The sequence below is a fragment of the Amborella trichopoda genome, chromosome 4 (assembly GCF_054954075.1).
Source record: "Amborella trichopoda isolate Santa Cruz 75 chromosome 4, AtrichopodaSantaCruz75HAP2 v2.0, whole genome shotgun sequence".
Lineage (NCBI taxonomy): Eukaryota > Viridiplantae > Streptophyta > Magnoliopsida > Amborellales > Amborellaceae > Amborella > Amborella trichopoda.
Genome location: NC_142339.1, coordinates 905,704 through 1,031,077, shown reverse-complemented (window position 1 = coordinate 1,031,077; position 125,374 = coordinate 905,704). Strand labels below are relative to the sequence as shown.

Sequence of the window (125,374 nt, the reverse complement as noted above, 5' to 3'; positions counted from 1 at the left end):
GTTTGTATCATATGTTTTTGCATTTTTATTTTTCTGATTCTCTAGAATAATATTTATTATAAGTGAATAATAATTTTATTAATACAATAAATAATAATTTTAGAGTGGTTTTTACATTAAAATATGAAAAATATTATCTAATAGAAGCCGATATGTGAAGGTGGATCCAGTAAACTGTATCTTTCTATTACTCTATCTATAATCGAATATGCCAATTCAAGATTAAAAGATTACTTTAGCGATTGCATATTACTTGTCATTGTAACATATGGCATGTTCACACATCCATTGTAACAAATGGAAATAGAACTTTTAATTGATGGACCATACTTGTGAGGGAATATATATCCAAATGGTATTTTTATATGTTTATGCATGCTATTACTTGAACTTATAAAGTCTTATGCCATGAATATGATGCCTGAACCAACATAAAGCACCAAGGGGTTGGCGATATATTTATTGAGCCACACATTGGCAACAATACCTTGGTGCTTTATACATAGAATAGAAGGTATATGAAGTTCGTGTTAGGCTCGGGAATACGTTTTTTCTCATGAGCACATATACTGATGTGCATTTCTTCCCACTAAAAACACCTAGTTAGAAGAGTTTTTTTAGCATAAAATTTTACGAAACACATAATAAAAAATTGAATTTTAAGTTTTATGATACTTAGATCTAGCCTATCAAAAATTGGATGGTCTCTATTCAATCTTGAAGCATAGATTTTTTATAATATATCAATAGTTCATTTGGATTATTTTCTTTTCGAGATTATTTTATGGCTTTTAAATATTACATCCCCAAATTTGAGATCTAAAAAATATTTATAACATATAGAGGGAGGAAATGGAATATCTTTATTATTTGCAATAATGCAGGAGTCAACACAAAAAAATGGAGATAGCTTTCTACATCATATAATATATAACATTTAAGACATGGATGAAATTAAACATAAATAAAAGAATAGATAAAGATCAAAGTTGCCGAAGTAAAAAAAAATATAGAGAGAAGGATAGTGAGTTTTTTTTATGAGGTAACCAATGGTATCACTAATAGCATAATATAACATACAAATGAATAGTATGTTCTCTTGGATATTTGATCCCTCACCACAAGTTCCTAATAAAAACTTAAATTTCAATTTTGTTCCTTTTAAATTACTCATTTAAAAGTAGATCTTAAATTCTAAGTACATAATATACTACAAAATAGGTCCTTTTTTTTCGTTTTTTTCTTGTGGATCAAGTGTAAAGTATGTTCTTTAAGGGAACATATTGCGCAATACTTTTACATAATGGATGGGTGATGTAATATAATGAAAAAGTTGAATACTATGTATATTTTGGCTTTGTTATATAATATAGTTAATGATTGTGCACAGTTGCTCCTTGTGCAAGATATAAGATAGATATGTGTTTACAGTTTCACGCTTGAGTTTGTTATATAATATAGTTGCAGACTACACAAAGTATAAGATAGATATGTATTTACATACAATTTTTAAACTAACTAGACTAATCAAGGTCTGATATGTCTAATATCTTGTCTAAAATTAATATTTAAAGAGTCAAGAGAGGTGGGTTTGTCAAAATCAAATCTACTGAGAAATTAGCTTTAAAATACTTATTCTTTGCAGATCGGGCACCGAGTTGGCTTAGGTAATGTGAAATTAAAAAAAAAAAAAAAAAAACTACTAAAGTAATAAAACTAAATATTATGGATGATTTGGTTTCTTAAGCTAAAGAATGGGAATTTCTAAGGAAATTTGGCTTCCTAATATGGGATATTCTAGATATTTGGCATATTCTCGGACTATTTAAGGTTGGACTATGGTCTGGGGTTGAGTATGATTTAGTGTGTCCGACAACATACTTGGATAGTGTGATCGAGGGTAGTAGAATTCCAGAAAAAATTAAATTTTGATGGAAGTCCACAATATCGTGGCAATAAATCATGAGATTCATAATGACACAAATGGTAGTATCCAGTGCTACAAAGCTTGAATTGGTGGTGGATCGTCTACCCAAAAAATAACATTGGGGATTGTTAATTTTGACCATTGTTTATTTTTGACACCTACATTTTTACTTTATTAAAATATAATGCAAATAACAACCTCACTAACATACATTTTTCCTTTATTAAAATATAATGCAGATAGTAACCTCACTAACATATTGTTTAAATTTACATGTGTAGGGCATATGAACATGTCAAACCTTTTGTATGCTTTAACTCTTAATTTGGAATCTCATGCTATTAATATGACATGTTTTGGAATAACATATTTTTCTTGTGATAAGTTTTTATTTTTTTTATGTTTTGTGTTGTAAGCTTTTCATGCATTTCCCTATATAACTTCCCACTAATTTTTGAGACTAACCTCTAAAACTAAAAGTTGAAAATAAGTTTGTTTAGTGAAGAAACTTAGTGATTGCATTGGATGACAAAATATGTTAAGGCATTGGATGAGACTAAAGAGGTATATTGATTTTAAGCAATTTTTTTTACTTTGTACAATATTAATTTATAATATTCTATTTTATAATGCACATGCTCCCGCTAGTACAGATACATATAATTCCCTCCCTCTATTTCAATGAACATTTGATCATTTTCTTCTCTCCATTAATTCAAAATAGATTAATATTTATTATTATATCTCAGGCCAAAGTGTTAATATGAAATTTGAATATTAGAGGAGGTCTTTCTTAGTTGGCCGAATGTTAGTATGAGAAGATTAAAGGAGATCTCGCTTTTCCTTTCTTCATAGTTAACCTTTTAAACTTTTCTAATGCAAAAATAAAATCGTTTAATTAAATTTATTGTCCTTATTTCCAATGTGTATTATCTATAAAAAAAACCAAAGAAAATCACCAAACTAAAACCAAATATTAAATTTTTTTTTTAAAAAACCAACCCTTAATCTTTAACAACATAAGGTTAATTATGAACACAATAAAATAGAAATCAAATAACAATTTCAAGACTTTACCTATTTCTAAGTGAGTTGGAGGATTAACAAACTAAAACCAATTAATACCAGTATTTCAATTAGCATTGAAATATTAGCGAGCTTTCTATGTATCTCCATCCGTTGTATAATTTATTTAATTTGAGACACAACCTTCTAGTCCTGTCCAACAACAATATCATATATTAATTATGATATGACAAAATAGTTGATGCCAATTGTGGTATTATTGGCTATCCGATCAAGATCGGACTACTACTGCATAATTAGAGATATCCCACTAAAGCTATGCATAATTAGAGATATATAAAAAGGATTTCTGCTATAAAAACTCCATGATATGTAGGAAATGAGTGCGATCTCGATATATGATTAAAATGATTTTGTACACTATAACAGTTACTATGACTATTAATTGTTATAATGAAGTAGTTAGTTTAAACAATTATTGATAAATTACATTGTAAAAAATAGAATAGCTATATGCAAGCTTATATGCCTATCAATATAATATTAGAATGGATTAGTAACATTAAATTAAAATTTAAATACTGCTTCATAATGATTATTACTAATGAAATTCTAACTAGCATCTTTATAATAAAGAAGTGTCCATAGAAATAAGAAAAAAAAATCAAATAATAATGAGTCATTTTACGAGAGAGAGAGAGAGAGAGAGAGAACGACAGAGAGATAGAGAATCTGTTAGGTGGAAGAGATGGGAAATGCAGAGAGAGTAAATATTTATTATAAATGCTTTACAAGTAAATCATAAATGATCATGAATAACTATGTTGTAATAAATGATACTATCAGAAATGATAAGTTACATGCCAAAGAGTAACATTTATAAACACATGTACATCTTATTTGAATAATAATGGTGTTAATTAATAAATGATAAGGACAAAGTAAAAATTATTTAAAGACAAAAAAGGTAAATGAGGAATATAAAAGGACATGTGTGACATTATAAAGAAGGACCTCCTATCGCTTTATATATAACTAGTAATATACATGTGTAATGCACGTGATATTTAATATTAATCACTAAAATATATTTCTCATTGAAAATATTTTCACTAAACATGGTTTTAGAAATCATTGAATTTATCCTCATAATTGAATAATTTTTTTAAATAATTATGGCTTTGATACTAAATATTAATTTAATATGATATTTTCAATAACTTGAGAAGAATAGAACATTATTTGTAACAAAATAAAGTTACCAAAAAAATTTAAAATGCTATTTTAAAAAAAAGAATCAAGAGAGAGATAGTGCAAATGAAAATTAGTGAGAGAAATCTAGAGGAGATGGAATAAAAATTCATAATTTGAAAATAAAAATTACTCAAGTATCTCACAAAATATAAATAAATCTTATATATAATTAATCACATATTTTTTGTTAAAATATAATAATGTAATTATAAAACTAATATGATGTTCAAATAGTCAGAAAATTATAACATATAAAAATTATAATTAAAATATGAGTAATGATCCTACGAGACCCTCCCACACCTATGTGTGTAGGAGCCCAAAGGATCACCATTAAATTTGACACATATCTCTAAAAAAAGTCAACTCTCACACCCATGTGATAACTTTTCTAGACTACACACATGGATGTGGGAGAGTCTCATAGGATCATTATTCTTAAAATATATATAAAAACTATAGTTGTCATAATTGTTGTTGTTGTTGTTGTTGTGATTATTATTATGTTCGATTAGTACAAGATATGTAGAGAATGAGTGAGCACAAACCACTTATTTTTTATGATAAAAAAATTACATTATAACTTTAAAAATATACTACATAGAGATAGAGAAAGATAGTGAACCATCTACCTTTTTCTTAGAAAAATATTTTTTACAAAAATGACCGTTGAAAAATCACTAAAGAAATAAACTTGTAAGAAAAAAACATAGATGGTTTAGTTAGGAGCATTGTAATGGTTTGAAGTAACAGATGGAAAGAGAAAATCTATTAGAGACTGAGATAGTAACCAAAAGAGAGATTTTTCTCGTAAAATAAATTTGGTTTGATAGGTTTTTGGGTTGGGGTGTGAGGGTTATAACTTTTTACATGAGAGAAAACCGGTTAGAGAGTGACAAAATAACCAAAGAGAGACTTTCCCATAAGATAAATTGAGTTAAATAGGTTTTTGGGTTGGGATGTAAGAGTTTTAGCCTTTTACATGATGGTTAAATAGGTTTTTGGGTTGGGATGTAAGAGTTTTAGCCTTTTACATGATGTTAAATAGGTGTTTGGGTTGGGATGTCAGAGTTTTAGCCTTTTACATGATGGTTAAATAGGTTTTTGGGTTGGGATGTGAGAGATTTAGGAACAGAGAGAGAATATAAGGAGAGAAAAATGAATAAGAGATAAGAGATATTACAGGAAGGAAATGTTTTTTCTAAAGATAAATAGGGAGGGAGAGAGTGAGAGAGAGATAAGTGAGAAAGGAGAGAGGTTATCGGAGATATTTAAGGAGGGAGTTATGAAAGAGAAATTAATTGTTTGTTATTATAGTGGAATAATTGTATGTTACATAATAGGAGAGAAAAACATGGGAGGGGGGAAAAATGTGAGAGATAGAAAGAGTAAATTAAATAGAGAGAGAGGAGATAAAAGTGGGAGGTAGAGAGTTAATTAAATTTTCATGCAGGAGAAAGAGATCACACTAACAAAATAACACCATACTAAAAACAATAGTTACTTATGTTTATGTTTTTCATACAGGTAGGAGAGAAAAGAAACAAGGAGGTGAGATAGGGCAAGAAGGAGTTGCAAATGTATGTTATGGAAAAAGTTTATATAAGGATGTAACCTTATAATGTAGAACTACAGATGCACCTCAAAAATCCATCGGAAGAAATAGTTTTAATGTTGAAAAACACTTTGATTGATCATCTCAACATCGAGATGTATGACCATGAAAAATAAAAAGATTTTAAGTCTAAAAAATAGTGCATTTTACAACACATTATCTACACCATTTATTTTCAAGATTTTCATATGTTTATAGATCTACTTGATTTTAATTATTTTTAAATTGAAAATTTTATTATTAGTTATAAAAATAGATTTTGAGATAATCTTAAGAACAATTTACAGCAAAGTTATATACATGACAAAATTTGAAGGTGCATCTTACCTCTACAGCTACAGATGCATCCATATGACAATTGTATCTCTATGTTATTCATGTATGTAGGAGAGAGAAAACAACAAACAGCTACAGATGCATTCGTATGCCAACTGCACCCCTATGTTATTCATGTATGTAAGATATAGAAATTATATTAATTGCATATTTGGAGAGAGAAAAGTAGAAGGGGAGATAAAAGTAGGAGGTAAATACATACGCTTAATATGTAATAGATAATAATCATTAGTAAGTAACATACACTTGTGTTGTATATCATATTTAATACTAAACATTGATATATATATTTATCATTGAAAAATATTTTCTATAAAACATAGTTTTAGAAGAATTTATGTAGGGTCTTACCAATGCTAATTGCAAGACAAGGTTTTACTGATGTTAATATCCAATATATTAGTTCATTAAAGTTAACTTTCTTAAAATAAATATATTAGTTCATTAAAGTTAATTTTCTTAAAATTATTAATTTTTTTGGGTAATTCAATAAGGATGACGAACCCCTGCCCGTTTATTGAAATCGGTAGTGGTTTTTTAATGCATTAGGTTAGCATAGAAGCGTAGACTTTAGCTAGCGCACAAATGGTGCTACCACCATAACCTCAACCCTATTCTCTCTCTCTCTCTCTCTCTCTCTATATATATATATATATATATAATTCATTAAGGCATACTTCACATGCATTAAGATGCAATACCCTTAACCATACTTCACCATAGATTAGTTTTCTTGATCATCCTATCAAGATACTTCAATTGGATTTAGATGAAATAATGTAAGTATGAAGTAATTATTAATACAATGATATCAATCATACAACACTAATCATAGCATATATCTCGATTGGCTGCTACAAAAATAGTAATGGTGCTAATTGAATTTCTTTTTAGTAATATATTAAAAGAATTTGTCCCTACCATTCACAAATTTATTCCTACTATTCACAAATTTAATCCAACCGTTTCGGCATCAAATAATACCAACCATTCTCAAAGGGAATCAAATGTTATAGAGGTATCCTCAAATCTTCCAAACATCAAATAATATTAAAAGAAAATGGTAGAGGTCGTATCTATATATAAAACAAAATACGTGACCGAATTTGGCGTAGAGAACATAATTGTCTTTAGGAAAAAGTTTATATAAGGATGCAACCTTGTAATGTAGAACTACGGATGCACTTCAAAAATCCATCGGAAAAGGTGGTTCTAATGTTGAAAACCCTTTGATTGATCATACCGACATCGAGATGTATGAACATGAAAAATAAAAAGATTAAAAGTCACAAAACTAGTGCATTATACAACATATTATCTACACCGTCCATTTTCAAGAATTTCATATGTTTATAGATCTACTTGATTTTAACCATTTTTGAAATTTAAAATTTTATTATTAGATATAAAAATAGATTTTGAGATAATTCTAAGAACATTTTATATCAAAATTATAACCATGATAAAATTTGGAAGTCCACTATACCTCTATAGCTACGGATGCATCTGTATGCCAACTGCACATATGTCTTTATTATGTGCATACGAGAAGATAAAAGTATTGAGAGAGAGAGAGAGTGAAAGAGAGAGTGAGATTTATTAGAAAATAAGATAAAGGAGAGAGAAATTAACATAGGGGAGGAGAGATAAAAGAGAGACTAAGGGACTTTGTAGGAGTTATTAGAAGACAGAGCAGGTGATTTATTACGGAAGGGAGATAAAGAGAGTTAAATGAGAGTAGAGAATGAAGAGAGAAAGAAAGGCTTCCATAAGAATATTAGTATAGGGAGAGGAGAGACAAGAGAGAGATGTTGGGGGTTGGATTTATTAGGAAAAGAGAGAGGAGAGAGATTAATACGAAGAAGGAGAGATATAAGAGAAATAGATGTGTGGAACTTGTTATTAGGAAACACGAGTTGTTAAAAAAGAGAGGGAGATATTTATTAGGAAAGGGAGTTATATGAGAGTGAGAGTGAGAGTGAGAGTGAAGAGAGAGAGAGGAGTGTTACCTGAGAGTATTAATATGGAAGAGAGAGAAGAGGGAGATGGGCTTGGATATATTAGAAAATAAATTAAGAAAAATATTTATTAGGAAATGAATTAATGTGAGAGATTAATATGGGGAGAAGAGAGAAAAATGCGAGAAGAGTTACACAAGAGTTATATGATAATATTAATATATTTTTTTTACAATAGCACTAAATATTATCAAATCAAAGGAACAATTATAACGATAGAACGTTTAAAACAAATGGGAAGATACAACTAAAGATATGTAATAATATTAGGGAAATGATCCAATCCAACAGTTATATAGTAGTATAATGCAATGATACATCTAGGTAATCATATTTTTGACGTTTGTATGACCCCAAATTTTGCACCCACATTCTCTTCATCCTCATAATTAATCCTACAAATTTTTTTTTTCAATTTGCACCCTAGGTATGGTCAAAATTAGTACCCATCCAAAAATGAATCTCAACCATCCATCTGATGAATTTCAAGATCTAGACTTTGAAAAATTCAAAATCACTTTTTAATTTTTTAGCATTATTAATCTAATTATGATAACACTATATAAAAAATTTCGGATTAAAAAAATGCTTCTGAGGCCTACATCTAACCATCTCAATAAAATGGATGGCTTATATTAATTGGGCCAGAATGAAAACTTTCTAGAGCATTTTTTCAAAATTTTCTTTTTTGCGATTGTTCTTCATAATGAAAAGAGTGTACATTTAAAAATTTGTGTCAAACAAATGTCTCTAACATAGTTTTTGAAGATGGTTGCACTACTATACAACGGTTGCATGAAATCATACCCTATTAATTTGTCTCTTTCCTCCCCATATTAATCTCTCTCTTTGCTCTCTCTTTTCCTAATAAATCCATGTCTCCTCATATTATTACTTTTTCTCTTCACTCTTATCGTACTTTTTTTCCTAATAAATTTCTCTCTTTCCTAATAACTCTTATTCTTTTAATAACTCCAAACCCCATGTCTCTCTCTTCACCTATATTAATCTCTCTCCTCTCTTCCTTTTTAATAAATCCAATCCACAATACTGTCTCTTCTATCTCCTCCCCCATGTTAAAAAGAGTAATGATCCCATGAGACCGTCCCACATACATTTGTGCTGCATTTAATGAGTGTGGGAGGATCTCATAGGGTCATTGCTCTATTAAAAAAAAGAGATAGAGATTAATATGGGGAGGAAAGAGACAAATTAATATGAGGAAGAAAGAGAAAAGAGTGAAGGATGAGGGGGAGACAGACAAGGAAGTGAGAGTTATGGGGGAAGAGAGATACGAGGGGGTTTGAATTTATTAGGAAAGGAGAGAGAAGAGAGGAGAGAGAGAGATTAATAGGAGGAGAGAGAACAAATATATTAATACATAGGGAGAGTGGAAGAAATTAATATTAGGGGAGGAGAGAGAAAAGAGAGATTTATTAAGAATAGAGAAAGATTTGATAGGGAAGGACTAAATGTCATTAAATACTTAAAATTACAAGGCTAAAAGTTATTTTTTATTTCTTTACCGACATTTTTGTTCTAATGATACTTATTATTATTATAGATTATCTACCAATAGACTATCCACCTTTTGTATATAGAGATCACTCTTAAATTTTAAAATGGGCGGTGGTAAGAACATTGAATAGATGTAATTTGACATCTAATGAGTGAGAATGAATGTGACTTCATAAATAATCTCTTTATAGATAATCCCTTATTATTGTAATATCTGAATGTTATACTGATAATAATTATTATAATATTTGTTACTAATATTTATTTAATATTAATAAAAATAACATATTGATATTATAATATTATATTATTACAAAATAATAAAAATATTCATGGTTATGATATTTAATAAAAAATATTAAAATGCCATACAATAAGTGACTTTTTACTTCTTTAAAGTGATCAACATTTTATTTTAATAGTTATTATTATTATTATAACATCTAAAAATTGTGGTTATAATAAATATATTATTTTACTAATATTTATAAAACATCATAATATTAATAAATATTATAATAAAATAAAAATATTTTAATAATAATTTAATATGATATAAACATATTAAGATCATAAATAATAATATAATAATAATACATTGATATTATATGCTATTATTAAAATTTATTATTGCAATAATATATTATAATAAAATAATTATAATATTAATGATAAATATTAAAATTTAATACAATAATATTTTATCAATATTGACATAATATTTAAAAATTAAAATTAATAATTTTATGAAAAAAAGAATGAGAGAGATATTTTGACTCAGAACGTGGAAACAATATATATATCATTGATGAATGTAGATAATCACGAATAAGTAACGTTGTCTTTGTACAGGTTGGTTCTCATGAACCGGTAGTGAAAACAATGGTTATTACGAATCAATGGTTGTCATGAATCAATACCGCACAATGGTTCTCATGAACAATGGTTCTCATGAATCAATGCTGCCAGGCTTGTCACTGAAATTTTGCGTGACCAATCAATGCCGCAAACAAATGCGGCTTGTTTTCATGCTGCTTGTGAGAACAATGATTCTCATGAATCACTGCTGCCAGGCTTGTCACTGAAGATGTGTCTAGGTTTAACAAAACTTAAGCAATTAAAAAATAATTACTATTATTGCAGGAATTAAAATTTAATTCCGAAAATGTTTAAATGGCCAAAAAAAAAAAAAAAAATGTTGAAAATTGAATGAAAACCTTTGATACTTGTCTACTGACTGAATTCTAATAATATCAGCAATAGGAAGAACAAAAATAATTATTGTTCTAAAGAATGAATAAATATAAATAATTATTGTTCTAAACAATGAGTGAATAGAAAATCAAAGAATATGATGGAAATTTTATTCTGGAAGAAATGTTCAAAATTTTCGAATCTGGTTGAAAAAAATTCGCCATCTTCGAAAGGCCCGGCAAATCAATCACCTGAAAAAAAATATGATTTTTTACAAAAAATAAATAGATTAAATAAATAAATAAATAAATAAATAAATAAATAAATAAATAAATAAAGTATGAATTTATCTCGTCGATGCAAAAAGAGATGTGAATCCGTCACAGTCACCGTTCCAATCCCCGATTGTAAAATTCACTGCTGGAATTTGCTCAAAACCTGATTGGAAGCTCGTTGGAATCCCGAACCCACCTGAATTATCATAATTTCCGGCCACTGGGAAAAACCGTGGAACCTCAGGCACGTGCTCCCCAATCAATTCAATTATGCTTTGTGGGCCACAATTCTCTAGTGTCCCACCCATGACCTCTATTTCCGGCAAAGAATTGGCTGGGAAATGCGGCCTCCTCTGACTCTCCATTTTCCGGCTCCCCTCACCGGAAACCTGCCTCGCCTGGCACGAACCATGGTCGCAATTCTCCTTTCCGGTGAGCCTCTGGACAATGGCCATAAACTCATGGGGCTCTGCCTTTATAATTCTTGGAGCGTAGGTGTGTATTATGACCGGCTTTCTATACTGTGTTGTTGTACCCGGTAGTCCAGGCCGGACTATCGTAGACGAGACGGGCACTTCGGGCAGTGGCGAAGGCTTCTTTATGCGATGAGACTCTCTATGTATACATGTGAGGGAAGGCTGCCCGTCAGGTAGAACGGGCAGGTTGCTCCTTGGGGACATACACTTTCTCTCTCTGGAGTATGTAAGGAGTGGAGTATATAAGGTGAGTACAATTTTATATACATATGGTAGGCCAACAAAGAGCGCTTATTGGAGGCCGAAAGGAATTATATAGGAGTGGGACCCACCCGAGTGCAATGAATGGTGGAGACGAAATAGGAGATCACAACAGATATTTCAGATGTGGACGCGTGGCGATAGCAGAATACAGGCGTACGTTAAACAAAACGCTAAATATGGAGAGAGCTTTCTTTGTTTGGTAAAAGAAATGCGGAGGAAGCTTAGTTTTTTTTTTTTTTTTTTTTTTTTTTTTTAATACAAAAAAATAAAAAATTTTGATTTTGATTTTTTTTTGGGAAAATCACTGCAGGCCCTAAATTCATAAATTTACATAAGGTATTTGTACCATATGAGTTAAACCGAACGCTAAATATGGAGAGAACTCCATTTGTTGGGGCAAATATTCAGTCTATATATATTTTTAATTTAAATTTTTTATTTGGTCATCCAACATAGACGGCAAAGTCAAGTTCATAAATTAGAATAAAGTATTTGTACCATAAAATGAAGTTTAGTTTTTACTTTATAGTGATGATATTTTGAAGGCTTTTGTGTTAGCGTGCTCCCATTGGAGCATATATTATACATGAACTCCCTCGACTACGATAACTGCTTGGGACTATTTTTTTGCCTGAAATTTCGATATTCATCTACAAATCACCAGGTGATTATTTTCAAAAAGATATTTATATTTTGAGTCATTCAACACCTAAATCTTGCCCTTCAAGCATTTTACAATTACTGTTCAATAAAGTGGAAGGGGGGTTTTGTGACTGGTAGGCATACTATTTGTATTTTTGGGGGAAAGGGAATTGTGTAATTTTACTTGAAAATTCTTTAAATATGGGGAAAAGAAATATAAGTTTGCAACCTTATTTTTTGAAATAAGGTTTCATTAATCTACAATGTCATTTTATTTAGACGGTGTATAAGGTTCCTATTTTAAGATTTTTTTGCTTTTTATTTTGTTTCCTATATTTTTGGGCTCGTCAGGTGGTTTGAGCTCAATATAGATCTCATTTTCTCCTAATTTTTAGTTCTTATATCATTAGATTGGAAGCTTAGAATGCTGATTTTTTTTATAGAAATTCAGAAAAATTATTAATAAGAGATTGAAAGGAAATTACAGAATCCGAGATTCTTGTCTGAGTTAAAGCTGCACCCCCTTTGGAATAGACTCTCTCTCCCTTATACCTTCTCTCTTATTAGAACATTTCTCTTTCTCTATAGATAATGATATAATTATCACGTGATTGTTTATCTTAATGACAGTTCTTACTGTAGTTACTTGTAAATTAAACAATAACACGCACTTAACACGATACTAACGGCTTTTACATGCAGCTGTAATATTCTGTCTCCAGATAACCACTCGGTTGGGTGTGTGTACAGCTGCAACAAACCAAAATATTTCAATTTTTTAACGATCTTCAAAAAAATTATTACGCGTCTTTTTAAAGAGTATTGGTTTTGGGACGGGCCCTGTTATTTATATGTATATTTTGTTAAGGAAAATATTTATATAAAGTCGAGGCTCTAAACAATCAATTTAGGGCGCACCTCAAAAATTCACTAAAAAGGTCATTTTGAAGTCCAAAAACCTTCAAATTGACCATCAATATATCTCAAGATGTATGGATAGGAGAAAAAATGGATTTCAAGCATTAGAAATAGTGTATCTTGTAATGTATTTTTCCGACTATCAATTTTCAAGATTTTCAAGTGTTCATAGATCTACTCGATCAGCTACTTTTTGAAGTTAGAGATGAAAACAAATTTTCAAGCCATCAAAAAAATTTTCAGTATTAAAACAATATCTTTCGGCACTATTTGAATGTGCGCTTTACTTTTATTGTTTAGAGCCTCGGCTCTATACGAACCACATTAAAAGTTTGCACTCAAAATCATGAGAGACGTAAGTATGCAAAGGATAGGTTTGTATAAGGTGTCAACCTTTAATGGGAAGTACAATTTCGGTGTCATAAAAGCCTTTCAATATTATGAAAATCTATGGTTTCCCCCAATTAAGAGATTTAGAGTTCAAAAAATAGGGACCACCAAACAAATCTATAAACATTTGGAAATCTTGAAAATAGACGGTCCAAATAATGTGTTAGAAAATGACCTGTTTTTGGGACTAGAAACAGTTTTTTATATATATTTGAATCTCGAGGTCGAGAAGAGTTATTTGAGGGTTTTCCAGCATAGTAACAACCTTCTCTCGTGGGCTTTTCTGTGTACTTTACTTGTACAGTAGAAAGTTGACACCTTATACAAACTTTTTCCATATTTCAAATTTTCTTTTAAAAATATCTAGTTTTGGTACATGAAATTATATAATATAATTTCTTACAATATACACAACTTTTAGAACTTAAAAATCCTAAATTTTTTTCACAACTAATATGCTCAAGATGATCAATGTAAAGGTTTTTCAATACTTGAATTGTGATTTTCAATGAATTATGAGGTAAGGTTTTACTTATTTTGATAGGTCTGCAGCCCTATCAAACCATTTTCATTATATAATTTTAAATATTCTTTTAAGGAAAATGGTTTAATAAGCCTCTAGCCCTATCAAAACATGTAAAGCCGCCCCTCATAACTCATCAAAATTTGTAATTCAAATATTGAAAAACTTTTAAATCCATCATCTCTGCTTGAACATTATGATTGTACAAAAAAATTAAGATTTCCAATTCTAAAAAAGTGTATATTGAAACAAATCATTTAGACCATCCATTTCACCCTAAAAATAAGTATTCATAGATCTACAAGATCTAAAGTATTTGTTGAGTTTTAAATTTTATTGTCGTTGTTGAAAATTAATGTTAGAGCCATTATAAAAATTTCCGATGCAGAAAGTGCTTTCCAGATGAGGATTTAAGGTGAGGCTCTATTTTGTTTTCATAAAGCCTAAGCCATATAGAAACTTCATCCTTCTTTTAAAAAGATCTTTTAAGACCACACCTCGAAGTCCTAATGCGCCAAACAAATTATTTTTAATATTTATTATTTGAATTGTATAAATTAAATTTAATGAAAAATATCTCTTTACCTTTTATTTTTTATTTCTATTTCTCATCAAACTCAAGGTTTGAAAATGTTACTTGTAGCATAAAATCTTCATTTTTTCTATCTTGCAACCCCTATATTCCTTTTATCATTAATTTTTTACCCACACAAATACTAAAATGATACCTATTGCTCAAAACACACACTCTCTCTCTCAACACTCTATTTCTCTCTCTAGTTCCCAATGTTAACCCTCTCTACATAATCACTGTCACCTCTCTCTTTAAAAATAAAACCGCTCTCTAAAAAATGGAAAGCACATCTATCTCTAGAATCATTGTCTCTCTCTCTCTCAAACCTCCATTTCTCTCTCTGTAATCCTTCCATCTCTATAGTTTTAGGGTTTTTTTCTATCTACAATCCATCCAGCTTGGTTAGGTTTTGATATGTGTGTAACCTCTACCATTCAGGTTTTCCTTGAATTCTTGCTTGTGCTACTTGCTAAGAAACTGCTGCATTTCTTTTAAAGTTCTTCGATTTTATCAGTCCTCCAATCATCTCCTTGTCTACTTTCTCTTCTCTCTCTGGTAGATCATTCAAACCTTCTCTCTCTGGTAATTCATTCAAATCTTTATCTTCTCTTAAGCATTAGACCATGAATGTCCATTACCACTGCCATTGGGAACATGGTTCTTCCCTATAAAAACAAAAGACGGTCAAATAATGTTCTCATTGGTAACATTATTCTTCCCGGTAGAAACAAAAAACAGCAAAGTGCCCTGTTCTATATAAAGCAGCAATGGAATTATTTTAAAAGGAACATGAATTCATGCATTTTTATGAAAGAGAATAAATGTGTATGAAGTTGGAGAAGCTTTTGAAATGCGTGTTGCAAAAATTATAGAGAGAGAAAATCCTTAATTCCGTAAAAGAATTGGAACCTTGGGTTAGCCATTGTTCACGATGAGCATCGACCTTGCATTACTTTAGTTTTGCTGAACGATGAACCTGTGCAAAACAAGAGAGAGAAGCCATAATGATTTGATTTCGCCATGCATAAAAGATTTATAGAAAGAGAAAGAGAAGGCCCGAGTTTGAAGATGGAGAGAAGATTATGGAGGGAGAGATATATAGAGAGAAAGGGAGAACCTTATTCTTCTTGGGGTGGATGGTTTTGTCATAGTTGCTAATGGGGATTTTGTCAGAGTTGTTGATGGGGATTGAAGCGGAAGCCATTGTTGCATCTCTGAAACCATATCCAATTACAAAAAAAGCAGCAACTAAACAAAACCTATTCTCTCTCCTCTTTCGTTCCTCAAAAGGTAACACAGAGAACTTGAAAAAAACAAGAAATTCAAACACCTATATACCCTTCTCTTTAAAACCTCTCCCTTTCTCTCTTTAGAAATAACAGAGAGAACGTGAGAGAAAACATGAAATTCAAAAACCCAATTACCCTTCACTAGGCCTTTGCAATTTCTCGCACCATTAAAAAATATCACATTGCTTTTCCTTTAGAAATGTCTAGAGAGAGAGGGGAGTAGAGAGAAAAGATGATACAACGGTGGAAATTGTACCGCCCACAGTTCCAATGGTATAGGTCATGCGGACAGTTTTTATTTAAATCTTGTTTAGCAAAATGGATTCTAATCAGACTATATCTGTTGTTGAGAGAGAAGAGAAAGAGACAATATAGGGTAGGTCCATGCACTTTGGGTATTAGAGAGAGAAAAATTGAGGTTTGAGAGAGAGAGAGAGTGATTCTTGAGAGAGAGATGTGTTTTGGGTTTTTTAGAGAGTCTGTGATCTTATTTTTAGAGAGAGAGAGGAGACAATGACGATGTAGAGAGGGTTAACTTTAGGCACTAAAGAGAGGAAAATGGAGATTAGAGAGTGTGCTTTGAGAGATAGGTGTCATTTTAGTATTTGTGTGGGTCAAAAATTAATGATAAAAAATGTATAGGGGTTGTAAGATAGAAAAAAATGAAGATTTTATACTACAAGTAACATTTTCAAACCTTGGGTTTGATGAGAAATAGAAGTAAAAAATAAGGGGTAAAGAGATATTTTTCCTAAATTTAAAAGTAAATGTCTATATAGAGTCAATGCTCTAAACAATCAAATTAAATTACACCTCAAAAATTTCACTAAAAGAGGTATTTTTTTATGCCTAAATATTCATAAACACCTTTGTTTGTTAAATTTCGAATTGGATGGCTTTAAGTTTCATTGAATTACTGAATCATTTGTAAGCCATGGTTTTATTCTTATACATGCACAAAGTCCTAGTAGAATTACGGTTTTTCTTATTTGATTGCGCTTTTTTTTTTTTTTTAAAAAAGGTTTTAAATTATAAAAATTAAGTTTACCTTTTAGCATAAATATAAGAAACTAATTAATACTATAATAAATATAAAAGAACAATAACAATTAAAAGTAATAGAAACTAAAAATACATATTTAACTCTAAGGCAGTAGATTGAGCTAACAACATCCATTAATATTTCTGTGCGCCTAAAAATTATGACAAGTATCACAATTGATAACATTTAAATATAGAACCCATGATAAAGAGCAAAAATTATTTAATTATTTTATAAAATTAATGATTAAAAATAGTCTAATTAATCAAAATTAATCAAATTGTAATTAAAAATAATTAAAATATCAATATATATATATACATATATATATATATATATATATATATATTATATATATTGAAAAGAAAAGACTAACTAATTTATTTAATGAATTAAAAAGTATAGATAATATTAAAGGTATTAAAAATATGAAGTTTGGATATAAACAGTTTTTAAAGTGTAAAAAAACATTAAAATTTGTATTTTAAAGCATAAAGCAATCATGAAAACTAATTTACAAAAAAAAGAAAAGGAAAAAAACCCACGATAGTTTAATTTTCTTGGTGATTTTCCCATCTATAATTCTGTGCCATGTAAGTATCTTTTCCTCTCCCATTTTTATGGCTTCAAAAGTACCACTATCTAAACATGTTGTCCTATATTTTTGAGATTTTAAATCAAGTTATGTAATCCAACACTTGTGAAGATAGTACGTCCTTCTCTCTTTTGGTTATCTGGATTCAGTGTCTCTACTTTTCTATCTTTAAATTATTCTGTCAACTCTAAAGATATGCATTTTTCTTGTTTTTTCTTTATTTTATATTTTTCAGTCAAATTCATACAAGCTATGTAACTTGATGAGGTCTATGGTTTATAAACATGACTAAGTGTCTAGGTAGATAGTTTAGTTTCATTTTTCCTATATATTGTTCACCATCGTTTGGGTTTTAACACTAGTATTTTGTATGGTTCGTGCATTGACAATTAAATTTTATAATTTCTTTTAAATATTTATTATTGCCTTATGTGTGAAATATTATGTCCTTAATGCAGAAAGAGAAAGGTGTCATTATTGAGAAGAATTTTTGGTGTGATTTTTTTCATTTTCACAAAGAAAAAGTTATTATCTGGTGACTCATCTCTCTAAAGACCATTTCAACAGGGAAAATTGTTTCACGTGGGCTGACAACATTTCTACATATGCGAGAAAGTGTAAAGCATCTATCTTAAAGATGCAAGTAGGTGTTCCATCTAAAAACAATAGATGAAAACTAAAGGTCCAAATGTTTTATTACTAGAATTATTATTTCTAGTTTTAAAAATTTACTTATTTTTTCATATTCATGATCTATATCTTAGAAATTACATGTCCTTAGAAATTAAGTCCAAAAATCCATTTCAAAAATAGATTTATCAATAAGCCCACATTTTTTCGTATGCGGACTTGGCTGTATAGAATCCAAGACCAAAAGTTATTAAATTAAATCCAAAAATCCATCTCAAAAATAGATTTATTAATAAGCCAACATTTCTTCGTATGCAGGCTTGGCCCATAGAAACCAGGCCCAAAAGTTATTGCCTAGTGGCTCTATCTGTATAAAAGACCATTTCCACAAAGAGAACAATTATTGCCTAGTGGCTTTCTCACCAAAAGACCAGACTTAAGGAATTGAAAGCCTACGTCTTTCTACATGGAATGTATCTCACGGTGAACTTGGGAAATGAGAAAGATCTCTCTTTTCTCTCTCATAAAACAATATTTCGAGAGACGAGAGAGAAAAGAGTTTAAAAACAATAGAAATTAACGATGCAAACGTTTTTTACTAAAATTATTATTTCTAATTTTTAAATTTATTTATTTATTTATTTATATTCATGATCTCCATGAGAAATATTGATCCCAGTAATGGGACTTTCATTGATGCAGACAGACCGATCAAGAAATTATTGCCCGAACCCACTACTAGGCAAAACAAAATTCCAAGTTCAAGTTCTAAAAATAAATTTTAAAAAAACTTACAGGGATTAATCTGAGCGATTCCAAATTGGGGCAAAGTAAGGATGTCACTAGTGTGATGTTGTGGCCCAAGAAAAAGCTTTGGGTTTTCTCACGCTTTAAGTACTTGTCTTTTCTCTGATTAGGTTCCTCTCTCTCTCCATTATTCAGAAAACAACTGAAATGCGCCATTTCCTGCAAAATGAGAAATTTCATTGTACTCTCTTCCCCTTATAAATATCAGGAGAATACCTCCTCAATCATTCCAAGTTGAAGTGGATCACTGCATCATAAATCATGGCCTACTGCAGTTTTACATTCATTACATCTTCCATTGTCTCCCCTCTCCCACTGCTGATGTTGTTATTTTTCACTACCTGTCTGAATTCCTCTGCTTATTCTTTGCCATTGTGCCATGAGGATGAGAGGTTGGTCCTTTTAGAATTCAAAGCTTCTCTCATCCACCCAAATGACACCTCGAAAGGGGTCGAATATTTTGAGTCATGGAAGGGGCTCAACTGTTGCCTTTGGAACGGAGTGGAGTGCCATACCACCACTTCTCATGTCGTGAGTCTGCATTTATCTACCGTTCAAGGGTAAGCCGACTTCGACATAGTGCCTCTGAATGCCACTTCCTTAGCTCGACTGCATCAGCTGAGCCATTTAGGTTTGGGTTACAACAATTTAGGTGGCCAGCTACCCTTGAAAGGTAGAGTCATGGGTGTACTTTAGATTTATTTGTAGGAGAGCTGAATTGGATAATTTACATTCACCTCTATAGAAATACAAAAAATTCTTGTCATTGACTTAGTTCATGTTTTTTTTATGCTTCTTGTGATTGCAGAGCTATCGAGATTAAGGAACTTGAAGGATTTACATTTACATTTACATTTTGAGGGGTCAATTCCTAAGGAGGTAGGCCTACTTTCTTCACTTGAATTACCGACCTTGGGTGACAATATGCTCCATGGAAGCATACCCTCAGCTTTGGGAACCTTGCAGCATCTTAAGCAACTCAATTTGAATAATAACCAACTTAATGGGAGCATCCCTCCATCTTTGTGCACCCTGCCATTTCTGGAGAACCTTGAACTGAATGATAGTGAATCGGAAGGGACCATACCCTCTTGTTTAGGCAACTTCACCCACATTCATCAACTATCGCTAAATGGCAATGAACTTGTAGGCAGCATACCTCCAACACTCGGCAACCTCTCTGCTCTTCAATGCCTTAGCCTCATCTTTAATCACTTAGGGGGTTCCATCCCCCAGGAGCTCGGCCGTCTTCATTCGTTGGAATCATTGTATCGCATTGATAATGATTTATTGGGTAATTTCTCATTCTCCACCTTCTCAAACCTATCTAAACTCACAGAGTCTCCCTTTCTGATAACACTAACCTGACCATCTTGCCGTCGAATGACACTCATTCTTTCCAACTTAAGATCCTCGAAATGCATTCATGCGATATGAGCAAGTTTGACATAAGTATTCCTAGCTTCCTCTCCACACAAAAAAGATTAGATGATGTTGATTTCTCCAACAGCAACATTCAAGGGCCTATTCCCCCTTGGTTACTTCAATCTATGAAAGGACTACGTTTGAGTGGGAATTTTTTCTCGGGACCCCTTATTTTACCGAACATGCCCTCTATCCTTGAGCATTTGAATATCTCAGACAATAAACTCAGTGGGGAACTTCTCCATTTGTTTTCCAAGTCTCAAGATATTGAAAATCTCGAACAATTCTATTCATGGGAGCATTGCTGATTATATCAACGACCTCAAGCTATTGGACATGTTAGATTTATCTACAAATAAGATAACCAGAAATTTGCCTTCCTCAACCTATCATTTTGAAAACTTGAACTTATCAAACAACAAAATCACTGGAAGACTACCTTGTAATCTAACTCGTGGATATCAACTAAAATATTTACGATTGTCTAACAACTACTTGGAGGGGCCTTTGGTATCTGAATATTTTAACATTTCCAGCTTGGAATCATTGCATCTTGATGGCAACATATTGAATGGAACCATTCCTGAGAATCTCTTATTGCGTAGTCGGTCTCTAGTGGCTCTAAATATTGCAAATAATAATATGTCCGGTGCTATTCCTACTGAATTAAATAAACTAACATATTTGGAACTATTGAACTTAAGAGGTAATCATTTTATGAGTGGAATTCCATTTAGTTTATGTCAACTGCAACAACTGGCTGTTCTGGATCTTGCTCAAAATAACCTTCATGGTCCCATACCACCTTGCTTTCATAATATTTGTGCATTATCCGGTGGGTTTAGAACTCATCGTGGTCAGTCAATTATTATTACTTTTGACAACAGATTTAACCTATCTATAGAAGAAGAGGCCAATTTTGCCAAAGGATAGATGTACAGTTTCATTAGGAATTCTCTTGTGTACATGACTGGGTTGGATTTTGTCTGGCAACAAGCTGAGTTGCCTAATTCCACCAGAAATTGGGCTATTGAAAGCACTCGAGATATTGAATCTCTCCAACAACCATCTAACTGGGCCAATTCCCAACTCCATTGGAGAGTTATCGAGCATCACAACTTTGGATCTTTCTCACAATGAGCTCTCTGGTCAAATACCTCCTCAGCTAGGAAAACTCACCTTTTTGTCCATCTTCTCCGTCGCAAATAACAGTCTCTAAGGTTGACCTTTTTGTCCATCTTCTCCATCGCAAATAACAGTCTCCCAGGTTGGATACCACGTGGGACCCAAGTTTGTACATTCAATGAGATTTCTTTCGGTGGGAACAACGAGTTACATTCTCTTCAAAAGGTGGGATGCTCCACCACCGTATCAGACAATGCTTCAAGTACATCAAATAACACAGAAGGCCGAGATGGAGAGTAAGGATGGTTGGATAGAACTCCAATATTTTATGCTTGTGTTGTTTTGGGCTATGCTATTGGTTTTTGAGGAGCTGTCATATTCCTCTTTGTAAAAAGGAGATGGGGACATGCTTGTGTGAGGGCCATGGATAGAATAATCATCCACATCATTCCTTCTCAGTACAAGCAAAAACTTGTATAATTCAAGCACTATTTGCACAAGAAAGTTCTCTCTCGTAGGGTTGATACCATTACATAGCTATGTTTTTCACAAAAGTGAATGAGCAATGAGATGTGAATGAAAGTTGAATCAATGTTAGGTAACATGTACTCAAAGATTTGGACATGCTTAAGGAAGATGAGAAAATATTTTCAAAATGTAAAAAATTGAAAAAAAAAAAGTAGATATTACTTTCTCGAGATATAATGTAGAAAAACAAAAAAAAAAAACAAAAAATGAAAAGAAAGGACCGTAAAATATCTAAAGAAAACTAAATATTAGTCATTTGTAATTGATATTTTATGTCATCTAGTATAGCAATACATGTTTAGTATAAAATTATTGTTATTTAGGTTCCCCTGAGTTTTGAAGCACCGGGAAAAGCAAACTGCCATACCTGAGGTACTTGGGTAAGTATGAGCTCGGGTGGACCCATCTCATGTATTTTTCAAAATATAAAAATTATATTTAATTTTATTAATTATTTTTAAAATTTCGTAGTTTAAATATTTATCATTTTAAAAAGATATCATTAATCACAACTTTCAATTAGAAAATATAATTGTTTTCTCCTACCATAAATTACTTAAAAAATATATATATATATATATATATATAATTTCTAAAACATACTACATAGTGGAACCTCATAAATCTTTCTTGAAATTTCAATTATCTTATTTCAATTTGATATTATTTACAAATTATTTTTTTCATAAATAAAATATTAAAATATATTAGATATTCTATATTATCATTTTTTGAAGTATGGTTGAAAATACAATTGTTTTACGACATAAAATAATTAAAACTAAAAATTACTTAAAAATCAAATAAAATTTCATAATTATAAAATTAAAAATTAAGATAAATTTTCGTATTAGCTTCGAAAATTAGTAGTACAAAATTTCAGACAGAGAAAGATTAATAGATATTTTGACGATTATCAATTTCATCGGAATTAATCCCATGTTTCAAATTTTTAGAATATTTTCAAACGTACGGCACGTGGCTGTGGTGGTTTTGGGTAAAGCGATAGGAATAGGAGGGCAAAATTGGAAATAACGGTGATAATGAAATTATTTTTTCAAATCTTTCAAGCCTACAAACTTTGTCTGAAACTCACGTGCATTCCCCCCGTACGCCTCCTTGTTTTTAATGATCTCCCGCCTGTCTTTACTGCCAACACTTCAAACAAACTCATTTCTTTTAGAGAGAGAAAGAAAAGAGGGAGTAATTGCAAGCGGGGGAAGGTTGGAGAGAGAAAGACAGGGAAATTGCAGAGAGAGAAATAGAGACGAGAGAGAAATTGCAAGAAAGACTTAGAGAAAGTTAAAACAAACCCATTTTTAGAGAGAGAAAGAAAATAGGGAGTAATTGAAAGGGGGAAATCTTTGAGAGAGAAATTGCAGAGAGAGAATTAGAGAAGAGAGAGAAATTGCAGAGATACTTAGAGAAGAGAGAGAAATTGCAGAGATAATTAGAGAAGAGAGAGAACTTGCAAGCGAGAATTAGAGAAGAGAGAGAAGTGAAACACAGGAGAGCATTTAGAGATGAGAGAGAAATGGCGAGAGGGGTTTTGAAATGGCAAGAGAGAGAGGAAGAGAGAGATATAACAAGAGAACCAGAGAAGGGAGAATGGGAGGGGAGAGAGAAATGCGGAGAGAGAATTAGAGAAGAGAGAGAAACGACAAAGAGGAAAAGAAGCGCGAGCGCTGCCCAGAGAAAGGGATAAATAGAGAGAGAAAGAGGGAGTGGAGAGAGAGGTACTGGTCATGGTTTTGTACAAAGGTAGCAGGCTTTTTTTTACCTTCCTCTTTATACAGATAAAGCAGAGTAAGAGCGAGAATTTCATCTCTCTCTAAAAACAGCTTGAATCTCATCATTCTCACTCTATATAAGAGCGAGAATCACGTCATTCTCTCTCTTCTCTTTTCACCTATATGGACAACAAACCTACGGCTCGCAATCACGGTGAAGATTTAAATGAGTGCATTGATATGCTGACCAAGAACAGTTATCAGAGCAGGCGTGGCAGCCTTGCAGAGAAAACCCTAAATTTTAGGATAAGCTTTCTCCTCCCTTTTATCTCTTTCCGTGCCCTAATTTTTAATCGGAAAACGTCATTTCCGGCCTCTTCATCACCGGAATCAGGTGGCTCGGCGATTTTTTTCAGGTGAATTTTGATCTTTCATTGGTGAATTTTAGCAGAAAGAGTAATGGTGGCCGCTGATGCTGCCTCTTCTTCTTCGTCTCCTTCATTTTCTTCTTTGCCTTTGCCTTCTCCAAGAACTCCACCGAGTTATCCTGATTTATATGGAAGGTATCGGAAGCAGGCCGAGCTACAAAACCTAGATCGAGAAATAACGTATTTGCAGGTGAGTTTCTCTGTTTATTCCTTCAGATTTCTCCTTTTGGTTTGCATTGAAGCTTTTGGCAGAGTTTGAAACCGGAAACTAGGGTATGAAATATGAAGTATTCTAAATGGAGAAATAACTAATTTTGCTTGTGAGTATCTCTGTAAGTTTCTCTTGTTTTCTCCTTTTGGTAGCCGTGATATTTTTGCCAGATTATGGAACCTCATTACTTTTCTGGAGTTGGAAATGTCAATGTCTTTATTTCGAGTGTGAAATTTCCATTAATGAGAGATAATTCCTACAAATGAAAATTTTAGACTTCATTCTGCCTCTATTGTTTTCCTTAAAAAGTTGCGTGTATTCAAATTTTGGAAGAAAATGAGAATGTTGTAGCAGATGTTTTGCTCAAGGAAAACTAAATAAGAAAATACATTTGAAATGTGTTTGTTTTGGTCTTTTTGTTACGATTTTCAGCATGTTGGTTGTAAATAGATCAAACCGTGACAACTTTGTTGACATCTTGATCTTTTTCCTTTTTATTGAACTCGTCAAGTGCAATGCATTAGAACTTTTGAGAACTCAGCTTTAGCCATTGTACTCGTGTATATATTTTCAATTTATTTTATTTGCAATTGATGTGTAGGATGTGGAAGGAAAAAATTTTACTTGGAAACCTCGAGTGGTTTCTCGTGCCTAAGATGCTTTTTGTTCATAGGCAGTGTTTTGAAAAGCCAAATGGATTGCCGAGTTCACCTGGTCCGAACTGGAACCCTTGGGTTATCGGTCTGGGTAAAGAAAAACAATGGACTCACGCGGTTTCCACCATTTTTTTTTTTCTATTAGTATTTTAGCTTCTATACAAACTTTCCCCTGTGAACTGGATCTGAACTGGACGTTTCACTGAACCAGATCAGTTCTGCCCATTGATCACCTTTTTCAAAACCCTATTCATAGGGATTTGGGCAGTATGAAATATGGGGAATGCGGTTACAGTGTGATTGTATTCGAGATGGTATGCAAATTGGAACTTGGAATTTGACAAGGGCATGCTTAGTATTGTCCTGGTCTCTTGTTTATTTTGCCCCTTTAACCTTATTTCCAGTCCACACTACTATGTCTCACATACCAAGCACAATCACATGACATGAGGTTGTGGGTTGATCCTTCACAGATTTACGAGATGCACTAAGTAGAAGATGCCATTTAGAACTTTTATTGATGATAAAAGTGATATTTTATCCATATTGACAAGTTATGATAGCAAGGACAATAGATACGTTAAACTAAACTCTCGAATTATTTATGGTATCAAATGACAAGTTATGATAGTAAAGGTCTTAATTCACAGGACCTTTACCCTCTTTGGACTCCTAGCCCTAAGGGCACCTTTCCATTTGCATCAATTGTGAGACGATTAACCCCAGTTGGAAAATCTAGAAAAAATTTCACTGGAGGAGTTTTAGATCCACAAGATGACAAGGAAGTCTTACGGAGTTTTCTTTATGTACTTTGATTCGTCACATTGGCTGTCTTTCTTCTACCTTTTCTTTCCTTTTCTCTTTTTTGATTGACTGCCTAAATTTAATTACGGATTTTTTAATAGATTGGCAGTGGGATTAAACTTAGTTATGAGCTTAAATTCAAAGATGACTTTTAGGTTGAGCAGAAGTTCTCCATATCATTAGGCATCAATGCCCCTTGAGTAACATATATAGCTATCTATCATGAAAATGAATTAGAGTGCCTGATTTCGATGATTGAAAATCTAAGAAACTTGCCAAACCCTGTGAATTGAGCTGTCCCAGCCTTCTAGAGAACACGTGCTTCCTTGTGCATGTGATATATGGCTTAATCTAAATCTCTTTTCTACTTGTATGTATCAATTCAGTAAACGAATCTGTATGCGTCTTTCTTATATAAAGGATGAATCTCTTTGTTTGGTATCAATGAGCAAATTCCTTGCTAGGAGTAATTGGATGTTCCCCTATGCTACATATCAAAACAATAAAGTTGATGCCTTTGGCTGTTGCCTCCTCAAGTGGAGTGAGTACGTTATGCATACCAGTGGTATGAAAACACTTTCTGCGGGGTTATGCACTTGAAAATGGTGTGCGTTCCTTTTTCTCTTTTGGTGGTGAAATTCTTAGACATGGTCATCTGGACGCAATAACCATTAACCATTTAATGAAATTATGACCTTAATGCATATACTATTATAATGTTAATGGACCTAGGCAAATGGTTCCATGTGCATCTATACTCCGTGGTCCTAAATGTCCAGGACATCCATTGCTCGGGTAGTCGAGCTTCCATAATCAAGAGTTGGGGCTTGATTCCCATGAAGATGAATTAGGGAGATAATGCATTTATTACTTTATCTTACGCCTTATCATGCTCTTAATGGACAATTAACTGCACTAATGGTTTTCATTCAGGAATATTTGCATGAAATGGTCGGTGGTGTAGCTGTAATGTATTATATGTTCAATCATTTAAAGTCATGAGGATACTGAATCTTGTATCAATGGAATTATGATCTGTGTTAGTCTATACAATTACTGGAAACTAGCTGTCTTATGAATCATTTTTCTATATTCTGTTGTAAGCAGGAGGAGTTACGGTCACTTGAAAGCCTTCCACCTGCTTCTATTTGCTGCAAAGAGTATGATTGGTTACTTATGTAGTTTTTCTTGTTGGTAATCTGTAGGTAGCAAAATAGGGATTCTGCCTCTGAAATGTTTTAGCACCTGCCCAACATTTTTGTTACTTTTGGTTATAAGTCAATTGCAGTTAGAAAATGATTAATCCTAATGTGATAGCAAATATTACTTTTGGCAGGGTTGATGACTTCGTGGGGATAAATCCTGATCCAATGATACCTATGTATGTTCTTTATCATCAGTCCATTTGTATTAAATCACGCCAAGTGCCATAGTTTAGCGGGGACAAATCTCGTTTGTATTAAGTGTATTGGCACCCAAATCTTTGATGTTTGTGTTGTTTATTATGCAGAAATCACAAAGTTCGTAGATCATACCGTATCTGGAAGATATTTAGGTAATTTCTCCACCTTTCTGGTCTTCCTTTTGATATTTTGATTTTTCATGAACTTCAAAGCTTTTGCTACACCAATCTGTTGATGTGAACATCTAAAGTGCAACCACATGCAGACAGTATATGACATTTTGTATTTGCTGTTGCTGCCAATCATATCCATGTTATCTTGCCCTTTTTTTTCTACTTGACTCTCAAATGATTGCAAATTCCTAATTTTTGCTCTGGATGCATATCATTATTTGAGATGATTTTACATACATATATTCAATGTAGTTAGTGAAAATTCATAACTTATATTGGATGCTATGGTTATAAAACTTTAACCTGTACTCAACTCAGCCTGCCCGTCAATATATATATATATATATATATATATATATATATATATATTTCAGTAATAGAGTTTGATTGATTCATATGGGTCATGTTGCACAACTGCATACATGCATGGACATAGACATCAACAGACAAGTAGAAAAAAAAAAAGGAAGAAAAAAAAAGATAATGCACGAGAGGAAAGGAGAGAAAGACAGGGATTTGGGGAGAAGTATAATAGGAAATAATGCTAGAGTCCTTGGCAACTGAAACTGCTGCTATTTCTACTCCATGAATGAACCATCATAATTCCTATTGCTAGATACATGTTGATTTTTGTTAGGGATTTGGTTCAATAGATATATGTTGTTTGTTACGAATTAACTTGCTAAACAATCAGGTCGACTTGGTGATACATACTCTATAGGGTACAGACTCACATGTATACAAGTGTTGTGGTTAGTAGACCGTGTGGAAAAGTTAAAATCAGATATGTTTGTTTGTATTTCATCAATGATGTTTCGGATCGGGAACCGCCCTTGGATGATCTGGTTCCCTGATCATATCAGGGTCCTGATGAATCTTTCCTATCAGAGAACTGGCTATCGATTACAGTGGAATCTGTGGATCAAAAGATCCATCAATAATTGAGTTTTTTCTGCCTTTTTTAACTTATTTGATTTTTTATTTATTTTTTACTTTTCACAAATTTTTACTTGTGATCTTTTGGCCTTATTCGATTACCTATGAATCCATCGTCATCCATATGGTGGCATTAAAGTTGAATCAAATAAAAAAAAAATCATTTGTTTTGGCTAAAATCTCAATTCTCATGAGAAATACCAAAAAATCTGCCTCTCTCTCTCTTTTTCTTTTGATCTTGATTTATTCCAGTTGAAAATCTGTTCTTTATGAAAGTATTTGATCCGTCTAGGCCCTTCTATGCTCAAACTGAAAAACCATTCTATTGAAGATCATAGCTGAAGTTTTTAGGAGGCTTTTGAAGGCCGAGAGTTCTTAACTTGAAAAATCTTTTATGGCTTTGATTTTGCTCAATTGCTTGAGGAATTTCCATCTCAATCACTAGTGGAGTGATCTACATCAGGTAATTGTAAAAATTATTTCGACTTTTATTTATTTCAATTTTTTTTGGAGTGATTTAGGGCTTGGGCTTCAATTTTGTGCACACTCCACCAAATTGCAAAGCTCACAAATGGATCTTCATTCATCTTTGTACAATATCATTTATTCAATTTAATGGATTTCAACCGATTGTTATATAGATCAAGCCCCAAACCTGCTTATATTTAGGGTTTCTTGAAAATTGCTCTTTTTTTGAGAAAATTATGAATAAATTGCTAAATGTTTTCAGGGGTTTTATTTGATATCTTGTTGGGAATGATAAATGTCAATAATTTGATTTTTTTCCTTAATTTTATAAATATCTTGAATTTTCTTAACTGGTTTCCAATTTTCATGGTAAAAACAATCTCACAAATTTTGAAAAAATAGTTTATTTTTGCGTTATAATGTGAAATTGTTTTAGGGATTTTGATTTACGGGGTCTACATTATTTTTCTTGAATATTCTGATCTATATTGATGGCTCATTGTATATTTTTATTTGTTTTGCTATAAAATGAAATTTATTAAAGAATTTGTTGATTACTATATTTATTAAATATTTGTTCTTATAATAGAACGTATAATTATGTTTTATAATCTATTTCATTATAAGAAATATTTTCAAAAAAGTAGTATCTTGTAAATTGTTTCTTGTATTTGTTAAAATCAAATGTATAAAATTTAAATATTAATGTTTTTTTTAGTAATTGTAATATTTATTTCAAAAGAATATATAAATTTTTTTTATGAAGTATTATATTTTGAATTTTAATTGTTATATTTATTACAGCAGAATTGATCAAAATTTAGGAATATAGAAATGTTAAGAACACTATTAAAATAGTAAGGCTAAGTTTATGACATATGATGATCTATATAATAAATTGGGACAAGAGAAGCTGAAAAAGATATCTTCAAACTAGCAAAAATGAGGGAGAGGGGAAGTGTACGGACCTATATCATATTTAATATATTAAAAGGTAGGATTAGAGCATGTTGATGAAGGATGGTGAGGTCAATGAGAGGTGGAGAATCTATTTACAAAATTTATTAAATGATGACCACTTTAGGAGCTTAGTGTTGGGAGGAGTTACTGACATAAATAAGGTCGAAGGTCATAGATACTTTTGTAGGATTAGGACATGTAAAGTGACAGAAGCTTTGAGAAAGATGAAGATATGAAATTCTTTTGGATCAGTTGACATAAATGAGGTCGGAAGTCATAGATACTTTTGTAGGATTAAGACATGTAAAGTTAAAGAAGATTTGAGAAAGATGAAGATATGAAATGCTTTTGGACCAGATGGTATACCAATAGATGTTTGGAAGTGCATGGGAGAGATTGTCATATTTTGGTTGACAAGAACCGGCAATCCACGGTTGGATCATTCCGTTCCTGATACCATCAGGGGATTGGACTTTCCAGGGCGATTCCCAATCCGGATCGGCATTTTATTAAACTCTATTGTCCATCAATATTGAAACATAAACAAGCACATCATTTTTTTTCTCAATTGGTTTTTTTCTTCCTCACATGTTCCATGACCATAACTCATGTGTACATGTTAGTTTAACACACAATTGAGTTTGAATTGCCAAGTCCACTTGATAATTTAACAAGTTAGTTCAAAGCAGAAATGCTGACGCTTTCCAGCTAGAATTAATCAACACATGCATAATGTAATCTTTTTTTCCAAAAAAATGGGCTGATAATTTAATGTTTTGCATGTATTTGGAAACAACTACGGTTATTTTCTATTATCCTTTTGGTAATTTTATACCAAAACAATTATGGTCATTACCTGGCAATTTCCTGATTTGTTTAGGGTATTTAAAAGAGTAACTCCTTTCCTTGTTGGCCAATTGTTTTTTCTCTGTCTATGCCAAATCTCTTTTGATTCCTTTCCACCATTCAAGGTCGATTAGAGGTCTACTCAGAAGGAAAATTAATGGAGTTTTAGTGCTTCATTGGGCTGTGTGTTGTCTTGGATGTATCATCAACAATGCCCTATTGCATCTTGAGGATTCGAGTAGGGGCAATTAGTTCCTTGACAACAATGAGAGTATCTCGTTTCTTGAGGTCCATAATTGAGCACAGGTTGTGTTACTTCATATTTGTGTAGTTTTAGATGGTTGGTCATGCACAAACTGAAGTTTATATCTCATTGGATTTTTTTGTTGCCAGTAATTGGGTTTTCCTTGAAGCTAGTGCTCCTCCTTTGAGCTTTATGCCAGTCGTATTGCTTTATGCAATAGTGCTATGGTTAATGGTTTCGCTGCCATATAGAAGTTCCATTTTTGTTAGCAGTTCTGTATTGCTTTACGCCATCTTACTACTGCCTACAGCTTTTTGTTGCCATTAACAGTGTAACATACAATTTTCATTGCCATTAATCGTTGTCATTGTTAGGATTTAAGAACCCTCTTACACGTGGAAACAGGAACCCCTAGAGTTGGGTTCCACTAGGACCATACACTTAACTAGCTAGAAACAAAATAGGAGAGTACAAACTATAATTCGATAAATAAATCCTAAAAACCCATACTACGAGAATACAAATTTATGTGGTTCACCCCAAAGGCCTACATCCACGGGCATGACAAACTGAAATCCACTGTATTGATGAGTGTTACATCATAGATTTTGGGATACAAAAGGTATCTTATTAACTCTTGATAATACCTAGTCGAGTAACCCTTGAAACCATTCTCTCGACTGGCATCACCGGTCGTTCTTCCTTGTCTTTGCTTTTAGCAATTATTACCAAACTAACTAAATAGAGATGTGAGAGCAAGCAGAAACTAACTCTGTCTACAGAGAGAATACCACGTAAAATCTTAGTGTTCTTTTTTCATTATTTATTTTCTACTTTATTTTTCGTGCTTGTTCATAGTTGTTTTTTTTTTTTTTTTCTTTTTTTTTGTTTGCCAAAAATCAATATGTCGGGTTTAGAGCTTCAACGTACAACAGTCATTATAGTCAACTTCATTAGTTTTCAAGATGAGCAATGATCCAATGCAACGGTTGTATCATAGTATAATGCAACAACACTTCTAGAAAACCATGTTTGTGGTATTTGTATGACCTCAAATTTTGCACACAAACTCTCTTCATCTCAATAATCAATCCCCCCAAAAAAAAAGAGTTCAATTTGAACCCTAGATATGATCAAAATGAGTCCCCTCTAAAAACGAATCTAGACCCTTCATTTTGTGAATTTTAAGATCTTAGCCTTTATAAACTCAAAATCATTTTTTTTCTTTTTTAAAATTGTTCATCTAATGATAATAAAGCCCTCCAAAAAAATTGGAAATGAAAAAATCCTTCTAAGGCCTAGATCTAAGCATCTCACCAAAATGAATGGCTATGGTAATTGGGCTAAAAAATACTTTCTAGGTTGTGTTTTCAATTTTTTCTTTTTTTGTGATTGTTCATTAGAATGAAAAGAGTGTGTATTTCAAAATTTGAATCAAACAAATGGCCATAAGATGGATTTTTAAGGTTGTTGCATCATATTACTATACAACGGTTGCATGAAATTATTGCCCTTCGAAGATAAGAAGACCCAAATATTGGTTTTTTGAGACCCAAAAACCGATGGAAATATCATATTTTTGCAAAAACTAACCCTATTGGCTGCTTCAAGCTTGGCAGCCGCCTTGGCGCCTTTTAATGCGTTGGTTGTTTGTATTTGATGTCGTTTAGAAAAAGATATTATGGTACCTCTTTACATGAGAAAAGGAGACATACAATGTTGGACGAACTATCAAGAGATCAAACTTATAACCTATACCATGTAGCTTTGGGAGAGAGTGATTGAGTAATGACTACGACATGAAACCAATGTTTTGAAAAATCAGTTTGGTTTTATGCCAGGGATGTCAACCATTAATGCCATTTTCTACTTAGGCAATTTATTGAGAACTCTAGGGATATAATTTTGATAAGCATACAATAGGGTACCTGGAGAATTAATTTGGTGGGTGTTGGAAAAGAAATGAGGATCTAGAGGGATATGTTCGAGGGAGCACTAACTACTCTGAGGACAACAAGTGGAGAGACAAATGAGTTTTCATTGACAATAGGCCTACATAAGGGGTCATCATTTGCTTTGGTTATGGAATAGGTAATAAGAAATCTACATTATGAGGAACCGTATTCTATGTTGTTTGTGGATGACATATGACTTTGATGAGACTAAAGATGGTGTCAATGCAAGCTTAGATCTTTTAATCTAAAGGCTTTCAAATTAGCTAGACTAAGATAGCATCTATAGAATGCAATTATAGTTATGCTAGGAGTAGAAACAAGGAGTTAAGCTTGGTGGCCAAGAAGTACTTAAAAGATATTAGTTTCAATATCTTGGGTTGATGACCCGTGAGAATGGATAGATCGATGAAGATGTCGCATATAGAATTAGAGTTTGGGTGGACGAACTGGAGATTTTCTTATGGAGTCTTATGTGATTGTTGCATGTCAATGAAACTTAAGGGAAAGTTCTATAGAATGGTTGTAAGACCAGCTATGCTTTATAGGACAAAATGTTGCGCAATTAATAGCAACATATTTGTAGAATCAGCATAGTTTAGATGAGGATGGTGAGATGGATGAGTGGTAAAGCAAGAAATGATATAATTTAAAATAAACTCATCCAAAGGAAATTAGGGGCAGCTCCAACAGGTGATAAGATGAGAGGATGTGGACTTAAGTAGTTTGGCCATGTGCAGCATCAACCTAGAACAACATTGGTTAGGAGAGGTTATTTGATTCAAGTGGAAGGCTCTAAAAGGGCAAAAGAAAGGCTCAATAGGATTGGGATAGAAGTAGTGAGAAGTGATATTGTGACTTAAGGTCTGGCTCAGGTATGATCTTGATACAGCGGGATGGCGAAATACTCAGATGATGTTGATGGTGATAATGATGTCATAATGCATCATTGTATTTAATGTTTATCTTTTACATTTATGTCGTTGCAAACTTACAAGTATCCTAGGAGTATGCGGTATCGATGACGAGGTCGTATCATGTTGATACATGTTTTTTTATGCATATACTAGAATGTGGGTGACTTTGCTAGTGACATCTTGGAGATGTTCGCTATCGCCTTTTGATGAGCTTTTTATTAGAGTTTCTAGAGGTTTGCAGCTGGATGTTTCCTACTTTCAAGAAGTTCAGACGCATGGTTTGCTGAGCATAATACCTTGTAATAGTTTTTAATTTCAATGCCAAATAAATATTTTAAAGAACCCGAAGCCTTTATATTGCTGATACCACTCACCTATCACTTTCATCTCAACAAATATAGCAAGTCAAAGATATACATGTCCTTGATTGCTGATAAGAAGTGAATGATAAGCACTACTCTCCTGTATCCATTCTCAAACAAAACCTTTTTTTTTTTAAGAAAATCTTGGTATTGAACTTTTACTTCCTTCAAACCATAAATTTACGTTCTTCAATTGACAAAATGGGTGCTCCAATTATATTTTAAACACAAAAATATCTGTGCATTTCCAGTATTCTGTATGCATGTATATATGCATGCATGTGTGTATATATGTCTGTGGTAATTCATAGTAGAACAATGGAGCTTTTTGTATCTTTAATTAAAAAATAAATTGGTAAAGTAACTTTTTGCTGTGTGAACCATGTTGACAGAGTCTGTTCCTGTTTCAACTTTTCATGGATTTGCTGTTGCAAAGGGTGCTCGATTCGCCTGGAAAAACCTCGCTGCCTTTGTAAAGCAGTGAAGAAGCCAAGATGTTTATGTCGATTGCCATCTTGTCGATCTTGTTGTAAGGTTCCTTCTCTTCCTCGCCCCAAATGCTCTTCTTGCTGTGCTTGTTCTTTCTCCAAATGTACATGCATATTTTCTTGCCCAAATTGTTGGTTATGCTAAAGAAACTCTCTCTCTCTCTCTCTCTCTCTCTCTCTCTCCCTCTCATGTTACTTATATTCCAAACACTCTTTTGCTTATTCTTTTATTACTATGAACTGCTCTTGTATAGATCTTGCATAATCTAGTTTTCCATCAGTTATTCCCTTGTAATGTACTTGTGCCATTCCATGAATAACAAGAGCCTTATCAGAGACTTTTTGAACAGTCATAGACCCTCACAGTCAAGGGTGAAGAACACGCTGAAACCTAAATAAGTCTCCATTTATTTTATTATTATTATTATTATTGTTGTTGTTGTCATTGTCGTCGTCCTTATTGTTTATGTAATTGAGCCTCCAATTTATCCTTAGTAGAGAAATAATTTCTTTTGGAACGTAATTTGTCAAAATTAGAAAACTAACCTTCTATAAGAAAGAGAATGATCTTCCTAAAAGCGAAAAAGGTCTCTCTCTAAGTTGGAATGGTATGGTTTGCAATAGGGATTGTTTGCAATGTGCATTCATGCAATGAACCTCATACTTTGAAGCTTTGTCCGTATGTGTGCGCGTGTGAGAGAGAGTCTTGCACTGAAACGGTAAAAGCTTCACGATTTTTTCTGGGATAATTTATTAATATAAGATCTTTTTGACTTTGGGGAAACCTACCTTCAAGCTTTTGGTTTTGGAAAATTGAGCCTGAGAAACAAAGGTAACCAGTAATGCAATAGCCAGTTTTGAGTGGCTCGGACCGCTTCCGACTTTTTTCATGTTTTTCTTTTCTCCACTTTTGATTATAATTTTTTCAAATAGACATTTTTTTTTTTTGTTATTGTTGCTCAACTTAGATTTTCTTTGATTTTTTTTCTTTGAAGTCATTTATCAAGAAAGGAGAAAAACTTTTTCTTTGATTCTGAAATGAAGGGGACGGACCGTATTCGCATTTAAGGCAATGCCATCCAAATACTCAGTACAGGAATAAATGGTTGGTTGGGATTATTTGTTCTTTCAAATTGTTGACATTTTAAAATTAATTAATGCATTAGTCAAAAAAAGGCACGGGTGGTTGGAAGGGTTTCAAAAGTTGTCATTTCTGAGTAAGATCTGATCGTTAACAAACTCAAATGGTTCTATGAATATGGTCAAGTTTCCTGTATTAAAGTTATATGAAATAACATCTTTCTGTTGAATTTAATGTAACATGAATGTAAGTATGCATGTGGTCAAAGTTACCTGTATTAAGGCTATTTGAAATAACATATTTTTTGTTGAATTTGAAGTGACATGATTGTATATTCAAAATGGGTGGAAAGCAGGTATTTAAATTCAAAACTAGCCCATGGCACGTGCTTTGCAGTACGCCAAATTAATTTTTTTTAGTTATTTAATTTAAATAAAGAATATTGTTTTTCTTGTCTATTTAATTTTGGGGCTCGTATTTAATTTTTTTTTATGATTGTTTCATTTTCTATCCAGTGTTATTTAAATTCGTTATATCTAATTTTATTTCATATATCCTGATTCCTTTTAACTTTTGAGATTACCTATATGTAATTTGATGGGATATTTTATTTTAAAAGAATTCCTATTTTAATTTGAATGGATCTATTGAAATCTTATTTTGAATAGTGATTACTACATTTTTTTTTTTTTGCAAGAATTCCCATTTGAGTAATGGAATTTTGGGATTTTCTATTTTAACTCGAAGAGCTATGTGATTTCCATTTTGCTACGAATTGTTACTTTTATTTCTGTAAGAAATTCTCATTTGAGGACAGATTTTTAAGGATTGGAAGGGAAAAGGAATTGTGGATGCAGTTTTGACATTCCCACTCATACTTTCTCCCTTAATAATATAGGGATTTCGCTTGAAAATTTTTGGGTGCGATAACAATCGAAAATAGGCTATGATAACAATCGAATAGTTTATTGTTGAGAAATAAATAAATAAATAGGGCTGTGAAATTTAAATTCTATTTAAATGGAATCATTTTCTTTTCAAAATTTCAAAATTAAGCCCAATTCAAATCAAAATAAGAAATATCTCTTCGTAATTAGGAATCCTACCAATCAAAAATACGGTATTGCCAATCTAAACCCACTGCTCCAACTGCTAGTGATATGCCTAATTAAATCTTCTAAAATATTTATTATTAGTTTTTTTTATGTATTTCTTATTGGTTCTTAAATATTTATAAATGGAAAACCCTACGTAACACCTATAAGTAAAAATGAACTGTATTTTCATTTATAGGTTCGCCACCATCTGATTTTTTTTGGATGGTGGGGAAAAATCGACTTTAATTTTCCATGTTAAATCGAAACGGACCTATTGTGTCCGTTAGGCGAAAACACTATTCACTTCTCCTATAGACGTTGGAAAGTGTTTTCCTTTATAAATGCTTATTCTTAGTTCTCTCTCCTATAGTTGTGCATTCGCCCTGCCTCGGTAACTTCTCTTTTTTATCTTTTTGTGCCTATGCACTTACCCAATATATATGATTGTCTACATTTGACATGAGATCCTGCTTACATTACAAAATGGAGAAGCTTAAATCTCTAAATAGTAGACAGTGCTGTAGTTTTACATGCAGAGAGAGAGAGAGTCCTATTGAAGCTTGCAATCCTTTTATTAAGCAGAGAGAGAGAGAGAGAGTCCTATTGAAAGCTTGCAATCCTTTCATTAAGCATATGGGGAGAGAGAAACATGTTGAAGCTTGGAATCCTTTCATTAAGAGTATATATATATATATATATATATATATATATATATATAGAGAGAGAGAGAGAGAGAGAGAGAGAGAGAGAGAGAGAGAGAGAGAGAGCATAACCGTCCCATTGAAGCTTGTAATTCTTTCATTAAGTATATGGCTTTATATATCAAATTTATACCTGACCTTGCTTACATCACAAGCAGAGGCAAATAAACCCGGTTTAAGAGTAATCGTTACATCACAAGCAGAGGCAAATAAACCCTGTTTAAGAGTAATCGTTACATCAAAGTAGAGAGAGAGAGAGAAGGGGGATGGGGGATGGGTTAGGGAGGCAGAAGAGCAGCACATGCGTACACTGCACATGTGAGCACCAAGCCTGTAGGCCATTGCATCATCTTCATGGTGGCCCCAACCTTTCTCTCACATTACTAGCTGGACATAGGCCAGCTAAAGGCGATGGGGCTACGGACCTTGTGCTTCTGGTTCGACCACAAAATCCATCCGAAATCCATAGGCCCTGATGTCTTGATCTTGGACGCAAATTCGACCGTGTACCCTTGCTTGTTGCCCACCCCCTTAAACACAAGCCTTTGTGGCTTCACTGTGATCCCAACACCCTCCGGTGCGCTCACACTAACTGTATAAACCGAGCTTGGTTCACCCACATTCGTGAGCACCCGACTATACCTAACCACCTTCTCATACCCCCGAAAAATCACCGAAAATGAGGGGTAGTTCAGGTTTCCAGTGTCCAAAACCTTGTCTCTTGGGCAAGAGAAGTTCGAATGCTTGGATACAATCCGAACTTGTGTATCTGAGTAGTTCAGAGAACAGAGGAAGTCAAGGTAGTCAGAGGTAGAAAGGTCGTATATGAGGCCCGGATCGAGGGCATTTTGAGGATCCACATGACCCGAGCCATGGGCTAGGGGGGTTGATAGTCCACCTGTGGCTGCATCTCTGAGGGGAGAACCAGTGGTATCACGAGTGTAGGCGGTGGTCATGAGGGCTGATTTGATAGCGGCCGGGCTCCAATCAGGGTGTGCAGCCTTGAGCAATGCGGCCACACCACTAATGTGAGGGCATGACATGGATGTCCCTGATCAAAATAAATAAATAAATAAAAAGAAATTAAAAATAATGTAGCATGATACACAGCCAAAAGAGTTATCACCATCCTATCAATTGACGGATGGAGATAACGTGATGCCTTCCAGGATTCGGCAATCCCCTTATGGTGGATTCCACATTCCTCCATCCAGCCGTTGATTAGAACGTTTATGAACATAGCTTTTCTATGATCATAACATCATGACTTACTGGAAAGTGCAAAATAATGTATGTTCAATGGGAAGCTTTCTGTAGCATGCCCTATGGTTACCATCCAGCGTACAAATGGTGGACGATGGGAATCGGCCAACTCTAAGATCTGTTAAAAGGAATTAAATACCAAATAATTGTGATAAGGCTTGAATAATGATGATTCGTAAAATTTTAAAAAACAATTTGTAGAAGACCAATAGGGAAGGTAACAATAACTGAGGTTCTAAAATATGTTGATCCAAATTAGAAACGACCGATCCAAATTGAGAATTGGTAGAACCAATCCGGTTCCCACCATACACGAGGATTGGTGGGTTTTTGCTAAGAACAGCTAATTCTCTAACAAAACCATTCCCACCATATACCAAGAACCTATTGGTTCCTACCAAGAACTAGCAGGGTCGGTCCTATCTTTTATTCCTTTTAATTTTTATACTGTTCTTTTTTTTTTTTGTTTTTACTAGCCAATGCGTTTAGTCTGATTGTCATTCAAGACCGTCAGTCCACTAATCTATAGTATTTTTTGAGCTTCAAAATCAACAATCAGAGTTGGGGAACAGATTTGAAGCTATCACAAGGTTTTCCGATGCCAGATTTTCTTATCTCATAGAGCCATAGCCTCACCAAAACCTCAACCCTTAATCATTAAACCTAACAATCTACGTTCCTTTTTTTTTTTGAAAAAAGGCTGGGATTAGCCCACTAGCTCATACGAATCCAATGACCCAAATTGAATCTGAGCCAATATGACGATCACAGATGTCCGGTAGTGCTTGAATTTTAATTTTTTCTAGAAATCTAAATTACTTAAAATTTTAAAAGTGTGTTCATAAAAAATAGTTGAATATTTGAAAAATATCAAAAAAATATTTTATATGAACTAAATTGACCAAAATACCCCCGAAAAGTTTTGAGGGTATTTTGGTCTTTTTTTCAAATAAATTTTTTTATTTTTTTATTAGGTTCACCTTGATGACATTAACCCACTAGCTCATATGAGCCCAATGGCTCAGATTGAATCTGGGCCGATCAGACGATCACGGATGTCCGACAGTGTTTGAATTTTAATTATTTCTACAAATCTAAATTACTTGAAATTTTAGGAGTGTGTTCATAAAAAATAGTTGAATCTTTGAAAAATGTCAGAAAAATATTTTACATGAACTAAATTGACCAAAATACCTCCGAAAAGTTTTGAAGGTATTTTGGTTTTTTTTCTCAAATATTTAATTAGGTTCACCTTAATGAGAAAAACACACACCTAAAATTTCAAGTGATTTATATTTGTAGAAAAAAAATTAAAATTTAAACACGAAATGAAGTCGTGACCGTCAGATCGGCTCAGATTCAATCTGAACCGTTGAGCTCACATGTTTATATGAGCTAATAAGCTAATTCTATTTTTTTTTTTCTTTTTTTTTTGGATAATTCAACAAGGAAGATAGACCCTACATGTTTATTCAAATAGTTTAGAAATTAGTTTTCTTTAAGGTGTAAATAGGATAGTGCAAGTGACAATGAAAATCACAATATAGTGACTAGAATGTGGGGGTGCTACCACCACCCAAGCCCCCTTTGCCAATTTCTCGAACTAGAGCACTTGCATGTGGTGAAATCTTAGAATCATTAATTAGAATACTTGTGTTTTGCGAATGAATCATAAGACTAGTAAGCCATTAATTACAAAATCTCATTAACTAGAGTACTTGCATGTGGTGAAATCTTAGAATCATTAATTAGAATACTTGTGTTTTGTGAATGAATCATAAGACTAGTAAGCCATTAATTACAAAATCTCATTAACTAGAGTACTTGCATGTGGTGAAATCTTAGGATAATTAATTTCGTTTTGTTTTGTGAATGAATCTCAAGATAATAATTCAAGTGATCTTGTCTTATTAAAAATAAATAGCAAGAAAATATAGAACGACACCATTTACATTTAATATAAAATGGTCACATTAATTTTGATAAAAAAAATGTGAAATTGGGTAGAATAAATAACAAAAAAATATAAAACAAGACCATTTACCTTTAATACAAAACAAACACATTAATCTTGACCAAAAAATGTGAAATTGGGTGAAAGCAATTATTTCATTAACCAAACTCAAACCTCAAAAAAAATTTCGTCAAACGATGCCATAAATAAATCTAATGATCCTCAAGAGCCCTAAACCTTCGAAAATTGGATAAGTAGTGGCGAGTGGATGGATCAGGCCATTCTTGAAAACTGTGTACCTTGGGAACACAAAAACTTTATTTTCGAAAGTGAAAATGGAAGAAACGTGAAGACTACAAAAGAGTGTGGGACAGTGTGACAGACAACGGTAACATATCTTGAAACTTGTACCAAAATCAAAGTCTAATCTAAATCACATAAAAATAACCTGGGGAGAAGGTGCAGACCCTAAAGTTGATGTTGGTTTTCAAATTTAAAAGTAGTTTTTTATATTTCACATTTTATTTTGAAATTGTATACAATAAGACCATTTATAGTTGTTAAATTTGTAGTATATTGAAAATAATGCTATAGTGTGTTATCTAGGTATGATCGACCTTGCATTATTTTTAAAATTTTAAATTTTATAATTAGATACTAAAAAATAGATTTGATGCGCATCAGTGGGATTTTCATCACTTGAACGGTATCTTTCGGCATCAATTCATATATTTATAGATCTACTTGATTTTAACAATTTTTTGAGTTTAAAATTGTATAATTAGATATAAAAATAGATTTTTAGATAATCCTAAAATCTTTTTACACCAAAATTACATGTTATGATAAAATTTGAAAGTACACCTTAATTGAATTGTTCAATTGAATTGTTTAAGGTTGCAACCTTATAAAAACCACGCCCAATATTAAATAGTTAATCTATCTTATGTATTTGGACAAACTTTCCTTTTTGTATTCATAAACTTAGGATTAAATTTGGAGCACCCATGCTTTTCCATGAGTTGGGTGAGAAGTATAAACATCCAAATTTAAACTTGATCTGACGCATAGAAAAATACAATTGAAACACAGTATATGACATTAAAAATTTATACTTGAGCATAACATATGAAATATAAGAAATTATTTATGAATTTCAAAAATAAAATATGAATTTTTGTTTCCCTAAAATCAAACCTACCCAAAAGATCCAAACCCAACTTCTCCCATGAAACAATCGAAATCCAATCTTTTGAAAACCTAATATAAAATAATGTTAAAAAAAAAAAAAAGACTATTTTTTAACCACAATTTGGGTTTCAAGTACACACCAAAACCCAGGCTAAAAGCAACCCGTCCAAAGTAAAAGAAAAGAAATGGAGTACCCAAAATATGGCCAAAATTCAAACCAAACAAAAGAAAATAGAGAGAGAGCCTGTAGAGTAAAAGTAAAGAAACCCAACCCAACTGCCCAAAAACTCTTTAGAAACTTGGTCAAAAATCAAATTCTGAATCCCATGACATCACCCAAATGTTTTTAGGTCCATTAGAGAGAGATTGAGAGAGAGAGAGGGAGACTTCAAGTGTAATATACTTTCCAAAAATCAAGAGAAAGAGAGAGAAAAAGGGTAAGGCTTTTACTTTTAAAAAAGAGCAAGGCTGCGAGAGAGTTAGAAAGAGACGGCTGTATTATATAGGAATAATATACGAGACCTTTACTTTCAAAAAAGAGAAGGGAAGGCCTACAAGAGATTTTGATAGAATTTAGATAATATATATAGGAAAGGCCTTTGTATACTTTCCCTATATAATATGTAGGAAAACTTTAGATAAGGTTGCATCTTTAAAATGTAGAATGTAGATGCACCTCAAAAATCTATCAGTTTTGATGTTGGAAACCCTTTTATTTTGGAGATGTATGAATGTGAAAAGAAAAAAAAAAAAATTTCGAGACCTAAAAATAGTGTTTTTTGGGACATATTATTTGGCCGGTTTATTTTCAAAAGTTTCTAAGTACTTATAAATCTACTTTGAACTATTTTTGGAAGTTAAAATTTTATACTCAGGCCATCCTAAGAAATTATGACATAAAAATTATACTTATAATAAAATTTAGAGGTGCACTTAATTGTTTAAGGTTACACCCGTATATATATCACACAGTAGTTTAATACAACCTTAAAATCACGAGTGGAAGTAGAGAGTTGTTAATTGAGAAAGAGGGCAAGGGGGAAGGAAGTTAAGAGAGAGAATCACGCACGCACGCACGCACGCACGCACCTGAGATGATGTTGAATTTAGTCCTCCTCTTGTCCTTTGCCAATCCGGAAGGACCGGCCGCCCCGGTCCAACCGGCCAAAATGTTGACGCCGGGTCCGACAACGTCCGGCTTCAGCACCTGTGGCGTCACCATATTTGGCCCTCTCGACGAGAACGCCGCCACCACCGGTGAGGGCCGGACCCCCAGAACTGTCCCCCGGATTGCGAGCGTCGCCCTCGCGATCCCTGATTTACCCCTCACGTAAGCCCGAATTTCGTCCCCTGCCTTTTTCCCCACTGCAACGGCCGGCAACTGGTGGCTATCCGCCACAAGCTCCTCCCCATTTGCAGCCGTGTTCGCCAAGATCATGCCCGCCCCGCCAGCAGATCTTACGACCTCACCCTTCTCGACCCGGGCGTTAATGCCTCGATCGCAAAGTACGATTTTGCCCCTCACTAGCTTGGGGTCTAATGTCCCAGCCAAGCAGAGGTTGCTGGAGTTGAGCCCTGACGATTGCCCATAAACGATGCTCAGGCGTTTCCCCTTCAGGCCTCTCCCACTGTAGAGGGAGACTCCGGTGAATCGCTGGTTGTTGTCTAGAAGGACATAGGCCGGGAAATCACGGTCGAGAGTGCCGGCACCGATGGTCGCGATCCATGGAGCCACATTGGCTAGAGTCGAGGCATCGGGGCCGGCGTTTCCTGCCGAGCAGGAGACGAAGACACCTTTCTCCGCTGCGCTGAATGCCCCTATCGCGATCGCGTCCCTGTAATATGGTGCTGCCCCACCACCGAGTGAGAGAGACAGGACGTCGACTCCGTCGGTCACAGCACGGTCCATCCCAGCAAGGATGTCGGAGCTGAAGCACCCGCTTGACCAGCACACCTTGTACACAGCCACACGGGCCCGCTGCGCCATGCCGCGGGCAGTGCCCCTCGCATACCCGAAGAGGCTGGCGCCCGGGACGGCTGCGCCAGCAGCCGTGGATGCTGTATGCGTGCCATGTCCATCCCTGTCCCTCGGCGAGGCACTCTCCATCGAGCTGTTGCTGCTGCCCCCCAGCCCCTCGGCCGCAAGATATCCTCGTGAGAAACTCCTGGCGCCAATGAGCTTCCGGTTGCAGGCAGAGGCGGGGAAGTCTGGGCCTGACTCACAGGCCCCCTGCCACTTAGGAGGGACAACCGCCATGCCGGCATCGGAGAAACTTGGGCTCTCAGGCCAAACACCTGTGTCCAGTACACCTATCACGACATCCTCCGAGGCCTGGTCCAAGGAAGCCATGTCAACAGGAGCATCATAGCCTCCGAGGCCGAGGAACGCGGGACTACGAGTGGTGTGCAGCTCATAGACATACTCCTCATATACGGCCAACACCGAATCGTAACTCCGCAGCTTTTCGGCTTCGTAGGGGCTCAAGAGGGCGGCATAGCCATGGAAGGCGGAATCGTAGGTGTAGAGGAGCCGAGAGTCGGCATTGGCGTCAGCATCGATGGTGGTTTGGAGCTCGGAGGCATACCAGTGGTCATGGGTTGTGAAGACAGGGGGCATGTGGGCTTTGCTCATGCGGACAATGTATACCCGGAGAGGGGAGGAGGAGGAGAGAGAGAGAGAGGAGAGAGAGAGGAAGAGGAGGAGATGAGTGGTGGTGGTGGAGAGGGCCATGGCCATGGCCATGGCTCTGTGGAGCTGGGTCATGGCAATGGGGGAGTTAGGAGTGAGAGAGATGAAGAGAGGGGTTACGGGGAAGTGGAGGTGAGGGGTTTTTAAATAGGTTGAGAGGGAGCAAACAAACCGAAAGTAATGGAGCATTATGTGTAAAGGGCTACTGGCAAATGCCCTTGGTTTTTCTTCGAATGCCGATGAACACCACCCTTACCGCACTCATCATGCGGTGTCGGTGGACCCGGCCCGACCTTGGTCAGTGTATGGGGTCCCAAAGTTAGACCCGACAGTCAAGTCCGAGTCTAAATATTTTGACCCGAACACTATTCGGGTCCGATCCACATGGACCCTACCCAAATAGTATTATTATTTAAATAATATTTATTATATAATATTTAAATATAAATAAATATAATCATAAATTTTTAGTTACAAATAATATATATATATATGTATAAAGAAAAAATGTTTTATGCACGTTGGACCGCATCTCTACATATGCAGTCCAGTAAAGCATCTATCTTAAACATGGATGCAAGTACGTGTTCCATCTAAATACAATGGAAACTAACTGTCAAAATGTTTTTTTATTATAATTATTATCTTTAGTTTTTAAAATTTTTAATTTTTCATATTTATGGATCTCCATGTTAGAGATTACATGACCTCAAAAATTCAGCTCAAAAATAGATTTATTAAGAAGCTCGTATTTTTACATATGCAGCTTGGAAGTATAGAAACCAATCCCTTAACATAATATTTAAATATATATATATATATATATATATTTATTTATTTATTTATAGGTTGGGTCCGGGTTTGGGTTCGATAACTTCTGGTCTAGGACCCGAACCCACCTGATCTATTGCCACCCCTAATCACTATTGTTTACTTCATGTTTTTATGGCAAGCGGCAGCAGGGCTGGAGACCTAATAGGTCGAACTGGGTTTTGGTGTAGATTCAAGAATTGGACTTGATGGGTTGAGTTTGAGTCTAAATTACTATGACTCGATTTGGATTGGGTTATGGGTCTTAGTCTATTATGGCCTTATCAGGTGATGTTGGGTTGGGGTAACCTAACCCAATATTTATGTATAGGAACATGGTTGTATAAAGCCGCATCAAAGTTGTAGAAATCTACACCATCTATTTTATTTGAATGGTGTAAATTTAACACTATGTTAAAAGATGTGTCATTTTTTAATATTGTCTTAAAAGACATGTTAAATCTACACTATCTAACTAAAATAATTAATGTAGGACATCGTCACTTTATATCCAAGTAAGGTTGTCACCTTACATATCAATGTACGTTACATATATGTATATATGCAACGTTTTTTTTATATTATAAAAAACTATAATAAATATTATTTTTCTCTTCATCTAAACCTCAACACCACCTAGTGGGCTCATTCAGAGGCAGGCTAGGTTCATCTAGAACCCTGCCAACATGGGTCTAGGTCAGGGTCGATTGACCATGGTTTGAGTTTGAATCCTTAAAGTGAACGTCATAGTTTTGGTTCCCCTGAAGTGGACCTTCTAAGTCATGTTTGGGTCCAACAGATCTAGACCACTCTAGGTTTGGATCCAACTTGAACCTATATAGGTTGGGTCCAAGTTGGGGAATGGCTTGATGCGACTGGAAAATATACAGGTCGATGTCCAAGTGTAACAGACCCAGACTCATCCTTATCTAAGTCTAGTCCGGATCTATCTAGGTCAGATCTAGGTTCGGGTCTGCTTCACCTGGTGGGCATGTAAAGACACAATATCACATAATACCTTGGGCTATTTCAACCGAATTATTTCACATACTCTTAAAAATACTTAATTTAAGGTAATTTGTTGAGGCCAAGTTTGGTAAAACCCCGTTCATCCCAATGAATAAGCTCATGAAAAAATTGCGTAATTGATTTGCACGTATATAAGACTAATTGATTTGCAAATCCTTGGATGGGGTTTCTATAAAGGAAAATTATTGAATAGAAAGTCATATAGGGTGAGATTCCAGATTATGTTGTACAAGTAAAGCGTACTTTCAAATTTTTGCCAAAATATTGAGTCCTAGCATTAGAAACTTTATCATGGTTTGGAAATTCAGGTTCAACCTTGATTATAAAATTTAAAATAGTACAAATAGAGCATATATATATATAATTTTAAAATATTAAAAATAAATGGTCTGAATATGTTGTTACAAGATGCATTATTTTTAAGACTTCAGGAGTGTATATGACAGATTTTTTTGGGAGTGGAAGTGCACAAATTATGGAAGATTGCTCTTCCATCATTTCTTATGAAAGGGAGGTCTTCTAAAATTGAACTCATTTTAACACTAAAAAAAAACTGTGTTGAAGGATGCATTTCTACTTTACAGCTTTCACACAGTAATATCAACCACAAAAGTGAGACATTTAACTACTACTTCCAAAAACTCCCACTTATCAAACACGCTTCAAATATTTTTCTGTTTCGTTATATCTATACAGCTCAAGGTCAAGATGATCAATTTGAAAGTTTTCCAACTTTAAAACACCCTTTCCTACTAGATTTCTAAAGTGCACCTTATTTATATAATAGATGATTGGGACCTTTTATAAAAAAAAATTCCATTAATTTAAGACCTGATGAAGATGGAAGTCTAGACATTGTGTTGTGTAGACCCACTACCTTGATCAACTCAGCTTAGAGCTTGTTATATTCACTTCGTGCGCTATTTTGCTTCATTTATACTTGCGATAGCTAATAAAGAAAATGATCTTACAAAAGAATTAAGTGATTTTGAGCAAACGTTTTGGTTTCACATTTTTATTTAAAAGCAATGCAAAAATGCAATACAATCTTATTTACAAGCCCTTTGCTTAGTGTTTTGAAACCCAACGATCTGGATCTGGGTTTCCACCAAATAATGTATCATATTTTGACTATTTATATGCCTATTCACCAATTTTAATAAGAAGGTTCCGGATTGGATCCACTGGTACCCAGATCCAATCTATATTTACTATTTCAATCTAAATTTTAGATCCGGATCCAACCCATCAGATCCAACTCTTTATTCACCAATTTTAATAATAGGGTTCCGGATTGGATCCACTTATACCCATATCCAATCTATATTTACTATTTCAATTTAAATTTTAGATCCGGATCCGACCCATCAAAGAGTTGCAGATCCAACTCTTTGATCACACTTGGATCCTAATAGGGTCTAAAATTCAGGGTTTGGATCCAAACTACGTAATTTTTTATATAAATATAAAATATATAGTGTAAAAGATACTCTATTTTTTACAAGGTGTGGTTTCTATAAGGTTGCAACCTTAAACAATTCAATTAAGGTGCACCTCTAAATTTTATCATAACATATAATTTTGGTGTTAAAAATTCTTAAGATTATCTTAAAATCTATTTTCGCCTCTAATTATAAAATGGGTTAAAATCAAATATATCAATAAACCTATGAAAAACTTAAAAATGGATAGTTTAAATAATTTGTTACAAGATGCATTATTTTTAGGATTCAAAATCTTTCTCTCTATTTTTTTTTTTTTTAATGTTTATATATCTCGATGTGCGGTACTCAATTAGAGGGTTTTTCAACATCAAAACAATATTTTTCGACAGATTTTATAAATGCATCTTTAATTAAAGTTGCAACCATATATAAACTTTTTTCTATTTAAAATTTCTCTATTGATAGAGTTAGACCCGAGCTGAACTAGTGGGATGGGGGTTGGATGGATAGTAGAAGATGTTTGGATTGTTTCATGGCTTAGTGGGCCAAGGTTGTCATGAGATTCCTCCTACTATTCTCTCTTTTTTGTTTTACGGTTTCTTTATCATTTTATTGGCGCATGCATAAGAAAGTGGACGGTAACGGTCAGATATTGCGGCATTTCTCCACATATTTTCTCTCTCCTCATAATTTCTCGCTCCTCACACCTGACAAAAAACACCCCGAAAATTGAGGCGCCTTTAAAGATGGTCACCCATAACACGACAAACCAATTTACAAGTTACCCCCAACTTCTTGCTTAAGGACACTTCCCACACGTGTTAAACAGTGCAATGCGCCAAGGCTGGGCTACCATTTCCGGAGGTCTAATCAAGGGAACCCGACTTGTAGGCCCGACTTTGGGTCTAAATTTTGGATCCGAAAAGGCCAGGTACGTGTCTAGGTCTTGGTCTGGTCTGGCTAGAACCGAATAGGTCCCGACCCGATCCGAATAAGATGGGTATTCATAAATGTTGCCCATGCGTTTGTTTTTTTAGAATTTCTAATTATTGTATAAAATATTAATGATTGTGGTACATGTAAGTATTCATTAATGTTGTACAATACTGCAAATGTTCCCAATGATACATGTTGTACAATACTGCAAATGTTCCCAATGATACATGTTGTACAATACTGCAAATGTTCCCAATCATATATATATATATATATATGATAATAACAAAAAGAGCAAAAGAAAAGAAAAAAGAAGGTCATAGGGTGGCAAAAGACCCGACCAAACCCAGGACTTAGAATTGGGTTGAGGTCCAACCAGACTCGCCCTATTGCCACCCTTAGGATAAGCAAATGCCACAATGGGCCAATCCCAATTCGGCTTTCTTACTTCTTTTCTCTCATTTTTTCTTGTGCTGCATCTAGCCTGGCCCAAGCCGAGCCAGGGTTTTTGTGGCATGGTTACAGCTAGGCCAGCCTTGTTGGGATTAAGGCCAAGCTCACCAGCCCTACGTTTAGCTTATAAAGTCTAGGACGGACTTTGGATCCAGACCTGATTCAGGTTAAATCTGGGTGAAATGGATCCAAACCCGTCGAGTCCAATATCCAAGCTTGGCCTTGGATCTCATATTAACTAGAGACTGATCGACTACACCCAATTATTAAGAGCTGATCAACACCTGATTGCCACCTTATGTATTTCTAGGACACTAAATAGTGGGAAATTAACCGAGGACATGACATCTTGATTTCCATTTTACTCATAGGTAGGGGACCTTGCTAAACTACCTAAGAAACCGATCACCCAAAACATGACGAAAGAAATTACAAGTTACCGAGAAGATCCTGCTTAAAGATATATTTGCATTCTTCTTTAACAATGAGAAGAGCCAAAACTTATGGGTGCCGAGGCTCGAAACAATCAAAGTAAATCACACTTTTAAATAGTGTCAAAAAAATGTGGTTTCAATATTGGATATATTTGTAATAGCCTTAAAATATATGTTTAAACTTTAAAGCTTAAAAAATAGTATAGATCGAGCAGATCTATGAAATCCTGAAATTTTTTAAAATTGACGGTCTAAAAATACGTTACAAGAAGCACTATCTCCAAAACTTAAAATCTATTTTTTTTTCTCATGTCCATGTATCTTGATATCGAGATGATCAATTTGAGGGTACCAGGGCATCAAACAACCTCTTCTAGTGGAATTCAAACGACATCTTCTAATGAAATTCTTGATGTAGGCTCTAATTTGATTGTTTAGAGTCTAGGCTCTATATAATTTTTTTCTAAAACGTATATGGTCTAGTGGGATCATATAAGCAATCACTCCCACAGAAATCATTATCTTTGGAGCATTTTAAGACGCCCAAATATTGGGAATATAAAATCCAAACCCTAGGGACTCCTCATCCCAGACACCAACATATTATAAAAAATAAAATAATACATTTTATATTTTCCACAAGAAAAATAACATATAATTATAATAATATGAATCAGTGGGAAGAACCATCTAATTTTGTACTTATTTGGATGGGGTGAATGGGTGATGAAGAAGAGATCATTTAATTTTTTAGCAGTTTGATCCAAGTGTTTAAGCCCTTAAAATTTATTTATTTATTTTAAAAATACCCTTGTATCTTGTGATTCTAACATAAATATTGGAATTTTGTTAGAAAAAGATATCCATCTAACTAGCTATGTTGCCTAAGGACCAAATATAGAATATGCTTCGTAGGTGTACACCGCAGTCACTCATTCAGATAAAAGAACTTTAAAGAGTGTATATTTCATAGTTATTTAAGCATAGTTATCATCATTATCATAGTCTTTTTTTAATTAATTGGAGTCCGCTACACGAATTTTGATATGTCATTTTGCTCTATTTAACCATAGTCATATTCAAAATTTCAAAAGAAGCTTGCGCATTCACTTTTAGTATTCTCCTTAAAGAAATTGAACATGAACCACAATGCCAAGGGGGTATAAGATAGATGGACTCAAAACTTAGTCCACCAAGCAAAACCGGTGATTCAATGTTGGAGTTTTCAGTTTAGAGAATTGTTCATCTTCTTAATATTTCATCTATTTTCAACCATTACAACTTATGATCAAGGGTATTTTGTTAATATTTTTACAATAAAATAATAAAGATAGAATGTTAAATAATTCAACTCTTAAGTATATTTGATAAATTTTATTGTAAAAAGAAAGGTAAATTTTGATAAATTTCTTTATATATCAACTAATGCATTTTGGCCTCATTTTATAAAAGGGAAACCTTTTCATGTGTCTTATTCCTTATAAATTCTGTACAATCACACAATTATACAACTATCTGATTTCAAATATCGATGATCCTAAATAAAGTTAATTTAGATCAATGCTTAATTTTATAGCTAATGCATTGCACAATAATTGGTTCATCATCTGCCATCCAGACCGTCCAATGTAAAAGCTCACTTTCTTTTGCTCAGTTTATATTTTTTTTCTGCATTTTGATCAAGATAATTTTATTCATCCCAACAGATATTTTCAACATGTAACTGAAATGGCATTTTGGGTGGACTTTCCATAATCAAGTAAAGACAAATAAATAAAAACAACATTACTATTCCTAACCATGGTTATCAAGTCGATACCAGCTAGTTTTGGGTTTGACTACCAATCGGTGCCTAAGCTAGTATAGTCAAATGCAAAAATCAAGTTTAGTAGAACTTTTTTTTTTTTAAAAAAAAAGCCAAAATCTTCATTTGGCTAGTTTTGGCCACTCAAAATGACCAATTGTACATGATTAAACCAATTTCGTCATTTTTAGATATATGCTATATTTTTAAATTATTTCATTTATTAAAATCTAGTCCAATGAATGAAATTGACAATCAATCCAATTTTCACAATACCATCCCCGGTAGGCGGTCCTCACTTCCAAAGTAGTGGTTCACATGAGGTGTCGACCTTAAACAATCAAAACAAGACATACCTCCAAATTTTTTGGTAGATGTAATTTTATGCCCCAAATTTCAAAGATAGTCTAAAACTCTTTTACCTCTAATTATAAAATTTAAAACTCCAATTATAGTGCATACTGAGCAGATCGAGAAACTCTTGAAAATATTGATAATAGAAGTGAAGATAGTAAGATACGATATATAGATAGTGCATATTTATATATCTCAAGGTCAAGATAATCAATTAGAGTATTTTTTAGTATCAAAACACCATTTTTTATAGAGTTTTGATGCGCACCTTACGTACATCTACTTCCACTTGACAACCATATATAAACTTGGAAAAGTATATAACGAGACTATTTACATTTCATACAAGAAGGCCACAATTACTCTTGTCCATCAACTTTCAAATTGAGTGGTTATAAGTATCTAAATGACTAGGAGACTCGAAGTTCAAAACAAAAATTCTCGAATTTTGTGTCACATTCTAAGTCATCCAATTTGACATCTAATGGCTAATAGCAATTGTGACTTCCTTGTAACAAAGATAAATAATCTCATGCAATGATTTTAAAAAAGTAGGGTCAGCCTTGCTCGGTCTGACCTGAGAATCGATCACCCCGTGCTGATTTTGTCAATATATAGGTAATCGTTCGGGTCTAGAAGAGAACCAACGATTTGCTACAGTAAAACGATATTTTACTGCAGCAAAAATGATGTTTTGCAATAGTAAAAATGTTGATTCCTCAAACCGGACCAATTTTTTGATGGTTCACTATTTTTGCACGTATTTTTTCACCAATTTATATTTTTTCCGCAATATAACAATGATTCAGATTGCCAATTCACCAATCCATACTGCTTTTTGTGATGCTCAATCTGAGTCACCAATCCGTTATTTAAATCACTGATCTCAAAGTATCCAATCCAATTTTTTCTCCCATGTCTTTTCAACTGTCTTTTCAGTTTTAAGAGGGTTACAATGCTCAAAGTAGAGACATTAAAAAAGGGAAAAGTTTATATAGAGCTTAGGCTCTAAACAATCAAATTAGAGCCTACCTCAAAATTTTCACTAGACGAGATTGTTTTGATGCTCAAATATCTTCAAATTAATCATCTTGACATCAAGATGCATTGACATGAGAAGAAAATGGATTTCAAGTTTTGGACATAATGCATCTTGTAACGCATTTTTGGACCACCAATTTTTAAGTTTTCATAGATATGCTTGATCAACACTATTTTTGAAGCTTTAAATTTTATAATTAGATATAGAAATATATTTTAAGGGTATCACAAAGTTTTCTAGTATAGAAACCATATTTTTCAATACTATTTGAATGTGGGCTTTACTTCGATTGTTTAGGGCTTCAGCTCTATATAAACCGCACCCAATAAAAAAGGGAAATTGTTATATGCGGGTTGGACTTATTTCTACAATATGGAGGTATAAAGCATCAAGATGTATGTAAGTAGGTGGTCCATCTAAAAACAAGTGGGACTAACTGTTCAAATGTTTTTTTAATATAATTAATATTTTTAGTTTTCAATTTTTTTTTTCGATTTATATTCATGATCTCCATGTTAAAGATTATATATTCTCTAAAAATTAAGATCCAATTATATTAAAAAATATATTTATTACCAAGCCCTTATTTCTACAATATGCCCACATAGAAACCGTGTCCCCTAAAAAAAGGGTCATTTTGGGGAAGACATGGGTTGTGTACAGTCACTCACTAAGCAACAAATTTGCCCAACATGATATCCTCATGTTTAGCTCGTTGTCTTTGAATTTCAAATCTTTTTATAACGGATACTTCCTCTTTTGGGGCGGTTGACGCCACGAGTCACTCGTACGTGGGAACGTTGAAGTTGTAGAGTTTTTAATGGCCTTCCACTGCATCAATTTGTTTAGGTTTATAGGACAATGTTTAAGTAAGCCATGTAGAAATGAGTCACCTCTTAAAATCTATTTTTGAGATAGATTTTAATGGCATGTAATATCTATATATCATGAATATGAAAAATACTAAATTTTAAAATTAAAATAATAATTCTATTAAAAAACGTTTAGACAGTTAGTTTGAATTATTTTTAGATAAACCACATGTTGACATCCATTTTTAAAATGAATGCTTTATACTTTGGGGGCCGCAAATATAGAAATGCAGTCCCCACCGTATTAGACAATTTTCCTTGTAATATTCTAATACAAAAGGAAATACCTGTCTCTATGAATTCTCTTATACTACAGTCTCTCTCTCTCTAACACTTTTTCCATGTGGCCTTTTTGCTCTAACTTTAAGGTTGGTCAGTATCACTTTTGAAAAATTTCTTTTTTAATGTGCACCACAAAAATGTTTTTAATCATGGGATGTTGACATCCATTTTTAAAATGAATGCTTTATACTTTGGGGGCCGCAAATATAGAAATGCAGTCCCCACCGTATTAGACAATTTTCCTTGTAATATTCTAATACAAAAGGAAATACCTGTCTCTATGAATTCTCTTATACTACAGTCTCTCTCTCTCTAACACTTTTTCCATGTGGCCTTTTTGCTCTAACTTTAAGGTTGGTCAGTATCACTTTTGAAAAATTTCTTTTTTAATGTGCACCACAAAAATGTTTTTAATCATGGGATTTTACCTACTCCATCAATGGACTAAATAGAGCCCACACCTTCCCACTATTAAACGAATAATAAATGTTGAAATGTAAAAAAATGCCCACTATATGTACTTCTAAGGAGGAGGGTGAAAACGAGCCGGGTTCGGAAAATATAGTGTGGGACTTGAACCCAACCTGATCCGATTGGACCCGATTTAACAATTAAAATATCTATGTATTGAACTCTATTTAAATATATTTCATATATTGAGACCCGAAAAATATTACCAAACTCATTCCCGAATAGTATCTTGGACCCGGATCTGTACGCCCTTAGGATTCTCTCTCTCTTTCTCTCTCAAAGAATAAATGATTAAGCTAAAAGATATTCTACTCCGTCAAAAATATACTATGTATTTATCCTTTCAGGCAAAACCCCACCTAGAATTAGTTTTAGGACACCAAATGTTTGGGATGTTAACCTCTTTAATATATAAATTAGATTCAAGATTAAATAGAAATCATCGCATTTTTAGAGGGTGAGATTTAAATGTTAAAAACCTCGAATTTCAATTTTTTTTAGGGTAATCATCTATTGAATCAAAAGTGATTACCAAAATTTCAAATTGAAAAAATCCTCCCAAATAGGTCCTTGTGACCGAAGGAGTTGAAGTAAACTAAGTCCCGAGGGAACAGAATACATGTGCTCATTGATTAAAATTTAAAGGAACCTAAGTGCCAGCCATCTAGTATGTACTGGAATGCGAAAATTTAAGCAATAAAATTGACAATTCACACCCACTCCTTAAAGTTATGCTCTCTCTCTCCATCCATTATACACCTAGTCCTTTCAAAGTGATGAACTCTCTCTCTCTCTCTCCCTCTTTCTGAAGGTCCATCCATTCCTTAAAGTTATTATTTATGATCTCTATCCTCCTCTCTCTCACCTATTATACATCCATTCATTTCTATAAAGTTATGATTTCTCTCTCTCTCTCTCTCTCTCTCTCTCTCTCTCTCTCTCTCTCTCTCTCTCTCTCTCTCTCTCTCTCTCTCTCTCTCTCTCTCTCTGCATGTGGACACAAGGCCCATGGCAAACATAAGTTGGTGCCTATCGGTCCCTCACATTTCCTACCATGTGCAAAAGAGTGGACCTTCACCTTTTGATCCAAATAAATTTCATGTCAATTATAGTGGAGACCTATCATGCTCTCAATTATTGCACATTTTTATAAGGCCTTCAATAAAAATAAGTGCTAAAAAAAACTCCTAAGAAAAGAATCTTCAAGCCATGATATCCTAAGCAATAGCTCGGCAATGGCAAGAAAGCATTTGGACAATGGCATTGGCATTTTTGCCTTTTAACTTTGAGCTTTCAGACTTCATGGCAAAATCTTTCAAAAGTTGTTCTCAAATAGTTATTGCCTATTTATGTGATATACAGTAACTTTGATGAAAGAATTGGAAGTGTAACATCTTTGCAAAAAAATTTGGAAGAGTGATATATTATGTCCTACGGAGAATAATGTATATCTACTCCCTCAGAAAGAAGATCCACCCGTTAGGATTTTTTCTAACTTGAAATTTTCAGAACCACCTAAGAATTATGTGATGATTATTCTCATAAGGGAAAAAATAAAAAATAAAATGAATTTGAGTTTTTTGATACAGATCTCACCTTATAAAAATTGGATAGTCTTTATTTAATACTGAGATATGTTTTTCAAGTATATAGAAGGTGCAATTAAGAATTTGTTTATTTGAAATTACTGTTGAAGAGGTTGTATGTCCAAAAATTTAGGATCCTAAAATATATCCTAGATGAGGTTTTACCCAAAGGAGTATATGAACAATATATCTTTTGGCTCTTGACAATATATTTTGTAGTAATAGAAGGAGCATTGTCCGGTGATGTGTTACAGAGTCACTTTGATAAAAGAATTGAAAGTTATAATTTTGCCAATACATTTTGTACACGTTGTAGTGAGCATCTCTCTTATGGTTATATGGTTCGCTAATGGTGCTTTATATATCATGTCAAATAATATTTGTCAAAATCCAAGAGCTATCATGATTGCTAATCCAAAAAGGGCAGTTGGCATACGGATGCATATGTAGGTGTAGAGGTAAAGTGCACCTTCAAATTTTATCATGCTATATAATTTTAAAGTAAAATGTTTTTAGGATTATTTCAAAATCTATTTTTATATCTAATTATAAAATTTTAAATTTAAAAAATGGTTAAAAGCAAGTAGATCTATAAACATGAAAATCTTGAAAATGGATGGTGTAGATAATATGTTGTAAAATGCACTATTTTTGAGACTTAAAATCCTTTTATTTTTTAAAGTCATACATCTCGATGTCGAGATAATCAATCAAAGGGTTTTTCAACATTAAAATTACCTTTTCCGATGGATTTTTTAGGTGCATCCGTAGTTCTACATTATAAGGTAGCATCCTTATAAACTTTTTCCATCCAAAAAAGGCATTTATTGCATCTATAAATAAATAAAGTCAAAATATTTTAGAAAAAATTACACTAATATCCGTTATAATATGCGTTATTACGGATACACCTTTGAGTTTCCGTTATTACTAGGATGTCCACTTTTTCCTTTTCATAACGACATTTTTTAAAAAAGACAACTTTACCCATTTTTGGGTGGTGAAGAACCGAATTCAAACAAATTTTGGTTGTTCAACAACCGAAAAAGGGAATAGTTGTTTTAACCTTCCCTCGCTGGTTTCGGTTGTTCAACAATCGAAATTAGTGTTTTCGAGTGTTGAACAACCGAAAATCTAATTTCGGTTATTCAACATCTGAAATTATATGGGACTCATTTTAAAAAAGAATTGTTATTGTTCTTGGGCTGCACCGGTCGAAGAACATCCGAAATTATTCAATCCCCCTATTTTTCACTTTTTTTTACACATCTAACTACTGAAATCACTAATTAGATCTGAATAAAAATATTTTGACAGATCATAACGGCATTTGAGGCATTTTAAGGGCATTTGGCGGATTTCTAATTTGTAGTGAATGTATGTGTTATTTTGGGGTTTTATAACTGTAATTTTAAGGTTTTTATAACTATAAGTTTGGGTTTTGTATTTTTATTTTTGAATGATATACATGAGTTATCGAGTTATGTTTGCTTATTATTTATTGTTTAAAAATTTGTAAATTTGGGGTTATTGAGAACTTCAAATTTGGGGGTTTGATTAGAACTCGAAATCAATAACTTAGTATAATTAAATGTGTGGTTGTGCCAATGGCTGTGACAATATATTTTGATTTTTACGGGTAATTTCCATTATTTATTCAAGCTTTTGGAAGTTGTTTGTATCATTTTATGTTTTGGGGATTTGGTTTTTCAGTTGTTGAATGGGTTTGTATTTTGTGACTGTATGTAAATGAATTCATCTGTAAATTGAAATATATAGCTTAATGTAGCACCCTCTACAATCAATGAAAATGTATGACTTATGCTATGTTTGACTTGTAATTTCAAATTTAGTAGCTTAATACAGATATTTGTATGTTTCTCTGTGTTGTTGGATGTTGTTGTTTGTATTTTGTTGTAAATAACATTTGAGTTATAATAAAAGCAAAAACAATAGTTGTTTTTATTTCTTCCATTTTTTACGAATCTTTTAGTTGTATGAAATGGAGTTATAATAAATGGGTGTGGGTTTTGTAATTCAAAATTTCTTATAGTATAAATTTTGAATAGGTACATTGTTTTGGTTATCATATAAGAGCAAAATTTTTGCACACAATACTTCATGCTCATTCCATTGTTAGTGATATATGATTTACTGATATATGGATTACATACAAGTTACAGATGTGTTAGTAACTCCATTTATAGTTTGATATATGTAAATTTATTATCGCATTCTTGTCTTAGAGCAATATTGTACATGCAAATGCATGATGCAATTTTAATATGCATGATGAGTTATTGTTGTCTCGATTTTAGTGAATATGAATGGTATCCATCTAGAGGGGGATACCCAGGAGGTCCTAAGGACCCTAGCTTGCTACAACTTCATCAAGAGTATTTATCATATTGTATATGGGAAGGATAGGTATATGAATATATTCATCTGCTCTTTCCATAAGTTTGTTATTTTCTAATAAATTGTAGTTTGTTTCAATTGCATATGGGAAGTCATGTGTATATATAATGTGACTCGTATGTGTTATATTTGTTGTATTTCAAGAAAAACAAGAAATTAGAATCAAGGAGAAAACATTTCAATTGAACGGTTGGCATCTAATCGAAGAGCAAGTTCAATTAGTGAACGTGTCTGGGTTGGGTGCTCTGTCTATCATTCGACCAGGTGAAATTGATCATCCTTTGGTTGCTGCCAATGCAGAGAGGTGGCGCTCAGGGACCAATTCCTTCCATTATAACATTCAAATTGGTGAGATGACACTAACTTTATTTGATGTGTACAAGATTTTAAGATTAGCTGTGGATGGCGCGCCTGTTACATGTCATCCTATCAGTGACCTCCACAAGTTCATAGAGGACAATTTGGGTATAGTCCCCACTAGAGGCAACTTGACAACCATAAAGCATTCATGGCTGAACGTTAATTTTAGGGGATTGCCACCTAATGCATCCCTTGTGGAAATAGTCAGATATACCCGAGCCTATCGATTCTTCCTCATCAGCACTACCATTTTCGTTGATGTATCAGTTGCAACAGTCCCAACAAGGTACTTGCAATTCTTTGAAGATATTGAGCAAGCTAGCAGATATGCATAGGGTATTGCAGCCCTCGCATATTTATATCATTCGTTTAGAAAATGTTGTACTTTCAAGCGAAGACATTTCAGTGGTTGTGTCACTCTTATGCAGGTAAATTTAATTTTTGTATAAATATAAGCATAATACTTTAGACTACTTAGAAAAAAAAAATTTAACTTATCATATCTTGATAGAATGCAGTGTTAGTCTTATGAGCATATTATGCATATGAGACCCATACCGAATAAGATATCTTAAAATATGTCAAGGGAAAAACAGTGGGAGCCACCCAAGAATTATTATGACAATCCAAATAATTTGATGCCTCCCATTAGACAAGATTTAGATAACCTCCAATCAAATGAAGTCAGTTTGTACTTTGATATTCAATACTTTCAATTATATTGTAGTATTTGTAATTTTTTATTGTCTGATTGTCATATGTGTGATTGCACTTCATATAACAGGTAATATGGAATCCGTACTTCAAGCATGATGAGGCTATTTCTAATTATAAGCATGAGGCATTCAAAACTGTAATGTGCGTAGCGACTCTTATCTTTGATGATGTTATCGAGCCATACATGCCAGATCGTGTTTGCCGCTAATTTGGAGCTAAACATGGCATTCCACTAAATCCTTTATCTGTTGGTAAGAGGTCCACTTGACATGGTGGGCAGCGAGATTGGCGAAATGTCAATTCTGATAAGATTCATCATTGGTTGTCTCGCCATGATCACTTGATGGCAGACATTAAAGTCGATACTGCGAATGGGTTGCCCTCAGAGGACTACAAGGCTTGGTACAGTCGAGTGTCTCATCCTATCATACACAATATCGCTAACGCACCTATTGATGCAATATCTCATCCCATATATCGCATGCAGGATGCTGGAAAAACACGTGGGAAAGCATTTTTCTAATGCTTCTGGTAGGCTTTTCTATCGATCTAATATAATTGTTAAGGCAAACAGATTAGAAAACTCATTTAATAGCTCACTCACTATACTTATGAACCAATACCAACTCTGGTAATTCTCTTTCTTGACCACGGCAAATGCCAATGGAAAGAGTCAATTATTTGCATCTATAGAAATGGCGCACAATAATATGCCTTGATACTTTCCTTTTAAGAATGTCCCATCAATACCAATTAGCGGCCTGCATCCATTAACAAAACCCATGATGCATGGACGGTAAGCAATGAATATTTATTTGAACCTGCTTTTATCTGTGTCGATGCGAACTTCGGTTCTTAGGTTGGTTATTCGGAGCTTCTCCGCATACAAGGGGAGGCCATGGTATTGTTGTTCATATAATCCATCTATCATCTCTCTAGCACTATCTTTTTCTCGCCAAGCATGCATATAGGAAAGTTTAACACCATGATCGCGTTGGACATCATTTACGATGTCTTTAGCATTAATTTTTGGTTTGTCACTAAGGCGGGCTTTAATTTTTTTTGCCACCCAATCACTACGAGCTAGCTGCTGATGGACCCTCCATATTAGGCCACTACATGTGTACTCCTTAACCATAGATTTCACTTTGAAGTATGTCGTACTGCCAACTCGTAAGCACCGCACTTGCCATGTGCATCCCTCTGCCTTACAACTTGCTCACACTCGTCCCAATTCACTTTTGTCAAACTTCAAAACAAAATTATTGTGAATTGCAAAATCAACTAGATGATGCCAACATTTATTGACACTTTCAAAATATTGCCCTATATTTAATTGAACCTCGTTACCAACTCCTTTACATGGGCTCTCTAGTGGTTCAATATCTTCCATATCACGCTTTGGTACAAGCTCAGGGTCAGGTGTCACTTGAATGTTTTGATCTTAATTAGTTAAAGTGTTATGCCTGCTGTTGACAAAAGATAGAGTATAAGATGAAGCAACAATTTATATACATAAAAGAATAAAATAAAGCAAATTACATATGAAAAAATAACTTGTAGATAGACCTATTTCTTGAAGACGGACGTTCACCAATAGATTCCCATTCTGACTCCATTGTAGAGGCAATATATACAACAATTTTCGAAGATTCCCCTCCCAATATAACAGATACATCTACATCATCACTTACATCAATTAAATCGAGCCCACTAAAAAGACTTGTGTTGTGGTACATAATAGCTAATTTGTTTGGATCACACATTGTTAAATTATCAAAATGACTTTTTAGTTCTTCCAAAGAACTAGTTCTATTATACTTTGTAACCTTCAATTTTCCCCCTTTGTAAAAGATACCTTTGTCATTTGCATTCGTCTCAAATGACCCCCCATATCGGAATACCAGTTGTACTCCCTCAGTAAGCATCGTCAATGCTACTGTATTAAATGAATAACATAATTTGTATTACAATAAATTGATACAATAAAGAATACCATAAATTTGGATATTTCTAACTACTTTAGGGTTCATAAAATGTGAGTATTATATAACAAATTGAAATAGTGTACTACTATAAAAATAAAAATAATCAATAAACAACAAAAATAACAACTGCTCGAAATAATTAATTGTAACAAAATTAACAAACGGCTCTATTAATTGTAAGAAAATTAACAAAAAATGATCAACAACATAAAGCAAGAGTAAGAACAGTATCAATCACGACCGTGAGCCAATATCGTGAGATACTGTATTGCGGTAAAGTAAAAAAGGTATGATCCACGTATGATAATGTATTTAGCTTGTTTTCCCTCAACTTTATATATATATATATAATTTCTTACACTAAAAGCGGGAAAAATAGGCGCGAATATTTTTGGTTAATCAAAAACCAAAATCCACAACATTTCGGTTGTTGAAAAACAGAAATCAAAATTTCGATTTTTGAACAACCGAAGAACCTAATTTCAATTGTTAGGGAGAGCAATTGACATTTTCGGTTATTCAACACCCGAAAACGCTAATTTTGGTTGTTGAACAACCGAAACCAACGCGGGGAGGGTTAAAACAGCTATTCTCATTTTCAGTTGTTGAACAACCAAATTTTTTTTGAATTTGGTTCTTCAACACTCGAAAATGAGTAAAGTGGTATTTTTTTTAAAAAATGTGGTTATGAAAGGGAAAAAACGGACATCCTTGTATTGACCGAAACTCAAAGCTGTATCCGTAATAACGCATATTATAACAGATATTAACGTAATTTTATCAAGATTTTATGCTCCCTTAGTATGGTTGAGAATGAGTCGGATTTGGTTCGGATCCACCAAGATCCAGATTCAGATCCAAAAAATATACATGGGATCTGGATCCGGACCATATCGGATCCAAAAAGCACACATGGATCTAGATCCAGACCCAATCGGATAAAAAATATATATTTTATATCTATAAAATAATATATAACAAAAAATACTATATATATATATAATATTTAATAACTGGGTTAGATCCGTTTATACTAAGATCCACTCTAAATTACTATTTGGATCCATACCCAGATCCGGATAGGATCTAACATTCGGATTTTGGATCCAAACGAAGTGAATTCCCAGCCTTCTCCTTTAGCAGCATTTCCACCATTCCCTCTCCTTCAAGTAGAATTCATTCTGAGAGTAATTTGGCACTAGAAACTTTTAGTGATGTAACCTCTTCGATCTGGCGATCAACCAAAAAAGAAAAAAAATCAAACGCACTCTATGTCAAAAAAGATAAAAGATGTAAGACTGAACATAAACCTTTTATTTTTTTTGGTGAAAAATAATAATCCTTAAGTGAGTCCCAAAATTTCATATCGAGAAAATTGCTTTTGATTAGGACAATATAGGATGGAATTTCTATAAGGCCTAGGCTTTGTGCAAACAAAATCAAGCTTCCCTTCAAATTCTCGTCCGGAAAACACTTTCGGCAACGGAAATCTCTGTGATGACTCTAAAATTAATTCCCAGCACCGATAATAAAATTTGAGACTAAAAATATGTAGAAATCTTGTGGATCTTTGAACACTTGTTTTTTAGGGAGAAACATACGGTTTAGATAGTTTGTTACAGTTTTTTTCACAACCATAATGTTCAAATTGCAATTTTCAATGAATTTTAAGGTGCCTTATCAAACTATTTTCCATATGTATATAAAGTTCTATATGTTTTTTGTGCGTTTATATTACCGTGCACACACGTGTGTATTTTTTTTCAAGCATAAGAGCATGAAATGTGTGCAGATTCGCATACTTAAGTATTGGAAAAGTTTACTATAGGATTGTATATTTTTGTATGGAAAGAACTGGAATCATCTGATACTGTTAGATATGAAATCAGGCAACTACTGATGGTGTATCATTGACCATGCTCCAAGTATGGGAGGACGTTCCTTGTGGAATGACACGCCCCAATCATCCGATCCTACATCTCAAGGTTCAGTGTATTTTTTTTACCTGTGTGTGTAAAAGATAGTGGTCTTTTTTTTTTTTTCTTGTTTTTTGGTTTTTTTGGTAGATCAGTGGGGAATACAAGCCCAACCCATTTTTAGAAATAATTAGTGGTTTTCAAATGTGTCCGTGGGAATGGAGTTGAGGTCGTGGTGGTTTTCTAATTGTCTCCCCTTGAAAACGTACATTGTAGTATGTATTATAGTTTAATTTACACAAATACCAACACGCAAATACACACATACGCTTATGTGCTTTTACCTGCGCACAAACATATATGCGCATGAACCCACTAGATACTGCTCCATAAGTGACAATGCTTAGCAACAACTCTTTATGCATCACCTAAAAACGCACATCATCATCATAATAACTTTTTTTCAATCAGCTTCATGATAAGTTTTAGTAAAGTTTTACGTTAACTACCTATCTAACACAAACAAACCCTCTTACCTGGACATGGATCGGATTAAGGAAAAGTTTAAGATACTCACCCTTCTTAGACCATCCTAAAAACGCACATAGCCCAATGTTTTTTGGAAAAAGAACTCTTCAAGGGTGTCAGATAAGAGAAAGCTTTCTATGTTCCTCCAACAACATAGAAGTTCTATCCTCCCTCTACCATCCAGCCATCCCATTTCTATGGAGAGAGCCGCTTACTGTTTGATCTTAGATCCGACGTCTCAAAGTATTTTATTTGTAGTTTTTTTAATACACTTTTTTTCAATATTAAATTTGGTACATGCCATCTTCTCAGTGGGGCACACCTATAAAAAATATTAATTATAATTTTTTGATAAAAAATAATGATCACAATACCCCTTGAAACTTTCATCAAAATTTTGATCATTTTATTTTATTGAAAATATTTTTTTATATTTTTCGTTAGTGAGAGTTTAATAGAAGAATAGACATCCAAAATTTAGTGTCAAAATAATTTATAGAAAAAAATTTAAAAATAAAATAATGTAAATACGTGATATTGTGATTGGGATAATCTTAACACTCCATTTAAAATGGGACGGTTGAATAAAAAAGAGGATAGAACTTCTATGTTGTAAGAAGAACATAGACAGCTTTCCCATCAAATAAATACGCTCCAACACCATAAACTATACAAATCAATCAAACGATCACTTATTTGGAGAGAGGAAAATAAATAAAACCCTAAAAGTGATCTATCTTGTAATTCTTTTTTATTTTAATCATCAATTTCACCAAACTTGCTCTATTTTTAAAGCTTCAAAGCACCAAACTTGCACTATTTTTGAAGCTCCAAAGTTTATAGTTCAAACATAAATCAGTTTCAAAGCTATGAAAAGTTTTCTTGACGTCTTTCCAGCAAAGGCATTGATGTGCAACTATATATAACCACCTTCTTTTAAATTAACTTTTCAAATTTAAAACCATAGCTTGATACAAATTGTACATAAATATTTAATGCCCCAGGCAAAATACCTAAGCAGGATTTAATTTAATATGAAATTTCAAAATCCACTTAAGAATTACCCATAAAGCGAATTTAAGATACTTATATCTAAACATATAAAAACTCAGTATTTCAATTCATTTTTAGGATGATATTTTTCAGATAGAGTGCTTATCACTTTTATTTATTAATTTATTTATTTAACGTTAATAGCTTGATTGGGAAAGTTACATCTCAAATTTGAGTCCCACAAAACTCCTAAAGTTTGTCCCTTAAAAAGTAAATGTAATCATAGTCCCACAGGAGCACATAATCTTTTCACTATTCTCTAAGAACAAATCGTATTGGACCCTTTTTAAGAATTATATGGTAAAATTAAAAAATCTCACCATGTAACATTCATTTAATAATCTTTAAAATGAATTTGTTTTCGTTGATAAAAGTGCCAAGAACTATGTTTAAAGCATGTTAGTGTCCAAGGAAGATCCACATTTGTTCACCCAAATTGGCTAGAAAACAAAGTAAATTTAGATTTTATCAAAATACTTGTAAGAGATGGAGCATTCAGCATTTCATCCATTTGCGACTATTCTAATTCATGTTGAATGTATTTTGACATGCATATTTACAAACAAATCAAAAAATAGAAAAAATATTAAATAGTTCTCCCATGAGAGTTTAAATAAATAACCTGTTAATTTTTGGTACACACTTCAACTATTGACCACCATCAATGAAAACAAAATTAGATGGTCCGCTGGAATTTAGATAGTCTATTGGGCTATACAGTCTAACGGACCAAAGGTCACCAAATTACCATCTTCAAAGCCAGAGAAAGACTAAAAGGAAAAGGAAAAATAAGGGATGACTTCAAAGCAAAAAGGCCAAAAAAGTGTTTCAAAACCTGGAATCGAGCTTTGGATACACTCTACCTACTATACAAAACTGGATCAGCTGAATCTGTGATCCATCAAACTGAGCCATTGATCAAAAGTATCTATGATCTAAATCATCAAAGAAACATAAATTTTCATACAAATATGCTTCCTAAATCAAGATTGGAGCAATATGCACCTCCCGTGGGAATCTGTCCGATTGGTTACCGAAACCCATTCGGACTGCAATTTTACAAAACACCAGAAAAAAACTCTCACAAAAATTTATAATATCAAGAGCTAAAAAACGCAGCATTGCTAAATTGCTACAATAAAGCTACATCCTGGGGTCGAAGAACACATCATTGAGAGGGAGAGATGAACCACATCAATGGAACCTTAGGGCACATTATTGAGAAAGAGATGAACTAAATAAATGGAATCATAGGGCACAGCCTAGAGAGAGAGATAAAATACATCAATGAAACCATAGGGCACAGCATTGAGAAAGAGAGAGAGAGAGAGAAAGCGAGAGAACGAAGCCACTTCCAGTCAACTCAATTGCATTTGGCAAAGGTGAATCCAGCCATTGTCCATCTTGAAACTCCCTACTAAAAGTGCACATCATCTGTTCTCTAACTTTCATATTCTAATCCTCCTTGCACATAGCTGATAGAAAAAAACATGCATGATTTCCAATTACGTGAGAATTACAAATTAAAACAAAATACCTGAGGCACATCCGTAGCCTCTATCTATGATTCTCAATCCATAACCTCTCTCTCTCTCTCTCTCTCTCTCTCTCTCCATTTTTATCCATCATTTTTTATTTTGTTTTAAAAGTTTCTTCTGTAATTTATCTGTTAATGTTTTTTTTTTATGCTTTTATAAAGGGACAAGCTGCCATGCTTCCTGGGGAGGATAATACAGCTATTCTCCAAAGCATGATCCACCATTCAAAACGTTTGTTGGATGGTATGAATCGAGCGGTAAAGCTGAAATACAGTTCACCTGTGACAGCGGACAGAACATGCCACCTAACTCCACCGTCCAACAAAAACAGTGGCATTGGATTTAGTAACACGACAGTTTGCTTCCTAAGAAGCATGAAAGGTTTCTATATTTCCCCTACAGCATAGAAGATCTATGCTTCCCCTACCATCCAGCCGTTCAATTTTGATCAAGAGAGTCACTCATCATTTGATCTTAGATCCGACGTCTCAAAGTACTTTATTTTTAGTTTTTTTTATACAAATTATATGAATATGAAATTTGGTAAGTGCAATCTTTTCATTGGGGCGCACCTATAAAAATATTAAAAGTAAGTTTTCGATAAAATATAATGACCAAAATACCCTTGAAACTTTCAGGGGTATTTTTGGTCATTTTATTTTATAAAAAATATTTTATTTATATTTTTTGCTAGTGCGAGTTTAATAGAGGATTGGACGTCCAAAATTTGGTGTCAAAAAAATTTTATAGAAAAAAATTAAAAATAAAATAGTGTAGAGACGTGACATTCTGATTGGGATAACTTAGACCTCTATTCAAAATAGACGGTTGGATAAAGGGAAGTATATAAGTTTTATGCTGTAGGAGAAGCATAGAAAGCTTTCCCTTAATACTATGCCCGCATTCACAAGTTTTAAAAAAATTTATTAAAAAACTCAATCCAAAAAGTCGATCAATTACTATAAGCACATATAACGTACTCCCTAAGAATAATATGTTATACATATATAGAATGCATATAAATTATATTTTTATTTATCAATTTATTTAGGTTAGTCATTAGATTGAGGAGGTTGCATCTCAAAATACGGGGTCCCAAGAATACTACTAGATAGCGTTCTACCAAAAGTAAATGTAAAATATGCTCCTGCAGGAGCATATAACCGTCTATATATAATCTGATATATTTCTCTAGGTTTGCAAGAATTTCTCACTTGGTTATTATCTGATGTCCATTAATGATTCAGTTTCATCAACATAAAATAAAGAGCCGAAGTCAGATGACCAAAATAAAGAGCAAGACTGACAGGAAAAAGCAAATAATAGTACTTACCATTAACTATTGTTGGTCTTCAATTTTGACATAAACAAGTTCGCTTTCTTGCTGCCGTGATCGATACTTGATAAAAGATGGCAACCATTTTCTGAATCTCTCAGGCCACCACCTACAAGCACATAATCAATCATCCATGTAACATGTCATGTATGAACAAACCCCCCCCCCCCCCCCCCCCCGAAACAAAAAAAAAGAGGTCTTGTATGTATGCAAAGAGCGACTTTTCTGTCATCAAGGATAAAAAGAAATGATAAAGAGAAAAAAGGCTATTGCACTCATAATGAACATATGAAAATGGCACCTTAAAGCAATCCAATAGAAAGAAGATAGTGAATTAATCTAACATGGAGCAATAAAAGAGATGATGCATTATATATATATATATATATATATATATATATATATATATATATATATATATATATATATATATATATATGGAAAATACTTTTGTTAGCCAAATGCTACTGGAACATCCTAGCCCAACTGCCCAGATTCGATCAGGAGAGAGCCAACAACTACTGCACATGCACACTATTTGATTTTTTATATTCTTTTTACAAATCCATTTCACCTGAAATTTTGGGAGTGTGTGCGCCTCACCATGCCAACCAAAAACAGATGTTGAAAACACAGTATGCAAAATATTAAATCACCAAATACTCATGCCCTTGCCACCAACAAGGGGAGAGTATTATCGTAATGTTCATTTTTCATATTTTTTATTTCTATTTTGGTTCTCCTTGATGGGGCGCACCTGCACCTAAAATTCAGGTGCATTGAACTTATAAAAAATATTAAAAATCAACCACAGAGTCGCGAAATTGGCACTTAGATTGGCCCAGATTCAATCTCGGCTGTTATACTAATACTGCTCTGTTAGAAATTTGGCTAACAAAAATTTCTTTCCCTCTCTCTCTCACTCTATATATATATATATGTGTGTGTGTCTGTGTCTGTGTGTGTGTGTGTGTGTGTGTGGAGCAGCGCACGCACACACAACTAATTGATTCACTATTATTGAACTTACAGATCAAGTCTTTCACAAATTGCCCGTCGAACTGAGGCATTAAGACCATATGCTATTGAATTAAACAATCCCTGAAACAATGAAATCGGATCCTTAATCTCAAATTCTAATATACAAGAAATACTGTATAAATCTGAACATCAATCATTTACTTTTACAACAAAAATACCATACTATTTTATGTCAAATTTCCACAGACAACAGATACAGTAGAGATCTCAATATTAACCTGTTACCGTTGTTTGCAATTTAGAAAAAAGAAAAGAAAAAACTGTGACGTTTGCAACAAAATAAGCCATTATTCTATAAAATATAGTAATCTAAAACTGTCAAGGTATCCAACCATTGACTGTGCTTTAGAAAAGCTTAAGAGGGATCTAGTTTTTATTAGCCATGGGTGGTCCATAGAACACTAGGAATCACCATATCCAGAACAGGAATGCTACCCCATCAGGACATAGGAGAATCTCAGAATGATCATAAAATATAAATTACCATCTTTTCTGAGTGTTTACAATGAGAAAAGTTATTTACCATCTTCTCTGAGTGTTTACAATGAGAAAACTTATTTACCATCTTCTCTGAGTGTTTACAATGATAAAACTTATTTACCATCTTCTCTGAGTGTTTACAATGAGAAAACTTATTTACCATCTTCTCGGAGTGTTTACAATGAGAAATGATATGCTAAGGTATGTGAAAGACTGATTGCATTTGCTAGGAACATTTTTCAATCAATTTGATCTTGAAGCCGTCAGTCATCAACCAATGGATATGACCAAAGAAAAAAAATCAACTAAAGGGAACATCAGAGGTTTATTGAAACAAACATGAACATCTTTGAAGTATAGAATCAATCACAAACCATTAATAAGAATTATGCAAAGTGATAATGACACAGAATATATTAAAGCTCACTCATTTGTAAGAGAGGATTCGTAAGAGAGGATTAGAACCAGTGGCTAGGCAGTCCAAAAATGGCAGATGGAAACTAGATTACATCAAGTATGCAAGCAATCTAGTCCGTTAGATTAAGAAAGAGCAGGGCTAGAAGGATAAGAGAAAATGGTGCCCAAATCATGATACATCAATAATTTAAATCAATCATCAAGCAGAAGTTGAGATATTTAACAGCATAATGCTACAAACATACAGCTTTTCTTTTCTGAAGATGACATCTTAAATTTAGATTGCAACCAATCAACTATAATTGATGACATTCATGAACAAGATAGAGTATGAGATTATTCATACCATTAGTGCAGCCATTCCAACATCAAGAAAGGAAAGCCAAAAGATTTTGTGATTTGGCTCAATGAAATCATGGATACGATTGATTGTACCAAATGCCCATGAACCTATCAGGATCAGTGGGTAGTATCCCCACCTGTTTAATGCCTGCAAAAGCCTTGGAGTTATATGTGATGATGTCATCACAAAAATCTGATTGTGGAAAATAAATTGCAACAATAGCAAAACTCACAATCAACAATAAGAGGCAGTTTAAGTAAGATTAGAGAACCAATGCCAAAGAAATTTTGCAGAAGAGATAGAACAATGAACCAATTGTTTGAAATAAGCTCGATAAATTCTGTAATTTGTATAACTGGTTTTGGAGAATGGATTGATCCCTTGTCTCAGGTATATTCCAGCTAAAAGAATACCCCACTAGGGTTCAGGGAAATATTTATAATTTAGGAAATTCAATTTCAAGTCTATATTTGCTACTAAACATAAATTGGATTACATATCATGCATGGATGTGACAATATGACAGAATCCAGTATATGGTTATAAATTTAATTTATATTTTATAATTGATATGGTGTTTGAATCATTATCATCATCATCATAACTTTTTCCCAACTAATTGGGGTCGGCTACACAAATCCTAGTACAACATTTTGCTCTATTAAGGATCATACCTCGGTGAGGCCATAAGTCCCCATACCTTTTCTCACTACTTCCAACCATGTCCTTTTAGGCCCACCTCTTGCCCTTTTTAAGCCTTCTACTTGAACTAACTTGCACCTCCTAATAAGTGTTGTACTGGGTATACACCACACATGGCCAGCCCACCTAAATCTACTCTCTCTCATCTTATCGCCTATTGGTGATACACCTAAATTTTCCCGAATGTATTCATTTCGAATTCTATCCCTTCTTATCTTGCCACTCATCCTTCTTAAAATCCTCCTCTCCGCAGCACTCATTCTATGGGTCTATCGTTTTTTGATCGCCCAACATTCCGCCCCATAAAGCAAAGCTGGTCTCACAACTGTTCTATAGAACTTGACCTTCAGCTTCATTGGCATGCAGAAATCACATAAAATTCTGATTGCACATTTCCACTTCGCCCACCCAACTCTAATTCTATGTGCAACATCTTCCTCAATCTCTCTATTTTCCTCTATTATTGGCCCAAGATATGGTTCATGAATGTAAATGCAAATTATAAAAAGCAATATCTGATTCTTACTTTATTATAGGATATGCATAATGAGTCTCAGTGATTTTAAGTAGAGCTTTCTTATTAAAATAGAAAATTCAAAACCTACTAACCCAAAGTAGCTGATTTGCCAAAGTGTTTCTCTTTCCTGACCAAACTGAAGAATGCTCCACAGCAATTTCAACACATTGTAGCACTTACACTAAATCAATTTTTTTCCTAGTATGGTGTTTGTGTCACAGACTTCCCAAGAGGTCACCCATCCTATCCTATGCACATTTGTCCTGATTTCCAATCACGTAGAAATCCCCAGTGTTTGCTATGTGGGTCATTCATATTGAGCTTCCATAACCTTTGACAAGACTTCTTTTACGCATGCGAGTGTTATAATCAACCCTACAATGCATAACATTCATCATTGTGGGCATGTCCAATACCCACTAGCATCCTTGTGAACCTTAAGAACACAATCAACTTTGGGAACGCAATCAAAAAGAAAAGAGCAAATACTCGAGGAAATACGTTAGTTAGAAGGGCATAAAAGCCTTCGTTCAAAAATCTGTTAATCAACTCAACAGCAAAGCCAGGGTTTGACAGAGGACTTGATAGAACTAAACACGGAAAACCATCAAGGAGATGCATAAAGCTCCAAGGGTGGGGGCCATGTTCATATTCCAATTAAAAAGGAGGTTGGTGGCGTTTCAGAGGAGATTGATATGAGATTTGTAGAGAAAGACAGATGGTACGTGTAGTTGGCTGTGGGGCTTTGCCCCTTGATTGACCAAAAAACATGTGGTCATAACAAATATCCCTTCATCATTCAAATGGTACCAGATAGGGAGTGCATTTTGATCCCTTGACCACTATGTGAGGGGTAGGTGGGAGCAGCTGGATTAGCTCTTGAAAGTGAGGATGTATGCATTTTATGGCTCTTAAGTGATAATGTGTGCTATTGAATACATAGGTGCAGTGTGTATGTATATCTTAGTGCTGCTCTCCCAGAGACAATCGAAACAACTTAGATGGTTAGACCTCCAATAGATGGTCAACACTAAGAAACTCCTCTGAAGAAGTGCACCACAAAAAAATAGCAATTTATTAGAAACTAGGACCACGACGAATGTCAGTATAATGTTGTTCAAATGTAAATGGAACTTGTTTGCTAAAAGAAAGCACCACTTTCCCAGAGATTATCGAAACAACTTAGATGGTTAGACCTCTAATAGATGGTCAACACTAAGAAACTCCTCCCAAGAAGTGCATCACGGGAAAAATAGCAATTTATTAGAAACTAGGACCATTACGAGTCAGTATAATGTTGTTAAAAAGTAAAGGGAACTTTTTGTTAAAAGAAAGCACCTTCATATCTGCCCTTGTATCAGATTGGTTTGGTTGGTCTGACATGCCAACTGCCATCTGTAGATTGGAACCTAAAGTCAGGTTTTGGATCTTCCATCTAGAATCAAGTAACCATACAATAACTACTTTTGTGGAAACATAGTTGTGAGAAGTCCCAAGATTCACTTTAACATTAAGGTGCCTAATGTACTGCTCACTTTCAGGAACAAAATAACATACACGAGTTGCATTATTCAGCATGCGGATGACTTGGAAGTATGTAAATCCATTGAAAAGAATTGCTCCCCAAAGAGGAGTGTAAAATGTTAGAAGTTGGACAACCTGCAAAAACAATCCAACATGCACCTTTTAATTCATCTGCAAAACAAATATACATAACAGTAACTGCAATAAAAAGAATCACAGATATTGTTATATGAAAAATTACTAAAGCAATAGATAAGAAAAGGATTTTTAACAGGGATGTCCGACAATTTCAGACCACTTGGAAAAAATGATCCTAAAGTCTGCAGCATGGAAAGACTCTGCTGTAAAAAGTAAAAAGAGAAAGAACTATCATTATTGCCAATTAAAATTTCCAAAGAATATATGATGAAGCTTGATCATGTCCATCAAGGAGCAATCTGGGGAATGAATAAATGCTAGATCATTGGCAACAAACGACCAAACGATATCACAACGAGTTGGCCGTTGACCTGAATAGTGTACTTTAGTTTGAGAACAAAAATTCTCATCATTATGATGCTACCAAACCATACCAATAAATTTTTTTTTTTTTGGTAGTGCCTAATAATAAAGAAAAAAGTACTTTAGTTAAAGGGCAAATGGAAAAGAGACGGATCAAGTTTCATCTTTGGATAGTCGAAGATGTTTTGGTTTTCATGCAACAAATATGTTATCCAAAAAAATTTTGAGACAAATCCTTATGGGCAACAGAGCCTTGATAATAGTGCCTCTAACTCTGCACATGAGATCAAACAACTAAATTATAGCATGCCTTTCCTGTTTGGCCAGCTGTCTGAGTCCAACACCAAGCACCCACACGACCATAGTCATTGCCTATTGACTGTATGACAGTCATGACAAGTGCAGTTCCTGTCAAATGAATCAGAGAAGAACCTCAAGTTAAAACTCCATGAGAAGAGAATAATCATCATCATCATCATCATAGCCTTTTCCATGAGAAGAGAATAACAACTATGAAATAAATATACCAAAGTGTCAATAAAAGCAAAACAGAGAATGGCATTGCCAACAGTCATGATACCAATGGTTGAAAGCCCAATGTAACAAGCATTCCAAAAACCAAACAAATGTAAAAAGAAGGAACATTTCTTATTTTTTCTTGTTTTCCACAGTTAAATATGAGAACTCATACTGCGACCCAGTTTTTGAGATGAACCATTACCACCAGGGTACGGGAAGGATCAGACTGGCTAATGGTAAAGGTTTTTATAATCTAAAGGCACTAGCAAGGATGAGGATGAGGCAATGTAGAAAACATTGAAGCATATATGGGGGGTCCATACAATATATCCTGCATTCGTCTATTTGAGTATGTGTGTGTATCTGCATGCTTGCGTACTAGCATATAGGATTTGAACACATGCTTCCCATAGATAGTGCTCTCTTAGTGCACTATAAATGCAATTTATCTTACTACATGTTTAAACCTAGCCTTATGGATTATTGATATATATAGTATGGGCGTGATTCACTTATAGTTCGAAGAGCAGTTTCGAACTACTCAGCATTCCCTTGGATGGCAATGCGATGTCAAATGAGTAAAATTGATGCATCATGACCATGTTATAGCACATGCTACATACCCCAAACATAAAGGTGAAACACAGGCCCTAGGTCTTCAACATCAGTTTTATGCCTGACAACAGTGCGATGGAGTGTGAAAGCAATTGCCGTTGTCCAGAGAAAAGAAGCCACACAAAAGAAATGTGTGCTATAGCCCTGGGCATAGCAAAAAAATCCTTTAGTAGGATCCCTGCAACAAAAGATGGGATATCAAGCTAAGTTATTTTCAAAATCAATAACAATGTCTAGATTCAAATGATTCCTCTGCTGAATAAGATACTGTTAAACTGTAATAATTTTTCAACTAATGATAGGCACCCAGGACCTACAGAAAACTTGTTTGAGGTGTTAGGTCCAACGGAAAATGCATACAACTGAAGCAAATGATATTAGGTGAATAATAGAGATAGATAGTTGCCCATATGCACTCAAAACTATGTTTAGTGTTAATGACCCATTATAAATGGAAGAAACATACCCAACTATGTTGAAGAAGCTACAAAACATATCCTGCAAAACAAACATACACAATTTGTCAGTCGATATGTCAAATCAAGATCCATTTTATAAAAGAATAACCATGGATATTTTAACCATCATGAATCAAGAAAACATGTAATAATACAGCTGACAAGATAAACAACAAATTTTCTCAATCATGCCAGAAAGAGAGTGGAAACCACATATAATTAAGTGTGCATTTGTTCCTCAGCTAAACATATGGGAAGATATTTAAAAAGACATGGTCCATCACCACAATGAAGTGATGGCCCTCGCAACAAATTTTCTCAATCATGCTAGAAAGCAAGTGGAAACCACATATAATTAAGTGTACATTTGTTCCTCAGCTAAACATATGGGAAGATATTTAAAAAGATATGGTCCATCACCACAATAAAGTGATGGCCCTCACAATTTGTCGGGATTATTCAGAACAGAAATCTTTCACACTTCAACCACAATAACTTTACCACATAAACTTGTCAAGATAAAATTAGGAGAACCAAATGCGGTCATCAAAAGAGAGTCCAATTGGAATTCAAAATCTGAAATTTAAAAGTTTTGTAATGTGCAAAAATTTTGTCAAAGAGATCTTTTGCTAACCACAAGCTAGAGATATCGCCTTTTTCTCTTTATTAATAAGTTTTATTCCATTTTAGCTTAAGGATTATACATACTGAGATCATTTTTCCTTTGGTGTAAGAAGGTCACAGTCACCCCTTGCCATTAGAGTTGAATTCTGGCAGCTAAGACAATGTCGAAAAATTTGAAAAATGTTTCCTTGAAAATTTGCAGAATCAATAGCGTACCTCTAGCCATCCGATTACGCATCTGATGGCAAGGGGTCATTGTGACCTAGTGTCAAAAGTAGGCGGTCTTATCCTATATACTTTCTCTTTACTTTATTGCTTTACCACAACATCAAGATTTCGTTCTTCCCTTTATAGTCATGGCATAAGCATACCTTAAAAATTGATGAGAATCTTCCATTTCCCCAAACAACAGGCAGTCAATTACCAAAAGTGAGATTTAAATTACAGATAAAATTAATGAATTAAGAGGGAAAAAAACAAAATTTTGATATTTTAACATAACCAGCAGATAACCGACCCAACCCTCCCTTCATTAAGCAAAAGTTCGTCTTCTACCAACTCCCAACACAATTAGGAAAATAAGACCTAAAACGGAACAAAATTTGGTAAGGAGAAGAATAAGTTGCAGTTCCACTTACTATATTTTTCTTTTGAAAAAGGGTGACTATATTGTGTTGAAGGTAAAGGTGTTACATATACAAGTTGCAGTATACAGTATACTGTGTAGAAAAGTGGGGAAGAGCCATCTCAAAAACCAAATATGATGGACTGTTTGACATTGATATATGATGGAATGTGACATTGATATATGCACTTATCACAAAATCTGTACAAAAATTCGGACATATCTACAGGCAAATGAAGACTTTATTTTCCCAATTGATTATGTTTTTACAATCCCCTCAATGACCAGCGAGTTACCCCAGCTGCTATTGAATAATTTCAGTCCCCGCCAAACAGCAAGGACTTTGGCCATTGATGAAGTACCTGCTATTGAATAATTTCAGTTCCTTCAAAACAGCAAAGATTTTTGCCATTGACGAAGTACCGTGCCCATGGGCTCTGCGAAAGATAAGATCGAGGGAGAGAGGTTGTCCCTAAAAATTCCACCCAGTCCTGCCATACCAGATTCTCCAAGCGAGTACCCATTGGTGCCAGGTTTCAGTGGTAGTTCCACTAACTATAAGATGGGCTCTGAGAAAGATAAGATCGAGGGACAGTGGTTGTCCCTAAAAATTCCACCTAGTCCTGGTATGCCATACCAGATTCTCCAAGCGAGCACCCATTGGTGCCGGGTTTCAGTAGTAGTTCCACTAACTATAAGATGCATGTAATTAACTAGCATTTTGAACAAATAAATAAATTCCGATATTACTCAATTCCTTAAAAATAAGAAAGAAAATACTAGTGGATTCAAAGCATTGATTCTCCTACCATCAACCAGATTCAAGAACATGATAGCAATTTTATGCTTTTAACGAAATAAGACAACAATTCGACTTATGTAAATCCAATTACGAAATAAATAAACAAATAGAACTGATGAATAAACAAGTACAGAGATCCTGATAATCTCATTTATTTTCCCTGGTTTTTTAAGCAGAAAGTGAAAGAGTGAACTTACAGATAAAGCAAGGAAGAACACTAGCTTGAAAGAGAACTTTCGAAGTTCTTTGAAGAGGGCATAGCAGAGAACAATGAAGGCCGAGCCAGCAAGAGACAAGGTGGACGCTCCAACATTAACAGCAGCCAGTATATGGCGATCATTTGCGGAGAAGTTTCCAGCCATTTTCACTATTAAAAGCACAATCCCTGAAACCCTAAGGTTTCATTTGATCTATATTTCACAGAGAATTCCGCCACTTCCACCATGAAAAGGGAGAAAGACCAGTTCAATAAACAGGACCCCAACCCCTAAGAATTATTGCTCCATTTAACAGAGAATTTGTAGCATTTGCACCACTGAAACGGCATGACGAGCTCATAGAATCAGGCATAAAAGAAAATTTGCACCATGCTCACCATTAAAGCGCTCGGAATTGAACTGACAAAAGAGAGTCTAAAAACCCTAAGAATCTTAGGAATCTTTTGCATAAATTTTCCTCACCATTTCGCCATTAAAATGGCCTGAAGCTTACTCTGAAAAGCCTAAAAAATCCGCGATCTTATACAAAATTTAACCATCAAATGTAAGACAAGTGAAGAAAACACGTCTTGATACCCAAAAATTTGCCCTAATTATGGCGGTTAGTCTCTTACAATGCTCCCTTAATTCACAGTTAATTGTTAATGGAACTGTAGACGATGAGAACGTTACCATATAATATAAAAGTCACAAAGAGCCTAAGCCGTCCGATAAAAAATTGAATGGCGAAGGATGGCTAAGTTGTCTCATTATTTTTACAAACTACGACGTGGAGGAAATCTCCATGAAGGTTGAGTTTCCAACACCAACAATAAAATTTAAAACTAAAAAATGGTACAAGGTCTTGCACATCTCCTTAAGATCTTTTAGTATTTATTTTTAAAGCAAAATGGACAATCTTGATTATTTGTTACAGTATGCATTAATTTTAGAGTTAAAAATCTTAAATTTTTTTCACAATTATAATGTTAAAGTTAAAACTAAAACTAAAAATTGGTACAAAATTTAAAACTAAAAAATGGTACAAGGTCTTGCACATCTCCTTAAGATCTTTTAGTATTTATTTTTAAAGCAAAATGGACAATCTTGATTATCTGTTACAATATGCATTAATTTTAGAGTTTAAAATCTTAAAATTTTTTCACAATTATAATGTTAAAGTCGAGATGATCGATGTAAAGGTTTTCCAATCCTCGATTTGTAATATTTGATAAGTTTTGAAGTGAAGATTTACTTATTTTAATAGCTTTACGTACCTTTACAGGCAAGGAGCCAGATCAATAGTACAACACTAACCACCCATTTTTACATTTGAAGTTTAAAAGTGCTTGTCATCTTCATTATCAAATAAGGGTTTATGTAAGACTGCAGCATTATATGATCAAAGTGAGGTGCATGTCGAAAATTTAGTAGAAAAGAGTACAAAAAATTGAAAAAATTTCCAATTGATTATCTCAACCTCGAGGTATATGGAAATAAAGAAAAAAAGAATTTCAAATCCTAATAATAGTACAACTTATAACATGTCATTTAGACTATTTATTTTTAATATTTTTAAATATTTATAGATATGCAACATATCGCACTATATTTTAAAATTTTATATTTCGTAATTAATATTGAACATATATTTTCAAGCCATCGTAAGGTTCCCGACACTGCAAAGCTTTACTTCTATGGTATATAGTACGAGGTGGGCACCTTGTACAAACCTTGCAAGTCATCCTTTTAGTTGCTTCTTAACTAGGAGGTATGAAACTACCATAAAAAGAAAGCTTGCTTTTGTGGAATTGACATGTGCATGTTACTTATTGTTTGCTATACACATTTTTTGTGCTAGTTTAATTTGGTGCACACCATGGTCATATCAGAAAATACAATTCATTTAGATGTTCTTGATCACAACTGGTTTATCACCATCCAATTGGTCTACAGCAGTGGATATCAGTTGAAAACATACTACAGATATACTTCATCATGAAGTTTCGGCTTCAAAAGTCAAAACCTCCGATTTAAGGGATGACTTCAAGTTTATCCGCATCGTTGGAATTGTCAAAAAAGAAAGAAGCCACTCCTTCCAAGTCCCCACTAAAGATTTTCCCAGCCAAAACTTCCGCCAAACAAACATATGCCCCTATTTGTGATGTCACATGAACATACAATGTGAAATACAAAAACATTAAAAAATTTGGGATTGTCTACGACAAGACCTTTTTATCTTTTGTACATGGCTTGCGATGAATCACAAAATCCGATAATTTTTTTTTTTTGAAACTTTGTATCTATTCAATGACATTCTTACAACCACCCATTTTAAAATTTAATAAACAAGAATGATTATGACTTCCATGTACAAAATTTAACAAACAAGAATGATTATGACTTCCATGTACAAAAGACAAATGACCTCTTTCTAAAATCAATAATGTCTATCCCCTTCTAACCAACAAATTAATGGTGAAAAAAAATATAGTGGTAGGTACCACTTGGACCTGATGGAACATACGCTATTTTTATTACCTTCAAGGTTTTGTCTTTTTTGTACTGAAGACACTTAACAATCAGAGATTTTTATATGAGATTCTATACAATAAGACCATTTATCTATTGTACAAGACGGTCACAATTATTCACCACCATCTTATATGAAATTTGATAGCTTGAGTAAGTCACAAAATGCGAAAAAAAAAATTGAAGTTTGAACTTGATCAATGGAATAAATAAATCCACCTGATTTCACATCCAATAGTCAAGATTAATTGCGACCACTTCATAAAAAATTAAAAAAATAATCCCTATCATATAGTTTTCCTTCATTTTATATAGTGGAATGGATGATGATATACTTTCCATCATTCATGTGAAGAAATTAAATGTGTACACGGTAGTGCCTAATTGGATTGCATGCCAGCCCATCAGATATCCACCTAGAAAAGAGAGAGCGAGATAAGAGATGGATGTTCCTCTTTACATGATAGCATGTTTTCTTAAGAATAAAATTACAAAATATTAAATAGCTCATCTCTCATAATGCGTTTTAACTTTAGCAAATGCGGTTATGTAAACCATGTTTTATAAAGAAGTGGATACCACTACCGTAGTCTCCATAGTCACCGACAGTATCCACTTTTCGCTTTTCTCGTTATCAAATAGGAAAGTGCCACAGTTTCTGGAAGTCCAAAACCTATTCTTCAATAATTCCAACACGCCCTTCGTTTATTTTGATACATTCCCCTTGTTTATTTTTATTTTTTTTTTTTTCTTTTGTAAGATATCATTCCCACTGAATAAAGAAAACGAAAGTTCTCAAAATATAATTATCAAGTACTGAACATTTTGCCAACTATTTGAACTGATCATGCATACTTTAATAGGATTTTGATAGATTTAATCAAAATAAAAAGTACAATTTAATTGAAGTAGAAGCACCAAAAGGGCAAAAAAAAAAAAAAAAACCAAAAGAACTAAGATAGAAATAGTGAGAAAAGATACAATGACTTCCCTTAATATAACAAAATGACAAAAAACATGATTCTTACTACCAATCCCAAATAATTATGGTAACGCCCGGATGATGATGGTGATTAAAATCAAAAAATTAGGTAAGGAATAAAGTGCGGTTTAGAATAGTCAAAACCCTAAAGAATCTGATTCATGTGGTGTACGTTTCAAATCTTTTGTACCAGTTCTTACTTGTATTGGCAAGTCTTTCACCACTTATTAACTACTTAAACTAAGTATGAAATAACCAACACAGATTCAACATCCAGCCATGTTAATCCAAGGCCAAAGAGTAATGAGTTGTTTCCAACTTTCATAAGGCATTGTTTTCCAGAAAGAACAACTACCGAACCCTCATCATATACGGTAGGATAAAGTATAAATTATGTACTAATAAAAAGTATAATATCTGCTCCCCACAAAAACAGGGTGGAAGTAAAGACCAATAACATCCAAAAGAAGTAAACAACCACATCTTCTAATATACGTGTACTAAGAGAAATAATACTCATGAAATGCAAAAGGGGCAGGCAAACAAGAGAGCAAACTTCATAAAATCTCCTACTTCGAAAATAAGTTAATGCCCATACTTCTGGAATTCCCACTCACTGTTATCTGCATAAAAGATCACAGGAGAGTCAGTAACTTCAATCAGCAAAGGGGATTTATGCACAAAATGAACCGATAGTCAAACCTCCTCACAACCAGAGAGAGCCACACGTCAGTTCGATCTTTTTTGAGAACGAATTTAAAGATTTGGTTTGATCGGTTTTGACTTTAAGGAACATAGTTCAAGCATGAACAGCATTACGGAAATTCGATACCTTGGAACTAGAGAGAGAGAGAGAGAGAGAGAGAGACCCACGACCAACAAGTAGATTGATCAGGATTTAGCTTGATCTGTTTCGAAAACATATTTCAAGGTTCAAACACTTGATCTCCATTATCAAGTAGGATATTAGAATGGCATCCAATTGGATGCCTTAGATCGACACCCTTGTGGGGGAGATGCATTACCTAGAGGGCAGACTTGACGCGTCTTTAGCCACCGACTGATGCAGTGGAAGTGGAAAGCGTGGTTACAAACACCTGTTTCAATAACACACACCATAACAGGATCAGTATGCTTACGTGTGCTATCCTAACATGGCCCAATCACTTAACATAAATCCTTCACCAAGTGAAGTCAATTGAGGTTGAACATATGGTTTCTCTGTGCATGTGTGAACGCACTTGTGTGTATTGTGTATTAAAGCCTTCATCCAATCATAAAAAGAACCAAAGATGGAAGCTAATTCTCCAGAAATTCACAAAACATGCAATATTTATTCCGATTTATTCACCCTGCTCACCACGAGAGAGAGAGAGATGTTTCATTGCAAAGAACAATGTTTTCTGAACTCAAAAAGCCACCTGATACCCACTCAGAACTAACAAGACACGTCCAAATGAGTCTGGGATAGTCATTAAGTGAGAGAGGATGCAGTTTCCAATGAATACAAAACAGGAAACAATTAAATTTGCAGTGTTGGATGGCAACACTGTTAACCATCGTAAAACGCACATATAGCGCACGCAACATGCCATCTCATAAGAAGTATGCACGTGCATGGACACACACATGCGCACACACAGAGATGTAACACAACTGGATAAGCTTCAGAAAATCTACAAGACCCATGCAGAGGTTTGACACTAAATATGATGAAAGGATCAACAACTCAAAGAAAGGGAAAGAAAGAGCACAAGACAGAGAGTGTTCTCATCGAGCAACTCAGCCACGTTAGTGACCAAATTCCAGGGCGACCCAAGTTAACATGAGGATAAAAAAAGGTGACACATGGTTGTGACATAAGGGAGCATGAGAGAATAATACTAAAAGCAACAAGAGTTACACCCCGGCTAGAACAATGAATGGTGCTCATGACATACTGAGAAGCAAGGCTACCACATTAGCATGATACAAACAAGAGTTCCACATCTTAATAGACTAAATAGTAATCCTAGTGGTAGCAGCTAACCATGGCCACAGAATCAGCAGTTATCCCGAGTGCTAATAGTCATCATTTAAGTAAGAAATATTAAATGCCACAAGCCAATGTAAAAGAAGTCGACAAAATAATTGGAAATCATACCATTTAAAAAGGACAAAAAAGCTGTTTTTTGTTTTTATGAAGAACAAAACTTATTTTATACTAGCAATTGGCAAGAGATCAACAAGATGGTACTGTCAATCATCTACAATATGATGCCAACCAGCAATATGAATATGTCAAAGTATAACCATAATCCCATGCAGAATGGCATATGGCACTCCAAAGGGGTATCCACCATCCAATAATGATTACATATGGCGGAGGGGCCAACTGAAGCTTTTAGGGGTGGGTATGTAAAGGTGCACAGTTGAACCCAAAGGCTTGGAGGTTAGGACATAGAGTTCGTGAAGTTTTTTCTTCTCTTTATCATTCTTTTTTCTTTGGGGGGGGGGGATAACTTAGAGGTAGGATTGAGACTCGAAGCAGCGTCAACACAAAGTTAGAACATTGGAGGGATGCTCTAGAATCTAAAGGTTTAAAATTAATCCGACTAAGATAAGAGTATATGGAATGCAAATTTAGTAATAATAGGAGCAAAGACAATAAAATTATTAAGTTTAACGACCAAGAAATACCAAAAAGAGCACACTTTTGATATCTTGGATCAATCCAGAAAAATGGAAAGATTGAGGAAGATGTCGCACATAGACTTAGAGCTAGGTGGGAGGCGTAGAAATGTGCAACCGGAGTTTTATGTGATCATCACATATCAATCAAGCTAAAGGAAAGTTCTATAGGGCAGCTATGACACCAGCTCTGTTTTATGGGGCTAAATGTTGAGCGGTCAAAAAACAACAGACCATAGAATGAGTGTAGCTGAGATGAGGATGCTGAGATGTATGAGTGGCAAGACTAGAAGGGATAGAATTTGAAATAAGTATATTCGGAAGAGGTTAAGTGTGGCTTCAATAAGCGATAAAATAGCCCAATACAATACCTGTTAGGAGTGCGAGTCGGTTCAAATAGAGGTTCAAAAAAGGCAATGGGTAGGTCCAAAAGGAGATGGTTGGAAGTCATGAGGAAAGCTATGGGGACTTATGGCCTCACTGAGGGTATGTCCCTTTGATAGAGCAAAATGGCAAACCTAGATTCACGCAGCCGACCTCAAATAATTGGGACAAAGCTCTGATGATGAACTTAGAGGTAGGATTCCGATTTGCAATATCAATTGTCAATAACTTAACCAATGAAACCCAAAGTCAAATCATTATAAAGTCACAGAAGTCCACCCAAGAAATGTGGGGATGCATAGGTATGCTCTTTTCTGATATTTTCAATAGTCTTATGTAACACACCTGGAAAATTATATTGTGGCAGGTCAGCATGGAGTTTGAACCTTGGATGTAGGGTTGCAATCGTCAGTACTTAACCAATCAAGCTAATGCTCAAAATCCCCCATTTCACTTCTTTTAATATGCAACTTTTTTGAAATCAGAAACAAGCCTGTGCCACTTTTGACATGAAGCAAGCTAGTGCCATCCATGCCGGCATTCATATAATCCAAAAAGACAACAATATTTACAAGTCTATTGGCAATCTAGAGCGTTCCAATGTCCAGGGCCAACAACTCTAACCTAAATTTGTGCTCCACTAGTCCAAACGCACCTTAACACGGTAGGACACGGTAGTAAAGTGCAATCCCCAATCCTTATTTGTCTCTCATTCAGGCCTCCATTGACTCCACATTATTGGAAACTCCTCTAGTCCTTCCCACAATCTTTGCTAGATTCTACAAATCTCAAAAGAACTCTATGGTAATCCTACGATCATTGATATTAGTCAGACTCACACTGCAGAGGACAATGATGTATTTGTCCGACTTCATTGTAACAAAGGGATTAAGATTAGCTCCTGTTGAGATGCACCCTGTGAAAGTGGATGCAGTTAAGTCTCCTCAACAACAAAATCACACATGCATCTCACTTAAAACTCAATTGACAAAAAGGGTTCCTAAACAAATCATGAATACCTTATCTACACAATGAGACCAAGGACATCATATCAAGAAAGAACCCCACCACAACATGCCAATCAGCCTTTTATTTTTCTTTGATAAGTATGCCAGCTTAAAAATGTTACCAGCATTTTGAGCATCCAAATCAAAAGAGAAGGCAATGACATGATATGGAAAGGCACTCTATCTATCTTCCCAAACAAAAGTTCCATATTATGAAGCCAATCTCGCTACATGCTCCCTGCCTTTCTTAATCATCATCATTCCCATTCTACGTCTTCCAGTTCTGTGCATCTAGCCTCTGCAACTTTTTTTTTTTTTTTGAGAGAATAGCCTCTACAACTTGCAATACGGATATGACATTTTTTGGCTACACAAAATGATGGATATCCATTTGGACAGGAACAATGGCCCTAGAGCCATCCCATTATAATGAGATGTAAAAAGCACTATAAAAAACACAAACACCCCTAAATGAATACACCACATGCAAACTCGAGAGGGAACTTTTTGAAACACCCAAAATATAAAGATTAAAACAAACCAACAAAAATTTCCACAAGATGCAAAATTAAATATCTCTAGAAGCCAAACATGTTCATCCCTGAAAATGAGAAACATGCTTATAAACAAAGGTCCTTAGATAGCCCATCCAGTTGGACCAAGTTAATCTGCTGACTACAAAATGCATTGGAATTTGAGGTGGTGTAAGCATATACGGCATTCCCAAACCTCTCCACATCCCACCAAATCAACCCCCCTCCTCGTCCCAAAAAAAGAAAAAGAAAAAAGGAAAAGAAACATAGTGACTACTAGAATGATGACTTCAAGTTACATAAGAATAAGAGTTCTTAGTCACCAAGTGGAAACTTTTAGACTTGGACTCAGCTTGGTCACAAGCACCAACTCCCGCAAGGGAGCTCGGGGTTGTCTAAATCTCCAATTCTTAACTAACTTCTTAATATATTTTATTTCAGTGTTTTTCTTTTCTTTCTTTTTCAATTTTTGTTTTTTTGGTTGGGAGAGAGGGGTGGGGGGGATAGGTTGCTTGTGCTTGGGACCCTACGAATCAGAGTCTAGGTCCAATTTTTTAAATAGTAGTCTCAAGTGAAATTCAATTGTAGCATTCTGTCAACTAGGCAAAAAGTTTATACGAGGCATTAAGCTTATACTATAAACCAATGGTTTAAAAAGCGAATCGGTGACCCGGATTGGGCACCTCAAAAACCGATCCGGATCGACGAATCGGCTGAATCGGTTGGATTAAAGCTTCAAAACAATCTGAAAAAATTATTAAAATTCATTATAAATGTTGTTTTTTAAGAATCCAATAAGAAATGAGGGTACTACATTATTAACTTTCTTTTTTTTCATCAATTTGTGAATATTGAGATGCTCTTTCCCTGTATAAACTTAAGTATTAAATTTGCATCACATAAAAGAAAAATCATAGAATTATCATGGGTAAAATATCTAATTATACATGGACTATAATAAAGAGTAGACTAAATCAATGAAAGAGTGGCCATTAAAATCTCGTTTTGGCAAAAAACCCTAATCCGCTAAAAAAACCCAAAGTATTATAGCCAAACTAACTATAATCCAAAAGTATTACAACTTAACTAATTATAATATTATATACTGAAATTATAATTATTAATTTACATTTTATAATTATTTTATTAGACAAATAATAACAAATTAAAAATATTTTATAATATTATCTAATTTAAAATATATTATTGACAACTGTAAGAAAAATAGTACACTACATGATTTATAATGTAAAATTAATAAATAAAATAAAAGATTTGGTTATCAATGTAAAAATTAATAAAATGCGTACAAATTTTGGAAATAACACTTCAATTTTTCAAAAATTTAATTTTTTAGGTTTCTATAATAAATTTAGTGAAAGAGATTGTTAGTAGAAAGAGGGAGATTTCAAATAGAATAAACTTTTTATTTTTTATTTTTTTATGCCTTTCATATTATTTACAAAAATAACTATACCACTATATACAACAAAAATTAACTGTTATACAAAAAATTAACATTTTTTTTTTTCATTTTTTTATGCCTTCTATATTATTTACAAAAATATTTATACCACTATATACAACAAAAACTACTATACAACATATATACAACAAAAACTACAAAATATACAACAAAAACTACTATACAACATATATAAAACAAAAACTACAAACTGTAACGCCCAAGGGGATTCGACCTTGAGACATCAAAGCCAAAAACAAAAGTCATAACCATCACGCCGTCTCACTGGATGTGATTATTAGTTGCTGATTAATAGAATATATTTACATTCCTTTTTCATTTTATGATGTTTGGGAAGTATCCCATGTCGAAGGATGGGTATTCAGTTTTGCTTTATAAATACCTATGTAATATGAAGTAAGGTATACGCGCGGAAACATGGGGCAACTTCACACATGGTATGTGGCATGTGATTGTCACACGTGTCCGCTTGTCGCACGTGTTCACATGTCCGTGTCGTGGTGATGTCAGAACCGCCAGTTGATGATGTCATCGGGCGGTTTATTGTTTAAAACCACCTGGTTCTCTCTAGACACGGGAGGTTCTTGTTTTATGTGTGGAACCGGCTCGTTCTGTGGCGATTCCCGAGTCGAACCGGGCGAATCCGGCTCGACTCGCCGTTTTTTTTTAAACCCTACTATAAACTCATTAAGGTGTACCTCAAAAACCCACTGCAAAATGCTCTAAAACCATCCGTTGTTCACATCAACCTCAAAATGATTTAATATGATAAAAAAAGGAATTTAAAGTCCTAAAAGTAGTGCATCTTGTCACATATTATCTAGACAATCCATTTTCAAGATGTTGCAATGTTTGGTGTGTCTAAATTTCATAATTAGAGGCAAAAATAGATTTTCAGACCATTGTAGAGATTTTTTGGCACCAAAATTACATCTTCAGATATGGTTTGGAGGTATGCCTTACTTTGATAGTTTAAGGCTGACACTTTATGCAAACTGCAACCGTCAACTTGACAAGCTTTATACCAAAAGAAGAGTGATCAACATACTTTGTGGAAGGTCAGGTATCCCAAGGACTCAGCAAAGATTCAAGGTCTAGCCTGAATTTGGAAAGATTTGATATGTCAAAACTTATGTCTCCGTAGTCTGAGTATTTTTGTTTATAAATTCAATAGGCATCAGAAACATGAAGACACGTACGATTCCCAAGGCCGTCGCCAAGTTTTTTAATTATCTCAACTGTATTCTAGTTTCTTTCCTTACATTGCTCCAAGGTTCCATGTTCACTAAATTCCCATCCTCGACAATTTCCAAGCATGACCTCTCATGATTACTTCACAATTCACATTGTGAAAAAGATTTCCATGCGAATCATTATCATATTTGATCCCTCAGATAACAATGCCATGAGGCTCTGCAGCCCTTTCACTTTGATCAGCATCACTTTATTTTCTTTTTTTGTGATTGGTGACTTTGACCAGCTTTCTCAGCCTAAAGTTACCTAGTCCTATCATTCACATCCCTAAACTTACCCGTGTTATCCAATGGAATATTTTTTCCCTGAGGTTGATCTGGCACCAAATGTGGTCTACTCTCTTGTTATATCTCCTTTCTTTCCCAAGCCTTCATACTCAAAAGGCAGCACCATGACTCTATAAATTCCTTCTGAACTCTTTATTCATGAGCATGCATGTGTCACCAAATATTTTTCAAACACCTTAAGAACAAATGACATGATTCAACAAAATGACATAAGAAATTTTTTTTATTGAAGTTCGATAAAAGAAATGAAAAACATAGTTTATTATAGAAAAGAGCTTCAGGATTAAGCTTCCTTATTGACTACCAAGCTCAAAATGCTTCTCAGTTTATATTTCCAGGAATCTGACAGCAAGATACTACCACACACAACATCCAATCTCAAGTACTGGGTACACAACATCCAATCTGAAATACTGGGTACCACTAACATCAATTCAGCAACTCGACTCGTGCATTGCCCAAGCCAAGTTACTCCGCCGAGCAGCGTACCACTTGAAACAAAGCAAAAAGGAAACAAACCTCCGAAAAGTGAGAGATAGAGAGAAGGGGGGGTAGTTTGGCCCCTCTTTTATAGAGAGAGAGAGAGAGCGCAAATGTGCCCCTCTTTTAGAGAGAGAGAGAGAGAGAGAGGAGAGAGAAAATTTGTTTTTCCTTGTACCCAAGTGTACATGGGTACAAACCTAGGCCATTGGCAAAAGTAAAGTAACTCGGTCATCCATCCTAGCAGATTCAGCCGACTTGTTGAACACTGACTACCATAAAGGATGAAATTAGCAAGACATCATATCTTAAAGACCTAACATTCAAACAAGTAGTTAACTTTCACTGGCACACATTCAAAGTAATATTCCTAACCATGAATGTAACAAATAATGTCTCATTGAAGTTCTAGCAGACCGAATCTATGTCAAAACAAGACTTATGCTATGGCAGGAAAATCATAGGAGCAAGACCCCATCCATCCCAACATAACAGCTGCGACTCTTTTCTTTACAGTTGATTCTTAACAGTCCAATACGTGTACTACTGCTCTTCTCAGGAAAACCAAAACCATCTAATTCTCTGGAAACACTACCCACCAACTCTGGCTCCAGCCAAAAATGCCAACCCTTCCAAGCTCTAAGAACTCTTTATTGCAAATACTAATAAGCTGCTTCTTTTTCATTCATTAAAGATATAAGATAAATTACATGATTCTATTCCTATACACAATAATATCGAGTAATTGGTAAAGTGAAAGACAAAAAAGGGATCAGAAGCAATGAAAGGAAAAGAAAACGAGCTGTATGAGATAGCAGATACATACCCCATGCAACTGTGCATTCTTCACTGGTCGCACTAGCTTGATTAGCTTGGCACTCTATGCCTATTCCAAACCAATAAATAACAGTTATGAAATCGCCAAAACAATAAAAATAAAACAATACATCAAAATTCCCTTGCACAAGGAAATAACAAGCAGCAAAATACATTTGAAAAAATACTGCCTCTTATACAATGAAGCACAATGAGAATCAAATATTTTGTTATCAATTAAGAAAAATTGGGAAATCAATACGAGTCCAAAGAAACAAAACAAAAAAGACACATCAGAGCTTACATAGATCCATGATATGGTTCCTGCATATTGCGCAATTATCGACTACAATATCTGCACAACACAAATATATTAGAAACCCTAGAGTTTAATCACACCAGAAGGACAGAACGAACAATCACGCAAGCAATATGACAGAGAGAGAGAGAGAGAGATTACCCTAGAGTTCCACACAGAATAACATGGATATAAAGACAAAGATCCACACAAGCATAATAAAAAAAAAAACCCATAAACCCGAGGGTATCAAAAAAAAAAAGCAAATTCGGGAGTAATCAGAGAGAAAAAGGAAACAGTTTTAACATTGGAAATAGGAAACAGTTTTAACATGATAGAGAGAGAAACAACAACACAAGCATCACAGAAGAGCGAGACACAAGAAACCCAATGGCTTCAAACAACAACCAAACTCTAGGGTATTCTAGAGAGAGAAAAAAGGTTTAACCATGGATCAATAGAGAGAGAGAGAGAGAGAGAGACTCAAATTCTGCGTACCCCAAGCCCATAGGGCGACGGCGTTCCATTTCTTAATCTCGAAACGCTTAGGTTTCTTGGAGGAAGAGGTGGCTGTGGTGTTGCTGGGTCCAGCTCCGCTTGAGCCTTCACCCGCAGGGACCATGTTAATATCTGTGTCCATGGTAGCCATTGAGCAGTCTCTCTCTCTCTCTCTCTAGCAAGCAAAAGAGCTCTCTGTCTCTCTCTAGCGAGCAAAAGCTCTCCCTTACCCTCTGGTCTAATCTGAGACCTCGCTCTATGTATTCCCCCCTTTACAAAAACATCTCCTTTCTAATTACTACTCACCCCGTCTCTCCCTGCCCTTTATAGTGGTGACTGGTGACCATAGCGAAAATCAAGAGCATGTACAATGGTCCCGAAGGACTGCTTTGTACTTTTGGTCCCGCGCTCTGGAGTTGCTCGGTTTAACCGGGGCGACAACTGGTCGAGTCGGACCAGAAAAACTATTGAGGAACCTGGACCTGGACTCGGATCCGGAACCGGACCCGACCGGATCAAAAGTCATCGGACCTGGACCCGGACCCGACCGGATCAAAAGTCATCGGACCTGGACCCCGGACCAGATCGAAAAATATAATGTGGGACCTAGACTTGAACCCGAACCCGAACCTGAACCCAATCTGACCTAAACCCAATCTGACCCGATCCAAAAATTAAAATATTATATATTTAAATATATTTAACCTTTTTTATAAAATACGACCAAAACGTATGTGGGACCTAGACCCGGCATTCGGGTCCAAGATTTGGATCTTTGGACCTAGACCAGACCCGAGCTAGTTCATTTTTTTACCCATACCCAGACCCGGGTCAAGTTTAACCGTCGGGTTTGGGTCCATTGCCACCCCTAGTTGCTCCTATATTTCAACCGCGAGCTGTGAGGCACGCGGAAGGCTTGGTATCCTATATGACCATTTTTATAAAGCATAAGGAGGTTAGCCATTAGATATCAAATTAGATGGCCATTAGATATCAAATTGGATGGGTTGCAGTATGTCACAATTTTTAAAAATCTTTTTTAAAATTCTAAATCTTGTTAATAATACTCTTACAAATACTCAATTTGAAAACCAATGGAAAAGAGTAATTATAACCTACTTGTACCAAAAATAAATAGTTTTTGTATGCCTTTCATACGAGGTATGTCAACTTTGAATAAGAGTATCAAGTACCTCTAAACTTGGTTAGTAAGTGTAATTTCGGTGAATCTTGTTCTAAAAATCAATTTTCACGATTATGAAACTTAAAGCTTCAAAAATAATATTATTTTTAAAATTATATTTTCAATTAAATGCATAAAGAGAGCTGTTATTTTAAATTTATAAAAAGACTTAACTGAAATATAAATTTGATCAAAGAACAGATCAAATTTTTTTTTTTTTTTTTTATACCAATAACCTGACCTAATATTTGTCCGATTCAACATTTTTTACAGAAGGAGACAATAAGTAATGGTGATTGCCTCCTACATAATCATTTGTATGAGATCTTTCATGCTTTAACTATGTCTTTGTCTATGTATATATTTGACATTGGCACTACAATTATTGGCTTATAGCATGCAGCATTTATATTGAGTCTCCATGGCTTTGTTGTCTCGGTGTTCACAAGGTATAATAAAATAGATGGTTCAGGTAACTTGTTACAGGATGCATTATTTTCAAGACTTTCATTTATATTCACACATCTCAAAGTTGAGATGATCAATTGGAAGGTTTTTTCTAATGTCTAATTACTTTCTTAATATCTGATTACACGGGCAAGCAACCACGAGCTCCCTTGAGTAACTCAATCTCACTACCCTAGCAAGAGTATCCCGAATTGGGTGGTCCAACTCAAGGATTTAAAAAAAAAAAAAATTTATATAAGATTGCAACCTTAAAATGTAGAATTACATATTCACCTCAAAAATCCATTGGAAAACGTTGTTTTAATGTCGAACAAACTTCAAATTGATCATCTTGACATCAAGATATATGAATATGAAGAAAAAAAAAGATTTTGAGTACAAAAAATAGTGCATATTGCAATACATTATCTAAACTGTCTATTTTCAAGATTTTCATATGTTAATAGATGTACTTAATTTTAACCATTTTGGTGTTTAGAATTTTATAATTAGATATGAAAATAGATTTTGAGATAATCCTAAAAAACAATTTCATCAAAATTACATGTTATGATAAAATTTGGAGGTACTCCGTAATTGGATTATTTAAGGTTGCAACCTTATAGAAACCACACCCTTTTAAATATGATATTTAAAAAAAACCTTTCAACTTAATCATTGTTTAATGTTTATATTTTAGTTTTTGTACATATGACAAATCATTATCAATGTATCATTTATACAAAATTTGATGTGTCTATGTTCTGAATTGTATATAATTTGAATTCATCAGTAATAATCCTAAAAGTAATCAATATAATAATTTAATAAATTAAAGTCCCTAAATTTATCGGATAAATGTCCATGAAAAAGACAGCCAGATAGCTTACCACTAAAACTCCATACCAATAAACTCTTGATGCCAATAGTTGTCGGGAAACTTTCTATGTTTCCCCTATAATATAGAAGTTTTATGTTCCCTCTTATCTAACCATCTATTTTTTAATGGAGAGCTAAGATTGCTCCAACCACAATGTCACGTCTCTACCCTGTTTTATTTATAATTTTTTTTCTATAAACTATTTTGACACCAAATTTTGGGTTTTAGACGTCCATTCCTATATTAAACTCACACTAATGAAAAATATAAAGAAAAAAAATACTTTCAATAAAATAAAATAACCAAAATACCCCTGAAAGTTTCAAGGGGTATTTTAATCATTATTTTTATCAAAAAATTATTGTTAATATTTTTTATGGGTGCATCCCAATGAGAAGATGACACGTACCAAATTTCATATTCAAAAAAATTGTATTAAAAAACTAAAAATAAAATACTTTGAAACGTCGGATCTAAGTTCAAACGGTGAGTGGGCTCTTGATAAAAAATGGACGGCTGGATGGTAGAGAGAACATAGAACTTCTATGTTATAAGGGGAACATAGAAAGCTTTCCCATAGTTGTCACCAAGTTTAATAATACATATCATAACAAATAGTTAGGCCTCCATTTGCATGCCCTAGCCCAAAGATTGACCCGAAAATTTGTAAGTGAAAATAATGGATAACCAAAGAAAATTAGATAATCAAATTTATCCAAGATTATAAGTACAATCAACAAGTAGAACAATATAGTTTCTGAATTTCAGGCGGCGACGAGCCTAGCCCACAATATTTGAAGTATACACTACAAGACTTCACAATCAATTCTAGCTAAAAATTCAATAGCTTGGGGCATGTTACAAGACTTGAAAATTTTCTTCTAGAAATTGAAAATTGAGCCCAATTAAATGAGTCGGTAAATGATCATATTCTATGCTTTTCTCATATTTGAAGTTGAGCTTCGCGCCCATAAATAGATATTCAGTCCCATGCCCGGCCTACTATACATTGTTTGGCGCCAAGCTCGGGCAGCGCAGACCCCATGGCAACCCTAGAATATAGCAAGAGTGCAGAAGATGCATTTGTGGTTCATGAGAGAGACTCAAATCAAACAAAACAAAGAAACAAACTAAAGAGCACCACCTATGACTCAGCTATCGGTTTTCATTCCTACCAATGCTAACCCCTTTCGAAAACTAATAGGGGTTTCAAAATTTGCTAATCCACTATTAACGGTTAACATTGAAAAAAAAAAAAAAACACAAAAGACAATCTAGGCACTTTGAAGCAACTGAAAGCTCATAATTCTCCGAAGCAAACTTCCCTCATCTTCAAAATTCAAAATATTATGTACAACTCTCATTGGTATAGTCCTACACCAACTCTCTTAGTTCCTACACGAGATTCGATTTGAAGAAACAGGTGACAAAGAATGTAAGCATGTTCCATTGTTAAGAAGGCAGGGTGGGCTCTGACCAGAACACCCGAGTCAGTCACTCTAAAAGGCACTAATGACCATACTTCTGAAACTCCCACTCGCTGTTGTCTGCGTGTGAAATCATGGGAGAAACAAATGTCAATAGTATCAGAGATCAATGTAGAATTTGCGTTAAGGAAGAAGAAATGACAAAAGAGAGAGAGAGAGAAAAAGAGATGCATTACTAATACTAATAAAGTAATAATAGACAGAGTTACTAACACGAGAGAGAGAGAGATGCATTACTCAGAGAGAACAAGAAAAGCATTACTGACAATAGAGAGAGTCGGAGGGGTGCATCACCAACACCAGAGAGAGAGAGAGGCATTGCTATCAGTAGAGAGAGAGAGAGAGAGCGAGAGATGCATTACCTAGAGGGCAGACCTGACGGGTTTTGAGCCACCGGCTGATGCAGTGGAAGTGGAACGCGTGATTACAAACACCTGTTTCAATATACACCAGAACCAAATCAGTATGCTAGTGCGTACATAAGCCTTCGACAAGAAAGTGCAGATTTAATTAACTTGAAAGCGTACTGATATGATCGTGGTAACAGTATGGCCACTGGGGTAATCACCGTCCCGATCAGTGGGTTGGACAGTGATGGAAGGGTCTGGGAGATACCAATTATTAATATGTTTGATGTCTGACGGAATCCACTCTCCCTCCATCTCTGCGTGGTGATGACCCCAATACCCATGTTATTACAATGATCATATGGATCATGGTATACCTTCCTTTCATATTCACCCACTCCAACTCTGAGAGAGAGAGAGAGAGAGAGAGATCCGGGGTCTATTATTGAGAAAATAAAATTTGATAGATAAAGCTAATAACCGCCGTCAACTAATAGTCTGTCTTGGAGCGTGGGAATGGCTGCCAATTCGTCTGGACTAGCGATCAGGCTTCTAGACCACGCTCCAGCAGCCTTATTGGTCCTGCAGGCCAGGCTCCGGTCTCGCTTGGCTTTCATAATTTGGGGCCTCGGCCATGGGTCTGGCTAGAAAAGTTTGGGATTGGCTCGGACCAAGCCTGGCCTGGCACAGATCCTGCCTATTGGCAGCCCTAATGCTTAGAGTTGCCAATTGACCCGGGCTGGGTTCAGTTTTGCGACAGGCAGCCCCACTAGAACCTCAGGCCAGGTTTAAAAAATTTGCTTCCAACCTTTTGGCAGCCCTAAGCATGGGAGGGCAACTCCACATGTAATAATTTAAACAAGCAAGCTGCAAGGTATGGGAACTGTGACTACAAAGAAAGAAATAGGGCAGCCCATAATGAAACATAGAAATATCCCAGAACCTTAGAGCCACCCTCAAACAGTGAAACTGTGAAGCATCAAGTAGCCTGACTCAATAAGGAACAAGAAGATCAAAGCTTGTGATGGAACAAAACGGAATAAGAGAGGGGAAGACTGCCACATGGGTATGTGAAATAAGGGGGCATTATGATAGCATACTAAAAGACACAAGAATTGCACCCTAGTTGGATGAGTGATAATATTAATGACACTAGGAGAACAAAAGGAGTCACTTGAGCATGATATAGATGTGAGATCTGATATCCACATTTAAATAGTAGCAGTTTATCATATTTACATGCATCAGTCCTAATACCAATTAGACTGAAGGGCAAGTTCTATAGGACAGCGGTGAGACCAGCTTTGCTCTATGGGGCGGAATGTTGGATGGACAAAAAAAAATATACCCATAAAATGAGTGTAGCATAAATGAGGATGTTGAGATGGATGAGTGGCAAAGCAAGAAGGGGTAGAATTCAAAATGAATCTATTCGAGAGAATTTAGGCATGGCACCAATAAGCGACGAAATGAGAGAGAGTAGACTTAGGTGGGCTGACCATGTGTGGCACCGACCAAACACAACACATATTAGGAGATGCGAGTTAGTTCAAGTGGAAGGACTGAAAAGGACAAAAGGTAGATCCATAAGGATGTGGTTGGAAGTAGTCCGAAAAGATATAGAGACTTATGATCTCGCTGAGGATATGGCATTCAATAGAGCAGAATGGAGAATCAGGATTCATGTAGCCGACCCCAATTAATTGAGAAAAGGCTAAAATGATGATGATGATGACATGCATCAATCCCAATACTAAATAAGTAATAAGGTATGGTATTTGGCCAAATTTTGAGAAACTATGATATATTGTGAAAAAAATGTTGAATCATAAATACTGCAAGCAGTCGACAAGAAGCTATTGACATAGCAACCAAGAAGATGATGCCGGGAATTAAAAAGCTAGTAATATGATCATGGAAAGTATGCCATAATCCAAAGTGGTATATAGTACCCAGAAGAGGATACACTGTCCATTCTTGATAGATGAAAAGTGGAGATTAACCGTAATGGGCACAATGGGGCATTCACCCAAGTATAGTTGCTCTCTACCATCCATCATTGCAAAGTGACAATGGATTGACCCCATGGAGTCCAACCATACTATGCTTCATTGGTTTACGTTGTATTTTCTCTCTGACTATATAGCATTGACTGAGGATTGAAAAGACTAGACATCACTTTGAGTAGTTTGCACTCTTACCAATAGTACGACTAGGGTAATGTATAGACAAGGTGCACCCTATCAGTGTGGAGGCTATGGCATAAAGGCTGCAACATTACTAAGGTTCAAATGCTTTCTCTAGTCCACAGGCTTTTTATTTTTAAAACAATAACCACGATACTCTAAACAAAGAATAAACCTAGTTGAGACTAAAATAAGTGCATCAAACAAAGATGTGCAAGTTAACTACTTCATAACAGAGGTTTAAAGAACAACATGTTTTTTAATACTCAACTAACATTCATTACTGCAAAGATGTATCCATCAAGTTGTACCAAGAGAAAATAGAGACAAGTGAGTGGAGAAGAAAGCGAGGCGATCAAGGGATTGAAAATGGACTGTCAAAGGGCTTAGCCACCATAAAAACTCTCCAACAAAAGAGGAAGTAAGAATACAAATCATCACTATGTAGCAAGTGAAAGGGAAGTGCCCCTCCAAGTTTGCACTCAAATTAAATCAACATATCAACAACATTTACAGGTCTAGTCTCCCAATGTCAAGGGCATTTCCTCCAGCATAAATTTTAAAATTCCCTTGTCTTATTTTCTCTCATTAAGACTCTATGGCAAGGTGCAGGAGGCAAGTGACCTATTAAAGCTGGACCTGGTTCATAAACAAGGAGCTCACTTGTTTCTATTTCACCATAAGATGCAGCCACCATGTTGGGTGCACCATCTCCTTTTATTACATTTGCAACTAAGCCATCTTTGCGTTGATCGCTTCCAGTTGCTTTACCTTTTCAGTGACAAGCAATTAATTGGTTGTCAAAATGAAGTCACCCGCTTAAAACTCGGATTTATCCCTCTCAAAACATGAGACCTTGAAGGAGGGCATCTATAAACTTGTAAAAGTTTGGAGCACATCCCTATGATCCTCATCTAGAGGCCTCCAGTTTGCAATCTCGGCATCTGTAGCTCGCATGGAGGACAGTAAGGTTGCATTTGGAGACACTAATAACTGTCCAAATGGAACTATTTCCAGGTAGCAATAAAGCTGCCATGAAGTTACATCGGAATGGGTCGCATGCCACTATTTGCCGGCTCAACTCAAAACAAAGAATCACCACTTATCAGGAAAATGCCACAGATATTGGGGTTCTCGCTTCAGCGGTGAACATAAAAAAGCTATTTCACTGCTAAAGCCAATAGATGCATTTGAGGCTACTGCTGGCTAGAGAGTGGCTGCTTACATGAACAACCCTAATGGCAAAGAATGTTAAGGCACTTTTATAGCTACCAGGACACCCAACACTGCTGAAATCTGAAGTATTAATAAGTCATAGTCATATCAAAGAAATCCCTTTTTTAGAATAGAGAAAATCAATATTTATTTATTTATTTATCTTGGGTTGGGTGGTACTCTTATGGGCACTTCAGTGGCATTTTGAGAGTAAGTGAGGTTACAAAGAAAAGGTTTCCCTGTGAATAGCAGCAGACCAAGTTGGAACATCTAGCACACTTAAATGGATGTATGAATAAACAATACTACTGCTAACATTTAACATCCTTAGAGAGGGCCAAGTGTCTTGGTTATAAGAAAAATGACCTTTCAAACTTTAAGGAAGCCAGAGTAAGGCAAAATCACAAACACCAAACACAAACAAATAAGCAGACCCGAGAAACACACAAGGACATGAAAAATAACACAATCCCATAGAGTAAACCTGCATAATGTCCATAAAACTACATGAGAAGCCCCTCCACAACAATAACCAAAACAAATTTTTTATACCCAGTTCAGGACTCAGCCAGGTCTTGACCAAATCAACTTGCAATATCCATGTCAACTCTACAAGTCTTTTAGCAAAACCAAATATAAAGGAAATAAAGTTTTAAAGTGAGGAGTATTATAAGGACAAAGGAAAAAACTTGGCTATTTGCTTTATATTGAAAAGCAAAAGGAAAAAACTTGGCTATTTGCTTTATATTGAAAAGCACTCAACGAATTAAGACTTAAGCCTTACCCTAAAGGGGTATTTTCTTCAAACACTGTATAAGCAGCCAAGGCAAGCCTGAGTTAGGGGAGTCCCAAGCAATGTTTTAAAAAAGGTCTACCTGACGCCTAGGCGGCCTAAACCAAAAATCCGCCCTCCTAGACCCAAGCGGGCCTACACAGGCGGATGTACCTGGGCAGGCTAGGCGGGCGCCTAGGCGGATGTACCTGGGCGGGCGCCCAGGCAAGCTAAGCGTTTTTTGTTTTTTTTTAATTACAGGCGCTCGAGGTTATGGGCGCCAGGCAGGCCTGCTAGCGTTTTTGGAAACCTTGGTCCCAAGTCTCTCACCACATTTTTTAAGCCCTGACCCTATAACCCTCCATTTTCTTTCCATACATTATTAGATTGTATATCCTTGGTTTTCCAAGCTTTCACACCCAACAAAAGTATACATATTTATTTCCAACCAAAAAACAGATTATGGGTTTATCTTTTATTTGTTCCCTTTTCTCCTCTTTCCTTATTTTCTTCGAAATAGCCCCAGATCAAGGTGTCCACTTTTCCTTTAACTTTAAACCCTTTTCGATATTGTCATTTAACAGCATCTCATATGCAGGACCTGGAAACCCCTTTAACCCAACCTCCAATCCTTCCAGCCGCTCTACAGCATCTGAAGTGTCTACTAAGACCAAAAATGCTACTTCTTTGGCCCAAACTTAATACTAATGAGACCAATGCCATGACATTAACAGAAAGTAATGAGAAAGTAATGAGAAAGTAACAGAAAGTAATGAGAAACAAATAAAATGATAATAATGTCGCAATTTTTTTTTTGTAACACTGGCCTATCTAATTCATCGGAACTGTTGTTATGAGATTCTGAATTGATTCCTCGATGGAACTTATGAGTGATTGTATATGTCTGGTATTGAGTTCATTCTTGTCATCCAGGTCCATGAAAGAGTTAATGGAGGACTTTTAAAACAACAAAAATTCCTAACAGATGGGAGCTCCCAAAAAAAAAACCCACTAATCCAAACCAATTACTCTTTGGGGGAACCCTTCCCCACTGATCAATCCAAAAAAAAAAACCAATTAGTCTTTCAACTGGCATCAGATGAGAAAGAGAAAACAGAGCAAACAACAATCATGGAAATGGTACAGCAAACCCAAGTTCCTTTAGTGGATCATCTATACGAGGCACTGACAATGTTCCATCTCCTGTAAAAATTTAGTGAACAATGCAGAGATGGGATCAAAGCATGCCCATAATGAAGGGATGGTAAAGAATTGTGCATGGTTAAAACCAGTGTTTAAAAAAACGCCGAGTCGAACCAGACTCGCCCGGTTCGACTCGGGAATCGCCATGGACGGATCGAATCGGCGAAAAAAACGGGAATCATCCGGTTCTAGAGAGAACCGGACGATTCTGTACAGTGACTCGCCGATTCACTGTACGGAACCGGCGAGTCCGTACGGATTTTTTTTTTTTTTTTTTTTTGTAATCCATGATAGATTTTTTTGTAATACTTGATCGATTTTTTTGTAATCCATGATCGAATTGTTTTTTTTTTTTTTGTAATCTATGATCGAATTTTTTTTTTTTTTTTTGTAACCCACGATAGAATTTTTTGTAATCCATGATCGAATGTTTTGTAATACATGATCGAAATGTTTGTTTTTCTTTTTGTAATCCATGATTGAATTTTTTATTTTTTGCTTTTTTTGTAACCCATGATAGAGTTTTTTGTAATCCATGATTGAATTTTTTGTAATCCATGATCGAATTGTTTTTTTCTTTTTTTGTAATCCACGATTGAATTTTTTGTTTTTTTTTGTTTGTTTTTTTTTGTAAGCCATGATCGAATTTTATGTAATCCATGATCGAATTTTATGTAATCCATGATCGAATTTTTTGTAATCCATGATTGAATTTTTTGAAAATTTTTGATTTTTTTTTTTTAATCCATGATCGAATTTTTTTTTGTAATCCATGATAGAATTTTTTGAAAATTTGTGATTTTTTTTTTTTAATCCATGATCGAATTTTTTTTTGTAATCCATGATAGAATTTTTTGAAAATTTGTGATTTTTTTTTTTAATCCATGATCGATTTTTTTGAAAATTTGTTTTTTTTTTTTTTTAATCCATATTATTCAAAGAGAAAATGAGAGAGATGATGATTATGAGGCCACCCAATCCCAGCCATATTATTCACATATCGAGTCCCAACAGCAACAGTGTAGGGATGAGCACGACAGTGCAGGTGAGCATGAAGGATGGACAATCTTCGGGGATTTTAGATTGGGAACACAACAAAACACTAACACTCAGGGATTTGGGAATAGTCAGACGCCTGCTAATATCGATGATTCGTTTTTAAAATCGAATCAATGAATTATTAAACGAATTCAATCAATGGCACCAGCGTGACCAAGAAGAACAATAACGTCGTCTATCATTTTATTTTTAGATCATATGTTACTAATTTTATGCTTTATTGTAGTCCATGTATGTTGATATACTTATTCCATGATAATTATATGTTTATCCTTTTGTGTGATGTAAATTAAATGCTGAATGGCGGTTCATGCAGGGAAAGAACATATCAATATTCGCATATTCATTCAAAAACATGAAAATTCTTAATGGAGTACCCTCATTTCTTATTGAATTCCTAAAAAACAATATTTATAATGAATTTTAATAATTTTTTCGGATTTTTTTTAAGCTTTATTCTGACCGATTCACCCGATTCCCGATCCGGATCGCCGATTCGCCGATCCGGATCGATTTTTTGGAAGCCCGATCCGGGTCACCGATCTGTTTTTTAAACCATTGGTTAAAACCCATGAAGCCGAGAAGAACTTCCGACCTCCATTTTCCTGCTGATGACACATTGACAAAGAAGACCAAGAAGAAGTGAAAGGAAAAAAGAAAGGTAACCATCTTTTAATGCTTATTTTGAAACTGGGTCTTCTCTTAAAAGATTGTGGGATAGATCTTAAAAGTGATCTGAAGCTTACTCATGCCACTGGCAAACCAAGTTCTAAGAACATGCATATACCAGTCCATACATTCAGAATGTGACACAATTGAATGGACCCAAAGAAGGCCTATACAATAAGGATGCAACCGTATTTACTTTGGTTTGCTTTTCAGGTCCACTGCGCCAGGGGAAGATATTTCTAGGGCACAATATTCCTTGCACCCAGGTGTAACCATGTAAGTTTTCCAGGACCTTCAAGAAAGTTTCTCTTATAGTCTGAGAAATGATGATTGTAAACATTTCTTCATTCTGGCCTTCTGTTCCTTGTATCTTGCTAAATAACCATGGTATAATACAAAAACAGTAAACACATACATTTTTTATCGTCTAGTGAATAGCTTGTGGATGGATTCAATATCCAACATCTCAAAGGATTGGATCCAATTGGAACCAGAATAGCAAGTGCACATACCAATAGTTTAATTAGTTAAGAATGATCCGTGTATAAAATATTTTCCTTACATTTTGCTATGTAGACAAGGAAAACATGAAACAAATCAATTTGTAGTTTTTTGATGTCTAACACAGAGATGGTTGACAGTTTCAATGGCAAGTATCAGCTTAAAAGATAGGATTGAAGCTAGTACATTGCTATTATCATCATCATAAAAGCCTTTCCCAACTAATTCGGGTCGGCTACAAGTTTCATGATAAGTTTTGGCAAAGTTTTACATTGGCTGCCTACCTAACACAACCTCGTCCCTTTACCCGGGCATGGGTCAGCTACAGTAAATTCCTATTATAAAGTCCTCATTATCAACCTTCCTATATGGTACTGGAATCACTTCCTTCTATAAGTCAGGATCTAGTTCATAAAGCTTATATTCAAATGTTTATCTAGGGGTAGAGCTGTCACAAATCCCTCATGTACTATTAAAGTAGCTTATACTGATCATTGACACCAATATGAAATTTGCTCATCTTTTTGGGCATTTAGAATCAGAATTATACATTTCAAACTCATGCAGAACCATTCCCCCTATACTTGGAACATATTTTACAGCATTGAAACCATTCCCCCTATACTTGGAACATATTTTACAGCATTGAAATTGTCACAATTAAAAATAAAAGAAATAGTATTCACATTTCTATATTTTCTTCTTTAAAATGAGGATTCACCCTTCATGCTCCAGTTGCCAATGCTATCATTTTTAATTACTCTTTGTTCATCGTCAGAGATTTTGTTCTTGACCCTTCTCGAGATTCCACCTTGTCGCCTTCCTTATACCAAAGCATTATGCCAAAACAGAAGAAGTAAGCAGTATGTAATTGACAAAAGCAAAAAAGCCAATCTTCTGGATCACCAAATGCTCTCAGTGTTCTTAAATCCCATGATTATATGTATACCCTTATGTTACCCATCAAACAAATATCATCTAACTGACCAATGTCATTCACAGTCCAGGGAAAAGTATGTTCAATGAATTTAAGCGCACCCAAATACCATATCGAATGTTAGGCTTCTGGGTACCATTACCCCTACCGGAAACTATTTACTCATAAAGAACTTCTAGAACTCTTCTTTCTAAACAACCATTCTTTCTTCTATAAACAAGGCATCATGTTCAATAGAATCACATCCAAAAATAGTCATTAACCGTGAATGTCTTAATAATTCCTTAAGAGTAACCCTACGAAAAGGATCCAGTAAAAAAAAGTATATTTAGAGTCCAATGCTAAAACAACACAAATTTTGAAAATGGTGATTCTTGAGTATTCAACAAACCATATAACCGATTTTGCATCACCAGCACAACACAAAACATAGAAAAAACTATTGAATCTTCAAAAACAACATGCACTGAAAATTTGGTCCAGGCCTCAACCGTAGCTCCGTACAAGAAGTAACGATAACAACTAAATGCTTCCTATCAAGAAGCCTAAAACAGACAATAAATTTTATTCTCTATCCATGAACAGTCAAAAAATATTTCCATTAGAATTATAGGCAATGCTACAAATCAAAATAGATATGAGATAAAGTGAAAGAAAACATAAAAAAGAAATAAAAATAACGAAAGTAAAATGAAATCAGTCATGTAATGTTTATCAAGAAAAAGAGCCATATAATACATGAGAGATAAGATGCATACCCCACGCGATTGTGCACTCCTCGCTAGTTGCACTTGCTTGATTTGCCTGGCATTCAATGCCTGTTCTAAACCAGCAAAGAATGGTATTAAAATCACTAAAAGTTAATTTTATTCATGATACTACCATTAATTATCACAGAAATACAAACAAAAACAGAGAAGAAAGAAGACTTGAAGGAAAAGATTTTGGAAAACACTGACTCTATTACAGTAAAAGTAAGATAATCTAGGAATATAATAGAAGAGAAAACCCTCAAAAAGAAGAAGAAGAAAAAGCAGAAGGAGATCTCTGATGAAAAACTAAAGGGAAACAGGAAACAAGGAAAGAAAAGAAGCAGAGCTTACATAGATCCATTATATGGTTCCTGCATATGGCGCAATTGTCAACAAGAATATCTGCACAAGAAAAGAAGATCATAAACCCTAGAGTTTGACCGACAACAGACAGAAACAGCAAAGGAAAATCATAATGGAAAGGGAAAGAGAGCAGACACCCTAGACCCCAGTTTTCAAAAGACCAAAAACTATATATGAGATAGAAAAGAAAAATCATTAACGATTGTGAGAGAGAGAGAGAGAGAGAGAGAGAGAGAGAGAGAGAGATATTTAAACTGCATACCCCATGCCCAAAGGGCCACTGCACTCCACTTCTTGATCTCGAAATGCTTTTCATTCTTCGTGATTGAGCTGGGTCCATCTCCATTGGAGTCTTCGTCAGTAGGAACCACGTTAATATCAATATGGAGTTTCCCCATGAAGAGATTCACCCCTGCAGAAACTCTCTCTCTACAAAAAGCACAAGCGCGCGCGCGCTCTTTCTCTACAAAAGCAAACGCGCTCTCTCTCTCTCTCTCTAAAAAGCAAACGCGCGCTCTCTCTCTCTCTATACAAAAGCAAGCGCGCGCTATCTCTCTCTCAACTCTCCGTTCTCTCTCTGAACTCTCCGTGCTGCGAAAGCGCGCGCTCTTTTCTCGCCCCGTGCCTATTTATAATAAGTGGGGAAGTATGGCTATTCTCCAACCATTTCAAAGTATCAAAACGGTGCTCAACTAATTCATTTATTTAGTGTAAGTACACGCTCCCCACAAATACAGTTTGGTGTGGCAATGGACCTGACAGGACCGGGCAGATAGACCCGACCTCGGGTCTAGATATAGGTATAAATTTTAAATCCAAAAGGTCGGGTCCGGGTCTAGGTCTAGTTGTTCCCGACCAAGTATATTAATATGAGGGAATTCATGGATACCATTTGTTTTTTTAGGAATTTCTAATTATTACGTAAAACAGTAAGGAATGTGGCTATGTGTGTAGTCATAAAGGCTGCATTTGGCATACGGATGCCTCCGTAGTGGTAGAGGTAAGGTGCACTTTCAAATTTTATCATGGTATATAATTTTGATGTAAAATGTTCTTAGGATTATCTCAAAATCTATTTTTTCATTATAAAATTTTAAATTTAAAAAATAGTTAAAATCAAGTAGATCTATTAACATATGAAAATCTTGAAAATAGACAGTGTAGATAATATGTTGTAAAATGCACTATTTCTAAGACTTAAATTTTTTTTATTTTTCATGGTCTCGATGTCTAGATGATCAATCAAAGGGGTTTTCAACATTAAAACTACCTTTTTCGATGGATTTTTTAGGTGCATCCGTAGTTCTACATTATAAGGTTGCACCCTTATATAAACTTGTTCCATTCATAAATGTTGTGCAATACTATAAATGTTGCCAATAGTATAGGTATATCGTGGTAAAAAGAAATGCAAAAAAAAAAAAAAACTCATAATTATAGGGTGGCAATAGATCCGACTAGACTCGGGACCCAACGGGTATGGGTGCAAATCCAAATTTTGGATCCAAAGGTCAAGTCCATGTCCAAAACCTACACCCAAATACTGTTCGGGTCCAGGTCCAGGTCTAACCAGACAAGACCCGTACCTAATCCAATGCCACCCTCCCTCCCCTTGAAAACAGTATAGCAAGCAATAATTTTCTTCCTAGAAGGTGTTTTAAAAATTAGAGAAGTTTGTTCATCGTGATAAAATCTTCCAATGAATTTATAATTTTGACCCGGTGATGTGTGAATATGAAAAAATAAATAAAATTAAAGTGCTCATTTGAAATTGAAGGGACTGTAAGTGACGTCATAAGTAAATGGTCTCTTTTGTATACTTTTTCTATTTTCATTATAAAGATGTCATGCTCATCTTTAGTCATTGAATGCCAAATCCATCAGCTCAAAATTTGTTACATAGTTTGAGAAATTATATTTTGGGCTATGTACCAAGTCATTAATACACCCCTAACCACCTGATTTATACATTTAATGATCGATATCAAACATGATTTTCTTGTACCAAAAATAAATAGTTTTATTTTATACATTTTATTAGTAAAACATTGTTTGGATCTTCCATTTTGAAGGTTTTCAAGTATTTATAGGTTTATTTGATTTGTGTTAATTTGTAAACTTTAAATTTTATAATTATAAGTTACAATGGATTTTGAAGCCATCGTAAAGAATTCTGGCACTAAAAATTGCACACTCTTACAAGATTTGGAGGTGCACTTTTGGTTATTTAAGGTTTACATCTTATGCATAAAAGCAACCATTTGTTAGAATATTACCATTTATACAAGTCGTCAACCTTAAACAATCAAAATTAAGCCCACCTTAAAGCCATGCAAGAATGAGTAGTTCCAATACCGCACTCTTAAGATAGTCTAAAAATCTATTTCTACCCTTTATAATTAAACCTAAGGCTTAAAAAAAGTGTAGATTGCGCATATATATAAAAAAGGTGTGGTTTGCATAGAGCCGAGGCTCTAAATAATCAAAGTAGAGCCTACCTTTAAATAGTATAAAGAAATATGGTTTCAACATTGAAAGTATTTTTCATAGCCTTAAAATATATTTGCATCTCTAATTATAAAACTTAAAGCTTAAAAAATAGTGTTGATCGAGCAAATCTATGAATACTTTTAAGTCTTGAAAATTGACAGTCTAAAAATGTATTAAGATGCAATATTTCCAAAACTTGAAATGCAATTTTTTTCTCATTTCCATGCACCTTGATGTCAAGATGAACGATTTGAGGATATTTGGCCATCAAAATAACACCTTCTAGTGAAAGTTTTGAGGTACACTCTAATTTGATTGTTTATAAATTTTTCCTTTTATAAAACACTCAAACATCTTGAAATTTGAAATTGATGGTCCAAATAATGTGTTACAAGATGCATTAACTTTATGTTTTGAAGTTGAATTTTCTTTGTATCCACAAATCTCAAGGTCATGATGAAAGTTAAAAGTTTTACAACATTACAACAACATTTTCTGAGGGGTTTATGAGGTGCGCCTTATTCTTATATTATAGGGAAATTATCAAAAATATACTTTAATTTTAGCTTAATTAGGAAAAAAACCCCAACTTTTGTAAACCTCGTCTACACAGTTTTTTCTTCATTTTCAACCTTTTTTTTTTTTACCAAAATAATATTCACGATAGTCGTATTACCATGAATAACATTATGGTACTTTAAGTACCGTAATATTTAGTGCATTTTATATGGTACTTTAAGTACCGTAATGTGTAGCACATTTTATACAATACTTTAAGTACCTTAATGTTTGCAGTTTATATGGTACTTTAAGTACCGTATTGTTCAACGCATTTTATACGTCACTTTTAATACCGTAATATCTCCGATCTTTGTTACGGTACTCAAATTTTGCTGATTTATTCCAAATTTAAACTACATAGCCCTACCTAGACATGAATATCAAAATACATATATACGTATGGATTATATTAAGGGAAAATATCTTTATATCTCCTATTTTTATATTTCATTTCTTGATAAACCCAAGGATTAAAAAAATATCTTCCAACCCTCAGCCACTTTAAACCTATTTTTTAAGCTAAACAAATGTGAGAAATACATACTCTTTCTAAACCCAATCTCTTCTCTCTCTTTATTTATATACCCAACTTCTCTCTTTCTCTTTCTTGTTGTGTCTTTCACTCTCTCTCTCTATCCTCCCTATTTATCGAAACACATCTCTTTCTGTTTATCCAAACACCTCTCTCTCTCCCTGTATTTATCCAAACACCTATCTCTTTCAATGGATTAAACAACGTTTTATTTTTCTCTCCATATACTTACTATGTATTTGGGAGGAGAGAGAGCGAGGGAGAGAGATGGAAAACGTGAAGAGAAAGAGAGCGGGATGAGAGAGAGCGAAGGGTTAGAGATGGGAAAGATAGAGAGAGAAAGGATATAGGGAGAGAGAAAAAATATGTATTTTTAAATTTGTTTGACCTTAACAAAAAAAATAGGTTTAAAGTAGTTCAAGGGGTCAGAATAAATAAAATCTACAATTTTTATATCCCAATATATCTTTTAAAACATTGGATCTATTGTGAAATAAAACCCATAAATATGGGGTGTGGAAATATTTTCCCTTATATTAATTCAATCCACATGTAAGCTAGAACCATAAAAAGAAAAAATTACAAATTAACCAAAGAGTGTCCAGATTCAACAATCCGGTGATTCCTACATGAATCAAGCTCAAATTCAACAACCTTAATACAATTTAAAACAGAAAAATACAACTAGTAAGTAAAATAGAGCAATTCAATCCGTGCAAGATGATAATTGATCGAAAAATGGGAAGAAATTCCATATTATTTACCTGTTGAGAGTTGCCTTTAATTGCCATTTCAGGAACTGAGACCACCCCATATACATCAATATTTGATTCCCTGCCCAAACCAGTGACAAATTTAACGATATGTTTACTGATAAACCCTGGAGCAACAGTGAAAACACATTGCACAGTGGCCCTCTCTCTTAGTAAAAGCTACGTTTTTGCGAACGGCTTGAATAGTTTGAGACTGGCCTCGGATCAAAACCTCGGTATCCTTCAATTCTTCTGATAAGATTGGAGATATTACGGCATTAAAAGTGGCGTATAAAATGCGTTAAAAATTACGGTACTTTATAGCATTACGGTACTTAAAGTACCATATAAAATGCACTAAACATTATGGTACTTAAAGTACTATATAAAATGTACTAAACATTACGGTACTTAAAGTACCATAATGTTCTTCACGGTAATACGACTATCGTGAAAGTTATTTTGGTAAAAAACAAAAACAAAAAATAAGGAAAAAAATGTGTAGAAGAGATTTACAAAAATTGGGGGTTTTTTCCAATTAAACTAAATTAAAGTATATTTCTGATAATTTTCCGATATTATAAGATAAGCGTCTTATATGAATTATTTTCATTTATTAAAAGGAAAATGATATGACAATGACTAGACCCTATGTGAAAACACTCAATTTGATCATATGAACCTCTATAATTATGAATTCGAAAAAAAAAAACAAAAGCCCTATATAAAGTATATATTGTAATGCGGAGAAAAAATATTTTTCAGGGTATCATAGGGTTTCCAACTCCAACACTAGATCTCCATTTCATTTGAGGTGAGGTTTTATTTACTTTTTTATAAAGCTTAGGTCATATATAAATCTTATATAAAAAAACTCTCACACCGAATTATTCGAGAAGTTCGTTCATATGAAAATACTTTCATGAAAATATTTTCACGTGTACCTAACATGCCCTAAGAATATACATGCAAATAGAGGTAATTTCGGCATTTGGTTCCAAGCCAAAACTTTCAGAAAAATAGTAAAAGGTTATTACATATTTTGAGTATTACATTACTTGGTTTTGGCCATTTACGTGAGCAAAATAATCAAAATGCTCTTGTTCGTTGAGGAATCTAAATCCAAAACAAAGGCCATTTGCTTTTCGGTATTTTTTAATAAAACAGTTGAGTAGGCACTTATAATAAACTTCTTTCATTAAAAAAAAAGAAAAAAAATAGTACCTTAGCATGTTAAAGATTATGAATCCAGGAGCATTTTGGGCATTTTGAATAAGATAATTTTGGGTTTATTAACAAAATGGTTTAGTTTGTAGTGGGATAATCTTTTCTTTTAACCACTTTACATGATTACTTGATTTGACCCTTTAGTGATTTTACGGTGGTTTGACTATTTCAATGATATTTTCTGGAGGTTAAAGGGTGACTCTTTTTCACCATTACACTAGAAAAGAATGTGAAAATTTCTTCAAATTCATCCATAACGATGTGAGAAATTAGAATTATGAGATCAATATGCCATTGCTCTAATCCTCTGATTATTCTAATAGAGTTTCCAATATTGTCAAAAAAGAAAAAAAAAAAAAAAATCAATATGCTATTGCAAAAGCTAGGTAGATATCAATGTTTTAAGGAAGGTGGAAGGGCTCACAAGCGCGCCATGGTTGAGACTTCACAAGACAACATCTAAAGGCCAATAATTGATTTTATTTATTTAAATAAAATATTTATCTGAATTTTTTTAGGGTGCGTTTATTTTTATAAGTAGAACAAAATAAGAACGATTAAAAATATATTAAATGAGAAACATCCAAAATACCGCTAGATTTGTTTTGATCAATACAAATCATTCAAAATATATATATATATATATATATATATATATATATATATATATATATATTAAATTCTACGTATAAAATGAGGCTAAAAATCCAAATCTCATATCAATATCATTTTTAAATGAAATTAAAAATGAAAAATGAAATTTATTTTTGGCCCTTGCATGAGGATGGTTTAATCTGAACGACCTTTTGACTGTCCACGCATGTGGGCGCAATATCAACCCATGTTTTAGAAAACAAATCCGGTGGCTGTATTGGTAATCGACTGAAATGATCCAATGTGGACTGGATCGAAGTGACTCTCCATCACCGAAATTAGTCCCAAAAGGTCTATATGATATCTTAAAATTCAACTATTTAAAAATAAAATGGGTGGGGACCAAAGAATTCAATTGATTTGGATCTCTAGATTCTTTAACAAACTCACCCTATTTTATGATAAAACGGAGTAAGTACTTGTGAATTGGATAAATTCCCGGTTCCATCAAATTGCAGTGTCGATCCCACCAATTCTGGCTCACTAATAGAAGTTAAATGGCACAACATCACGCCCCTCATAATTACGAAGAATACTCTTATTAAAAAATGCTCAATGTACAAAATAATGGTAGAAAAGTCTAAAATTTATTGAGTATAATAATAAATTGCTCTATAGTGTGAGCACCATAACATAACCTTGTATATATATATATATATATGGAAAAGCTAAGGTTAGCCCACTAGCTAGTGTTAGCCCAATGACCCAGATTAAATCTAATGGTCACGATTGTATTTCATATTTATATTTTATTTTATTTTATAAATGTAAATTAATTGAAATTTTGAGCACCTATTATTTAGAAGGGAAATTATATCTAAAATACCTTAATTTTGATAAAATTAAAAAAAACCCCCAATTTTTAAGAACTTCATGTGCACCTTTTTGCCCATTTTCGGGTTTTTATGGATGACTTATCCTTTACGATAGTCAAAATACCGTCAATAGCATTACGGTAATTTTAATACCGTAATTAGTATACAAAATTATTTTATGGCATTTTATATACTGTAATAAAATGAACTACTTTTACGATAGAAAAAGTGTCGTATTTTTTTAACTGAAGATTACAGTACACGAAGTACCATAATAAATTGGATAAACCATACGGTATTCATATTACCGTATATGTTTCCCGTTTTTTTTTTTAGGGATTTTTTCATAAAACCCTAATTTTGATGAATTTTTTGGGCACTTTCATCTAATTTTTTTTCTCTCATCCATATTCTATCTCTCTCATCTATTTTCCATCGTATCATCTATTATCTTTGAACGAGGTCTATGAGAGCATCAAATATACACACAAACATTGATTTATAGGTATGTCATCAATATATTATGTTGTTTTGAGCATCTAAATAAAATTTTATGTTGCATTGCTATAGTGATTGATGTTATTTGATTAAAATTTTGAGTAAATACATTTTAGATCTATTTATACTGTTGCATAATTATGTTTCAGATTTATTTAATGGTTGGCCATCAAAATAATGTTTTTTTTTTATAATACTTGATGCAGTTGGGTTGGCCATTGTAATTTTTTTGTTATTATGGCATCTGTTTTGCACTCGTTTCCCTCATGCAACCTCCTCATTAGTTGTATGTATTATGATTTTCTTATAAGTATTTTATATATTTTTCCATCTAAAATTTTTATGCAATGATTCGGCTTGTACGCAATAATAATGGGTGAGAACATAGTGAAAATCGTGTTACACTTTGATGGTTTTTTCAAGAGGAAATCTAATGATTGAAGTATTTCTTATGACGGTGGGGACATAAATGTTATACTTTTTAAGGAGATCCCAACATTTGAACAAGTCAAGGATCACTTGTGGAAAATCTCAAATTATGCCCCAAGTAGCATGACTATTAGGTATACTGACCCAAGCTTATCAAATAACATAATACGTATTGATGATGATGATGACATTGTCAATATGATGGAAAGGTCTTCTCTCATCGCTATGTATGTATCAAACGTACTTACTGAGTTTGACTGCATTGAATATCGACTACCAACAATGCCCCATATTGGTCCGTCTGACTGCGGTGAATATCGATAACCAACAATACCCGATAATGGTCCATCAACATTAGTCATGTAAGAATTTTGCAATGAAAATCATTAATTTTTCATATTTGTCAATTATTTGTTATGAGTTCGGATAGTTTTGACTTGTGTTGAAATTTTTTTTATACAACACATCTCGACCAGAGCAAGTAGGTGACAGTGATTGAGTTGCTAGCATAGGCGTACAAGATGATAATGAATCAGAAATCGAGCGGCATATCGACGACATCGATCCAATAGAAAGCCCCTTGAGGATTAACCTTTACGAAGTTGTACTTCAAGTTGGTCAAGATTTTGATGATGTACAGGCATGCCGTAATCATCTTATTGATTATGTCATACTACAAAACTTCAATATGAAATTCACAAAAAGTGAGGGGAGACGTGTATGGGCATAATGTGCTGCAGATGGTTGTTCATGGCAAGTGCGGTGTTAGAGGGTTGATACAACAAACTTTTTCAGGGTGAAGAAGTTGATAAACGTGCACTCATATACGGGGGGAATAGATAGGGTTCATCAACCACTAAAAATTATGCATCAACATCATTGTGTAGGAAGATAAACCATGAACTAAAGAAATCATCTAATTATACACCCATAAGGGCAATTTACAGTCAAAATATGCTCCTTCCTCGTATATGGTATCCAAGAAAATAGAATTATGGCTGTGCAACTCTTAACAATGAATTTGAACTTTTCTTGTACCAAAAGATATTTATATTTCAACTTCTAATAAGAACAAAAGTTAGGTACTAATGGCCTCTTTACAAACTTTAGGCACTACTGCCATCTTTACAACAAAGGATCTTGAATGCTTTCGGTGTATTGGTAACTTCTGACCCCACTGTGGTAATTGCAACTTTGTATTTGAGCTACTCTCTTGTTGTGAGCTGCTCTCCTCCCGTGTTTCAGTACGAGAGTGTAACTACCATATTGGCTCTTTTGGTTGAACTTGTGTGGGGATGGGTTGTGTATTGCTTGGCCCCTCATTTGGTCGAGGAGAAAGCCATACAAGCATGTGGTCATCCATCTCATCACCCAACTCCAATTCGTCATATTCTTCTTCTCCTGCATCTTCTGGGTCATATAATTTAAGTACATCTAATGCTTCATCAGCTAGGACCCAATTTATTGAATTGCAACCTTCACGTAGAAGTTGAGTTGCATGGCTGATGTCCCTAGGCTGCATCAAATCATATGAAATATGAAATTCAATTATTGAGACTTTTAAAATGCATCAAGTTATATGAAATATGAATGATATGATAATAAAATATTATCATTCTATCTTCATCAATATAACCTCGAGGTGTGTATTTAGAAAGACGTTTTCTAAATGGATTATGGATTAGGGGCCTAGTCCTTAGCCTATACCACTCGATATATTCTTGTGTCGGCTTCCCATTGAGCATATCTTTATCTGCCTGACAAATGTAATCTATGTGGTTCGTTTATATATCTATTTCAGCTTTAAGCTCATCCCCTCAATTGTCAGTCATCTTCCCCCTTCTCTCCCTCCTCTCCCATTGCAAGGGGTCTGTTGGTATCCCTTGCTGAAGACCAAATTATTGGAGCACCCGATCTAGTATATACCCCTCACAAATGTATCCACATGTGAGGTATGTGCGACACATAGCAATCTGAAGTACAAGAAGCCCATAATATCTGTCATTAGCAATTTTATGTCCTACTTCAGGATAATTATTGTATGGGGTTCATATGACCTATGACATAAAATAAGACAAATTTTAAGTTGAATAACCTGCACCTAAAATTAGTTTTGTTATAAACAAACAAAACAAAATTTAAGTATATTATACTAATATCATTTATACTTGCATTATCAATCTCCTGTCGGCCCACGAGACCGAAGTTATACGCGTTATCCCATACTCCAGGAGGGGCCCACCTGAGTGATCTAGGTTGCCCTACTCTTATTGCTTTAGGAATTAGGCGCAACAATTTGAAATGCTCGTACGCCCAACACTGAAATACATATATAAAAAATTTAGAGCCACAACAAAAAGTATATATCGAATTTGCTCAAAAGTATGCAAACATTCATATATTAGCATTACCAGCAACAGAGTGGCTGATCCACTTAGATGCTGATGATCGGAACAAACAGCCTTTGACAAGGCTCGAAACAAAAAAGCTAAGGCAGCTACACCCCATGCATACTAACCAGCTACGTCCATATCCTCAAAAAGTTGTAAATAAATTGCAGGGACCGTATCATCTGTAGAGTCCACAAAAATTGTGCACCCTACAAGATATAAGAGGTAGGCACGGGTGTATCGTAAAAGAGTGGTGTGGTTATAGTTGCATGGTAACTGCTGAAACATGTTCGCAGTCATGTCAACCGGATAATGGAATGGCTACGATTGGGTGGCAGCTGTCCTATCGTATAGACTATATAATCCATGTAGTTCTCTACTCTCCTAAAAGTTACAGCTACACTAGTTACCTTTAACCGACGAATACGCCATGTATCTTCAAGAGTAGGTATCATTTCTTTGATGTCTACATTGAGGTGCCCGGTGCTTGTCTCCACGTGCCACCTCTCGATAATAGTAGATAACGTGTCGTGGTCATGGTGAGTCATCGGCACTATGGTCAGAGGATACAATCCTGATCTCTTGACCAAATCAATTTGAACATTGTTTATTAACGGTCATGAAGAATTTGCATTGAGCTTCTCATCAATCCTGACGGCATTTTCCCAGTCTTAAATAGAATGAATGATTTTAGGTACTACAATAAATAAATTATTTAACTAATATGATAAATATATAATTTCAAATACTTGTACATACATCACCTTCCCATATGTTCTGTGATATATATTCCCTCTGTCTAGTAAGCAATGTAGGAATCTCATGACCTCCAGGGAAGGGTCGATCTTCTGTCATGATCATTGTTCAAAAGGCTATGATAAATCATTATTACTCTTCAAAAGGTCAAAGAATAATCATTATTACTATAAGTGGATGGTGTTTGTGCAAGTTACATTGGATATTACTGATGAGGGAGAGACATAAATAAAAAATTTTACAATCAGAAATTAACATATTGGGGCTCAAATACCTAAAAAACATAATTTTACAATCAGAAATTTAAAGATGAAGTGGAGACATAAATCAATGATCAATATTGCATACATCAGTCACTAAACATGATTCCAACCTGAAGGACTAGTATCTTCTAGGTGACACAAAGTAAAAGATATCTCAATTATCACAAATTGACAAAATCAAAATATCAAATCAAATTTTGATGATACAACTTTAATATCAATTATATGAATGTCCAATGAAATCATGGCAATACAATTTTATGAATGTTCAATAAAATCATGGCTAATAAAATTATCTAAACAACTTCACATAAAATTTTGATACCTACTTGTAGATCGTTGCTAATACAGTATAAACACCAATGTCCAATGAAATCATGGCTAAAAACTCACAAATCCATATATTCAAGAATAAATTTCCCTCATTAAAACACATATCTAAATATTTACTTCTCAATTTCATCCAAAAACTATTTAAATAGATTTTACATAATGGAACTAACAATTTTATATAACTCGAAATAATTCCATATTGTAAAAAATTTCATATAAAGTGTTATTTGGATGTACTTTTCAATGAAAATTCGTTCTTTTAATTCTTTTGGGCATTTAACATAAAGCCAAAATAAACAAACCTAATTTTTCATCTCTGAATTTCATCCAAAATCTATGATAAATCGATTATACATCACAAAAATCAATCCCCCACGGAGAAACCCAAATTTCTGACAATACCCTAATTTAGAGTTTTCACCAGAAAACTCCCAAATTTCACGAGAAAGCCTTGAGAAATATTCATCTAGAAAACATGGAATAAATAGAACTGGAAAACAACTAAAAAATGTGGGATAAATCCAGAAAAAATACATATCTATCATAATGACAAAATAAAAGAACCCTTTCATCTCTCATTCTCAACCAAAATCTATTTAAATCGATAAATGCAGATAAAATGGATAAATCGCAGAAAAAAAACACTGTGAGAAGAGATCTGTATAACTGCCATAGAAACACCATAATCACCTTCAATATCGCAGAAGAAAGCACTGTGATAAGAGATCTGTATAACGGCAATAGAAACACCGTAATCCTCGCGCCCCCTAATACTCAATCACTAGAATGAAAGAGGAACAAAAGAGGGGGGTTTCTGATGAGGGATATATGACAAAGCTTTATGGCAATGCGTTTGCCACATTGTCGTAATAGAGCTTTAAGCTTTTACGGTATTCAGAATACCATAAAACTAACAAATGTTATTACTGTAAAATATTTACCGTATTATCTATTATAAGAATTATGGCAATGTGTTAACGTAATAGAGCGTAAAAGAGCTTTAAGCTTTTACGGTAAATAGATTACCGTAGGTATTTCATGAATTACGGTAGTTTATCTGCCGTAAAGGGTAATTTTATCCAAAAAAAGCAAAAAATGGGGAAAAAGGGCTGTGGGTGAGGTATTCGAAAGTTTAGGGGTTTTTTCAAATTTAACTAAAATTTGGGTATATTATTGATAATTTCCTTATTTAGAACTAAAAAAATATGATAAAAATATCAAAAAAATAATTCGTAAAAAATATATTGACAAAAATACCCCAAAATATTTCAGGGGTATATTTTGGGAGTATTTTGGTGAATTTATTTTATGTAAATTATTATTTTTTGATATTTTTATTGGGTGGGCCTTGTTGAGAAAAATAGACGCCAAAAATTTCATGTGCTTTAGATTTGTAAAAAAAATATTTAAATTATATTACGAATAATGTTGTAACTGTCAAATCAACCTAGATTCAATCTGGCCATTGGGCTAACCTGTTAGTAGTGCGCTAGCCTCAGTTAGGGGTGGCAACAGGTCGGGTATGGGTTGGATCCAACTGGATTCGGACCCAGACCCGAATGTATTTGGGTCCAGATTTTGGACCCGGACTCAATCCGTCTGGTCCAAAACATCTCTGTACCCATCGGGTCTTAAGTCTATCCCATCGAGTCTCAGGTCTGGTTGGGTCCATTGCCATCATCACTTTGAGCTTCCATTTTTTTTTTTTTGCCCTTTTTTACATCATACACCCATATTATTGGCAACAAAGTCACAATTACCTGCCATTAGATTTCAAATCGTCTGATTTGTCTTTTAATAGCTAAAGATGACTATGAAATATTATTGTATATGACCTGAAGTATTTTATCTCCACCAATTTACGGGTACGAGTCCAATCGGACCTAGACCCAGACTTGAATAGTGTTCGGGTCCAAATTTTGGACCCAGACCTGACCCGTAGGACCAAATGTTGGACCCATTCCTGGACTCGTGTTGGGTATACCCACCGGATCCTAGGTCGGGTTCGGGTCCATTGCCACCCCTAACCTCAGCTTTTCATAACTAGGGATAAATTTTTAAATTTTATACTTAATGATAAAAATAGATGTTCACGTCATCATAAGGTTTCTGACACCGAAACGACATCTCTAAGAAAATTTTAGAGGTGCACCTTACTTCTCTATAAGGAGACAACCCTATAAAAACCTCAACCATATATATATTTAGATATATACACATATAAATAAAGTACATAAAATACGCTTGTTACTAGGTTTGTTTGGGCCTGACTTGGACCCGGTCCAACAAGGTTAGGTGTGGGATGCACAGGACCTGACCTAACTATCAAGCCTCATCTGGTCTTTTTCTCAACTTGTACTCGACCAGGTTCGACCCACCTTGTAAGTGGGTCGACCCAACCAGTTCCAGCCCTAGATATGATGAGTGTTTTTTGGGTAATTATGTTATGATAGAGCATGCACAATATATACTCGAGCATAACCAAATTGTACAACATACTTCAGCATGAGCAAACTGTACAACAACTCCCTTAGGCAAAAGAGTTACTTCGTAAGATTTTGTTTTTTGTTTGTCCAAAATTTTAGAATCCATCTAAGTATCACGAGATAATTATTTAACTTTTTTTTTTTTAATTTTAAGTTTTCTAATACTTGTATCTTGCCTTCAATAATTTGATACCCTATGTTGAATCTTGAGACGATATTTTCTTGAGACATTTGTAAAGTATGTTTTAAATTTTTGTTTTTCTTGAAGTTGGTCATTGGGTTCAAGAGGTTACATCCCAAAAACTTGAAATGCAAAAGAAATTCACAGCATGAGTTTTAACTGAGAGAGAAAATAGACACTACACTCATGCAGGAGCATAAAATATTTTTATTCATTAATAAAGTAAAACAATATTGGGAATGAGTGAAGCTATTCCAATCTACATTAAAATATTTGATAATGAAAAATAGTATCATGTATTTATGTATTTTTATATATGTGAGTAATGCCGCATGCATAAGTTATCTTTATTAAAAGGGATTGTTTACAAAGAGACAATTTATCTTTTATACAAGGAGGTCACGATAATTGCCACTCATTAGATGTCAAATTGGATGGCTTGGAGAGAGTCATAAAATCCCAATTTTTTTTTTTTTTGGAGATTTGTGTCCATTTAATGACACTCAATGGTCTCTTTATAGTACAAAACTTGTTGGCTCGATGATATAATAGTAGGTAAATTGTTGGATAAACAGTATAATCTGAGATTTTTTTTTTTTTTTTTTTTTGGATATTTGTGTTTATTCAATGACGCTCAATGGTTTCTTTATAGACAAGCCCTATTAAAATAGGTTTTGTGGTAGAAATTTTTTAAAAGAAAGATAAAAGGCATGCACACAAAGGGATTAGTACATAGCACAAAATAAATAATACTAGGCAGATGATATAATACTAGGTAGATTGTTGGATAGATAGTATAATACCTGGTGGTTGACAGAGAGAGATAGGCCCCTCAATAATAGAGAGACCCTTCAATAATTTTCTCCTAAGAGAGAGAGGCCCTGCAATAATTTTCTTTTGTGAGAGAGACCCTTCAATAATTTTCTTTAAGAGAGAAAGAGAGGCCCTTTAATACTTTTCTTTTAAGAGAGAGACCATTCAATAATTTTCTTTAAGAGAGAGAGAGGCCCTTCAATAATTTTTTTTTTAAGAGAGAGACCTTTCAATAATTTTCTTTAAGGGAGGGAGTTTAATAATTTTCTTCTAAGAGAGAGACCTTTCAATCATTTTCTTTAAGAGAGAGAGAGGCCCTTCAATAAGACCTTTCAATAATTCAAGAGAGGGAGAGGCCCTTCAATAATTTTCTTTAAAATATGAATGAAGCAGGAGCCATGAGAGGAAATGGAAGAGAGGACAGATTTTTTAATTTTTAGTGGGGAATCTTGGAGAGCAAGACATCTTCAAATCTTTCCACAATGATACAATTCTAGTGCTATGATGGTATGAAAATATGTCTTAACCTCTACCTAGGAAATTTAAAGCTCCAAATAGTGTGGATTAAGTATATTTATAAATATTAAAAATCTTAAAATGGATAGTCTAGAAAATGTGTTCCGTGTCTTTTAAGGAAAAGTATATAATGAGACTAATTACCTTTGGTGCAAGGGTCACAATTAATCTTGACCATTAGATGTGAAATTGGAATATTTATTCGATTGACCAAATTCAAACTTAAAAAAAAAATTTCTCAAACTTTACGACGCATCCAGGCTATTGTATACAATCCCATCTTTTACTACTCAAAATCTTTTTTTGTTATATACACATATCTCGAGGTTTGAGTTAATTTAACGGTTTTCTAATATTGGACCAATTTATGAGTAACACCTCATTTCTGCAGGGTAGAAGTGTAAATCATTTTTATGAGCAACACCTCACTGCTGGACTGTCTATTTTCATCATAGGTGCTTATAGATATATTTAATCTGCATCATTGTTTAATTGTAAATTTTACAATTACTTGTACAAATAGATTTTTATTACAAAAGTTTTAACTAAATCTCTCAATACAATTTAAAATTATACCTTACTTTTACTGAATAAGATTGGGGCCATATAAAAACTGCAAGCTCTCACAGGGAAAGATGGTGGGACGAATTCATGGTCTCGCATGCATCAACGGTGGCGGTTTTTGGTGAGATAGACGCTCTGTGGGGTACATATTCGGTCAACGCCTTTTCGCTCTCTCTCTCAACCCTCTTTCTCTCACTAAAAATTCCTTTTGTCTTCTCTCTCTTAAAAGTTCCCATTCTCTGTTCAAAAAAAGTCACACCTCTTCTAATACAAACAAAATTAAAAAAAAACAATACCCGATTTTTATGCAGCCAAGCCCACGTATATAAATACATGGGTCTCTTAATAAATTTGTTTTTGAGATATATTTTAAGATTTAATTTTTAAAAATATGTAATATCTAACATGGAGATCATGAATATGAATAAATAAATAAAATTTTAAAACTAAAAATAATAATTCTAGTAAAAAAACATTTGACCCGTTGGTTTCTATTATTTTTAGATGGAACACCTACTTGCATCTATCTCTAAAATGGATGCTTTACACTTTTTGGACCGCATATGTAAAAATGCGGTCCAACCTGCATGAAACAGTTTTCCAAAAAACAAGCATATCCTCTCTTAATATATTTTTTTAAAAAAAGTATAAAATGATATCATTTACTTTTGGTACAAGGTGATCACAATTAATCTTAATCATTAAAAGTGAAGTTGGATAGTTGCATTCATTCCATTGACCAAACTCAAAGTTCAACATAAATTTTTTCGAACTCTATGACACACCCAAGCTATTAGAGTTCACATCTGACGGTTACAAGTAATTGTGACCTCTCCTTGTACTAAAGGTAAGAAAAAAGTTTATATAAGTGCTAAACAATCCAATTAGGAAACACTTCGAAATTTTTACTAGAAGAGGTTGTTTTGATGTCCAAATATTCTCAAAATGATCATCTCGACCTAAGATGCATGGACTTGAGAAAAAAATAGATTTCAAGTTTTGAAGATAAAGTTCATCTTGTAATGCACTTTTGGACCGTCAATTTTCAAGATTTTTAAGTTTTCATAAATCAGCTCAATCTACACTATTTTTTAAGCTTTAAAATTTTATATTATAGATGCAAATATATTTTAAGGCTATCACAAATATTTATATAGATCTGCTCGATCTACATTATTTTTGAAGCTTTAAAATTTTATAATTAGAGATAAAAATATATTTTAAGGCCATCACAAAGATTTTCAATATCGAAATCATATTTCTTGACACTATTTGAAGGTGTGCTTTACTTTGTTTGTTTAGAGCCTTGGCGTTATACAAACCGCACCGCTAAAGGTAAAAGGTGTGGTTTGCATAAGGTTGCAACATTAAACAATCCGCTTTAGGCGGACCTCTAAATTTTATTATAAATAAAATTTGGATATGAAAAATTATTAGGATAGTTTGATAATCTATTTTCATCTCTAATTATAAAATTTTAACTCTAAAAATGGTTCAAATCAAATAGACCTATGAATGCATAAAAATCTTGAAAATATACGGTCCAAACAATGTGTTGTAAGATATACTATTACTTGGGCTCGGCTCCAAATTTTTTTCCTTTTTATATTCCTACATCTCAATGTTAAGATGATCAATTATAATGTTGAAAAATATCCAAACAACCTTTTATGATGGATTTTTTAGGTACATCTTTAATTTTACATTTTGAAGTTGCGGCCTTACATAAACCTTTTCCAAAGGTCTTCTTGTGTACTATTCCTCTTTTTTTTTTATCCTCCCTTAGCTCTAGTACTCTAACTTTAACGATGACCTTTTTTCAACCCTTTCCGTTTCTCTCTTTATTTATTTATTTATTTATGAAAAACGATCTTATAGGACCCTCTCCTATCCATGTGTGTAGGACTCCCAAAGAATCATCATTAAAGTTGACACAAATCTCTAAAAAAGTCAAGTCTCACACCCTGTGATAATTTTTTTAAAAATCCATACCAACTTTAACGGTGATCATTTGACATCCTGAACACATAAGTGAGGAAAAATCTTATAAGATCATTACTCTTTATTTATTTATTTTTATTTTTTTGACATATGTTATCAACCCATTAAATAATGACGTCATATTTTATTCGCATCACACATCCGCTATTAATGGTCTCTCTCTCTAGGCCATTTTGTTGGGTGTTCTCTCTCTCTAACGCCACTACTCTCTCTATTCCTCCAGCTAACGTCTCAATATCCTCCACATTCCTTCCTCGACCCCAACGATCTCTACTTCATATCCCACCACTAATTCCATCTCTCTCTTTCTAATTTCAGTTTCAGGGGTTCTCTCTCTTGATCTCAATTTTCAAGCTCTCTCTCTCTCATTTCAGTTTCAGGGTTTCTCTCTCTGATCTCAATTTTCAAGCTCTCTCTCTCTCTGCTTGTCTATCTCTCTTCCTCTCTCTCTCTAGAAAATGAGGACGCTATGGCTTCCAGGTCGAATAAAAACCTCAACAAGTTCATGGAAAATGAAGGCACCAACAACAGGTAGAAGGAGAAAGATGCCACTCATTCGTCTTGGAAACAGACGGCGATCCCTGTTTTCAGGAAGACTATTTCGTGGGTTTCGGCTAAGATGGCTCAGGCTTCAGAGCGTTTACCTGTTGAAGAGGCTCAGGGCCTTTTATTTCCGTCTGATAAAAGATCTAGCGGACGCGGGAGCTTCAACCGAGGTGTGGCAACAGAGGGTAATGATGGAGACTTATTTTGTAGCTCCCGTTTTGCCTCGCAATCTAGCATTTTAGCCATCTCTCTCTCTAGCATTCTAGCCATCTCTTACTCTCTCTCTCTAAAATAAACTATTTCTCTCATTTTCTTATATGTTTTATCGTAAGGGTGTGGTTTGTATAAGGTACAGGCCCTAAACAATCAAGGTAAGGCATGCCAAATAGTGTCGAAATATGTTTATTTAGTATCAACAATCTTTATGGTGCCTAATTTTTTTTTATCTTTAGTTGTAAAATTTAAAAATTAAAAACTAACTTAGGTTGAGTAGATCTATGAAAATCTTGAAAATTGATGATCTAGATAATATATTACAAGATGTACTATTTTTATGACTTTGACATCTATTTTTTTTCATGTCCATGCATCCTGAGGTTGATGATTGAATTGAGGTTTTTCTTGTGTCTATGGATCTTGAGGTTGATGATTAAATTGAGGTTTTTTCAACATAAAAACACCACTTCAATTGAATTTTTGAAATGTGTCTTAATTTAATCTTTTAGGGCCTCATCCTTATATAAGCTTTTTCATTTTCTTTTACGTAATCATCAAGACTAAAAAAAGAAAAAAACTATAAAAGAAAAAAGAAAAAAAAAGGTATACCATAGACCAGTGGAGAATGGTACATGGTACATCGTGGTGTATCAACTGTGTTTGTCAAACAATAGATGGCGAAGATCAACCATGGAATCCATCACCGGCCATTTTTTGCGATTCAGTGGATCCCATTTCATAGAGGATGCTCCTGTAGTGTAGGCATAGACGATGCACCATTGCTGTATGGAATATACAAATTCGTGCATTAACAATCAAGCTCTCAAATTTAAATTGGGGCTCCAAAATGAAAATGAGAACTTATTTCTTTGGGAACATTTAGCTTTTTTTTTTCTTGGCTTTTCAAAGTTTTCTAGTTAGAAAGATGAATTATTATCTTAGGTTTTTTGGAGCTTTATTTTTATTTTTATTTTGTTATTTTTTAATCACCCTAAAAAATTTAGATGTATAGGAAAAAGTTTAAGGTGGGAACTTACTTGTAGAAGCAAGGTTACATTAATATACATTACCTATTTTGATAGGATGGTGTAAATTTGATGTTGTCTTGGAAAACATGTTAAATTTGGATATTGTTTTAAAAAATTAAGTCAAATTCACATTCTAATTAAAATGGATGATATAGACTGCATCCTTTAGATAAAGGAGGTATACATAGACTGTTCAACTTTGTTAAAAAACTCATAGTTATCCTAAGTTTCAAGAGGTCGAATCATACAATTAGGGGTACTATAGTGAAATGACACTACCAAATATCCAGTTTTAGAATTGAACGGCTTGGATTGTTTGTAACCGTGTACAAGGCAAGGGACTCATCGCATATTAGAGTTTGAAAACCCAACAATTCAGGTCGAAAATCATCGATCCGAATCGAATTCATAAG

At 34.1% G+C, this 125,374-nt stretch overlaps 6 protein-coding genes and 3 long non-coding RNA genes across 14 annotated transcripts; 2 read left to right on the top strand and 7 right to left on the bottom strand.

The window, feature by feature from the left end:
- Window positions 1–2,389: 2,389 nt before the first annotated feature.
- LOC148782178 (uncharacterized) lies at window positions 2,390–5,974 on the top strand. The gene is made up of 2 exons (XR_016053704.1): window positions 2,390–2,491; window positions 5,735–5,974. It is a non-coding gene; the product is annotated as an uncharacterized LOC148782178 (long non-coding RNA).
- A 4,505-nt stretch (window positions 5,975–10,479) lies between these two features.
- LOC148782177 (uncharacterized) lies at window positions 10,480–11,922 on the bottom strand. Its single transcript, XM_088864197.1, has 2 exons — window positions 11,360–11,922; window positions 10,480–11,139 (listed from the first exon to the last, which is right to left on the bottom strand). The coding sequence occupies exons 1-2, from the start codon at window positions 11,841–11,843 to the stop codon at window positions 11,132–11,134; spliced, it is 492 nt and encodes a 163-aa protein (XP_088720323.1). The 5' UTR covers window positions 11,844–11,922; the 3' UTR covers window positions 10,480–11,131.
- A 3,940-nt stretch (window positions 11,923–15,862) lies between these two features.
- On the bottom strand, window positions 15,863–19,859 carry LOC148782176 (uncharacterized). The gene is made up of 3 exons (XR_016053703.1): window positions 19,302–19,859; window positions 16,068–16,164; window positions 15,863–15,926 (listed from the first exon to the last, which is right to left on the bottom strand). It is a non-coding gene; the product is annotated as an uncharacterized LOC148782176 (long non-coding RNA).
- A 3,615-nt stretch (window positions 19,860–23,474) lies between these two features.
- On the top strand, window positions 23,475–35,318 carry AGG3 (guanine nucleotide-binding protein subunit gamma). Of its 2 annotated transcripts, XM_006849653.4 has the most exons (6): window positions 23,475–24,537; window positions 24,652–24,739; window positions 27,328–27,380; window positions 27,557–27,601; window positions 27,731–27,775; window positions 34,874–35,318. In XM_006849653.4, the coding sequence occupies exons 1-6, from the start codon at window positions 24,305–24,307 to the stop codon at window positions 35,112–35,114; spliced, it is 705 nt and encodes a 234-aa protein (XP_006849716.3). In that variant the 5' UTR covers window positions 23,475–24,304; the 3' UTR covers window positions 35,115–35,318. The 2 variants fall into 2 exon arrangements, 1 of the variants encoding a protein (XP_006849716.3); XR_016053702.1 differs by lacking the exon at window positions 27,328–27,380 and having other exon boundaries at window positions 23,603–24,537; window positions 34,874–34,891.
- A 2,625-nt stretch (window positions 35,319–37,943) lies between these two features.
- Window positions 37,944–45,104, bottom strand: LOC18439490 (Subtilase family protein). Its single transcript, XM_006849654.4, has 2 exons — window positions 43,346–45,104; window positions 37,944–38,899 (listed from the first exon to the last, which is right to left on the bottom strand). Exons 1-2 carry the CDS (start codon window positions 45,018–45,020, stop codon window positions 38,232–38,234), a joined length of 2,343 nt encoding a protein of 780 aa, XP_006849717.1. The 5' UTR covers window positions 45,021–45,104; the 3' UTR covers window positions 37,944–38,231.
- Window positions 45,105–66,357: 21,253 nt separating this feature from the next.
- On the bottom strand, window positions 66,358–78,358 carry LOC18439491 (G protein-coupled receptor 1). 3 transcript variants are annotated; one of them, XM_020670527.2, is made up of 11 exons: window positions 78,166–78,358; window positions 77,683–78,020; window positions 75,443–75,474; window positions 74,985–75,154; window positions 74,153–74,250; window positions 73,375–73,476; window positions 73,156–73,212; window positions 70,602–70,745; window positions 69,348–69,418; window positions 68,315–68,426; window positions 66,358–66,918 (listed from the first exon to the last, which is right to left on the bottom strand). In XM_020670527.2, the coding sequence occupies exons 2-10, from the start codon at window positions 77,845–77,847 to the stop codon at window positions 68,321–68,323; spliced, it is 945 nt and encodes a 314-aa protein (XP_020526186.1). In that variant the 5' UTR covers window positions 77,848–78,020; window positions 78,166–78,358; the 3' UTR covers window positions 66,358–66,918; window positions 68,315–68,320. The 3 variants fall into 3 exon arrangements, with proteins under 3 accessions (XP_020526186.1, XP_088720320.1, XP_088720321.1); XM_088864194.1 differs by having other exon boundaries at window positions 74,985–75,120; window positions 77,683–78,355; XM_088864195.1 differs by lacking the exons at window positions 74,985–75,154; window positions 78,166–78,358 and having other exon boundaries at window positions 77,683–77,769.
- Window positions 78,359–81,569: 3,211 nt separating this feature from the next.
- On the bottom strand, window positions 81,570–91,202 carry LOC18439492 (RING-box protein 1a). Of its 2 annotated transcripts, XM_006849656.4 has the most exons (5): window positions 90,910–91,202; window positions 90,418–90,468; window positions 90,124–90,183; window positions 82,222–82,293; window positions 81,570–81,819 (listed from the first exon to the last, which is right to left on the bottom strand). In XM_006849656.4, the coding sequence occupies exons 1-5, from the start codon at window positions 91,058–91,060 to the stop codon at window positions 81,782–81,784; spliced, it is 372 nt and encodes a 123-aa protein (XP_006849719.1). In that variant the 5' UTR covers window positions 91,061–91,202; the 3' UTR covers window positions 81,570–81,781. The 2 variants fall into 2 exon arrangements, with proteins under 2 accessions (XP_006849719.1, XP_088720322.1); XM_088864196.1 differs by lacking the exon at window positions 82,222–82,293.
- Window positions 91,203–94,701: 3,499 nt separating this feature from the next.
- On the bottom strand, window positions 94,702–105,586 carry LOC105421056 (RING-box protein 1a-like). 2 transcript variants are annotated; one of them, XM_088864192.1, is made up of 5 exons: window positions 105,173–105,586; window positions 104,899–104,949; window positions 104,554–104,613; window positions 95,269–95,340; window positions 94,702–94,966 (listed from the first exon to the last, which is right to left on the bottom strand). In XM_088864192.1, exons 1-5 carry the CDS (start codon window positions 105,306–105,308, stop codon window positions 94,929–94,931), a joined length of 357 nt encoding a protein of 118 aa, XP_088720318.1. In that variant the 5' UTR covers window positions 105,309–105,586; the 3' UTR covers window positions 94,702–94,928. The 2 variants fall into 2 exon arrangements, with proteins under 2 accessions (XP_088720318.1, XP_088720319.1); XM_088864193.1 differs by lacking the exons at window positions 94,702–94,966; window positions 95,269–95,340 and adding an exon at window positions 101,342–103,677 and having other exon boundaries at window positions 105,173–105,513.
- Window positions 105,587–113,857: 8,271 nt separating this feature from the next.
- Window positions 113,858–115,933, bottom strand: LOC148782175 (uncharacterized). Its single transcript, XR_016053701.1, has 2 exons — window positions 115,669–115,933; window positions 113,858–114,384 (listed from the first exon to the last, which is right to left on the bottom strand). It is a non-coding gene; the product is annotated as an uncharacterized LOC148782175 (long non-coding RNA).
- Between the last annotated feature and the right edge of the window lie 9,441 nt (window positions 115,934–125,374).

Bases quoted from the DNA above. Each gene is read 5' to 3' on its own strand.
- LOC148782177 (XM_088864197.1), bottom strand. From the start codon at position 11,843: ATGTCCCCAAGGAGCAACCTGCCCGTTCTACCTGACGGGCAGCCTTCC.
- AGG3 (XM_006849653.4), top strand. From the start codon at position 24,305: ATGGACAACAAACCTACGGCTCGCAATCACGGTGAAGATTTAAATGAG. The intron at 27,381-27,556 runs GTATGATTGGTT...TACTTTTGGCAG, and splicing joins GCTTCTATTTGCTGCAAAGA to GGTTGATGACTTCGTGGGGA. The intron at 27,776-34,873 runs GTAATTTCTCCA...CCATGTTGACAG, and splicing joins CGTATCTGGAAGATATTTAG to AGTCTGTTCCTGTTTCAACT.
- LOC18439490 (XM_006849654.4), bottom strand. From the start codon at position 45,020: ATGACCCAGCTCCACAGAGCCATGGCCATGGCCATGGCCCTCTCCACC. The intron at 38,900-43,345 runs GTGCGTGCGTGC...TATTTTGATCAG, and splicing joins TAAATTCAACATCATCTCAG to GGACATCCATGTCATGCCCT.
- LOC18439491 (XM_020670527.2), bottom strand. From the start codon at position 77,847: ATGGCTGGAAACTTCTCCGCAAATGATCGCCATATACTGGCTGCTGTT. The intron at 73,213-73,374 runs GTATGTTATTTT...TCCAATCTACAG, and splicing joins TGCTGAATAATGCAACTCGT to ATGGCAGTTGGCATGTCAGA. The intron at 69,419-70,601 runs GTATGAATAATC...TCATTGTTTCAG, and splicing joins TTGGAATGGCTGCACTAATG to GGATTGTTTAATTCAATAGC.
- LOC18439492 (XM_006849656.4), bottom strand. From the start codon at position 91,060: ATGGCTACCATGGACACAGATATTAACATGGTCCCTGCGGGTGAAGGC. The intron at 82,294-90,123 runs GTATGTATCTGC...TTATTGAAACAG, and splicing joins AGAATGCACAGTTGCATGGG to GTGTTTGTAACCACGCTTTC. The intron at 81,820-82,221 runs GTAATGCATCTC...TCTTTTATGCAG, and splicing joins GCGTCAAGTCTGCCCTCTAG to ATAACAGTGAGTGGGAATTC.
- LOC105421056 (XM_088864192.1), bottom strand. From the start codon at position 105,308: ATGGGGAAACTCCATATTGATATTAACGTGGTTCCTACTGACGAAGAC. The intron at 104,950-105,172 runs GTATGCAGTTTA...TTTCTTGTGCAG, and splicing joins AGTGGCCCTTTGGGCATGGG to ATATTCTTGTTGACAATTGC. The intron at 95,341-104,553 runs GTATGCATCTTA...ATATTGAAACAG, and splicing joins GGAGTGCACAATCGCGTGGG to GTGTTTGTAATCACGCGTTC.